At 35.3% G+C, this 144179-nt stretch overlaps 1 pseudogene; it reads right to left on the bottom strand.

The window, feature by feature from the left end:
• Window positions 1–29027: 29027 nt before the first annotated feature.
• On the bottom strand, window positions 29028–133404 carry LOC114028258 (annotated as a pseudogene).
• Window positions 133405–144179: the final 10775 nt, after the last annotated feature.

Genomic DNA, 144179 nt, shown 5'->3' with positions numbered 1-144179 from the left:
ATTTTCTTCCTCTTAACTACATAATGTACTATTCACCATGAATAGCCTTTGTAGCAGTAAGAAGATGGAAGACAGCCAATTCAATTGGACAGCCAAGAGTTGTCAATACCACAATTCCTGCCAAGGGAGACATTTTGTTTTAAAGCCAAAATTGGAAAGTAGATATGAGATATGTGATAAAGCCTCCTTTGATGTGGACCTCATTTTCCCACTATATATTATACTGTTGAAGCTTAGAACTCAAGCTAAACTGAAGATTGCCTTGTGAATATATAAACTTTTTTTGGTAATACTTTCCTAGACCAAGTAGGACCAGGAAACGAAGCCAAGGGGTAACTGCTTTGTTCATGGCTCAGTGGCAAAACCCCACTGCTACTGGTAGCTATGAGACTTGAACTAATATAAGATATTCTAGTTGAGCTCTGGGACCAAATTAGGTAAATTGTAGCCAAGGGACAAGGGATTCATTTACAAGAAACTCAGGCATTCTCTACTTTTCCCCTCCTCTCCTGGCAATGTCCTAAACAGGAAAGTGCTAGAGGGAGTTAGATGGAAGAAGGTACATGGCTCCATTTCAATAATAACAAATGATTATTAATACCTTCTGTGTGAAAATACCCTGTTGCAAACATGTGATATACAAAGTTGTGTGTGTGTGTTGTGTGTGTGTTTAATAGCATAATTCCTATTTTTAATGAGTGAGAAAGGGATGATGGCAGAGTGAAAAAATGGGTGGACAAGGGTGATTCAGAGCTGTCACATGAGTCTTGGATACTCAAGAAATAGTCATGCAGCCACCCACATGCCATGCTTATAGCTGTATTGCAATGGTGTCACCCATCTTATTCAGCAATGACACTCTCAAAACAAACATAGATGTATTTTCTGGCCTTGTTCTTGAGTCTGTACACTCTCCAAGTCTGATGGGACTTTGTTGGCAAATCTGGGCCTCAGAATGAAGTCATTCAAAGAAGTCTGTGTTTGCATCTAATCAGTTCCATGTGGCATATGGTTGTTTCCCCTCCACCCCTATATTGTGGAAGTCTGCCTCCTTCTTGGTCCACACAATGGATAGGCAACAGTCTAGCAAAATTGGGTCTTATTTTTTTTTTTAACCAGAAGTGAATTCCTTTTTTTTTTCTGTGTTATCTATATAAATAGGGGTTGAAGGCTTTGGAGACAGATTCTAACTTAGCCAATTTCCAGTGATCAGTTGAGCTTTATAAGACTTAAACTTACCCTATATTGGTAGACTTTTGTCTCAGGGTATCATTCTTTAGCCCCCAGAGTAAATATCAGTGACTTCTTTCTATAAGCCATTCAAGCTTTCTTCAGAGCTATAATTGCCTTAACTTTACATAGGGCAAATTGAATTGAGGGGGAATAGGAGATAGCAAGAGCCATTTAAGAAATTGCTATAATAAACTGATATAATAGTAAGCATGTATATAGCAAATATCTGTACATGTAGTTTCTCATTTGATCCTCACCACAACCTCATGAGATAGGTGGTAAGGTCTTGGTCCAGTGTACTTTTTTTGGAGTGATACAATAACACGTTGCATCATGGTTTTCCAAAGGAATCATGAGTGTCCTATGAATACAGAAGTTGCTGTGAGAATAAGTCATACCCCATAAACATGAAATGTACCAACATGGGGAAGAAAGGCATCCTCTAGCTAGTAGCACCCAAGGGAAAGTCCTGTTGATCCTGTGGTAGTTATAGTTCTAGTTATCTGTCATATTAGGTAAAATATATGATTTTAAGTCACCACAGGAAAAATTTTAGACTGACATATGTTACATAGAATTGTATACTAACTGTCCTACTTTTAGATTTGAACAAAGCTGCAAAAGCAACAAAATATACAAAATATGGACCATAGACGTAAACAGAAGTGTGTTTACATGATTTTCAGGACTCTGGCTCCATAAAATTGAATTTTGTTATTGAAATCAATCTTTATAGTAAAGCACAAAAAATAATTCTAACATTTATCAGTTATTCCTTTTTCTTTTCTTTCTTTCTTTTTTGGTCATTCCTTCCCTTCCCTCTCAAGAGTTTTTGGATGATTTCCTAAAGGAGGTAAATCAAAGATCCTCCAATATGTGGCAGGCAGGGTATGTTGAAGGAAATTAATAACATCTATAATTGGAAACTCTGTTGAAACAGAATCTCACATGGTGGGCACTACCCATACCATTATCAGCTGCAAGAAGTATTGTCTAAATAAAAATGAAAATCCATGGTTCAGACCCTTTTAACTCCCTTGCCTCAAGTTAATTTACTCTACATCTACTTTCCCACTGACTACATCCACTGGTGCTCTTGCAACCACAAGCACATTACTATTTCAGATGCCACTAATGGGTCAGACACATGTCAGTATGTGGAGGAAAATGCAAAGACATGGTGCCCTCCATTCAGGCTCTATTATTCATGATGATAACCAAATAGGACTTTTATCCCCAAATGGCATTCTAAGGTCTTAAAATACCATCTTACTAGATAAGCATTAAATAAATAATGACTCTCTAGGATATCATTCATATCTCCATAGCAAGGGTATCTTCAGAGAATGATTAACCCAGTGCTTATTTGTATTTTTATATTTCTGAAAATAGAAAATAAGTCTGCACCCAGAAAATTGTTTCTAAACAAAATATTTAGCTTTATTTAAATGTCCCTAAATATCTAGTGACACTAGATTAATAGACTGGAGTTAGGAAAGACTTGGACTTAAATCTTACCATTGACACTTTCTGCATCACCATGGACAGTTCATTTCACTAATCTGGGAATGTTTCCTCATCTATTAAATGTGATAGTCATATAAATAGAAGGGCAGCTATGTAGGACAGTGGATAGAGTGCCAGGCCTGGAGTCAGGAAGACCCATCTTTCTAAGTTTAAATCTGGCCTCAGACACTAACCAGCTGTGTGACCCTGGGCAAGTCACTTAACCCAGTTTGACTCAGTTTCCGCATCTGTAAAATGAGCTGGAGAAGAAAATGGAAAACTACTCCGGTATCTTTCCCAAGAAAACACTAAAATGGGGTCACAAAAAGTCAAACATAACTAAAAAATGACTGAACAACAAAACACATATATAATTTAACTCTTAAGGTTTCTGCAAGGCTTAAAAGATATCTTGGATATCACGCATTTTGCAAACTTGAAGTACCCATGCCAGTTATTATTACCATGCACACCTTATTATCAGTGACATACGTAGTGGGTTTCCTACTCTGCTTTGTACATACAATCAATTAACTCTTTCATGCCTACCAGGAACATGGATAAATTGGAAGAAATATCAGTCTGGGTTTTAGACCAAACAAGACAATATTATTGAAAACTATACAAGTATATATCAAACATAGCTTTCCCATATGTAACTTAAGCTACTGATAGGTTATCTAAATATTTCTAAGTGTTCCTCTAAACAATATATTACACTGTAATGGAATGAAATAATTTTGTGAATCAAATGTTTACATTTAGATTTCTATATCACAATTACCTGAATAACGCAAATATTAATTTGTTTTAGGAACCCTCTTATGTGTCTTGGCAATTTCCCACAATTTAATTTTATATTTCTGTGTGTGTGTGTGTGTGTGTGTGTGTGTGTGTGTATGTATGGAGAGAAAGAGAGAGAGAGAGAGATGTATACGCAGAACACAATGGGATAGATATTATGGATGCAAAGATAGAAATTAAACAGTCCCTTCCCTCAAAGAACTTACCAATAAGTAACAACAAAACAAAAATAAAATAATTTTAGGAGTGAGAGCAAGCGCTATGGTAGAATTGCTAAATTCCCAAACAAGGCACCTGAGAGGTATTTCAGGGAAACCAGATCTTATTCTAAGCAGGAATAAATAAGAAGTTCATCCTAAGCATAGAGAAGTAACCATAAGAAGACCTAATGTAATGATATTTATAAATCACTTAGCCCAGTACTTGGCACATAGTAGGTACCACATGAAAGTTCATTCCCTTCCTCTATCTACCTACCTACCTACCTATCTATCTATTGAGATAAAATATAAAGGCATTGAATTGAGAAATGATAATAAAAATTAGGGCAACATGAACAATTCAACTTGACTGGATTAGAAAGTACAAGGAGAAGGTATTGTGAAATATGATAGGAAAGGTAGTTGAAAGTTCTATTTTGGAGATCTTTGAAAAGTAGACCAGGGGGCAGAGCCAAGATGGTGGAGTAAAAGCAGTGACTTGCTTGAGCTCTCCCCCAAACCCCTCCAAACACCTATAAAATGCCTCTAAACAACTTCTATAGCAGCAGAACCCACAAAAATACAGTGTGAACCAAATTTCCAGCCCAAGACAACCTAGATGGTTGATCTGGAAGGTATATTGCGCAGGGTGGGGAGAGGAGCACAGTTCAGTGTGGGCTCACAGGCTGCAGTGAACCTGGAGCAGGCCTCAGAGGACTGAATTGCAGCCAGCTGTGGTGATTTCCAGACTTCTCAACCCATGAATGCCAAAGACAATTTAGAAGGTCAGTGGGAAAAGTCTGATTCAGTGGTGCTGAAACAGAAGAATGGTAGGGTTCCAGCCCCAGTCCCCAAACTTGGCCCTGGGGTGCTGGCTGCCTCCTGAGCTTCCAGCCCACAGACTGAGGGGGAATCAAGTGACTGATCAGAGGGAGATTGCAGGGATCTCTCTGCTGATGCAGGATTCTCTTGCTTTGCCCATACTTGGATCTGGGTCATAGTTTTGAGTGGTGGGCCTGGGGCGAGGAGGAGCACTGGCATGGTGGAGCTTGTAGTGGCTATGGAGAGGAAATTCCAAGAAAAAAAAGATTACTATAAACTCTAGAGCACAGGCCAGGAAAGGAGTAAATGCCCTGCCCTTGATCTTAACACCTTGGAAGAAAAAAAAATTTACAGGTTCCTAGAAATATCTCTGAAAACAGCTGTACAAAACCCCTCAAGCTTGGGACAGTACATTCTCCACACTGAAAACAGATCCCTACCTTAACAAAGAGTTTATAACTCAAGTAATTGGCCTGGGTTCATGATCAAGCAGCACAGAATGAGTCAGACTATATTACCTTGCTTTGGCGACAAAGAAGATCAAAACATACAACCAGAAGAAGACAACAAAGCCAAAGCTCCCACATCCAAAGCCTCCAAGAAAAATATGAATTGGTCCCAGGCCATGGAAGAGCTCAAAAAGGATTTTGAGAAGCAAGTAAGAGAAGTAGAGGAAAAAATGAGAGTGATGCTAAAGGAGACCCAAAAAATACTGAAGAAAATAACACCTTAAAAATAGCCTAACCCAAATGGCAAAAGAGGTCCAAAAAGCCAATGAGGAAAAGAATGCCTTAAAAAGCAAAATTGGCCAAATGGAAAAGGAAGTCCAAAAGCTTACTGAAGTAAATACTTCCTTAAAAAATTAGAATTGAGCAATTGGAAGCTAGTGACTTTATGAGAAATCAATACATTGTAAAACAAATTCAGAAGAATGAAAAAATAGAAGAGAATGTGAAATATCTCATTGGAAAAACAACTGACCTGGAAAATAGAAACAGGAGAGAGAATTTAAAAATTATTGGACTATCTGAAAGCCAGGATCAAAAAAAGAGCCTAGACATCATCTTTCAAGAAATTATCAAGGAAAACTGCCCTGATATTTTAGAACCAGAGAGCAAAATAGAAATTGAAAGAATTCACCAATCACCTCCTGAAAGAGATCCCCAAAGGAAAACTCCTAGGAATATTGTAGCCAATTCCAGAATTCCCAGGTCCAGGAGAAAAGATTGCAAGCAGCCAAAGAGAAACAATTCAAGTATTGTGGAAACACAATTAGGATAACACAAGATCTAGCAGCCTCTACATTAAGGGATCGGAGGGTGTGGAGTATGTTATTCTGGAGGGCAAGGAAGATGGGTTTACAACCAAGAATCACCTATCCAGCAAAACTGAGTATAATCCTTCAGGGGAAAAACATGGTCATTCAGTGAAATAGGGGACTTTCAAGCATTGTTGATGGAAAGACCAGAGCTGAATAGAAAATTTGACTTTCAAATACAAGACTCAAGTGAAACATGGAAGAAGTAAACAGGAAAGATAAACCATAAGAGACTCATTAAGGTTGAACTGTTTACATTCTTGCATGGAAAGATGATGTTTGTAACTCATGAGTCCTTTGTCAGTATTAGGGTAGTGGGAGGGAAAAAATTATATGTATGTATAGATACATAGGTAGATAGATAGATAGATAGAGAGAGAGAGAGAGAGGACACAAGGTGAGTTGAAGATAAAGGGGTGATATCTGGAAAATAAAATTAAGGGGTGAGAAAGGATTATCCTGGGAGAAAGAGAAAGGGAGAGGTAGAATGGGGTAAATTATCTGACATGAAGCAGACAAGAAAAGGTTTTTACATTGGAAGGGAAATGGGAGAAGGTGAGCGGGAATGAGTGAATCTTATTCTCATAAAATTTGGCTTAAGGAGGGAATAATATACACAATTGGGTAGGGAAATCTATCTTATGCTACAGGAAAATAAGGGGGGAAGGGACAAGAGAGCAGAGAGTTGATAGAGGGGAGGGCAGATGATTGGGGGAGAGGATAATCAAAAGCAAACACTTCTGAGGAGGGACAGGGTCAAAAGAGAGAATAGAATAAATGGGGGGGTAGGATAGGATGAAGGGACATATACTTAGTTTTTCACTACATGACTACTATGGAAGTGTTTTGAATGACTACACATGTATAACCTGTATCAAGTTGCTTGCCTTTTCAATGAGGGTGGGTGGGGAGGGAGGAAGGGAGAAAATTTGTAACCCAAAGTTTTAAAAACACATGTTAAAAAAATTTAAAAATTAAAAAATAAATAAATAAAAATAAAAAGCAGACCAAATATTTTGGATTTTTTTTGTTTGTTTTCTTGAAGCAACAGGGAGTCACTGGGGATGTTTGAGCAGACCTAGTCAGATCTATGTTTTAGGAATACCAATTTAACAACTATGTGAAGGATACAATGGTGAAGAGAGAAAATTAAAGCAGGCAGAACAATTAGGAAAGTATAAAGTCCAGCAAGAGTTTATTAGGACCTAATACTCTTAGAGCGAGTGGGAATTAGAATGCTGGCAAATAGTAAGTATAAGAGATGCTGTAGATGTGAAATCAACTCAGATTGGCAATTGAATGGATAAAGAACAAGAGGAAGCAGTAAAAGATGGAGGAGTCTAAGTAAGGACTTTGATATCTGTAAACATGGTGGTGCTCACAGCAGAAATAGGAAAATTTTTATAAAGGGTAACTTGATAGAGGATCTAACCAATATTCTAGAGACTGTTATCCATCTATTTTTTCCAGGGGACTTATATTTTAATGGAGGAAATATAACATATACAGTAAATACAGGGTAAATACAAGTAAATGTAAATACAAAGCAGAGAGCAATAGAGTTCCAGGACCATGTGGCACCTGAACTATGCCTTGAAAGAAGATAAGGACTCTTAAGTAATAGTAATGAGATCCACAGAGTAATTTCCAGACGTGGTGATACGCACAACTTTGAGAATTGGAAAGATAACTTGAGGGAATGACTACTAGTTCAATTTAGTTGGAATGATGCATGTGTGAAAGGAAATAATATGAAACAAGACTAGGTAGTGATAGCTAAATTACTGAGAGCTTTAAATGCCAAGCTGAGTTTTTGTTTAATTCAATAAGGAGCCACTAATCTTCTCTAAGAAAGGGTGGTTACCCCTTTCTGAGTCTGCAGAAAGATTTTAGGGCATTCCTGAACTTGGATAGGATAAATATTGTATTTTATTCATTTTTTTAAATATTTCATTTTCATTAAACACTAAGTAAAATTTAGCATTTCCTCAATTATTATTATAAAAAAACCCATTATTCTAAGAAAGGGTCCATAGTCTTCACCAGACTGTCAAAGGGGATCATGATGCTAACAATAGCTAATATTTATATAGCACTTAGGTACTAGGAACTGTGCTAAACACTTCATAATTAGTATCTCATTTGATCCTCACAACAACTATGAGGGGAAGATGCTATAATTATCCTCATTTTACAGATGAGGAAACTGGAGCAAAAAGAAGTTAAGTGGCTTGCCCAGGTCAATCTGACTATTTTTTTAATTGGTTTTTTTGTGTACCAGTGCAGTTGTCTGACTCTACTTCTCTCATCCCTCCCTCAATATGTGCCAGGCTTATGCCATTCCCAGGTATACATATTGTTTGTGATGACTTTCCCAAAATTTTCAAGTGTCAGTAATCACTGAAATCATTCTGAAACCTAATTACACTTATCACACATCTTACCATTGACCTGTGGGTTACTTGCAATTTGGATTTTTGTTCTGAGATTGTACTGTTCCATGATTCATAGCCTTTGTAGCATCATGGTGAAATATTATTTAAAGGATTGTCCCTTAGAGTAGAGGATAGCCTTGAATCACTGAAAACACAATGATTTTTATGTTCAAATGAAATGCGGTCTGATCTCCACCTCTTCTTCAACTCTGCCGAGTTCACTGTCCATCTAAAATGCACGCCTATGCTATGTATATAAGTATTTTTATATACATATGTAGCCCCCTATGCTATGTGTCTATCTCTTTATCTGTCTATACTACTCTATTATCTGTCTGCCTACCTATGCTGCTATCATTCTATCATCTATTCATATCGCTGTCTACTAAGTAGTGTGCCAGTAATTATTTAACATCCAGTTGTCTGAAAATTCATGACACACTTTTAAGCTTAATCTTCATAATTAACATTTTATTATCATTTTCTCCATCACTTTGTTAAGTCTAACTATCAATAGACAAAAAATCAAGCCCTGACTTGTAACATTTACTGATTTCTAAGTTGTAAATACTTACTATGGAATTTTTTTTAAAAATGACTCTTGTAAACCAGTATAAGCAGACTCTAGTATATCCCTGGATGGATCCATATCTCTATCTATGTGTCTTGCTATCTTGCTATGTTATCTTCCTACATTCAAGGCAGTTATGTGAAACAGTGGAGAGAGCTCTGGGCCTGGAGTCAGAAATTTATTATTCAGTGAAGTCTAACTGTTCAACACCTGAAGGACCATCCATCCACAGCTCACCAATACTGTCAATGCATTTTTTGGTTGTTGTTTGTTTGTTTTGAAACTATGCCAGAGTGGTTCCCCATTTCTTTCTCCAATAGATTGAGGCAAACTGAGGTTAAGTGACTTACCCAGGATCACACAGCTACTGAGTTTTGAGGCTGGATTTGAAATCAAGTCTTTCTGATTCAGGACCCAGTATTGTATCTACTGAGTCATCTAGCTGCTAATGGAATCAGGAATACTTGAGTTCAAATCTGGCCTCATACACTGACTGTGTTAATTTCCCTCAGTTTCCCCAATTGTGAAATCAGGATAATAACAGTGCTTACTTCAAGGGTTTTGTGAAGATCTAATCAGATAATAGTTCTAAAGCACTTAGTACAGTATCTGGTATATAGTAAGTACTATATAAATGTTCATTCCCTTCCTTTATCTATCTAAAATATTTTGTGTTATTTCATACATATCTTATTGTTCATTTTTAACAATCTCACGCTGGCTATGAAAGTGGTGAGAGGGGGAAACAGCCTCTGTTTTAAACCAAACACAGTATCATTGTAATACGTAAAATATAAACACGTTTGTTAATAACATTGTATTGTTTGCTTTAAAACCTAAATGATACTTCTATCCATCCACATTCCTGGATATTCCTAGTGGACTAACCAAAAAGGCTGTAGCAAATATAGGTCATAATCTGGGTAAAATGTGTTTTTCATCCACTCTGCAATAATAATGCAGATGATTAGAATTAGGTGTTTCTAATGACTATACAATTTTTAAGGGTACCTTACCTAGAGGGTATAATATGAGCTAGAAAGTTGTGGTTATTGTTGAGTCATTCAGTCATGTCTCACTCTTCATGACTCCGTAGATGGTAACATGTCAGGCCTTGCTATCTTATGCTATCTCTCAAAGTCTATCTGAGTTCATGTTCATTGTTTTCATGACACTATCTATCCATTTCATCCTCTTCCATCTTCTTTTCCTTTCACCTTCAATTCTTTTCAACAGCAAGGTCTTTTACAATGAATCTCACCTCATTATGTGGCCAAAGTATTTAAACTTCAACTTCCATATTTGACCTTCCAGTGAATAGACTGAATTAATTGCTCTAAGTATTGATTGATTTGATCTTTTTGCTATCTGAGGGACTTTCAAAAGTCTTCTCCAGCACCACAACTCAAAAGTGGCCCTCTGCTTTCTTTATAATCCAATTCTCGCAGCCATACATTGCTACTAGAAAAACCATAGTTTTGATTAAACAGACCTTTATTGGCAAGATGGTTGCCTACTTTTTAATATTCTGCCCAGTTAGAAAAACCTGGATTCAGATATTGCCTCAAATAACAGCTTTGTGAACTTGCTCAAATCACTTAATCAATGACCCTAAATTAATCCATCTATAAATTATGTATGATAATAGCGATTACCACAAAGAATTATTGTAAGATTTACATGAGATGATGGATAAAAATAGAGAACTTTTCCAACTTTAAAATACTATGGAAATATGAATTGTCCTTATTAAGAGGCAATTTATCTAAGCACCTAGAAGGTTCCCATAGAATCAGGAAGATATGGATTAAAATCCTGTCCATTACCTATGTAAGTTTGTGATTCCGGATAAATAACAATCTTTCAGCATTCCCACAGACTCTTTAAGTATATAAGTTGTAGAACGGTTGCTGATGTTCATTTTTACAGAGAATTGTCTAACTCAGAATCCACTATACTAATAAAGTTGCACATCTGTGTGTGTATATATGTGTGTATATATATATATATGTGTGTATATATATATGTATATATATGTATATATATGTATGCATATATGTATGTGTTCATGTATAATTTTGAGAATACCCTAAAACATTTTGGCCTTTGATGCAATAAATACAATACCATTTAAGAGCATCTTAGAACTTTGCAATAAATAAATAATCCTTCTTCTGTAAGAATTAGGACACTCTTCGTGCCACAGATGAATGATTCAGCTGAGCAAGTCTCTCCACTTTATACCTTGTTCAGTGTTGATTCTCAGAAGCTTGTTGAACAAAGTAATCTCCATGGTAGCATCTGTTGGGGAATCTTGTATACTTTTAATATATGCATGGTAAACACCTTGCTGAAGTCAAGACTTTCAGACTACCGAGTTAAATGTTTCTTTGAATTTAACAAAAAATATGCACAGAAGGATGTTATTCTTCTTAAACCTCTGAATCATCTGTGTGACTGTGAAAATGTAGTCTGCTATAGAAAATCATTTGTAAAAGCCTGTTTTCTCCTTTTGCAAGGTTCAATCAAGGATCATTTCAAAGCAGGTGGAAGCCACTCTCATAAATATTACAGAAGTGAAACAAGTTATGACTCCATATTTGCTAATGGTTTCTCAATCCCCCCTCCCAATGTTTTTTTTTACTCATATAAGAATATTATTAGTGGTTGTGTAGTTAAATTATTTTGTAGTCTTTCTCTTGAAAGGATAATCACCCAATCCAGTCCAATTAAACACAGAAGATTCAGACTCCTGAAAGATTCAGTTAATCAAAAATATAAGTTAGGTATGAAGAAATCATTAATATGTTTGTTAGAGGAGGGGAATAAGCATTTATTATGTTTCTGGGATTTGGCAAGAAATGTGCTAAGCAGTTTACAAACATCACTCACTTGATCTTTGTAACAATGTTGTAAGGTTGATGCTAATATGATCCCCATTCCCTAGGTGATTAAACTAAAATAGAGAAAAGTTAAGTGATTTGCCAAAATTCATGCAGCTACCAAGTGTCTGAGGCCTAATGTGAACTTGGGAGTGAGGGAATTTGATTATCTGATAATGCCGTATGATGCCAAATTGAATATATATTCATATTCATTGAAAAAATTACATACACCTCTGAAGCTATATATATATATATATTATATGTACATATAATATATATATATATATAATAGTTCAAAATCAGGCATTCCAAATATTCCAGTATTCAAGAGATAAATGGGGGTCAAGGGAATAATCCTAGATGAAGGGACATTGGGGAGAATTGAGTTTCTGCTCCCCATTCATTGACACTGTGAAATTTATATAGAAGGTTAAAAGATATGAAATTCTACTGGTGTTAGTAGCAGTTTCTCATTAACATCAGTGACTGATGGAAGCTCCTGCCTTTGGAACTAAGAAACACATCCAAGGCAAAGTAAACACACCAAGGAAAGGCAGCTTCAGGTTTCTACAAGGGCACTCTAGCCATCAAAAACAAGGAGAGAACTATACTTAAGGTCAATTTCATGAATTCCAAAGGTTCCAAAGATTTGGGGGAAATAGATGGCCTTACAATATTTAACCAGACCATAATACAATGAGGTCTTTAGAAGTCTTCTTTAATTTCTTGACTACAATCAAGAAAGATTTAAAACAAATCAATTTTTGTAAACTTCCCTCTGACTATAATATTCTGCGGTGCTTTGCATTTTATTAAGTACCTTATTTAAAATAAAATGAGTCCCAAGAGGACTCTAAAGTGTACTGGTTCCTCTTGAAGACCGTTCGGACAAAACAATTCTTCTTTATTCACTACCAGGAGGTCACCTGCTGCTAAGCATAACCCTAGGGACAAATCTCTGCTCTGGTTATGTGCTTGATCTGCAAGAAAAAAAAAGAAAAGAAAAGAAAAAGGCAATGTATATTCCAAATTAACCCATGAAACAGTATAATAAACAGCCTTTTTCTCAGTGTTTCTTAAAACCTTGAAAGCCTTAATTTTAAAACATACGTTTTCCCAGAGCTTAGTTTCTAGATTTAGTCTACTGGGTTTTTTTAAAGTATATTTTAATGGTAAAGTTTTGCTCTATAAATTCTGAGTTAATTGAATAACAGAAGCATGCTCCACGACTGAACAAACATCCCTTCTATGGCTTCACCAACAACAGGCCAGCAAAGGTTTTGCTGAAGGCTTTAAACAAAGGGGAGTCAACCACTTCTCAAGGCAGCTTACTCCACTTTCACATTGTTCTAATTGTTAGGAAGTTTTGTTTGTTTATTTATTTGTGTTTTTCTTGGCATCAGACTTAAATCTGTATCCCCGTACTACCTTCCACCCAGTTCTCCTAGTTTGACCCAAGGGGGTAAAGAAGAAAATATATATGTGTGTGTGTGTGTGTGTGTGTGTGTGTGTGTGTGTGTGTGTATGTATATAATGTATATATGTGTATATATAGATACGTGTGTGTGTTTATATATGTATGTATATATGTGTGTGTGTGTATATATGTGTGTGTGTGTGTGTATGTATATATATATATATATATAAAATTCTTCTTCTACATGATAGTCACCAGAAAAAATGCAAAAGCACCTTCAGAACAGCCAGGATTTCCAGCTGAATGGAAAGAACAGTACAAAGACTAGCCCCCTCATACCACGTGGGCTTTTCACTCAAAAAAAAAACCTTTAAAGCACCAGTAGTTATTTAAAAAAACTGATCCTTCAAATGAGCCAGTTGGGTGAATGCCTTCCTTTCCAGATGCTTTTTCTCAAAGTTTCACAAGATCATTTTCCAAATATTCCGTCATGTTTCAGTGGTTGTCATGGACTTACCCAAGCCATTGATTTTAGCTGACAAATTTTCAATTCTACACTCCAGAAGGTCCATAGCATTTCGTTGTTTTGGGATCCAGTGAGGGTTTTTTTGAACATTTGGCAGCATCAAAGTAGCAGCTGCTATGGTTTCTGTTAATAGGGACACTCATCACGAACTTTTGCATCACGCTTAACTTAGGTCATGCTGAAAAGCCCTAGAGTGGGAACAGGCTGTGGTTTTGCATTTTTGTTTTTGGTACTACTGCTCAGCCAGGAGTTTTATGCAAACTATTCCCCTTCTGATCTGGGCCTAAAGATTGGTCAGGGTACACAGGAATGGAGCTATTCTCATGCTTCTCAGGTTTCTTTGTATCCTGTGCATCCAAAGAATATATATTTCACATGTGCCATATGTAGAAAATTTGATCTGAGAGAGTAAAGGCAAAAATAAATGATAGTTTTAAATTGTGTACATATTGATAAATGTGATGAATAGTTGAATTAATTTTTAATATATTTTTAAAAGTAGCCTTTACTTTTTTCATTTTTTTAAACTAGACTATATACTTCTGAGATGAAGTAACTTTGTGTTTCATTCCAAGATGGGAATGAATGTTCTGCTCTATTATTACAAGGTCATTTTAAAGTGCCTAACTAAACAGAATTATAGATATGGAGACTATCAAATCCAAATCCTCCGTTTTACAGATAGGAAAAATGAGGCTCAAAAAATAAATGATTTGGAGAGGGAGAAAAATTTAAAACTCAAAAGCTTATGGAAATGATTGTTGATAAATCAAAATAAATTAATTTTTAAAAAATCAGTGATTTGTCTAAGATCATACAATTAGTAAATGTCTGAGGCAGAATTATGAATTCAGGTCTTCTTGATTCCGTGTATATACCATGTTCCATGCAATATGACAACAGTCTGTTGTTAGAACCTCCCATAGGCCCTTTATCCAGAAACAGTCATAAAGAAATCAAGATGAAATTCATTAGGAAAAAATGACAAGTCTTACACAGATTACAAAAGAATCAATTTTACAAACATCTGTCAGGTTTCTTAGGCTAGCTGAACTCAAGTTACACCTCTAATACATACTAAGTGTGTGACCACCAGGGCAAATCACCTAATTTCTCTGTGTCACAGGCAGCTCCTTAACACTATAAGTGACAGAACAAAGTCTGGTTAGAATTAGTAGAGAAAGTTCCTTCATTAGGAAAGCCACATATTGGCAAAATAAACAAAAAAAATGTAATCTTCCTCAAGAGAGGTGTGATTTCTTGGAAAAAGGAAATCATTGTACCATGGTCTTCTTTCCAGATCATACCATATCTACAGTATTGGGTAAGGTTAAAGGGACTGTGATTTAAGAAGGACATTGATAAGCTGGAGTGTATCCAGAAAAGGGCCAAAAGTATTCTGTAGGACCTCAAGCACATGACATTTGGAGTTGTGTTGAAAACAAGTGAGATTTAAACTTTGGGAAGAAAATATGATGACAACAGGATAACTTGCCTAATGCCTCTGAAAGAATCCTACTTAAAGATGAAATTAGGGATGTTGTGAGGCTCAAATGAGGTCATGGATGTAAAGCACTTTGCCAGTCTTAAAGTACTATAAAATTCCAGTTATCACCATCATCATCATCATTTATTGTTGTTATTGTTATTATTAATTAACCTATATTCACCATTCTAACAATAGTGACTCTAGTACATGCCAACCTGGGATGAAAACTAGGAGAAATAGATGGAAGTTGGAACCTTGAAATTATTAAATTCTTTGAAGACACATTCTGCTACAATGTGCAATATAAAGGAAGTTTTAATTGTCCTCCTTGGTAGTAAAACAGAGGAAAATGCCTAATTCTAGTTGGGGAAGAAAGACAATGGGTTTCATGCATGTTGGAGAGATGAAAATTTGTATCTTTCTTTTGGGGAAAAGAGCACAAATAGTACTATGATAAATAAGATGTAATCTTAAAGTTCTGGAATTGTAGAAGAACTCAGAGGTAATTAATTGTAACTGTTCAGTCCCATCTGCAACACCTTTCAATAAGTGATCACCCAACTCCTACTTGAATGTCATTATCACAGGGGATTTATAACCCATGAAAGTAGACCATTCTACTGGAATATTGTGATAATTCTGTAAAATCCCCAATAACCGATCACTTAGCCTAAGCTTGAATATATTCAGTGATGCAAAATTCACTACTACCTGAAGCAATCCATTGAATCTGGGGACAGATCTCATTATTAGGAAATTGAATTGCAGCAAACTACTATATGAGAGACCTTGTCAAATGGGATTGATGTCCTCTTTAGTCAAACTATGCATGTATATGTTAGTGCTATGAAAAAAAAAAACCTCTTTGCTCCCCCAGCCTGTAATTTCTCTCCTCTACAAGCTGTCCTGTACAGAGCCACCAAAAATAACCTTCCTAATGCATTGTTCTGTTTATGTTACTGTCCAAAAAACAAATTTTAGTGGCTCACCAATTTCTAGGATAGGAGTTCTTAACCTATAGTTTATGAACTTATTTTTAACATTTTGATAATTACATTTCCATGTGCTTGTTTTCCTTTACAATTCCCCCATGCATATTATTTTACACATTTAAAGACATGATTCTAAAGAGTACATACATAGGTTTCATCAGATTGCCAAAGATTCCTATGATAGAAAAAATATTTAAGAAACCCTATTCTAATGGACAACATATGAACTCATTAGCCTAGATTTAGAACCCTCTATGATCTAGCTCTAATGAACTTTTCCAGTATATTTTCACACTATTCCCCCTCAATTTTATATTTCACACAAGTTATATGTATATAAATTTTGTCTGCTCTATAATACTATAAGATACTTGAGAATAAGCACTATATTTTTCATCTTTTGATGCCTAACATGGTACTTGGCATGTATTAGGTATGTAATAAATATTTCTGAGGCACTGGATTTGAAGTCAGAAGACATGAGTTCAAATTTCACCTTTGTTGTTTATTAACTGTGTTACCTTGACCAAAGCACTTAACCTCTCTAAGCTTCAGTTCACTTATCTGTAAAAAGTAGGACAGGGGGTTGAACTAGATGGCCACTGAGGTTGCTTCAACCCTCAAAATATAATCCTGTGACCATGCAAAATCAAATGATTCAAATTCCAATCAAATTAAATTCACCATGTTTCCTTACAGAACTGTGAACTAGGAGCAATGGATAGAAATTAGTGGGAACAGATTTTGGGTTAAAGTAAAAGGAATATTTCCAAATAGAAAACGTAGTTGTCATAAAATGAAATGGGATTTCTTGTGAGGTAATGTGTTTCTCACCATTAAAAATGTTTAAGAAGAAGATGGATGGCCATTTTCTGTCAACGTGGTAGATCCTATAGATTGACATTATGGATAAAATCTGACTTGCTTTCCCCCTCTGGGATTCTATGAATCTTCAAATTTACATAGTTATTGTCAGGAAAAATGTGGTGATTTAGAAGATATAAAAGTGGAGTTGAGAAATTATGAGAAATCAGCTATAGGGTGGAGTCATATTTAAGATCAACCCAATTTCTGCTTGTGATTAATAAATAGGAGGCAAAATTTGGACCCAAGACCCTCCTGACTTCAAGTTCATCATAGAAGGTTGCTGTTGATTGTTTAAATTAAACATTTACAATGTGAATAGTAAACTCAACTTTAGGAAAGCCCAACTCTTCAGAATGTTTCAAAATTCTCAAAGTCATCCTCTCTTGTGGAATGGTATGAAAAATTCCTCCCTGTCCCACACCACCCCAATCAATTACATCTGGGAGATTTAGATAGAATTTTTCTCTTTACTAGACTGGTCAGCAACTCAGATCTGAGGTTTTGAACTGACTTACCATTTTATGTCATTGTTAAGTCATTTTTCAGTTGTGTCTGACTGTTCATGACCCCATCTGGAATTTTCTTGGCAAAGATATTGGAGTGGTTTACCATTTCTTTCTCCAGGTCATTTTATAGATGAGGAAACTGAGTCAAACAGGGTTAAGTGACTTGCCTAGAGTCACTCAGTCATAAGTGTCCGAAGCCAGATTTGAACTCCCACCTTTCTGACTCCAGAACTGGCACTTTATTCACTGTACCATTTAGTTGCCCTATTATTTTATACAAGCCACAGAAGTCAACACCAAGTCACTTCAACCAACTCCAATACACTTCCTACGTAACATCATTTTATTCTTTCCAATAACTCTAAGTACTGCACCCCAAGCTGATTGCACTTATTTTAATGTCCTTAGTGGACCAAGGCAATAGAATTATTTTCATTGAGTGAGGTCTTTATTTTAAGTGGGTTGTGTTGATTGGATAATCCATTCAATTTGACCTCTCACTTTAACATTTAGCACCTTATCATTTACAAAGCTTTTCTTTGCATTAACTTATGAAGTAGGTAGCCTAGGTATTATGTTCCCCATTTTATAGATGAGGAAACAGACTCAGAGATAAGTGACTTTAGTAGAATCACATAGCTCATAAGCATGAGAGACAGGATTTGAAATCAATAGACACTGTCAGGAAAGTTTTGATTGCTGATTCAAAATTCAGCATTCTGTCCACTAAACTATACAATTTTATGAAGCACATTTCAAAGTATTTCTAACAAAAATGTCTTTTAACTGTATTTTGATTTAAAAATATAATAGGTACTTATCACGCTTCCCCACAGGCGTGAGTAATTATGGGTTGCTTGGTGTTGGCTAGAAATGTTTCAAGATCAAAGTGACAATCCTGTCAGATATTCACAAATTATATTTTTTTCAGTGTGGTCCTTGTGTTGGACTTTAAATTCCATTTACACGTTTACAGTTCTATCAAACAAGATTGATGCTAAACAACACTAAATTAAATGTGAAAGTCTAAAAAGACCCCTTCTTAAAATGTCCTTTATTGCTTCTCATCTGTGTGACACAATGAAAGCCAGATTCTAACCTTGGAGCTGAATTTAGAACCATCTGAAATGCCACAGGTCTGCATTTGAACCAGTTGGATCCTAGAACCCTGATGTTAAAGGAATTGTTATTAATGTCTTGAAATAGTTTTGTTTTGTTTTTTAATGAAGGATGATAAACTTCAACTTTATAGACATTATTACCACAGATTTTTTTTTCTCTTTAAGAAAATTTATCTCTTTATCCTAACCAGCAGACTTCCAATGGTCTGGGTGTGAAGTGATAAGGGCCTGCACCAGGGTGGTAGCAAGGTCAGAAGCATTAATAAATACATGAAGAATGACTGGCTGATGTATGCCTGTTTGTTATCAGTTACAAGCTTAAAAAATGGTGCTCCTGTTTTTTTAAATCTCAGAAGTTAATTTACCCCCTGATGTGATCCTGAAACTATGACATTTTAATAGACAGTTTAGTGTTGTAACAAAATAAAAATTGCAGGAAAGTTAATTAGGTACATTTAAAGATATGTAGTTTTTTTTTGAATTCCCAGTATTTAGCACAGTCAATAAGCAATTATTAAGCACTTACTGTGGGCCAAAATACTGTGATAAATACTGAGATTACAAAGAAAGTTTAAAAATAAAAGACTCTTCTCTCAAGACCACAGTTTAAAGGAGGAGATAACACGCAAATAAGATTTTATACATATATAGATAGATACATATTTACACACATCTACAAATATATATATATATACATGCATACATACATATATAGACACTTATATGAGCATACATACACATAAACATACATACACAGATATACATATGTGCACATAAATAAAATTTCAATTAGAGGAATCTCAGAAAGAAGGTGCTAAGATTAATTAGGACTGGGAAAGGGTTCTTGTGAAAGATAGGACTTTAGCTGAGACTTGAAGGAAATCATGGAAGCCAGGAAACAGAGATGAGGAGGGAAGAGGTCTAAGTATGGGGGACAGATATTATAATGCCTAGAGTTGAGAGATGAAGTGTCATGTGCAAGGAATAGAAAGGATGCCAGGGTCTTTGGATCATTGGGAGGAGTCATGTTTAAAAAGATTGAAAAGTCAGGAAGGGGTCAGGTTATAAAGGGCTTCCTTCTAAAATATTCTATTTTATCACTTATTTCAATTAAAATATATACTTACCAAAATTTGGGCAGAAAATAAAAGAAATTAAGAAGCAAGAAAATATCAGATACTATCATTATGTATTAACAGCCTAATATCTCACAGTTGACAGTCTGATGGAAAATTTACATGTAATGAAGATGTTCTGCATTTAGCTAATTATCTCTTGATTTGGAGGAAAAAAAGAAGTTCCTTCTAAGAAGCCCATCTTAAAGACATCTTACTTCTTAATGCAGTATCTATTACATTTCTATAGATAGACAGAAAGATATATGTCTCTATCTACTTAAGTAGGGAGGGATCTGGATCTGAGATATCATCAGTATAGACAATCCCCTAACATGTTAAGCTTCTCCACCAATGCAGAACTTATTTGTGATTTAAAATCATAGACAGTGGCCTGGGAAAGTGAGGTACTGAGTGATTTTTCCATCCTCACACCACCAGTACTTGTCAGGTTCAGTACCCAAAGCCAGGCCCTCCTGATGCCAGGACTGGAGTTCTACTCAATATGCCATGTTGCCTCTTTATTAGTCTTGTATAGTCTTGGACAGTTGGGTACTGCAAGGGATAGAGCACTGGTCCTGAAATCAGGAGGACCTACTTTCAAATCCAACCTCAGACACTTCCTAGCTGACACCTCCTAGCCTGGCCAAGTCCTTTAACCATGATTGCCTTCCCAAAATAAGTAAATAAAGCTTATATATTCTGATTAACAGAAAAGAGACATCATGTAAAGGTTACTTGTCTGTACTCCATAATAGTCACATGTGGCTATTGTATATATGTTTTTTTTCCTTTCTTTTTCTTTGGCTCAAAGTTTAGTTAGTGCTTTATTGGCCAAGAACCATTAAATTCAATTATAAAATGACATTTAAAGAAACCTCCATAGGAAACAAATACAAGGGCTCTTTTCTTCTCTCCCTGCAGTCTCTCTCTGCTTTTTCATCCTCTCCCCACCCTTTCTTTTCTTTTTCATCTGCAAAGGATCTTCATTGCTTGGGAGCAGGTGTCACCCTGGCCCTACACTTCCTGTCAAAAATCTGACTGCCTTCCCTTGAACTATATCTACAGAAGACCACTGACTACAAATAAGACTCCCTGCAATGACAGTCAGAACTCTCAAACTCCAGGCGTCTGAAAGCATGCTCCTCATACACTATAACAAATAGACCAGGAATTGTTTTTCCTCATATAATATTTAACTTTCCCAATTACACATAAAAACAATTTTAACATTTTTTCAAATATTTAGTTCCACATTATGAGAAGCAAAATGGATAATTTTGATTACATTAAATTAAAAAGGTTTTGCACAAACAAAGCCAATGCAACTAAGATTAGAAGGAAGGTAGAAAATTGGGAAAGAATTTTTAAGACCAGTCTCTCTGATAAGGCCCTCATTTCTCAAATATAAAGAGAATTAAGTCAAATTTATAAGAATACAAGCCATTCCCTAATTGATAAATGGTCAAAGGATATGAACAGAGAGTTCTTAGATGAAGAATTTAAAGCCATCTGTAGTCATATGAAAAAAAAATGCTCTAAATCACTATTGATTAGAGAAATGCAAATCAAAACAACTCTGAGGTACCACATCAAACCTATCAGATTGACCAACATGACAAAACAGGAAAATGATACATGTTGGAGAAGATGTGGGAAAATTGGAACATTAATGCATTGTTGGTGGAGTTGTGAAATGATCCAACCATTTTGGAGAACAATTTGGAACTATGCCCAAAGAACTATAAAAATGTGCATACCCTTTGACCCAACAATAACACTCCTAGGGCTATATCCCAAAGAGATAATACAAAAGGGAAAAGGACCCGCATGCACAAAAATATTTACAGCAGCTTTTTTTGTGGTGGCAAAGAATTGGAAATTGAGAGGATGCCCATCAATCGGGGAATGACTGAGCAAGTTGTGGTATATGAATGTAATGGAATACTATTGTGCTATAAGAAACAACGAACAGGCTGACTTTACAAAAACCTGGAAAGAATTGTATGGTCTGATGTTGAGTGAAGTGAGCAGAACCAAGAGAATGTTGTACACAATAACAGCCACATTGTGTGATGACTAATAGTGATAAACTTAACTCTTCCCAGCAATACAAGGATCTAACACATCTACAGAGGCCTCGTGATAGAAAATGCTATCCACATCCAAAGAAAGAACAACGGAAGTTGAATTGTTATTTTTTTCTCTTCTATTGAGTTTTGTTTCCTCTTTCTGATGGTTCCTCCTATTGGTTTTAATTTTATTTACAACATCACTAATGTGAAAATATGTTTAATAGGAATGTAAATGTATAGCCTATATAAGATTGTGCACCGTCTTGGGGATGGTGGTAGGGAGGAAGGGGGAGAAAAATTTTAAACCCAAAAGCATGTGGAAGTGTTTATTGATAAATCAAAATAAATTAATAAAAAAATCAAATTAAATTAAAAAAACACAAATATTTAGTTCCAAATTTTCTCTCTCCTTCCCCTCTCCTCTCATTGAGAAGGCAAGCAATTTGACATGGATTATACATATGTAGTCATGCAAAACACATTTCCATTTAAGTGATTCCATGAAAGAAATCAGAGACAAAAAAACTGAAGAAAAATAAAGAAAGTAAAGAAAAAGTATCTTTGATCTGCTTTCAGGCTCTATCAGTTCTTTCTCTGGAGATGGACATCACTTTTCAGCATAAGTCTTACAGAATTCTCTTGGATCATTGTATTGCTGAGAATAGCTAAATTATTCATAGTAGATCATCATACAATATTACTGTTATTATGTATAATGTTCTGGTTCTGCTCATTTTGCTTTGTATCAGTTTATGTAAGTCTTCCTAAGCTTTTCTGAGAGCAGCCTACTCATCATTTCTTAAAGCACAATAGTATTCCATCACAACCACATAGAACTTGTTCAGCCATTTCCCAATTGATGGACATCCCTTCAATTTCCAAGTCCTTGCCACCACCAAAAGAGCTGTTATAAATCTCTTTGTACAGATGGGTCATTTTTTTAAAAATCTCTTTGGGATAAAGGCCTAGTAGTGGTATTGTTTGGTCAAAGGGTATGCATGGTTTTGTAACCCTTTCAGTATATTCCAACTTGCTCTCCAGAATGGTTGAATCATACAACTTCACCAGTAGTATATTACAGTTTAATTTTCCCACATCACCTTCCAACATTTGTGTTTTTCCTTTTCTGTTATATTAGCCAGTCTAACAGGTGTGAGTTAGTAGCGAATAAATTTGACTCAGTTTTCTATATGTTTGATAAATTCTTTATCAGAGAAATTCACTATAATTTTTTCACATTAATGATTACCAACTATATATTTCTCTCCATCCTATTTCCCCCCCATTTATCCTACTCTCTCCTTTTACCCTGTCCATTCTCAAAAGTGTTTTGCTTCTGACTTTTAGCTCCTCCAAACTGCCCTCCCTTCTATACTTCTATAAGCTTCCACCCCTTTTCTTATCTGCTTCCCTTCCTATTTTCCTATATGGTAAGATAGATTTCTATACCCCACTGAGTGTGTATATTATTCCCTCTTTGAGCCAATTCCAATGTGAATAAGGTTTATGTGCTCCCCTCCATGCTTCCCCCATCTACTCCTCCACTGTGAAATCTCTTTCATGCCTCTTTTATGTCAGATTCTTCTTTCTCATGCCTTAATTATTTTTTAGATAATCATACTATCACATTCAACTCATACCTCTGCTTTCTGTCTTTGTATACACCTTCTAACTTCCCTAATAATGAGAAAGTTTTTAGGAATTATAAATATCATTTTCTTAGGTAGGAATATGAACAGTTTAACCTTACAAAATCCCTTATAATTTTTTCTTTCCTGTTTACCTTCACATGATTCTTTTGCATCTTGTATTTGAAAGTTAGATTTTCTATTCAGCTCTGATCTTTTCATCAAGAACACTTGAAGCTCCTCTATTTCATTGAATATCCACTTTTCCATGAAGGATTATACTCAGTTTTTCTAGGAAGGTGATGCTTGGTTGTAATCCTAGCTCTTTTACCCTCTGGCATATACTATTCCAAACTCTCTGATCCTTTAATGTAGAAGCTGCTAAATTATGTGTTATCCTGAATGTGGCTCCATGATATTTGAATTGTTTCTTTTTGTCTGCTGCAACATTTTCTCCTTGATCTGGAAGGTCTGGCATTTTCCTAGAATATATAATATTACTAGAAGTTTTCATTTTGGGATAACTTTCAGGAGGTGATTGGTGTATTCTTTCAATTTCTATTTTACTCTATGGTTCTAGAATATTAGGGCAGTTATCCTTGATAATTTCTTGAAAGATGATGTCGACTTTTTTTTTATCATGACTTTCAGGTAGTCCAATAATTCTTAAATTAGCTCTCTTGCATCTATTTTCCATGTAAGTTGTTTTTCCAATGAGATATTTCACATTTTCTTCTATTTTTTCACTCTTTTAATTTTGTTTGCCTGTTTCTTGATTTCTCATAAAGTCATTAGCTTCCACTTGCCCAATTCTAACTTTTAGGGAATCATTTTCCTCAGTGAGCTTTTGTACCCCTTTTCCATTTGGCCAATTCTACTTTTTAAGGATTTCTTCTCTTCAGTGAATTTTTGTTTATCTTTCTTTTTTTCAATTTGACCAGTTCTGCTTTTCAAGGCATTTTCTCTTCATTAGTTTTTGTGCCCCTTTACCATTTAGACTATTCTGTTTTGTTTTGTTTTGTTTTGTTTTTTGGTGTTATTTTCTTCATTATTTTTTGTGCCTCCTTTACAAGCTATTGACTCTTTTTTTTCTTATGATTTTCTTGCATCACTTTCATTCCTCTTCCCAATTTTTCCTCTACTTCTGTTACTTGATTTTTAAAATTCTTTTTCAGTTTTTCCATGGTCTAAGACCCATACAAGTTCTTTTGTTGCTGTTGTTGAGGCTTTGGTTGCAGGAATTTTGACTTTGGTGTCTTCTTCTGAATGTGTTTTGATCTTACTTGTCATCATAGTGATTTTCTATGGTCAGATTTTATTTTCTGTTTTTTTGCTCATTTCTAGCCTATTTCTTGACTTTTAACTCTATCCTAAAGTGAGGCTCTGCTTCCCAAGTGGAAGGGCAATGTCTCAAGCTTCAGATATTTTGTGCAGCTGCTTTCAGAGAAAATTCTGGGAACCTGTACGTTTTCAGTTCTTTTAAAGTGGTTTGATTTAGGGATAGTTGTGTTTACTGCTTTCTTGCACTGTGTACTGCTTTATGAGTGATCACAATCACTCTTTCCAATTCTGAAACTGTGACTATAGTCTCTACTCCCCTACGGCAGCAAGATTAGTTATGCTAGTGTTCTTCCTCAAACTAGAACTAAGATCTAGGACTGCAATCTAGATCTGAACATAGACAATGCAACAGAGTCCTGTCCCTGGGGACAACAAAGGGGCCCCTATAAACCTCTTTCTGATCTATTGCCTGATCCCTTAACATCTTTGAGCTGAGAGGTCTGGAAACTGACATTGCTGCCATTGATTCAGTTGCCCCAGAGCCTGTTCCTGGTTTTCTGGGGACTACTCTGCATTGGTGTGGCCTGTGCTGGACTGTGCTCCTCTCTTACCCTGGTGCAACAGACCTTCCCTGCCTACCTTCTAAGTTCTCTTGGGCTACAAAAGTGTTTCACTCCATCTTTTTGTGGGTTCTGCCACTCTAGAATGCATTTAGAGTCATTATTTAAAGGTATTGGAAGGGTTTGGACAAAAGTTCAGGCAAGTCCCTGCCTTTACTCAGCCATCTTGGCTCCACCATCTATATAGGGCTTTAAAGGCCAAACTACAGATTTTGAATTTGATATTGGAGATAAAAGGAAGCTACTGGGATTGACTGAATAACATGGTCATGCCTAGGCTTTAGAATCATCAATTTGACAGCTATATCAATTTGGTTGGACTGAACTGGATTGTCAAATTAATTTGGAGAATGGACTGGGGTAGGGAGAGACTTAAGGAAGGGAGACCAATTGGCAAGCTATTCCAATAGTTCAGATGTGAAGTGATGACAGCCCATACCAGGGTGGTAGCTGTGTCAGAAGTACTTAAGACACATGTGGTGACTGAATAATTTGTATCTAGCTATGCATGTGTGTATGATTCTTGTTTTACATAATCCTTAGATATAAACGGTAAATTATTATTATTTTTACAACCCAGGATTTTTACATTATATTTTTCTTCTCTCATGCTGTGATTTATCTTATTCCCTATACTTACTCGCCTTATAAATAGTTCACCCTGAAGCCATGTATCATTTACTTCTCTTCACAAGAATACTCACACATATTGCCTTTCACATAATTTTAAAGGATCCAAACAGCTGTAGTTCCATGCACTCCTGGGCCCTCATCAAATAGAGATGAAATCTTATCTGCTTCTCTTGATTCCATTGCATCAAGCTAATCCTCTGCTATTAGTTTTCCCTTGCTTGAGTCCATTAGAAGAACATTCAGTTGTTCCTCACTCCCTGTGCCAATGTGTCCTGGATGATATTGTCCCTGAATGCAAAAGAAAAAAAAGATAAAGAATGTTGATTATGGACCTTTGGGTCAAGTAAAATTACACACTCTAATATTAGTGAGCATAAAGTAGAAAAGACTCAGGTTAGGGATAGTGATGTAGAGAGAATGACCTCTAATCTGTAATACTTGGAATCTTACGGCAGAAAGAAGAGAGATTTATGAAGAAGGAAAGGTACTAATGAACAAAGTGCTTAGACAAGGAAGGGTGAGACATGGGGACTAGGGGAAAAAAAAAACAGGCTTATATTCAATCAAGGCAGCCACAGGAAACAAATCCAAGACAGGAAGGGGCCTAGGGGTCATTGAATCCACACTCCTCTGCCCCATTCCCCTCATATTACATAGGAGTAATTAAGGCCCAGAGAACTTAAACGACCTCCCCAAAGTAACACAAGTAAGTATCAGAGCAGAAATTTGAATTCATTTCCTCTGACTTGAGAATCATTGTTCATTGTAGCATGTCATACTGATCCTGGGACTGCAAATGAAAAAGTTGAAGCCTTTCTACCTTTTCTGCCTTCAGCCTTTGATCTGATCTGAGTTATAAGAAATATCTATAGACAGGAAAGCCTTCCATTCTATTCTTCCAGGGGATAGTGAAAGAACAAGTGTGTTGGTGGATGACTATGGACTATCTCTGTTGATATTGTCCATCTAAGATATCCAAAGATGTGTGTATGTGTCTGTGTATGTGTCTGTGTGTCACACAAACACAGTAGATGTTGTGGTGGATAGAGCACTGTGATTGGAACTAAGAAGACTCATCTTTCTGAGTTAAAATTCAGTCTCAGACAATTACTAGCTGTGTGACTGGGTGAACCTGGGCAAGTCACTTAACACTATTTGCCTCAGTTTCTCATCTGTAAAAGGAGTTGTAGAAGAAAATGACAAACCTCTCCTATATCTTTGCCAAGAAAATCCTAAATATGTCAAGAAAAGTCAGACACAACTGAACAACAAGAAAAAAATATGTAGATATAGATTACAAGTAATAATCCTGAATCACTGCCTCACTAAATTTAGAAATGCACTAAACCTCTTCCTCATACCTCTGGAAATAAGAAACAAAACTGAGGCAAAAGAGGAAAAAAAATAATTGAAAAAATAATCATCTGAAAAAGGGAACGTGTTTTGGCTATGGCTGCCTTGGAGTCTCAGAATATCTGAGAATATATTGACTCTGGCACCCATCATGTTGTAGAGTTACCTCCCTTGAAACCCTAAAGAGGGCAATTTATCTCCTCCCATCTCCCTGTCAAGCTATGAAGAGATTTAAATCACAAACAGAACCAATTATGTTTGATCCTCAAGATAATAGAGTGTCACTGTAGCTTACAAAATCTGAGTAGGTTGGGGTTGGCATTATGGACAGATCTATGCTTTAGAAAAATCACCTTGGCAGCTAAATGGATTAGAGTGGGGAGAAACTTGGATAGGGAATACCCATGAGAAGACTATCACAATACTCCGGGTGTGAGGTAATAATGTTCTGAACTAGGATATTTCAGTGTGAGTGGAGAGAAGGGGGTGAACATATACAAGAGATTTTGTAATAGGAGAAAAGACAAAATTTTGCAATGGATTGGCTACATGGGATCAGTGAGAGTAATAATCAGAAAGACACATGCAGTATTGGATGACTGGAGGGATGGTGGTACCATAGCAATACGGAAGTTAGGGAATAGTGGACAAATGGGGAGGATAGATCGAAGACAAAAATTATGCATTGGACTTGTTCAGTTTGAGATTCCTATGGGACATCCAGATTGAAATGTACAAAAAGCCATTGATAATATATGACTTAAGCCCAGAAAATGGACTGGGCTCTCTGGGAATCATCTGCATAGATATGATAATTGAATCCATGGGAGCTAGAAGGAATACCAATTGAGATAATTTATGTTGTATTTTCTAAGAGGGAGGAAAAATGACAGGTCAGGATAGAATCTTGGGAAAAACACACAGTCATTAGTCATGTTATGAATAAAAATGTCAGCCAAAAAACTGAGGAAGAGTAGAACAGATATCTGTAGATCCAGAAGAGGTAAGTATCTTGAAAACCAGGAAGGAAATAATATTCAAGAGGAGAAAAAGATCAACAGTATCAAATGCTATGGAGAGGACAAGAAGAATCCAGGGACTCCTTGGACTGACTTGTATCCAAACCAACAAAAGAGCACCTCCAACTTCTCATATCAGAACATTCCTCTTCCCTCTCCCTCCCCATGTCTACTTCTGACCTCCTTGCTCCTTAGCATCATTATTGAATAAACGTTTACTAAATTATAACTATGTTCCAGATGTTGAGCTAGGCTCTGGGGATACAGGAAGAAAACCCAAGTAGCCCTAGTCCTCAAAGACCATAAAATTTGCAGGGTCTCTTGCCCCATAACTTCATAAATACTACCTGGGCCCTGAAAGACTTCTGTTGCCAGGCAGTGCCAAGATGGTGGAGAAAAGCCAGGAAGTTGCCTGAGCTCTCCCCAGCTTTCCTGGCAAACACCATTAAGTGAAGCCTCTAAGCAGATTCTGGAGCAACAGAACATACAAAAAGACAGAGTGAAGTAAGTTTCCAGCTTAAGATAACTTAGAAGGACTTCAGAAAAGGTCTTTGGTAAAAAGGGAATGGAGCCCAGCACAGATAGTATCTGGGCAAGCCAATGGGAGGCTCTTAGCTACAGCACAGATCAGCAACCAAAGCCCGGTCCCGGCTCAGCAGGCTAGTGACACAGTAGACCAGCTGTGAGGCCTCCAGTCCCAGCACAGAAGGAAGACTGCTAGCCCCAGAATGCCCAGAGCAACAGGCACAACTAGGTCACAACACCCCTGCACAGTAGGAAACCCACCAGCAAATGAGACCTTGGAGCAGAAAGCCAGTGACCAGGCCCCTGGCCCCCAGCACCAGAAGCTTCAGACAGTGCCTCCTGGGCCCCAGGAGCAGAGTACAACTTTAAAAGTCAAGAAATATGCTAAAGACAAGCAAAAATAGAAAAGAACCCTGACCATAGAAAGATACTATGGCAACAGGGAAGATCAAAACACAAACTCAGAAGAGGACAACAGTGTCAAAATGCCTACATGCAAAGTCTCAAAGGGGAATATGAATTGGTTTCAAGCCCAAAAAGGCTTCTTGTAAGAGCTCAAAAAAGATTTTAAAAATCAAATAAGAGAGGTAGGAGAAAAATTGAAAAAAAAGAAGAAATGAGAGTTATGCAAGAGAGTCAACAGCTTGGAAAAGGTAGGACAAAAATTGACTGGAGAAAACAATTCCTTAAAAAAATACAAATGGCCAAATGAAAAAAAAAAACCCACTAAAGAAAAACAACTTCTTAAAAAGTAGAATTAGCAAAAATGGAAAAGGAGGTACAAAAGTCAACTAAAAATTATAATTCCTTAAAATTAGAATTGGGCAAGTGGAAGCTAATGACTGTATGAGACATCAAGAATCAAACAAAATCAAAAGAATGAAAAAATAGAAAAAAATGTAAAGTACCTCATTGGAAAAACAATTGACCTGGAAAATCGATATAAGAGAGATCATTTATGAATTACAGCACTACCTGAAAACCATGATAAAAATAAAGAGCCTGGAAAGCATCTTTCAAGAAATTATCAAGGAAAACTACCCTGATATCCAAGAACCAGAGAATAAAATAATAACTGAAAGAATCCGCTGATCGCCTCCTGATAAAGATCCCAAAATGAAAACTCCAAAGAATATTGTAGCCAAAGTCCAAAATTATCAGATCGAGGAGAAAACACTGTGAGCAGCCATAAAGAAATAATTCATATATCCAGGAACCATATTCAGGATTACATAGGATTTAGCACATTCTACATTAAAAGATGGAGGGCTTGGAGTATGACATTCTGGAAGGCAAAGGAGCTTGGATTACAATCAAGAATCAATTACCCAGCAAAACTGAATATAATCTTTCAAAGGAAAAGATGAATATTCAATGAAATAGGGTACTTCTAAACTTTCTTGATGCAAAGACTAGAGTTGAACAGAAAATCCAATCTTCAAATACAAGACTCAAGAGAAGTATAAAAAGGTAAACAGGAAAGAAAAAAAAAACATGTTATTCAATAAGGTTAAACTGTTTGCTTCCTTACATGACAAAATGATATTTATAAGTCTTGAGAACTGTTCCTCTATTAGGGCAGTTAGAAGGAATATACCTAGATAGAGGATGTGGATATAAGTTGTCTTTGAGGTGATGACTAAAAAATAAAGGGTGAAAAATGGAATATATTAGGAGAAGAGTAAAGGGGGAGGCAGACTAGGGTAACTTACATCACATGAAGGGGCACAAAAAAAAACTAGAGGGAAAGAAAGAAGGAGATGAGTCTTACTTGAACCTTAGTCTCCTTAGAGTTGGCCCAAAGAGAGAATAACATACACAGTTGAGAAAAGAAATCTATCTTACCCTATCAGGAAGTAGGAGCAGAAAGTGGAAAGAAAAGGGTAGACAGTAAAAGGGAGGGATGATTGAGGGAGGCAGTGTTCAGAAGAAAAACACTGTTGAGTAGGGACAGGTGAAAGGAGAGAGAAAAGTATGAATAGGGGGGGAAATAGGATGGAAAGAAATACACAGTTAGTGATCATAAGTATTAATGTTAATGGGATGAAATCTCCCATAAAATGGAAACAGATAGCAGAGTGAATTAAAAACCAGAAATCTATAATATGTTGTTAACAAGAAACATATTTGAAACTCAGAGATACACATAAAGTATAGTAAAAGACTGGAGGAAAATATATTATGCTTCAGCCAAAGCAAAAAATAAATAAATGAATGAATGAATGAATAAATAAATAAATAAAAACAAAAACAAAAACAAGGATAGCAATCTTGATCTCACACAAAGCAAAAGCAAAAATAGATCTAATTAAAAGAGATGAGGAAGGAAACTAAATCTTCCTAAAAGTTAACATAGACAATGAAGTAATATCAACACTAAATATATATGCACCAAGTGGCAAAGCATCCAAATTCTTATGGGAGGAGTTAAGTGAGTTATAGGAAGAAATAGACAGCAAAACTATATTGATGAGGGACCTCTGCCTACAGTTTGGGGACTAGATGAAGCTAACCATAAAATAAACAAGACATAATTTAAGGAGATGATTTAAATTTTAGAAAATGCTAGACCTCTGGAGAAAACTGAATGGTGATAGAAAGGAATATACTTTTTTCTCAGCAATATGTGGCATGTAAACAAAAATTGACCAAGTACTAGAGCATCAATACCTCACAATCCAATGAAGAAAGGCAGAAATATTAAATGCATCTTTTCTTTCTTTTTTATTAATTTATTTTGATTTATGAACAATCACTTCCATAAGCTTTTGAGTTTTAAATTTTTCTCCCCCTCCCTCCCTCCCTCTTTCCCCAAGATGGCACACAATCTGATATAGGCTATACATATACATTCCCATTAAACATATTTTCAAATTAGTGATGTTGTAAGTAAGAATTAGAACTAGTAGGAGGAACCACCAGAAAGAAGAAACAAAACACAACAGAATAAAAAAAAAATAGCTTCAATCTGCATTCAAACTCCACAATTCCGTCTTTGGATGTGGGTAGCATTTTCCATCATGAGGCTTTTGGAGATGTCTTAGATCCTTGTATTGCTGAGAAGAGTTAAGTTTATCAATATTAGTCATTGCACAACATGGCTGTTACTGTGTGCAACGTTCTTCTGGTTCTACTCACAACACTCAGCATGAAACCATACAAGTCTTTCTAGGTTTTTCTGAAGTCTGCCTGTTCAACATTTCTTATAGCACAATACTATTCCATGACATTCATATATCACATTTGCAGTTATGATTACTATCTGTGTCTTTTTCTCCATCCTTTTCCTCCATTTATGCTTTTCTTTCTCCTTTCTCCTTTTCCTTTCTCACTGTTTTGCTTTTGACCACCACCTCCCTCAGTCCCACCTCCCTTTCATTAGCCCCCTCCCTTTTCTTCCACTTTACTCTTACTACTTCTTCCCTCTCTTCTATCCCCCCTCCCTTTTCTTTCCCCTTTGCCCTCTTACTATCTATAAAGCACTAGATTTCTATAATTGATTATTGTTATTGCGTTGTTGAGCCAAATCTTATGAAAGTAAGGTTTAAACAATGCTCATCTCCCTCCCTTCTTTCCCTTTACTGTAATAGGTTTTTGTGTCTTTTCCTGTAATGTAATTTACCCTTGTCTGCCTCCTCTTTTCCTTTTCTCTCAATACATTTTCTTAGATCAGATTAATTCACTTACTTGGATCCATTTAACCCACTTGTTTAGATTTTTTTTTCATCATTACATCAAAGTCAATATATACCCACCCCCTTTATGTATACCCCATTAACATGGTATAATAACAATACAGTTCTCAAGAGTTACAAGTGTCATCTTCCCTTGTAGAGATGTAAAGTTTGCCCTTATTAATAATATGCTGTTTCTTTCTGTACCATTTACCTTTTTATGTCTCTCTTGAGTCTTGTATTTGAAGATCAAATTTTCTGTTGAGATGTGGTCTTTCTATCAGGAAGGTATGGAAGTCCCCTATTTCATTGAATATCCATCTCCTCCCCTGAAAGATCATACTTATTTTCTCTGGGTAGTTGATCTTTGGTTGTAATCCAAGCTCCTTTGCCTTACAGAATGTCATATTCCATGCCCTACTGTCTTTTAATGTAGAAGCTGCAAGGTCCTGTGTAACCCTGACTGTGGTTCCATGATATTTAAATTGTTTCTTTCTGACTGCTTGCAGTATTTTCTCTTTGACCTAGTAATTTTGGAATTTGCCTACTATATTCCTTGGTGTTTCCAATTTAGAACCTCTTTCAGGAGGTGATCAATGGATTCTTTCTATGGCTACTTTACCCTCTAGTTCTAGGACCTCAGGGGAGTTTTGCTTGATGATTTCCTGAAAGATACTGTCCAGACTATTTATTTCATCTTGATTTTCAGGTAGACCAATAAATTTCAAATTGTCTCTCCTGGATCAGTTTTCTAGATCAGTTGTTTTACCAATGAGGTATTTTACATTTTCATCTATTTTTAATTCTTTTGTTTTTTGTTTGACTGATTCTTTCTGTCTCATAGAGTCATTTACCCAATTCTAATTTTTAACAAATTATTTTCTTCTACTAGATTTTGTACCTCCTTCCCTATTGGGCCAGTTGTATTTTTAAGGACTTGTTTTCTTCGGTGTACTTTTTTCCAGTTGGTCAATTTTATTTTTTAGGGATTTGTTTTCTTCACTTAATTTTTGTCCTTCCTTTTCCAAGCTATTGACTCTCTCTTGCATACCTCTCATTTCTTTTCTTATTTTTTCCTTCTACCTTTTTCATTTAACTTTTAAAATCTGTCTTGACCTCTTCTAAGAACATTTTTTGCCCTTCAGACCAGTTCATATTCCCTTTTGAGGTTCCAGATATGGGTTTGTTGACAATGTTGTCCCTTTCAGAATTTCTGCCTTGATCTTCACTGTTCTCATAATATGAATTTATGGTAGATTTCTTTTTGCTCATGGTGTTTGCTTATTTCCTGGCCTTTAAAGAGATTGAGCTCTCTTGCTGGGGAGCAGAGGGCACTGAGCCAAACTTCTTGTGTTGGGAGCCTAGGGCCTGGTCACTGGCTTTGTGTACTGGAGCCTCCAATGCCAGAAGTTTGAGGCTGTAGGGTTCTGGCAGCTTACCTGGTGTTGGGCTGAAATCAGCAACATTGGAACTCTAGGGGTAGGATTGGGTAGTGTGGCTCCTGGAGATTTCCTGCTCACCTGGACTTCTCCTTCCTTTCACTTTCTTTGGCTCCTTTCAAGATGGATGTCGTAGGGTGTTTATACACCTGGGGCCCCTTGGAGCACTGCTTCCCTTAGTTTTGCTGAGGCAATGGGAGATCCAGTTGCTGTAGAATGTCCAGTAACCTAATGGTTTTCCAAGCTGGTTTCCACCAGTCCCCCACCATCAGTGAGGGACTCAGGGGTCCAGGTGTTGATGTTTGCCTGCTTTACCACCTGGACTTCAGGATCTCCTGGTATGCTGAGGTGGGGCTTTCCACTAGCTTGCTGGGAAGCCTCTCATTCTGTACTGCTCCCCTTCCCCCAGGGTACTAGGAGTCTTTCCCATTAATTCCTCAAGCTACCTGGGCTACTGTACTGCTGCACCCCTTCTTTCTTCTGGTTCAGATGGTCCAGGGTTTTTCCTGGGGTGATATTTCTGGGCTTTCAGAGGTTAATAAGGGAGGGTAAGAGTGACTCACCTCTTACTCTGCCATCTTGGCTCTTGGAAGCAGAAGTCCTTTAAATTCATCTTTTCATATCATAATGCAATAAAAATTATGTTTAATAAAGGGCCAAGGAAAGATAGGTTAAAAATTAATTAGAAACTAAATAATCTAATCTTAAAAAATAAGTAATTCAAACATAAAATCATAGAAACAATCTATAATTTCTCCAAAGAGAATGACAAAAATGAGACAAACTACCAAAATTTATGAGATGCAACCAAAATAGTACTTAGGGGAAATTTTATATATCTAGATGCTTACATGAATAAAATAGAGAAAGAGCAGGTTGATGAGTTGGGCATGCAACTAAAAAAGCTGGAAAAAAAACAAATTAAAATGCCCAATTTAGATACCAAATTAGAAATTCTGAAAATCAAAAGTGAGATTAATAAAATTGAAAGTAAGAAAAATATTGAACTAATAAACCTTAGAGCTGGTTTTATGAAAAAAAAACAATAAAAATAGATAAATCTTTGGTCAATTTGTTTAAAATATGAAAGAAGAAAACCAAATTACCAGTACCAAAAATGGAAAGTATGAATTCCCCACCAATGAAAAGGAAATTAAAGCAATAATTAGCATCTATTCTGCCCAACTATATGCCAGTAAATTGGCAATCTAAATAAAATAGATGAATATTTACAAAAAACATATATAAATTGTCCAGATTAATGGAAGAGGAAATAAAATATTTAAATCATCCCATTAAAAAAAAAATTTAACAAACCATTAATGAACTTCATAAGAAAATATCTCCAGGGGCAGATGGATTTACAAGTGAATTCTATCAAACATTTAAAGAACAATTAATTCCAATAGTATATAAACTATTCAAAAAAAATAGACAAAGAAGGAGTCCAACCAAATTTGCTTGAAGACATAAATTTGGTGCTGATACCTAAACCAGGAAGAGCCAAAACAGAGAAAGAAAATTATAGACCAATTTCCCTATTGAATATAGATGCAAAAAAAATATTAGCAAAGATATTACAGCAATGTATCATGAGGATAATACACTATGACCAAGTGGGATATATGTCAAGGATGCAAGGCTAGTTCAATGTAAAGAAAACTATCAGCATTATTGATCATTTCAATAATGAAATCAACAGAAATATTACAATCTCAATATTTGCAGGAAAAGCTTTTGAGAAAATGCAACACACATTCCTATTAAAAAAAAAAACTAGAGAGCATAGGAATGAATGGAGTTTTTCTTAAAATGATAAGTACTATCTACATAAATCATCAGCATTATATGTAATGGGGATAAGCTAAAAGCTTTCCCAACAAGATCAGGGGTGAAACAAGGAGGCCCATTTTCATGACTATTATTTAATAGTACTAGAAATGTTAGCTTTAGCAATAAAAGAAGAAAAAGAAATTGAAGGAATTAGAATAGGTAATTAGGAAACAAAAAAATTCAGATGAAATGATGGTATACTTAGAAAATCCTAGAGAATCAACTAAAAAACTACTTGAAATAATTACCAACTTTAACAAAGTTGCAGGATATAAAATAAACCCACATAAATTATCAGTATTTCTATAGATTGTCAACAAAGCTAACAGTGACAGAAATATAAATTTCATTTAAAATAACTGTGGACAATATAGAATAATTGGGAGTCTACCTTCCAAGAGAAACCCAGGAACTATATGAAAACAGTTACAAAACACTTTTCACACAAATAAAGTCAGATCTAAACAATTGGAAAAATATCAATTGTTCATGGTTAGACCAAACTAATATAATAAAAATGACAGTTCTACCCAAATTTATTTATTTATTTAGTGCCATACCAAACTACCAAAAAGTTATTTTATAGAGATAGAAAAAAAAAGTGCTAACAGAATTCATCTTGAAGAAAAAAGATCAAGTATATCAAATGAATTAATGAAAAAAATGCCAAGGAAGGTGGCCTGGATATACCAGATTTAAAACTATATTATAAAGTAGCATTCATCAAAACTATTTGATACTGGCTAAGAGATAGAATGGTGGATCAGTGGAATAGGTTAGCTACACAAGACACAATAGTAAATGACTATAGTTATCTATTATTTGATAAACCCAAAGATTCCAGATTCTGGGAGAAGAGCTCACTATTTGACAAAAATTGCTGGGAGAAATGGAAAACAGTATGGTATAAACTAGGTCTAAACCAATATTTCACACTGTATACCAAGATAAGGTCAAAATGGGTGGCTGATTTAGACATAAAGGGTGATACTCTAAATAAATTAGGCAAAGAATAGTTTACCTGTCAGATCTATAGAGAAGAATATGACCAAACAAGAGATAGAGAACATTATAAAATGTAAAATGGATAATTTTGATTTAATTAAATTAAAATTTTTGCACAAACAAAACTAATGCAACCAAGATTAGAAGAACAGCAGAAAGCTGGGACACAATTTTTATTGTCAGTGTTTCTGATAACAGCCTCATTTCTAACATATATAGAGAGAACTGAGTCAAATCTATAAGAATATAAGTCATTCCCCAGTTGTTCAAAGGATATGAACAGGCAGTTTTCACATGAAGAAATTAAAATTATCTCTAGTCATATGAAGAAAAAAATCTCTAATCACTATTGATTAGAGAAAAGTAAATTAAAACAACTCTGAGGTACTACCTCACACCTATCAGGTTGACTAATATGACAGAAAAGAAAAATGATAAATATTGGAGATATTGGAAAATTGAAACACTAATGCATTGTTGCTGGAGTTGTGAACAGATCCAACCATTATGGAGAGCAATTTGAAGCTATTTTCAAAGGGCTATAAAACTGTGCATATGCATTGAACTAACCACACTACTAGTAGTTCTGTATCCCAAAGAGATCATAAAAAAAGAGTACATATGCAAAATATTTAGAGCAGCCCTTTGCATTTTGGCAAAATGGAGGAAATGCCCATCAATTGGGGAATGGCTGAACAAGTTATGTTATATAAATATAATGGAATACTATTGTGTTATAGGAAATGATGAGCAGGCAGATTGCAGACCTAGGAAGACATGAATTGCTGCTAGTGAGGTGAAAAGAACCAGAATGTTATACACGGTAATAGCAACATTGTATGATGATCAACTATGATAGGCTTAGATCTTCTCAGCAATACAATGATCCAACACAATTACAAAAGACACATGAAGGAAAATGCTATCCACATCCAGAGAAAGAACTATGATGTCTGAACGCAGATCAAAGCATTCTATTTTCACTGTTTTTTTTTCTTTCTCATGTTTTTGCCCCTTTTCTTCTGATTCTTCTTTTCAATATGGCTAATTTGAAAATTGCTGTTGCCAAAATCATACCTCACCCTTTCATCAGAACTAAAAGGTTCTCCATTGCTCAGTCCCATCCATAATTCTGGAAGAGAAGAAGAGATAAATAGTAAACAAAGAAACAAACACATGCAGACTTAGCTAGATGGTCTTAAGTCCAACATTATGTGACTTTGAGAATCTATGAAAAATTTTAAAGCAAGGCATTTTCCAAGGATTGAAGAGACCTGAGTAAGCTTATAGCCAAATAGCAACAAGTCAATATTTAGGGAGAGACTGAAGATTCAAGAAAGTATTACTGTAGAAAGACATTTAAGGAAGAAAGTAGTGAAGTCAAAACAACAGATTGAAAAAAAATAAAGAAGTATCCCCAGCATAGGACAGGGAAAGGATTAGTGATAATATGAGAATTTTTGAGGGAGAGTTAAAGAAGCTTTTCTCTAATAGAAAGTCTTTTCAGTAAAATAAGGGGCTAAATCATCTGCTCTAAGAATAAGATTTGGGCATGCAATTGAAGACTTGATAAGAAAAAGGTCGGAGTAGTCATTCTGAGAATTGGGATAGTCAGCAAACAAGTGAATTTCAAAGCTATAACATGATCATGGCTTAAATTGTGCCTCAAAAATTCATAGTGGGTAAAATGAATTTAATTTCATTATTTTAAAACTCATTTGCATGCATTTTCAAATAATCACAATTATATGAAGGGTAGCTAGGTGGTGCAGGGGATGGAGTTCTGTGTCTGAAGTCAGGAAGACTAACCTTCCTGTGTTCAAATCTGACCTTAAATACTTATTAGCTGTGTGACCCTGGGCAAGTCACTTAACCTTGTTTGCCCCAGTTTCCTCTTCTGTAAAATGAGTTGCAGAAGGAAATTCCAAATCACTTTAGTATCTTTGCCAAAAAAATATCAAATGGGGTCACAAAGAGTTGGACACAACTGAACAACAACAACAATGATATGAATTGGGGGGAGAAAGGAAGGGAACAGGAAAGGAATAAGCATTATCTAGTGCCAATTTTGTGCTAAGCACTGGGCTAAGTGAATTTTGCAAATATTATCATGCCCCTAAAAAGAATTACCTCAGACTCCAGTGGTGGTATACTTATGAAATGAAATCACCAAAAATAAATGAATAAATTAATATTATGTTTAGGTGACACAATGGATAAACTACTATCTCTGCAGTCAGAGGACCTGAGTTAAATCCCATCTTTGATGCTTATAACCTATGTGACTTTGGACAAGTCATTTATTCTCTCTGTGCTTTGTTTTCCTCATATGTATCATGTGTGACTTGGATTAGTTGTCTTCTGAAATCTTCTACACTCCCAAATATGTGTTCCTATGAACTGATTAAAAGTAGCAACAATATTTTACCATTAGTGAAATTACACCCTATTTAGTCTGCATTGTGGAATGACAGATGAAAGATCTAACTTCTTATATATGAGCAGTTACTACATTTCAATATTTTCCATTAAATTATATTATATCTAAGAATCCATGTTCCACAGAACAAATTTGTTGGCTTGAAGCCCTGCACATGCTTTTTGCATTTGACATGTGGCCCTTCCCTTCACAAACTGAGTGTTCCCTATTATTGGCCCTCTGCTCTGTGGATGCTTTGCTCCATTAGGCAATACATGTATTTTGCTTCAGTAATTGATTGATTCCCAGATCTGTTGTGGTCGTAGCAAATCTGTGGTCTTCTCTCTGGAATGTTCTAACCTAACTAAACCAGAAGCAGAAACATAACTGGAAGTATCATTATCATTTTCAATATATGTCCAGAATGACAATGGGCAAAACTCATTTCTGTACTTTGCTGCGATACTCTAGGGTTAGATTTAGTATTCAAATACATAGTATTCCTTTCATCTCATTTATTCAAAGACATAATTTGGCCTTATTAAATATACCATTTGAAGAGATCTCTTTAAACATTAAAAATAAATTTATGAAGCAAGTATTCACCACGGGAATCTCTTGCAAAATGTGTATTCTAAAGTTGACATTCTTCAGAGTTATTCATGCAGGCAGAATATAGCAGCTCCAATGCCTCTAACGCAGAAATGACAATGGATTTAGTTTTTATTTTCTTTAGAATTTGTATTTAATTTCCCCCAAATAGAAGAGGGTCACGGAACAACACAATCAAGTCAATTCAGCTACTATCACTTATCTGTGTGGATGTCCAAAGACATATAAAACACATGTTCAAAATGTAATTAATTCTCTTTCCCCCAACCCATTCCCCTTTCCTATTTTTATTATAAATAGCACCATCTTTCTAATTGTCAAATTTCACAAAATCCCCCTAAATTCTTCCTTGTCCTTTACTCTTATATCCAGATCCTGTGGATATTTCCACATCTCTCATCTTCTCCTTTTCTCCACTCACACAGCTTTCACATTTTGTTCAGTCCACTTCCTCTCGCCTGGACTATTAAGTTGATTTAGTATTATTATTATAGTACCCTCCTTGCCTCCAGTCTCAACTCACACCAATCTATCTACTACAGAGCTGCCAAACTGATATTCCTAAAGCATGAGGGGAACCATGGCATGTCTATGCTCAGGAAGTTTTAGGAGTTTTCATTACCTCCAGGAAAAGGGAAGGAAGAGAATAAGTATTTAAATAGTGCCTACTGTGTGTCAAGAACAGCCCTAATCTCTTTTTCAAAATGCCAACATTTTTCTTTTCTGCTTGACAATTAAAACCACTCATATTCTGGATCCAATGTACCTTTTCAGATATAATTCGTTTTATTTACCCTCACACTTATTGGAGTATAAAAATACGTATTAATTGATTGACTACATCCCAGTCTACTCTAGGTAGAGTATCAGAGTACCTGCTCTGTGTATGAGCCAAATGACTTACTTGATATTCCATTTAAATGCCTTTCAATCACCTTTCTTTATGGCTTGCATAGTCTGTCCCTTATTTCTGGAATGTTCCCCCTAGTAACCCCAGTGTCATGAAATCTTTAGCTCCTTTAAGGTTTAGTTCAAGTATCATCGTAGATGTTGCGGTTCAATTGCTTAGTCACGTTCAATTCTTCATGACTCCATGAAGCCTGCTGTCCATGGTATTTTCTTGGCAAGGATACTGGAATGGTTTGCCATTTCCTTCTCCAGTGAATTAAGGTAAACAGATATTAAGTGACTTTCTCAGAATCACATAACTAGTAAGTGTCTGAGGCCAGATTTAAACTCAGGTCTTCATGACTCTGGACCCAGTGCTCTATCCACAGAACCATCTAGCTGCCCCTCAGTTCAGGTAGTACCACCTAATGAAAAAATTTGCTTATCCTGCCAATTACTGGTGCTTCTCCTGCTCCAATTTTTTTGTATCCAATTTGAATATGCACACACATATAATATACATAATATGGCATAACAATATGAATATATATTATATGTTTATGTATTTACTTATCTGTGTACATGTTATTTCTTCCCAGGAAAATATATACTCCTTGAGAGCGAGAAGTGTTTTCATGTTTGTATCCCCAAAACTTAGAATACTGTTTTCCAGATAGTAGGTAATATGCACCTACCAGCTGAATTGAATAAACATTCATTAAATGACAACTTTGTAAAAGACACTCTCCAAAATTATGTTACAGATGACTTACCAACCTTTATCCATGGCTGTGCTAAGGGTTGAGAATACAGATATGACAGAAAAGGATAACATATTTAGAAAGAGGAATATATGCTGGCATGCAGCCTACCTGGATCCCAAAAGCCCCCTCCTTTTTCACAAGTTTTGCAGTTCACCATAGTCAGCTAACATAACCTTCAAATTCCATTTGAAATCAAATCCCATAGGTGTAATGCACTGGAGTAGAAACTCAGATGAGCATCTCCTGGTCCACTGAGGTTAAAAAAAAAGTACCAGGTGTTGAATTTCACATATCTAGGAGGAAGTGTAGTACCAGGAAAAGAGTATTGGCTATCAAGGCAGAGGAGCTGGATTCAAATCCTGTTTCTGATAGTTATTACATGTGTGACTTCAGACAAGTCACTTTTCACTCATGAGCATCAATTTTATCATCTATAAAATTAAGAGGTTAGACCAGATGGCCTACTAAATCTGGAGAGAGAGAGAGAAAGAAAGAAAGAGAGAGAGAGAGACAGAGAGAGAGAGACAGAGAGAGACAGAGAGAGAGAGAGAGAGAGAGAGATGAGATACACAGACAGATATGGAGAAATAGATAGATAGATAAAAACACTTTTCTCTTTTGTTTTCTCATTTGATTCTCATAACAACAATAGGAAGGCAGGAAGGAAGGGAAAGGAAAGAAAATGAAAGGAAAGGGAATGGAAGGGAAGGGAGGGGAGGGGAGGAGAAGGAAATGGAAAGGAAGGAAAAGGAAGGGAGGAAACAAACATTAAGTTCCTACTATGTGTCAGCTACTGTCCTAACTGCTTTACAAATATTATACATAAAATTCCTTTCAACTGTAAATCAACGATCTTTCAGGAAGTGGGATAAGAAGAAATGTGCCATTCTAAAATATATATTAGGAAGAAGAATGAACCTGATTAATTTTTGCTGCAAAATTTGATCTTAACAGAATAAGAAAGGCTCAGAGTCATTGGATGTCAATTAAAACTGCTAGAACAGAGTGATTTCATCAATCTTTTTAATACTAAGCCTTAGAAGAGCCTTGAAGTCTTGAAGGTCATCCTATCTTCTCATTTTACAGGAGAGGAAATGGAAGGCTAGGGAGGTGATATGTCTTGACCTCAGTGACACAGGGAGCACATGGAAGAGCTCTGGTTGGAACTGAAGTCTCAAACTCTGACTGAGCTCAAACCCTAGGAGAGTCCTGGAGCTCTACTGGACACAAATAAAGATTCAAAATCTAGGTCTGGTTTCACCTGGGCTCATGGGGACACAGATTGAGAGCTGGGAGATAGCTCAGTGGTAATCAATCAATCAATCAATCAATCAATCAACAAACAGTTATCAGAATGTGAGATCCTTGAGGGCAAAGATCATGATTTCACTTTTCTTTATATTCCCAGAACCTAGTACAATGTCTAGCACACAATAAACATGTAACTATTGTTTATTGACTGTCAACTAACTGATTGAGTACTTACTACATGCTAGACACATTTCTAGGCCCTGGGGAAGCAGATACAAAAAATGAAACTATTCCATTTTGCAGATGGGGAAGCTTAGGACCAGAGAAGTTAAGTAAATTGTTGGGGATCACATCGGCAGTAAATGAGAGAACTGGAATTTGGACTGCAGTCTTCTGACTCCACTGACTCCAAGCACATCTTCCTTTCCATTATTCCAAATGACAATGAGTTTTAGTTCAATTACCTCAGAAAAGTTCATATTTAATGCAGACACATTTCCTGAGTTTTATGCAGGTCACAAAACACAGCAATGAACAGAGTCTACCACCTGTGATTGATTGCATTTGAGGGAACTGTACTAATATTTCCCATTATTTTACTCCAGATTTGCAATGTATAAGTTCTGTCAGTTTCCTTGTCATGGAAACATTGATTCCCTATTGTAATCACTGGTGGTGTAAAACCCAGCTGCTGAGCAAATGTATACTGGACCAGATTCCTTTTAGCATCTGTTAATTCTCAGTGCAGAGTCTAGCCCCTTCTTTTAGAAGACATCAATCATAGAGGAGTGTGATGGAATTAAAAAGTTTAGCCCTGCTTGGCTCCCTTTGTAACCAGTTGAGGCATGCATGACCCATCACCATCACTGTTGTGTTTATGTGGCTGTTTCTGATTATTAACGAAAGAAGCTTTGCGTGCAGAACGTAAAACAATAAACTCTGGCCATGTGAATAGAGCACTTTTACTTCTAAGGGATATAAATATACATTTAATAAAAGGAAAGGTAACCCTGACTTTCTGTTTTGCATAGAACAATGGACCTCAGACAATGGAATTAAAAATCAGTTGGCTTAAAAAAAGCGGAGGAACCCTTTAGTTGTTGATTGGCTTACCACTCCAAAGCTTGAATTACAAAATTAATTTAAAATAACTACAGTTATCATGATTTTATAAAAACATTTATGATTTATTGAAAGACAGTGTAGTATAATGAAGAGAGCACTGGACATGGAGTTAGGAATATGAGATTAAATATAACTAGTGTTACTACTTTATTGACATTGGGCAAGTAATTTAACCTCTTGTAACTCAGGTATAAGGCAGATAGGTGATGCAGTGGATAGAGCACCAGGCCAGGAATCAGCAAGTCTTAAGTTTAAATCCAGCCTCAGTCACTAACTAGCTGTGTGACTCTGGGTAAGTTATTTAATCCTGTTTGCTTTAGATTCCTCATCTGTAAAATGAACTGGAGAAGGAAAAGGCAAGCACTCCAGTATCTTTTCCAAGAAAACTCCAAATGGGGTCATGAAGAGTCAGACATGGCTGAAAATAATGAACCACAACAACATCTGAGGCATATTTAACAATTAAACAAAAAAAAAAACAATTTTCCCTCAGTTGAGGAGAGGAAATTAACACAATGGGAGTTCCCTACAATGAGGAAATCACAGCTACATAGTTTAACTAAATATAGGATGGGAAGGAACTTCGGAGGTCAGAGACTCTAGCCTCCTCATTTCAAACATGAAGAACATACAATTAGTTGTGCATAATTATCAACTGATCAAATTTCTTACAAACTTATAAACAACAAAACAAAGGAATGGAAATTGAGATGGTGCTCTTCAACTGGGAAATGGTGAAACAAGCAGGTATATATGATCATGATGGAGTATTATTTTGCTATATGAAATGATGAGCAAAGAATCATAATGAAAAAATAGCTTTAAAAATACTCAAGAATTTCAAGCAGTCAGTGTTTTCAGTTCATAACTACTGCCTTAAAGCCCCTCCTCCCCATTTTAATAACCTTTCAATTGAAAAGGAGAGTCCATTCCCAAGAATGCTACTACTCATCTCGGTTGATTAGTGTAAAGATAATCACTAAGGTACTGGTCCTTTTCTCTTCTGAAGAAATTTTTGGCAGCTGACTAAATTGCTAGAGGCCAACAGCATTTCCATTTTGCAGTCAAACTAATTTACAATAGTCATATCTTTTCACAATGCTGACTCATCAGTGTCTGGAGTGCCTCTTCTCCTATTTCTTCTCCAGATCCCTCCTGACCCAGCTGTGCCTTTATGTATCGCTCTCCTTTTATCCACTCCTTTTATCCACCCCTTTTTCTATTATACCACATGAGCATCAGTGAGCACCATTTCTTTTACATATGCTTCCCCAGCTAAATTTCCCAAAGCAAATCAACAAAACCAACCAACACATCAACTAGGTCTGAGAGTCATTAAAAAAGAGTAGGAATAAGAAAAAATACCCAGCTTGATAAATATATGATCATATTTATTTAGGATTTCTTAAAAGAAAAACAAGCCTTGCTCATATTCCAGTAACTAAGAGTACAATAAAAAAATAGCCAGTTTGGAGGTGTTCTCTGATTTCTAGTAATGGATCAGTCTCTGATGTCAGTAGGAAACAAGATGTTCAGGTTATCTGTGACTCTGGAAGAGCAGAGTCTTCTGGGAAATGTCACCTCTCTTTGTTAGCATGTTGACAAGATTATTTCAGGAAATAACTTCTGAAAAAAAATCAATGAAACTTTTTCTTTAAAAAAATAAAATGATCTACAAAATAAGAAAGTAGGAGAAGTAAATTTTAGAGAGAAGATGGGTACAGTGATGTCAGTCAAATAAACTGATGTGATGGGTACATTGTAATCATCATCAAATGAGATAAACAAAGAAGGTTCCAAATGCACCAAAATATTCATAATAGCACTTTTCTGATCTTTTTTAAAAGAACAACTAGAAACAAAGTATATGCCCACTATTTGGAGAATGGATACAAATTTAATATTAATGTAATGGCCATTATTGTGCTAGATGAAATAATGAATATGAAGAATTCAGAAATACATGGGAAGACATGTAAATTGATGCCGGCTGAAGTAAACTAAATTAGGAACATAATATACACAAGAACTACAATGAGGAAAATAGAAAGAAGAAAGAAAGAGAGAAAGGAAGGAAGGAAGCAAGGAAGGAAGGAAGGAAGGAAGGAAGGAAGGAAGGAAGGAAGGAAGGAAGGAAGGAAGGAAGAAAAACTGCTGTGAAATTAGTATGACCAAGATTGGCCATGAAGAGGGGATGGAAAAGTGCACACCTTTCCTTCTCTTCTTTTTTTGTAGAAGAAGGAAGCTATGAGTGTGTAATACTTCATATACTATCAGATTCAGCTGATATGTTGGTTAGTTTTAATGAACAGATCTTCTGTACTAGCCAGTTTTTGTGGTCTCTCATAGCTCAAAATCCATGACATTATGACAAATTGATCAGTTCAAACATCTCCCAAATACTCTAATTCATTAACAGAATTAAGCAAGGATGTGATAGCTGAGTTACACAGCAGATGGACCACTTGGCTTGGAATAAGAAAGATTCATCTGAATGAGTTCAAATCTTGCCTCAGATACTTATTAGCTGTGTGACCCTAGTCGAGTCATCTAAATTTGTTTGCCTCATTTCCTCATCTGTAAAATGAGCTGGAGGAGGAAATGACAAACCACTCCAATATCCTTGTCAAGAAAACCCCAAGTAGGGTCAGAAGAGTTGGTAACAATTGAAACAGCTTACCAACAACAAAAAAGTAAGGATAGGATACAACTAAGTAAATCCACTTTGCCTGTACTCATGATCAGAGAGATTACAAATAAGATAATAGACTGTGCAATGGAAGAACTCAAAAAAGAAGAGTAACCTGCATCCAACATGGCATTGTTCTTACCATCATTTCATGTCAGGTCAGGAAGGCTTTCTAGCTCAAACTCTATACTTTGCAACTGAGATCAGATTTCTGTGACATTATCTCTTTGAAATCTCATCTCTGCACAGTACAGGTACATTCCAATGAGGTGAGATGAGAGCTAGACTGATAGTGCCAACAGGGGCAGTTGTCAATCTACTTTTCTTCAACTTTCTCCTCCCCCAAAAAGGGGAAAATGTTTGTGTAGATATGGATGAAGGTACAGTTAAGCCAAACCTTTCAGGACATCTGGGTTGATAGCTTAGCTCCAATTCTTACTAGCTGTGTGATCATAAGCAAATCATTTTACTTTTTTGAGTCCAATATTATTAAAATAGGGGAAATTCTGGAGGCAGAACTAATATGATCAAGTAGAGAAACACTCAGTTGAGCTCTCCTAACATTCTCCTACAAACAACTTTAAAATAATGCTTTAAATCAAAGTCTGGAGTGGCAGAGCCCACAAAAGGTCAGAGTGAGACAGTCTTCCAACCCAACACAACATAGAAGGTTGGAAAGAGAGGTTTGGGACATGGAGTAGGTTGGACAGAAGCAGATGCAGCTTTGGGAGATCTCAAGCTGAAGGTGGTAAGGGGACCAGGCAACTGGTCAGATATAGATTACCCGGTACTCTTGTGCAAGCATTGGATGCAGGACCAGCTGCTATTTGGCAACTCCATTGCTTATATCCACTTCTGGTGCATAGCTTAAGGATGGAGAAAAGCACTTTCAATCAAGAGGAGAGAGAGGCTCTGAGGAACAACTATTTGCCAACCCCATTGCCTATAATCATTTTTAAGTTATAATTCAAGGGCAAAGGAGAGCACTTTCAGTCAAGAGGGAATGTATCACTGAGCGGCAGTATCACTTCTGGACCCAAGGGATCAGGGACTCTGAGGAACAGGATTGTTTCCGGTCCCAAAGGAGGAAAGGCTCTTTTGGGGTGAGGACCAGAGTGCACACCAAAAGAACAGTTAACAGGCCAGTTCCCAGATCAAACCACCACAAACAAGCTCAAGACAACAACTCAAAAGATGATGAAGAAATCAAAACAGCTCCAAGCAAAGCATCAAAGTAAAATGTGAATTGGACACAACCCCCAAGAAATTCTAGAAGAGCTAAAAAGTATTTTCAAAATCAAATTTTAAAATGGTAAAAACCAAAACAAAAGCAAATAAGCAATGAAAAAGGAAGAAAAATGTGAAAAGACAATCTACAGCTTGGTAAAAGAAAAACAAAAATACTGAAGAAAAATAACACTTAAAAAAAGAATTGGCCAAATGGAAAAAGAGGCACAGAAATACAATGATGAAAATATCTCCTTACAGAACAATATTAGTCAAATGGGGAAAAAAGTAGTACAAAATGTCACTAAAGAAAATAATTCATTGAAAATTAGAAATGGGAAAAGTGGAAGGTAATAACTACATGATACATCAAGAAACAATAAAACAAAATCGAAAGAATAAAAAAAATAGAAGAAAATGTGATATATCTCATAGGAAGAACAACTGACCTGGAAAACTGATTGAGGAGAGATAATTAAAACATTATTGGATTACCTGAAAGCCATCATGAAAAAGAACCTAAACATCATTGTTCAAGAAAATATCAAGGGAAAAAAAACTGCTCAGATATCCTAGAACCAAAGGGAAAAATAGAAATTGAAAGAATTGACCAATCATCTTTAGAAAAAGATCCCAAAATAAAAACTCCCATTAATATTACAGCTAAATTCAAAAGCTACTAAATCAATCAGTCAGAAAAAATATCGTTCAAATATCATGGAGCTATAGTCAAGCTCACACAAGACTTAGCAGCTACCACAATAAAAGAAAAGAAATATTGGAATATGATATTCCAGAAGGCAAAAGACTTGGGAGTATAACCAAAAAATAGCCTGCTCAACAAAACTGAATATAATCCTTCCAGGTAAAAAGAAAAAGAATATTTACTGAAATAGAGGACTTTCATGCATTCCTGATGAAAAGGCCAGAGTTGTATAGAAAAATTTGACTTTCAAATATGAGACTCAAGAGAAACATAGAAAGATAAACATAAAAGAGAAATCATAAGGAATTCAATAAAGTTAAAATATCTACCGTTCTATTTGACAAGATGAGATATGTACCTTATAAGAACTTTATCATTAATAGGGAAGGTAGAAAAATTATATATAGAAAGAGGGTGCATGAATGAGTCTATTATGTTGGGATGATATAATATATGACAGAAAGAAGGATTCCCTGGGAAAAAGTGGAAAGAAGAAGAATAGAGGAAATTTTTCACGTTAAAAGGTGCAAAAGGAAGAGCTTTTCCAGTGGAAAGAAAATGGCAAGGGGAGGGGTAGGCAACACTCAAACCTCACTCACATCTAATTCTAGAGTTTGATAAACCTAAAGATCTAAGCTTTTGGGAAAAGAATTCAACATTTGACAAAAATTACTGGGAAAACTGGAAAGCAGCTTGGCAGAAACTAGGGACAGACCAACATCTTACTTTGTATACCAAGATGTGATTAAAATTTATAAATGATGTAGACCTAAAGGGTGATATCATAAATAAATTAAAGTATGGAAAAATACACCTGTCAGATCTATGAATGAGGAAAGAATTTTTTAACCAAACAAGATGTAGAGAAGATTGTAGGAAGTAAAATAGTTAATTTAAAGTATGAAATTAAAAAGTTTTTGAACAACAAATAAAAAACAAATGCAGTCAAAAGTAGAAGGAAAATAGGAAATATTAAAAATAATTTACCACAAATTTCTCTGATTAAGGTCTCATTTCTCAAATATAAAGGCAACTGAGACAAATTTTTATACACACACACAAACACACACACACACACACCCCACGAGACATCCCCCAGTTGAGAAATGGTTACAGGATATGAACAGGCAGTTTTCAGAAGAAGAAATCCAGGCTATCAATAGTCATATGAAAAAATGCCCTAAATCACTATTGTTTAGAGAAATGCACATTAAAACAACTCTGAGATACTGCTTCATACTTATCAGATTCACTAACATGACAAAAAAGGAAAACGACAAATGCTGGAGGAAGTGTGGAAAATTTGGGACACTATTGTACTGTTGGTGGAGTTTTGAACTAACCTAAATGTCCTGGAGAAAAATTTAGAATTGTGCTCAAAAGGCTATAAAACTCTGCATACCCTTTGATCTAGCAATACCACTACTAGGTTTGTATCCCAAAGAGATCAAAGAAAAGGGAAAGGGGCCTATTTTTACAAAGATACTTAAAGCAGCTCTTTTTGTGGTGGCAAAGAATTAGAAATCAGATGGATGCCCATCAAATAGGAAATGATTGAACAATATATGTTATGTGATTGTGATGTAATATTCCTGTGCTGTAAGAAGTGACAAACAAGGTGATTTCAGAAGAATCTGAAAAGACTTAAGCAAAGGGAAGTAAGCAGAACCAGAAGAAGGCTGTACATGATAACAGAAATGCTATAGGCATGATCAACTGCAAAAGATTTAGCTACTCTGTTCAAGACACTGATCCAACACAATTTCAAAGGACCCAAGATGAAAAAGTGCTATCCCCGTCCAGAAAGAACTGATAAACTCTGAATGCAGATTATTTTTATTGCTTTACTTTTTTTGTGTGTGATTTTTTGTTTGTTTGTTTTGTCTTGTCTTAGCTATAAAGCTATTATGGAAATAGGTTTTACATGACCTCACATGTATAATTAAAATCAAATTGCTTGCCTTCTTAGGGATGGGGGAGGATGGGAGAGAGAATTTGGAACTCAACATTTAAAAGATGATAGTCAAATTGTTTTTTTTTTACTTGTAATAAATGAATATTTAATGAAATAAATAAAAATTAAAAAATAAAATGGATATATAAATTCAAGACCAATTTTGCTGTTAGTGTTGTGTGTAAAGTACTTTGTGAAACTTGAATCATTACATATATATACATTAGCTATTTTCACCTCAACTACCACTGACCCACTATAGTTCTTTGGTGAATATAGCCTAGGACCTTGAGCCCAAGAGCCCTCGAAATAATAGCATCCCCTGTACTACCAGGTTGCCTTCATTCTGGCCTATGTAACTATTTTCCTGGTTAGCAACTCTTGTAGAGAAGGACTCCACTATCCCAAGCACAGGCCAAAGGCCACCATCAGGAAACTCAAGTGAGCCTTATTGAAGTAATTTAGTACTTAAGACTGGATAGTTTTGTTAGATTCTCATTCACCTGGCAAGTTTTCATAAATCTAAATCCATCTGATTTTCCTCCACCATTTCTCAGAAATATCAGAAAAACATAGGTGGGGATTCATAGTCTATTTTTGCATACATACATATATGTACGTAGATATATACATGTGTGTGTTTTAAATGGTGGCTTTCTGTTGTTCAAGGTGGGGGAGAGAGGGAGACAGTTTGGAACTTAAAATGGAACAAAAATTAATGTATAAAATACATAGGAGAATAGGTATGGCCAAAAAAAGTTTATCTTAAAAGTCTAGATGACTGGTCTTTAAATCTGATCCTCAGTCTCTCTGTATTCTAGCTAGGCAACTTGCTAAAATTAAGTTACAAACTGAGTTCCTGCCTGACCCGAATTGGTAGAAGTTTTCTCATTTGGAAGTTCTCTATGTCAATAAAATTAGAGGGCTAGTCCTTATCCCTATTAGAAATATATAATGTGATCAGAGTAAGTATACCTGTGTGACTGTAAGGGATTTCTGTAATCAAGCTTAAAGACATAGGAGGCACATATTGTAAAAGTATTTAAATCTCCAGTGAAGGAGTAGGATTTTTTTGTTTTTCATCAGTACCAAGTCACTTTATTGAGATGTAAATGGTGGGAGTCTTTTGGTACAGATTATGAAAAGGTCAAATAACTAAAATATGCATGCACTGAAAGACAGTAAGAGTCACGCCTACAGGTGTAGGGGAAACCCAGTGTGGTTTAGCTCTCTGGTCACTGTCTCCAAGGGTGTGATAGTCAAAAAGATATTCAGCCATGGCAGAATCGAGGCCCCCCATTTTGCGCACGTTGGTTACGTGATCACCCAGTTGTTTGATAGACTTTACCTGTTTGTCCAGGTAGTGGGTTTCGATGAAATCACATAAATGGGGGGTCGTTCTTGTCAGTTTCCAGCTTGTGCAATTCCAGTAATGACTCATTGACGTTTTGCTTTCGCCAAGTGCAGAGGTACACTCCATTGGATTCAGCCTGCTCTCCTGGTCATCTCGGTCTGGTTTCTTGATGTATTGAAGGAAGATCGGCCACCTCGCTGGTTTTGGAGTTTCATCAGCTTCTCAACATGCTGCCTCTCCTCGAGGGATTGTTGTAGGAAATACTTGGCAAACTTCTTCAATGTCACACCTCGGTCGATGTAGTAAGACATGGACAGGTAGACGTAGGAGACATAGAACTCCAGATTGATCTGCAAGTTGATGGCAGTTCTGGTGGTAGTTCTGTTGCACCTGAGAGGGGGATGAGGTCGTAATGATGGCGGAGACAGTGGAGGCAGGGAAGAGGAGGAGGAGGAAGCTGGACAGGAGCTGTGGCCGAGTCGGGCGGCTGCTGCTTGAACGGGAGGATGGAAGAAGAGTAGGTTAGTAGACCTGAAGGTGGAGAGGTGACCAAGGGCTGCTCTGGCCTGGAATAGAGCAGCTGGTTCAGTTCAAGCACTGTTGAAGCAGAAAACCGCAGCGACTCCCCTTCCCTGGGCTTCTGGACTGATCTTGAGAAGCCAATGAATTTTTTGGTTGCTGTTCATTTTATTTTGTTCTTTTTGGGGGGAGGGAGTCAAGGAGTGGTCAGTGAATATTTATTACGTACCTGTATGCCAGGCATTGTGCTAAGCACTGGGTAAACAAAGAAAGGCACAAGTGATTCTTTGAACTCAAGGAGCTCACAGTTTTATGGAAAAGATAACATAAGAAGAAGCTGAAATTTAGAATAAAGATACCTACCATGGGGCATGATGAAGGCTTGCAGCCAGGGTGGGATATGATCTGAGGAGGTGTGAGTTATAGAATTGATTTCATCTTGTGGAATTATGAATTTCTGGAAATCATTAAATCCAGGAGCTCAGCCAGCTGGGAAATGATAAGGTGAATTCCCAGGGTGTCCTCCTTGAATGATGAAGGATCTGGAAAGAACTCTCCAATATCCAACCTCAATCCTCTCCAATCAAAGGGAGAGAAGGGTCCCAGGAGCAAAGTTTGCTGAGGAGGTGTGAATTTTAGAGTTGATCAACAAAACAAACACTATTTTCAGATTAAACTTGCTGCTATACACAGAATGCATTGTAATATCATAGCTCAGCATAGATCTAGAGTTGTAAGACATCATTGGATAGTTAACACAGCTCCTTCATTTTACTATTGAAGCAGTCCAGAGAAAATCACAGGATCATAGATATAGGGCAGTGAAGAAAATTGGAGACCTTCTAATTCAAACTTTTCATTTCCCAGATGAGGAAATGAAGCCCAAAAAAATGACTTGTCTTCCCTAAGATCACACTTAGGACGTAGTAGAGCTCAAATTCAAATTCAGGTCATCTGATTTTAAGTTTGGCATACTTCCAGTAAAATGGAAAGATGAGATAAAGTGCTAAGTTAAGATCCTAAGGAAATAATACAAATGTGACTTCATTAGGGCCTAGACTAAATTGGTGTTAGTGGTAATGGAAAGTAAAGGGAGCAAAGAATTATTTTGAACCAAGATTGAATAAGATTATGGAGGACAGGGTGAATGAGAATTCAAAGATGACTCCAAGGTTTTGAGCTCAGGTAACTCAGATCAATCAATCAACAAATGCTTATTAAATGTCTATCATATGCCAAGTACAATGTTAGATGCTAGGGATATAGAGAGAAACATTCCCAACACCTAAAGAACTTATATTGGGGTAGCAAACATGTAAACTATATACAAAAAGGTATTAAGTTTCCTGATTATTTTATTATTATTTTCCTTTAAAATATTGTTTGTTATATGTCATGGTTCTCTGGGAAGGGAACAGAAAAAAGTTCTTGGGGAAATGTTGGTGATATAAGAAAGTCAATAGTTTAATTTCAAAACATATGCAAAATAAATTAAAAAGGAAACAATTTCAAGAGGGGCATTTGCAGCTGGGAGATGGCAAGGACGTTATTACAGGCAATGGTTTTTGAAATTAGCTTAGAAGGAAATCAAGTATTCTAAGAGGGAAAGTTGAATAAGGAATACATGCCAGGCATAAGAGACATGATGATGCTGTTGTTTTAAAGAAAGGAATGCTAGAATGCCTATTTTTCTTCTTTGCCATTCATGTAATCAAGGATGGAGCAGAAAAAAGACAGTGTTTCTCTGAGCGACAATGAATAGAGGTCTGGCTGAAGTGGAAATGTGGTATAGAAAAATAGTTAAAGATAAGGTTGGGTTTAAAGGCCTTGGATTTAGAAGAAGTGTTTATGTCATTTTCAATGGGTCTTTCAAATGAGTTAATTAGTTTCTTGCTAGTCAAGGCTTTATGGAGCCACATAAGCAGTCAGTCCCTAATGCAGAAAATGAAAAGAAATGCCTTTTGTCCTTTCACACTGAAATAGAGAAACATTTCTGGAAATAAGTACTTCTTGGCTTTGTTTGAACAAGAATGATAAATCTCTTCAGAAAGCATAGATTTGTGAATTTGAACATTGCTTTCTTTTCTGTACATACATGCTAACTATTAAATACAAAAGGAGATGGGGTGGGGAAAGCTGTATGTGATTGTAGTTCTTGATAACATCAGAATTGGCAAATGCACATCAAAAGGGAATCCTAAGATTCTAGATTTATTCATATGTTCCAAGGGTCTTTCAGAAGGTGGTTCACAACCTGACTTTTGAATCCTTGCTTGAGATTTTCTTGTATTTTCTTGTCTTGATTAAGAAAGACAATATCCCTGAGGTGGAAATTAGACTCATTGTGAACTGTCTCTCTCAGGGTGGGGGGTGTGGAGAGAGAACAAATATTCTGGCTAAATCATCAAAGCTCAAATGTTCACTCTTTTGGCTAGGCTTCCATTGTGCAAAACTGAAGTCTACTCCCAGATGCTTGTTTCATTAATTATTCTTAGAGTATGTTATATCTGAATTGGAGAAAACTACTCCTTTAGTTTTAGGTTTGTTGTTTTTCTTCAGTCCTTTCAGTTGTGTCTGACTTTTCATGATCCCATTTGGGATTTTCTTGGCAAACATACTGCAGTGGTTTACCATTTCCTTATCCAGTTCATTTTAAAGATAAGGAAACTGAAGCAAACAGGTTTAAATGATTTGCCCAGGGTCTCACATCTAGTAAATGTCTGAAACTAGATTTGAACTCAGGTTTTCCCGACTGCAGGCCTGGAGCTCTATCTACTAGGCCACCTATCTGTCCCAGTTTTATATTTAGCTTTCTTTTTTCCCCCTCCGACTCTCTTCTTTTTAATCATTCTCCATTCATTACCACAAATATGGTATAATAGAAAGGCGACTGGAACAGGAATTAGGATATCTGAATCTTAATCTTTTTTTTTTTTTTTTGGTGAGACAATCTGGGTTAAGTGACCAGGTCACACAGCTAGTAAGTGTCAAGTGTCTGAGGCCAAATTTGAACTCAGGTCCTCCTGACTCCACGGCCAGAGCTCTATCCACTGCCCCACCTAGTTCCCCCTGAATCCTAATCCAATCCATATACCTGATATGTGGGAACTTCAGGAAGACATTTAACCCCTTTGAGCTAGTTTCTTCATCTTTAAAACTCAGATTAATAATAATAATAATAATAATAATATTCCATAGTGATTTGTTTTGAAAAACATATAAATATATATATATATATATATATATTATCTGATTAGACCAGTTGACATCAAAGTTCACTCCTTATAGCTAACATTTATACAGTACTTTAAGTTGTGTAAAGCACTTTATTGTCTTTTTTTCCCTCACAACAACTCTGAGAGGTAGATGCTATTATTTGTCCATATTAAATAGAAAGAAACACAACAAATAGAGGATAAATCACTTGCCCTGAGTTACATAGAAAGTATCTGAGGTAGGATTTGAACTCATGTCTTCCTGACTATAGGTTTAGCATTCTCTCTACTGTGCCACCTAGCTAACATTAAACTTCTATAATCCTAAAAATTATTTCTTTTTGAAAGCTAGATCATCTATGGATTCAGTCAAAGGACCACACTTAAGGACCTAGAGGGCCACATGTGACCTTGAGGCCCCAGTTCACCAGTCCTGGGAAGTTCTAAGGAGTACTGTGATAAGAACTATTTCATCCTAGGAATGCCCCAGTCACTGAGATTATCCTTTTTTCCCCCTTCACAAAGTGTCAATTGTCAAGTTATTACTCAAATTAGAGAGGCAGAGACTTTCAAAGGTCCTGAAGCCCCAATTCTCTATAAACTCAAGATAATTGTATGGGAAGGGAAACTACATTCATCAACCATTTTTTTTTTTACAGTTCACAACTTTTTATCTCAGACTTCCCAGAAAGATGTCACCATGCCTAGAATGGTCCCTTACCTCTGCCTCTCACCTTTCCTTGCTAAAGGGACACCTGGTAAATAAAACCTTTCCTAATTCCCCCAGCTACTATTGTCCTGGGGTGGGGGTGGGGGAGGATGGAGCAAAGTTGTTTTTATTTAATACATATTTATTTATTTACATTTATGTAGATGTTGTCTACCTTGATAGGTGTGGTTTCTTTATGGTCAAGAATGCTTAATAAATGTTTTCTGATAGAATAATTATTTGCCATGCTCTCAAGCTTTGGAATAAAAAATGAAAGACACATGGCCAGAGGGGAAAAATGAATTAAACTGAAGGAGATAAGACAAAAACTAGAGAAGAACTAGAATGGAACTTGAGTTCTCCTAATTTAACCCATACAAAACACCTTAAAATGGCCATGTAGCCTCCTTATAAGGACTTCTAGTGAAGTGAACCATCCAGTGTCCCTTCAGAAATGAAAACCTCTAAAATATGTCATCACTGAAGGCCACTCATAGCCTTCTCTGTAAAGTTAAGTAATCATGGAATCATGCAAAAAAAATGCTGTACATCATTCCATTTTGTATTTAACCTTAAGTACACATACATGTCAGTAGAGCATACACATAAACAAATGCTTATATAAATGAAATAGTAATCAACTCTATACAAAATATAATACCTGATTTTTAAGCTACTTGTGAATGTTTTGAAAATAGCAGCAATCGATCAACAAGCACTTAGTAAGTGCCCACTGTTTGTCCCCAGCACTATGCTAGGTTCTAGGAAAACAAAAGCAGAAGTAAAATTGTGGACAGCCTCTGAATATAATCTAGTTGATGATATCTCAAAGATTAACGTCGCATGAAGAATTGAAGCAGTAGAGGGATCGCTCCATTTGTATATTTCTTGCATATGAAAGCAACATATTCTTTGAAGTTTTGAGTCATTTCTCTACCTTTCCATAAGCAAGGAAATGTCATATGCAATATTTAGAAGCAGTTTATAAATACTGAATTTGGATGTGTATGGCTGTCTCTGTGGGTTTATGTTACAAAAAGATCATTGTAAACCTTAATACAAATGGTGTGGACCCTATGGGCATATAAAAGTCATATAAATATTTACAACCCTGCTGCCAGGAAAAACAGGGTTTGACTGGTGTATTGTACAGAGCACTTGTAAATAGCCCAATTCCTGTATGTATAAAACAAGTAGAAGTACTTGCCTTTCATAAACAGTATAAGAAAAAGAAAGGACATCTTTATAACACAGCAGCATTTATAAACTAATATTTCATATAGAATTTATCCAAATAAAAATTTCAGGTTTCTGTTACTTATTCCCTCTTTCAAAATTAGTACATTTGATTTACCTTTAAAGATATGGTTAGTTAATATTTGGGGGACTAAATATGTGGATATGGTTCTTTAAAATATTTTCTGTGGAAAGAAGCAGAAGAATATTTTAAAACTGAAAAAAAATCTTCCCGCTGAAATAAACATCCTTTTTCTCTTGGCTCAGGGTATTTTGCTTTGACCTTCATTCTGGCAGATTCTTTATTTCTAAGATGATAATTGTTATATCATAAAGCATTTTTAAATTCAGGGCCTTGGAGAACATAATATTGCATCATTTAAGTCCTTTTCCCTCTTATATCCCAACATCTAGATTTATGCCAAATGGATTATATTCTGAATCAAAACAATTTCTGAGGGCATATAATAACCTCAGGTGTCAACTGGGGATCTTTATTTCTCCATTGAGATTGCTAGCCATCAGGCCAATTGTTGACTGAACTGGATCAATTTTGTCTGTGAACTACAATATGTTCTGACTAACATCTATTACATTATGCACTGTTCTATTCCTCGTGCAAGATGGTTAAGTCATGACTCCTTTTCTTTGTTCTTGAGTAGATGACCTGTAAATAGAGAAAGATCATATTTTACTATCTAGCCACTGTGCTATCTAACCTTTCTTGTAATTGATTCATACGATTTTTGTGTCTCCAAGTGTATTATTTTTTTTTTCTTAGTGGCATCCTTGATTAGTCTTTAGTGGATAATTACTTCTGGCTTTCACCTTTGAACTTCATTTTTTTAAGAGTTACTAAGTTACTCAAATGAATTGACAGATAGGGATTTTCCCTTTCTCTCCCAACATCCCCTATTGAGAAGACAAATCTAAATCTAAATAATTTCATTTCAAATACTCCATTCTATGCCAGGTATTATTGTTGTTTTATAAAAATGATGTGATTTCTTGTATGCTAGTCCTATGGCCAGGAAATTAGTCACTATACTATGTGTGAGGTATAAGGACATCTAAATTTGTACTCAGAAGACCTGAAAGTGATATAAAGTAAGTAATCAAGTCACATTGGACTGGATTTTTTCATCTGTTAAATGAGAAGTTTACATCTAATAAGCAGCTTTTTTAAATTGAAAATTCTATTGTCCTATAAAAATGAAATAAAATTCATGTCATTTTAAGTGAGAACAGAATTTAACAGTCTCTTGTCAGGGGTTCTTAATTAATTATTTTTTTAAATTTTTGGAATAAAACAAGAATTTGTTTTGTGAATAAGTAAAGGAGATGTGATTTTCTTACCTTACTGTGGGAACTACCTCCAAAGCTCAAAATATCATAACCAGTTTACATCTTAGAAGAAAAAGTATTTCATAGCAAGAATGATAACATTAAGTCATATTTCCATAGCGCTTTAAGGTTTCCTCAATATTGCAATGTATTTGGCATAATATTGATTTAGTCATTCCAAAAATATGCAGAGAGCAACCAATTCATGTGCAGTTGTATAGGTCATCCCATAAATTCACCACTGGGGGGTCCATTAAATGTTCCCAAGGCCTTCCAGGCCTTTTCCTGATCTCTTGCTCTTACCATGTATACAGCCCATCTTCTCTTGCTATAAAGCATTTTCCTAAACACACCTCTTGTTCTTATTACTTACATATTACAACCTGTTGACAAGTACCCTGTGCCTCTCCACTACCCCCTCTGTGATATATATTTCCTATTCTTTAAAGATTACTATAGTCTAAGTTTCTCCCCACTACAACACATGTGTCAGCTGACCATCCAGCCTTTTGCTTAGACTTTGGAAGAACCATGACCTCCCAAGATGGTCTTTTCTACCTTTTCATGGAAATTGTTGGAAAGCTTTTCCTAATACCAAGCCAAATTTCACCTCTCTAGAAGATTTATTTTTATTACTTATTTATTTAAAATCAATTAATCTAAGAAGGTTTATCTTTAGTAAACTGTGCTCTTAAGATACATGCCATGGAAAGGGTGGGGAAACAAGGACAAAATTCATTCATATATACAATTATTAAAAAAATATTATTTAGCTTCTACTATGTAGACTGGGGACAGAAACAAAAGTGAAAGATTGTCTACACTTAAGAAGTTTATAATCATGGGCAGGAGAAAAGGGAGAGCGTAGAGTTCAGAAATGTTCACAGATATGTAAATAAGTCAATACAAAATATATAGAAGTTAATTTGGCGAAGGGACACTAATTGCCTGGGGCACACTTATGTTAAGTGCTTTGCCTAGACCAGGTCACACAACTACTAATCAATTGTATTTAAATCCCATTTTTCCTTACTCCATGTCCAGGAATCCTTCCACTATGCAAAGATGCCTTTTATTTCTCTTTATATATGTAAATTTCTTAAAAATTTATCTGACCTGAGTAAAAAATTATATTCAAAAATATAATATGTTCTTGAAAATGTGAACTATTTCACTCTATGTTGATATAATTAATTAATATCATCCATCCCTCTTTCCTCCCTTGTGACAATAACTATGAGTAGACTAAAATTAATAATGAATTTTGTACACAAAGGCAATATTACTGACCCACTATCAATTTTAGTTGTATTTTTATTGTTGTTGTTGATTTCTTTTGTTTTCCACAATAGTAACGATGAGTGGTTCATATTCACTCATATTCTTTCATGGGTTACCCTTTTTAACAAGATGGTTGGTGTTGAAACTAAGGACAGGAAAGAAGGTTTTCTTAATGGGAAATTCACAATTCCATGATCTAACCTGGTCTAATTAGTACCATACTCTGTCACTGATGGAGCTAACTGTCCTTTAAAACTGATAGCCCCATTTCCCTCAATGGCAGCTATATAAATCACTTGGGGCTGAGAATAGAAGATGGTTTATTATCCAGTTGTAATGATGAAAAGGTCACAGATAACATGAAATCCTGCTTGTTATTTTTCTGGCTTACTTAACATGGAAAACTGTCTATTGTATTTAAAATCCAAGCAAAACATATTTTCATTTCTTTATTTTTTTTAAATGAAGTTAAACAGAACATAATAGGTTCTTTAAAGGAATAATTAGGTTGTCTTATAATTAATTTCAAACATTTTTGGACATGTTATGTTTAATTGATTTAGTTCAAATTGCTTGTGGGTGTTTTTAATGTGATTTAAGTTTACTGTATTTGTTTACTGTCTTCACAAAGGACCTGCAAAACCTTTTTCAAATGTATTTCTCAGGTAGAAAAATTGACACTTTAAGCACAAAAAGTGAAGATGTGTTAAAAAAAATGGAGGGAGCTATGGTTTTCTTCCATGTACATTACATTTCTTAGATTCTGTGATGCCAACAGATAGCACTTGTTTATTGGATATGTGTCCATTATAGGAATATATAGGTAAGGTTCTTGCTGGAGACTTAATAATGCATTTTCTATTCATTAAGAGCATTTTTTAATGTCTTGCACAATCTCCTTTCATTCTCATTTATGTTTGCAAATGCCAAATATTGCTTAAATAGGAAAGAAAATGCCCCCAAACATTATAGTCCTTTCAAAGGTCTTCCTTTTGAAAGCTTTTCTGTGCTTCATTAAACACACATTTCTCTCTTAGCAGAGGTGTAATTAGAGTGTGGCAACTGGGGCACTGCTCCTTGATGGTCAAATTTAGAAGGCGCTGACATCACTTGTACTCCTTCCACAGGTAGAAACGACTGAGTTTAGCACTCAGTAATAATAATTAGATAAAACAAGAAGCTATCAAATTGCCTTGCTTCCTCATAGTACCAGAGAACATAGAATTATAGATTTGTAGCTGGAAGGGACCCAAGAGATTATCTCGTCAAAGCTACTCATTTTACAGATGACAAAACTGTGACTCATAAAGATGAGGTGACTTGCCACATAGATAGTAAGTCAAAAAGATGGGATACAAATACAGGTTTTTGTATCTCAAATCCCAAAGGATTTTCACTATACTGCATCACAATTCACATTCACTCCTGACTCCACCTTCTACTTCACAGTGATTTCCCCACCAATGGCTTCTTAGTGTTTGCCTATTGGAAGCTGGAGTCCATGTTCTAAGTTCTATTGCTCAGAGTTTTTTTTTCTGGATCTGACATGTTCTTGAATTTTTTATCCTCTCAGTCTCTTGTACTGTACTTTTACCTAATTGTTTGCTTGGGATTCATTTTCTCTGGGTGTTAGAATTTCTAGCAATGCCTCTGTGGTTTACTTGCCAAAAGTAATGTTTATTTTAGTATTCTAAAGTACGTTTATCTTTGTGTAAACATATTAATGCTCAGGATGAGAGGTGTAGTGCATAGAGTGTTGTGACTGAAGTCAAGAAGACTTGGGTTCAAGTCCTGACTCTGACACACACTTTCTGTGTGCCCTTGGACAAGTTTCTTAACACCCCCCTCAGCACATTGGACAGCTCCCAAAAACATAAACTGCACAACTTTGATTGAGGAAGTTTTCCTCACCAGGAGCTTTCTATGTCCTTAAAAAAAAAAAGACAGGATGGTCTTACAACTATACCTTATCTATACTTTATCATTCGAAGGCCATAGGGATAAGGCAACTGTAGTTGAGGAGGAAAAGTGCAAACATTGACAAGACATAGGGAATTGGCCCAAATATCAGTAGAACATTGTGAACTTTCTTTGTTTTTCTGCAAAGGGATTATTCAATTTTTTGGCTGAATATACACACTAGGTGATGAAATTCACTATAGAAAGCTTGACTCAGGAGACCACCTTCATTTTCCAAAAAAAAAAAAAATCCCACCCTGGCCCCTCATTGTTGAATAAGAACAAATAATGAGAATAGAAGTGGATAGTTTCAACTGACTTTTGCTGTCCTCTATGAATACTAACCTGGAAAGGGTTTTCAGCTGCAAAAGCAATGATGGACGAACCTCAAATGTTCTATAGTTTGGCTCACATGAACCTGAAAATTTTAGTTGTTTATTCGTAGCTCCTTAGAACTTTGAGAGAAGTAGAAAATATTTCTTTCCTCACATGGTGTCTCTTAAAATGGTGTTTTCTTCTTAAATTTCTTGATCTATATTTCTCCCTGCTTCTTATATGAGATTTCCATGTAGATCACCCTGCAGAGATCAACTGTGGGATATGGATAGTATGTTTTAGTAAATGTTAAATCTCTCTCTCAAAAAATGTGACATATTTGTTATTTTCTCCATCATCTTAGTAATCTTAGATATTAAAAATAATAAATCAAGCCTTGATGTGTAGTGTTTGCCAACTTCCTATGTGTAAATACTCTCAAAATTTAACAATTGGCTCTGCTGGCTGGTGAGAGCTGGCTTCATCAACTCATGGATAGGGAATAAAATAATTGCCTTGGATTCAGGAAGGCCTGACTTCAGATCTCACCTCTAATGCCTAATAACTATGTGATCATGGGCAAATAACTTAACCACTCTAAGCCTCAGTTTCTTTGTTTATAAAAAAAGATCAAAATATCTTTATAACATGGATCTTGGCACTGTTCTGAGGTTCATATTAAATAATATATAAAGTGTTTTACAAACTTTTAAGGTCTATGTAAGTGGGTTTTTTTTTTGTAATGTTAGTTTCACAAACCAAATACTCTGTGCTTCATTGGTACATATCCCCATTCTTCTAGAGGCCAAAATCAGAAGATAAAATTAAAGAGTAATTGTGCCTGTTACCTAGTTTTGTACAATCAGGTGTTTCTGCTTGAGAAATGTAGACATGAACAATTTTAATTAATTTAACTATATTGATTTTGAAAGGAAACATGATTCTGCACTTTGAAATTGTTTTCATCTTTGTTATCACATTTCCTTTGGTAAAGCTGTCATTATTTTATGACAGATCTGTAAAGAAAAGACTCACAATAATAACTTATAAGCTTACTAAACCCTAAAGTTTTATTTCTATAAATATTTAATGGCTATGTGAAATTTGAAGTGAAGTCTAATTATTCTGCAATTTCTCTTCTAAGCTTTGTGTTTCCATCCAATTTGAATACATCGATCAAGTTTGCTTAATTCCCACTGACTCTGACTTCTATCAGTTTATCAGCAAGTGTTTCCAGGTGCTCATTACACAGAAACATTGAAAGACTCCAAGAGAAATTCAGAGCTGGGATAGATGCATCCAATTTGTTCTCCAGTGGAATTGGTCATATACATTTGAGGTCAGAATTTAACCTATGAAAATGGGCCAGTGTCAGTATTTGTTATGCATTTTAATTTCTCTTGTTTTCTCTTTCATGTTTCACATGAATGCTTATTACATTCTTCTCCCAACACTGTCCTCATTTCTTCAACAATTACAATCAAGTTGCAATTTTCCCCACCGGTACTCCTTGATCTTGGTTTTTTTTTTTCCATTTCTTCCCATGTAATAGGGAGTTATCATTTTATCCCTTAGTATTTCTGATGACTTATTTCCACTTGTCTGAACTTCTCTTTTTTTGTCCTTTTATTTGCGTGTCTATGTGTTCAAATGTTATGTTTCTATGACCTCTATGCTTAGAACATTTTCAAATTCTTCAACTAAACATGCTTCAATGAAGACAATTATTTTGTCTGACTTTGCATGCTTGACTGATTTTTCTTTCTCTATTTTTCTATTTGTATTTATGTGCCCATAAATAGTTGCTGTCCCAATGTTTACTTTACCATAGTGTTGTACGGATATATGGGGAAAATAATGATGTTATTTATTAAGACTATTGTTCTCACGATAAAATTTTGTTTTTCTTTTACAATATCTTCATCAATCATAATTAACAAGCATTTTTAAAGTACCTGCTAGACACTGTGTAGGGAAGCAAAGATGAAATAAATGTCATTGATCTTAAGGAGTTTGTATTCTATCTAGGAGCTCATCTTCTATTGATTAAACATTCCCCAACTCAAACTAAAATAATAATAGTAATGTAATAACAACAATAAAAATAGCTTTAAGGTTTCCAAAGAACTTTTCAAATATTGCCCCATTTCATCCCTTCAATTTTACAAATATCTTCTCATTTTATCCCTACAACAATCTTGGGAGGTAGATGCTATTTCCTGGTATAAATTACTGTAGCTTATAAACAAATTATCTCCATTTTGCAAATGAGAAAACTGGGGCAGATAGAGGTTAAATGACTTTCCTAGGATCAAACAGCTAATAAATATTTGAATCAAAATTTGAACCCTGGTTGTTTTTATTTTATGATCCGTGCTCAATCTACTGAACTACTTAGCTGCTAGTGTCAGACTGTTATAATATCTCAGTTATTCAATGGTTTTATTATATCATGTATGTGGGTACTTCTCTATCCATGAAGATCACAGACATTCCAAGCCTTATCATCCTGTGTGATGCTTATTCATGTCTCCTTTTAAATCAGCCACGGAAAAATCTGTGTCATATTGAAGGCCTTCCTCAGTCTTTCAGTATTATCAAACTCAATGAAATTTTCATACATATGTTTATGTTTCCATGTCATATTATCCCAGTGGAATATAAGTATATTGGAACTCAAAATATTATGGAAGTGAATGTTGAAAACTAAAAATAATTGTTTTTAAAAGAATGTAAGTATATTGAGAGAATGAACCAGTTTCCATTGTCTTCATATCTACAGTTCCTTGCACAATGGGGCTTTTCTCACGCTTGTTGGATTGAATGTGGATACAAATACAGCCCTTGAGTTTCCCATTTGTTATTACTTACTTTTGTGTATCATGGGCCTAATGCTTTGTTGATATGAGGTAGCCTCCAAAGTTTTGATTCTTCAGAGACTATGATGTTCCATGCCTCCTATCCATGAAGCATAACATCATTGGATGAATATCTGGCTTAAAAAGACAGGTTTTAATTCAGGGAAATTCTCAGAATTTTTGAAAACACTCTGAATATAGATCAATTCTCCATTTCCTTATTCACTTCATCTGAAAAAATAGGATGAAAATATTCACATTGATATATGTTAAACACTATCCAAATAAGCAATTCACAATAGCCCAAGTCAAGATAAACAGTACCTTACTTTATCATCAGAATATTTTTTTTAACTATCACACATATGAATACAAATGAAAGATCCCTAATGCTTGAGGCAGGTAGGTGATCAGGTGCTAGGAGCGCTGGATCTGGAGTCAATAAGACCTAAATTCAAATTTGGCTTCACATTAGATGTGTGACCCTGAACAAGTTATTTAACCTCTGTTTACCTCAGTTTCTGTAATTGTAAAATGAAGATAATAACAGCATCTACATGGCAGAGTTGTGATCGAATGTGATAATATTAGTAGAACACTCAGCACAGTGCCTGACACATAGTATGAATTATATAAATTCTTATTCCCTCCCTTCCTCCATTAAAAATATTTTGGACTATGTCCAGGATTGCTCTCCCAGGCCCTACAATCAATGTAGATCTGAAATGTATATTCTTACAGAGTTTTCTGGGGCACAGAGGTATTAAATGACTTACCAAGGCACATAACCTTGTATGTGTTAGAGGCAGTACTCAAATTCAGTTCCCTCTGATACTGTGTTTGGCTACCTGTTATGCCAAGCTCTCTCTTTTTTCTCTCCTATCTCCCTCTCTCTGTCTCTCTCTGTCTCTGTCTCTGTCTCTGTCTCTCTCTTAAACACGCAGGAGAGATAAACATCTCTGTGCGCATACACATACACACACACACATACACACTTAAAATAATTAACACCAGAAACAAAAAATTTAAAATGTTTAGATTTTACTGTCTTGAAGTTTTGTTTGTTTTAATATGGTGCAATTTCATTTTTTTTTCAATCCAACCTATTTGGATCACTTTTGTTTATAAGCTACAGTAACTTATACCAGGAGATTTCTTTGCTCTTTTCTATATTAGAGTGGCAGTGTATCAGATCTCCCCAGTTCCTCTACCCAAGCAAAGAAATAGTCCTGAGACATCAATTTGATATTTCAACATTTTATTATGTTTTCATTACACATCAATCCACATATTTAAAAAAATTGCTTAGAAGGAAGGGGAACTGGTTTCAAGTCCAATATTAAACATGTACAAGTTGTATGAACTTCTTTGAAATTACACAACTTATTTAACCTCTCTGTACCTCAGTTTTGTAAAATTAGGGCTATCACTTTTTAGGTCCCTTTCTATTCTAATCCTATGATTTTATGATCCTATAGACTTGCAGTTTCATCGAAGCAGGCAGTTCTGACTTTGCAAACTCTACAAATTCACAACTGGTCAGCAATCTATATTTTTATTTAGTCACCTGGGATATTGAGAGATCAAGTAACATCCCTAGGGCCACAGAAGTAACTGTACCAGGCAGTGCTCAAACCCAGTTCTTCTTGGCATCAAGGCTAGTCTTCTATATCTGCTGTGCCATATTGCTTTGAACCTAGATATGCTTACTGTGCTGAATTAAGACATATCTATCACTACATAATTAAAAATAGTATCTCAGAGTTCTCCCATGATTATACCTAAGGCTTTTAAATAATATTTATGGAATAATGAGATGTCTGGTTCAGATTATAGAGGGAAAAAAGACAGCTGCCATATGTACATGAAGACAAAGTCCATTTTGTTGCAAATATGTGTTTTTAATATATGCACTTGATCACAAATAGAAGGATTAGGATAAGTGGAAATGAAAAGTTTGCCAATGTGGGCACACTTTCCTACTATTCTAAAGAAACTGTGCTCAAAGTGTTTTGTTGGCAGCCTCTGGTAGCCTTTATGTATGAGGGGAAAAAAACGCCAAACCAATGCTTTAAGATACACAGGAAAGCAAACACAGCTGTGTTCTATACATACTCGTGGTAAATTCATCTGCCCTCCTATTTTTTTTTACCTCAAACTTCTCAATATGTTTTAGATTTTGGTGTCCTAAAAATAAAAGAGAAAAACCAGATGGCACTATGAATAACTTGACTATTTAATGGGATCTTCAAAACAAAATAGAACAAAACAAAACAAAACAAAAACAGATAATTAACTTATTTGATGTTTACACCCGTCAAAAAGTGTAAATGTTCCTTCTAACAACTCTCTAACTTTTGGTTTAAGATCTTTTTTTTCTCCTTCATGACTAATATTTTCATGGTTCCTTAGTTTGCCCCAATTATTGTCAATAGAATGATAAGTAATTTTGATCATTCCTCTCTAAGCTAACCTTATGGAAGTACATGTGAAACTGCATAATAAAACCCTACTTTACCAATTCCTTGTAGCCATTCTCTGAATGATGTAATTTTTATAAGTTAACCATTTTGTCCTATGGAGGAAGTGAATGAGGAAAGGTGTCCATGACTGAGCAAACTTTTTTTTTCCTCTAAGGTTTAAAAATAAGTCTTTTAGCATTTTCTGAAGCATGCTTTCCTAGAACAAATTTAAATGAAACTATGATTTGTTTCTTTTCCTATCTTTCCCCCTTGCTTGTTTCCATTATACAACAATGAAAATGATTCATTTCCTGTGGGATCCAGAGTCCTTCACACTTAATATTTAACTCCAGTTGTTAAAGAATCTAAAATCTCAACCTCTACTTACTGACATTTCCTTTCAACCTTTCACCATCATTACATGTGTTGTCCAACTAAAGAATATTATATTGGGAGAAAACTGGAGAGAAAATTATTAATTTCTATATAATCATTTTAAGTTATTAGCCACAGTAATGTTGCAATATTTTAAAATGTTTCAGTATATATTGTTTCTTCAGCATGGAGTCCTAAGTATTCTCAACACGCACAAATGTGATTCAGAAATATCTTCTGCTTAATTCAGTTATTTCCCAATTCAACCTAAAATAAATAACACACATTTATCTTATCTGCCCTCAATTCATTTTTCCAAAACTATTCTTATGTACTACATTTATGGATTTTTTAGTAGTTGTTGTCTTTTTTTTTCCTAAGAAAACTAATGGAGTTCCTTTTGGGTTTCACATGGAAAATGAGATATTCCAACTGAGCCAAATGGACCACCTGTGTTTAGGCCTGCACAAGGGAATTCTCCAGAGAGACAGCATAGGGTCCTATTTCTCTTAACCTCCAAACCCAGGAGGCTTCATCAGACAGGAAACCTCAGAAGCTTTTCCATCTAAACAATTTTTTTTCCTCAAAAGATTTCTTCAGCAAGTAATTTACTGCCACATTTTAAATCTAAAATTGTCCCACCAAGGTCCTTCCCCTCTCCCACTATAGCTATCAAAGGGGTCAATCAGTGCATTTCTCTGATCAACTTGGTGAGTTTTCAAAATGATAGTGATACCCCATTTTTAACTTAAGAAGATTTCATATTCCCTATTTTTCATGCAAATATAGAGAAATATAAATAATTTTCTTATATATTTTATTTAAATAAATGAAGTTTGTTACAATTTAATCACTTCATCTTTATAGAACAAAATACTAATTAGATAACTTTTAATTGATTTATTCTACATATTCAGTTTTTCAACAATACTCACCGAATATACAAGACTCAGGAGGAAACATATGTCATAAAATGAATTAAATTTATCTTTGTTATTAACATTAAGATAATTATGATCCCTTCTGTTAGCTAAAACACCCTTCTTAGAATTTTGACATGAGAAAGCCAGTGTGTCTAGGGTATTTAGTAATGTAGAAATATTCTACATTCTGCCAACAAATCATCACACAGTTTTGCCAAGATACTTCCATTTAATAGACTTGTTTTTTTCAAAGTTGATTATACTTTTAACAACTTGAAAAAAATAAAACAAAACTATATATAACTCCACATTAATATTTCTCAATACAAGTTATTGTCTATGAAATAAGGAATAGGTCCAAATTTACTAGGAGTTACATATTTAACTAGTCTGTGTAAATGTTTATTTCACTCTGATATCATTTTAACCTTGTCACAGCAGAGCATAATGAAATCTTCTTAGACATCATTTTCTTTGTTTAAAAATATTCTGTCAATTATACTAATTTTTGCTTCGTGTTGCAATTACTATTAATATTACATTTAGTACAATTAATAGCTCAGTAGTATTATGTTTTCACTGATGTCAGTTTCAACAATGTATCATATGTAGTAGCGTATTGTATATAGATTATCAAATGAGCATCTTTAACTAAATCTATCGCTTCATACTCTTTGCATGTGAAATAGAAACATTTTACTTTTACTACTGAATACAAAGTCACTTCTGAACAGTGAGGCTTTTTTAAGATAAGCAATTAGTATTATGCAAACAGTCGTTTTGATGTCACAAGTGGCTTTTGAAAAAAACTTACCTGCTTATTGAAAAGTTTTTTTTTTAAGTTCTTGACTTGCAACATATTTTCACTAAGTCATTTCAATGAATTAGTTTCAGGCTATCTACAAATAAAGCAATCATGAAAAGTAAAACACTATAGACATTCCTCTCTAACAAAAAAAATGTACTTTTATATCACGATATATAAACTCTTTTTTTATTATTTTTGTGTTGTTTTGCTTTTTATTTCTATATTTCTTTCTTTTTTTTTAACCTATACTCTCTCTGCTTTTACACATTTCAGCTAACCCAGTGGATAATCTCTTGTCTCCAAACTGGTTCTCATTTTGGAAAGCTCTTGTTTACTTTGCTGAGGACTTTGATGAAATGTGACTCTGGAGGCTGTGAATGTGCCCACCAGAGATGAATGTGTCCTGCCACTTAGGGGAGGAGTCACCTCTCTGTGCCGGCCTGTATATCAAAATCTTCTTGAAAAACTCCACTTTTTTTTTTTTTTTTACTATTTTACACTTTCTGTCATTTGATTCCATTCTCATTTTTCTTAGTAAATTTGACTGAGTCCAGGATAGTCTGTTTTTGATGGATTTTTTTGCCCTCATTTTGTTAATAATGTATATTGGCCTTGTTCTTTATGCCTCTGACTCCCTAGATAAATTTAGAAGTAGGAAAATATTTCAGTGGAAACCTAGTCCAAACACATCTTATTTACAGTGAAAGGAAACTGAGGCCTGGGTAGTGATTTGTCCAAGGTCACACAGGTAGTAATCATCAAGATTTCAGCCCAGGCTGACACCAGAGCATCCTTTTCACTGCACCACATTGCTGGAAATGCTCACATGGTATTTTGTTCATTACCACAGGAACAGCTAGTGTTCAGGATTGGGAAGGAAAGGTTTCTTGACATAAGAACTATGTTGTGGGAGGTGCAGTCCTTAGAGAGTTTGAAAGGCCTCAACCTGCAGTGACTGGCAGTTCATTAATCTCTCTGGCTTGACAAGGCTGAAATGAAGCTCCAGTCCATTGCTATATATTTCACATGGTACAATAAGAAGATTTTCTGCCAACCCCAAAGATGAGTGGATGGAGTATAATGTGCAATAAGACAATAATAGTCACAAGGTAATAGACTTAGAGCAAGAAAGGGTACCAGAGGCAATCTAGGCCAACACCATCAATTTTTCAAATGAGGAAACTGAGTGCCTGTGACATTAAGTGACTTACCTAACATCATAACATTCAAGGTACAAATTTTATAACTGCAGAGGAGTGTAATTTTTACTGTAGTACCTTGTTTTGGGGCATTAAAGATGAGGAATTTCCTTGATATTGTGATGTTTTCACTAACTACTGTGTTTTGTTTTCACTGTTCCACAGGGTGATTTTTGTTCAACACATGTGTTTAAAAGTATAGTGGGCAGGGGTGGCCAGTGAGTGAAGAACTTATAAGTAACAGAGAATACAGGTCCCTAATAATGAAGAGCAATAATACTCCTCAGACTAGTTCCATTTTTAGTTCAAGAAAAGTACTGCTAAGGTTGATCTTCTAAAAGTTTAAAACTTAATTGCATTGTTCAGTCATTTCAGTCATGTCTGACTCTTAGTGACCCCATATGGGGTTTTCTTAGCAAAGATACTTGAGTGACTTGCCATTTCCTTCTCCAGTTTATTTTACAAATAAGGAAACTGAGGCAAACAGGGCTAAATGACTTGCCTGGAGTTATACAGCCAGTAAATGTCTGAGGTCAAATTTGAACTCAGATCTTCCTGACCAGGCTGGCATTCTATCCACTGGGCCACCTGCTGTCTATTTAGCAAGTGTGTCTTAATAATATGCCTGTTAGTCATAAGAATAAACTGATGTAACCTTATAGATTTTTAAGTTTCTTTTTAAAAGTTTCTTTTTCAAAAGAAAGAAAAATATTTTTCTTTGGAATATTATGAGGCTATATGATTTTGTTTGTAAGTTCTAGTAAGGGAAAATGTAAAAACTGTTAAAATTAATAAATTTTACAACAGGAGTTGATTTTCAATAGGCAAGACATCCACTGATTGTTATCTGCTCTCTACTCTGCAACACACTTTCAAACCATCAATCTTTGTTTAAGTCCCCAATGTCTCTCAAAAATCATCTGGAACTCAAGGTTAGTCACAACAGGGGCTCTAGTAACATAGTTTAAGTGAAAAACAATAGAAAATGATGGAGAGGTTGATGTGTCTAAGTAAACAGACTGACATTCCTCATAATACTGGAATCATTTTCCCTAGCTCAGAATTAGTTCAGACATATCTATATAAAAATCTTTGAGACAATTGGAAAGTTTTATAGACATTAACCTTGCTAAAGATCAGTGGATTTTTAATAAAGCATTTTATGTTTTACAAATGAGTTGCTTCCAAAGCACATAGTGGAGCCAAGAATGTATTGCAGTTTTGATTCAAAAAGCAAAATCATATGCTATTTCCTCTTTGACAAAATATAAACTTGCATCATAAATGATGTAAATAAAGCAAAATGTTTTTATATCTTTCATATAGGAAGCAAGATGTTTCTTTTAGAAAAATGTGTTTTAAATTGCCCAGTATGTTTCAACCAAATGAGTCCCTCTGTTTTCTTGAGCTTAAGGGGAAACATTATCCGTAATCTCCAAAGAGAAAGGGGGTGGAGGTGGAAGTGATGGGAGACAACATTAATCCATCAGGAATCCTCATCTGCTAGGGGCAAAACTTATGAACTTGAGTCTCAATGTGGATTCATGATTTTGAATGTTATTTTCTATGAATGGAAAACATCAGGTGTGTCCTAATATCTCCCATCCCTTCAAATAAATAGGCAGTCTTCTTTCTATATTCACAAGTAACATGAAGTAGATGGGCATAGCACAAAGTACTGTCGCTATAATCTTAGGAATCTGACATTGATTTCCAATGACTAATGATAAAGATAATGTGGATGTGGGCAATAGGCCGTATGCATAATGGGAAGAGATCTGTTATTGGACTTAGGGAGACCTGAGTCCATGTTCTGCCTCATGGTAGCTGCAGAACACAGACAAATATTTTAGTCGTGGTGTCCCAGGCACCTCTCTAAGACTAGAACTTACAGAAAATTTGCTAATGTGCATTGGTGCAAGGTGTTTCCATTCAGCAAACTCTACCCACAGATGAAATCACAAATCCAGACCGATTTTAATATCAATGTGGTCTATGATATTGTAATGTGCAAAACCACAACAGCCTATGGCTATCAAAAGAATTGAGAATATAGGGCAACAGGGGAACAGAAAATGGTCTGGTGGCATATTTAAGATGCGAAGAAAAAGTGAGGAAGGTACCCACCCACTCCCTACTCCAACCTATGAAATAGGCTGTTGCCATACATTTGTATGGGAGAACATGGACAAGAGCCAAACAAGATAGGTTGTGAGTTATGTTGGAGGAAGGAACAATAAAATTGAAGAGATGATAGATTCTTTTGATTATTTAAGTATAGCTATGGCTATAACTATGTAATTTTTTTTTGGCAATTGGAGTTAAGTGACTTGCTCAGGGTCACATATCAAGTAAATGTTAAGTGTTTCATCCAAGGGCAGATTTGAACTCAGGTCCTCCTGACTTCAGGGCCAGTGCTCTATCCATTGTGCCACCTAGCTGCTCCAATAATTACATAATTAAGTATAGCTATGGCTGCTCAGTGAACAGAACACTAAGCCTGGAGTAAGGAAGTCCTAATTTCAAATCCAGGCTTAGACACTTACTAGCTATGTGAGGTCGGGCAAGTCACTTATCCTTTGTTTGTCTTAATCCACTGGAGAAGAAAATGGCAAACCACTCCAGTGTTTTTGTCAAGAAAACCACATGGGCTATAGGGTCCATGGGGTTAAGAAGAGTTAGATATGACTGAATGACTGAACGACAATGGCTATAGATGTGAAGCAGTAAGTACCACCGACAGGCTCAGGGAGTACTGAACAACTTGTTTTCTCTCTTTCCTTGAAAGAAACAACCTGAGATAAGGTTTTTTTCTGTCTCATTGTCTTGTTGTAGAAGTCACATTCAGCACTCTGCTTTACAACCAGAGTGTGTCAAAAACAAATTCATTAACTAAATCCCAAACAACTCATCTCACAGAGAGAAATCCAAAGGGAGATTCATCCTGCTTCACAAATTTCTGACAAAGGAATTGTCTGCTCACAATTTCAAGAAAAGGTTCTAGTGACAGAAAAATAATATATTTTAGGGAAAGAAGTATAGCACTGTGGTGGGTCTAGTTTCCACCAAACTATCCTATGTACATGTTAGTTTGCTATGAGTTCCAATCTTAAATGATGATCTGTCTTGTGGTGAATGGAAAAAAAAATCAGGCCAGAGTATAAGAATAGGATCATATCCCTTGATAAATTCCAGGACAAAAAAAAGGGCACTTTGTTCAGTTAACAAAAGGAAAGGTCTCTCTTTCTAAAGATTCTTATTCACTACAGTCAAATGTAAACAAAATATTTCTCCTAATTTGAATTAAATACAGACACATATATTTTTAGTTTGATTGCTACTAACAAAGCAAAATTTTTCTTTGGTTTCTAGGGAGATCCTCCCCTGAAGTTCAATGTTTTCCTTATAATTTGATTAAGTACTAATGCTGTTTTCCAGCCTTTGGTGAACCAGCTGAGTTGTATACTATCACTTCTCCCTTCATCTTATCTTCTCTATGATTTTCCAAACTCCAACCCTGGATTTCCCCCACCCTCTGCATGCTTCATATATACTCTTGTACTTCTGAACAAAACTAGAGAAAATCTTGAACTCTTACTCATTAGGTCCATCACAAATTTGTGTTACATAACTTCAACTGGGAATGTAATGTTGTAACACTTCCTAAATGGATTATTTATCAAAATCTGAGTGACAGTCCCATCATAATATACTCTCCAAGCAAGGAGATGAGGAAGTGATGGTGTGAGCTTTTAGACCAGAGATGGGGAACCTTTGGCCTCCAGGTCACACGTGGCCCTCTAGGCTTTGGATGTGGCCTTTTGACTGAGTCCAAGTTTTACACAACACATCCTTTTTTTAAGGGGATTTGTCTGATGAAGTTTGGGTTCAGTCTTGTTCTGTACATTACAGAAACAATGCACAGTTTTTCTATTCTTATGGTACCAAAGTACATGCATATTTTCCAATTGTCATTATCCTGGAAAAGAGTACTTATCATAAGGTTGCTGTGTTATACTTTCAATTGTATTTTTTAATCAATTAGCCTATCCTACCTTGTTGTAACTATGATTATATTCACACATGGTCTGATTTTTTTTTACTAAATAGACCATTTACTAGTCAAGCTAGAGCAGCCAATCCAGTTTCTCTTAAAAACCAGTATAATTTTTCATTGTATTGTGTTTAGTACAATTTCATTTGTCTGATATTATAACTTTTTTTTAAATCTGATGCACTCATTCAGGACCACTTTCAAAAATTTTGTACAAGTGGCAATGAGCACCTATTTATTTTTTAGTGTACCATATTCCTAGAATCATAGTGTCACAGAACTGAAAGGACCCTCAGAGGTCATGTAGCCCAACCTTTTCATTTTGTAGATGAAGATAACTGGAATCTATGGAGGTTAATTGACATATCCAAGGTCACAATGGTTGTAACTATCAGAGAAAGAGTCCCATAATTCTACTTTTGTTTTTAAACACATGAATTGCAATATATTATCTCTTTCTGTGATGACAAATGAGAGCATTAAAATGTAATACAATCCACCTAAGTAGTATGTGAACCAGTTACTTTGCCTCTGAAATGAATTTTATTATAGTTTTAGAAATTCCTTATGCCCATGATCAAAATTGGTAATCATAGCTATTGAATAAAGTTAATTCTATTGACGTGACTTTCAAGAAATGTTTGCCACTCTCACAAAGGTTATCTACTGCACAGTACAAATCAAATAACTCCCTGTAGCCTCCTAATTGGTTTCTCTGCCACAAATGTTTCCACTCTCCTATCCACATGTCATTTTTGAACTCCATAAATTGTGTGGCTTCCTGTTATCTCTAGGATAAAATGGAAAATTTTCTGTTTGGCTTATAAAACCCTTCTTACACTGACTCAAACATATCTTTCCAACATTATCATATATTACTGTCCTTTCTGCCCTCTATAATCTGGCCAAACTGGCCTTTTTTCCACCACACATGACACTTCATCTTCATTTTCCATGCCTTTGAACCAGCTCTCCCTATGGCTATAATGCATTCTCTTTTCCTCTGCTGCATAGAATCCCTTGCTTCCTTTAAGAGTTGGGTCATGATTTGCCTTCTGTATGAAATTTTCCCCATCCTCTAATCAATTAGGGCCCTCCCTCCCAAAACAACTTTGTATTTATTCTCTGTGTAGTTATATGGATACATATTCTCCCTCAAAAACACGTGAGGTCCCTGCGGGCTAGAAATGTTGTATTTTTATTTTTGTATTCTCAGTGTATTTCACAAGGCCTGGCACATAAGTAGGCACATAATAAATTCCCCTTGCTTGACTGATTGATTCATAATGTGGCAATTCTACATTGATAATCCAGATGTTCTTGTTTTCAGATGACATTGCACTGATTACATTAAATAGGATTCTGCATATCCTCCAAGATGAGACTCATCATCACTCTCAAGAATTCAGTTGACCAAAAAAAAATCTGGGCAGCTAGGTGGCACAGTGGATAGAGCGCCAGCCCTGAAGTCAGAAGGACCTGAGTTCAAATCCAATCTCAGACCAAACACTTGACACTTAACTAGCCGGGTGACCCTGGGCAAGTCACTTGACCCTGATTGCCTCATACCAAAAAAAAAAAAAAAGAATTCAGTTGAGCTCTAGTTGTTGTTTAACAGTTTTCAGTCATGTCTGACTCTTCATGACCCTTTTTAGGGCTTTCTTGGCAAAAATAACAAAGTAGTTTGCCATTTCCTTCTCTAACTCATTTTTCAGATGAGGAAACTGAGGCAGACATAGTTAAGTGACTTGCCCAGAGTCACACAGCTAATAAGAGTCAGATTTGAAACCATATCTTCCTGACACCAGGCCTAGCATTCTATATACTCTGCCACCTCTCTGTCCTAAGCCTAAGTCTTTATAAAAACAAACAAACAAGAAAAAAAAATTTGGATACAGAATCCTTCTTTTGTAGACCAAGGTGGACCAACTGTAGCCAAAGGACCGAAGTCTTTCCACAGTCTGTTTTAGTACTCCCTCTGAGCTAAGAATTTTTTTTTTTTACATTTTAAATACAAAAAGTAATTCTTAGTGCTGGCATTCTGGTACACAGACAGGGGACAGGATTTGGCCCCACTAGCTGTAGTTTGCCAACCTCTGGTTTAGATTACAGTATGTAACTGGACAGACAATCCAGAGAGTTGATAAATCAATATAATTTATTTCAGATAGAAATGCACAGTGAACTTGGTCCACAATTGAATCAGATGGGTACAGCTGGCTATATTTTCTTTGGGAATTCACACAGTGTTGCTCATGATTCCAAGCTTTGTCCGAATCAAAGGCCATATTTTAGCATCAATTTTCTTCCAATGCTGCTAATGGCTGAGAGCCATGGAATCCCACAGTCTGCAAAGAATTAAAGATTCAGGTCTCCCAAAGTGCAATGGAGATGCACATGGTGAAAGTAAGTAGGCTGCGACATATTACCACTAAAAATTTGTGTGGGAGAATGAGCGTGAAGGATATCATTACAGACACTGAGAAAAACTGAAAAATTGGGTAGTCTAGTCATATAATACAAGTGAGGAAAAAACAATAGATGGTCCATGTGTTGCACTGATATCCATGTAGTGGTAAGATATTTAGAGGGAAGTCCCCAGAACATTAGGTAGACTCTGGAAAAAATTTGTAGGTTGCTGCAGACCACAGATGAACATATTAGAAGGTGTAGAAAGGTTGTAATCTGTACTATTGAAGGGATTACCCACATTGATAAAATAATAGACCATCAAAGTGAGCATATTTTACAAAAAAAAAAAAAGAAAGTAAAAGAAAAAACAAACAAACAAACAAGGAAATGTATAGCCTAGATTCAAGTTGACTACATGATGTTTTACCAAAAGTATGGGGAAAATTCATTAAGCGGTCATATGATTAATACAATTTTCAGCCCCCAAATCTGTACAGCATTGCTCATTTAGAGTTTCTCCGGTCAATGTTATTGCTGCATAACAAACACTCTTCCTAAATTCATATTCCTTCCCATTTCTCTCTTCCTAAATGCACTTCAGCTAATCCCTGAAAAAAAAGCCGTGTTTAGCTATGCTAACCAATTTGAATCCCAATACCTTATTCTGATCCTTAAAATGTTTGAGAATGTAAGCAATTTAGACAGTTTACTAAGCACTCCAATGTGGGAACTAAGGGACTCCTTCATTGTTGTTTTCCCCATAAAACAAAATATTCATGAAACCAATTTGTAATGCTCAAATAGATAGATGATAGTTAGAGTACAGACAGACAGACAGACAGATAGATCGAGATATACATCTAGATATAGATATAGTATCTTAAATTTCATGTTATTATGTAGAACATTATAGATGAATTAAGATGGTAAAAAGTAATACTAAGTAGGCTACAAAATTAAAGGATTTTCCCATTGAAACTTTGACATTTGAGGACTTTTAGTTTCTTGTTTGGTTAATTATACATTCACAGCTGTGAACAAGAGACAACAAATTATTCATAGAAGTGTTGAATGCTATCAATTATGACAGCTTCCAAAATTATCACTTAAAGTGAATTTTGCTATTCATCAAAGTTATATTTTGTGGCATATCTGAGGCAAAGGTGCTTTTTACTTTCCTCCTACTTTCCCATTTAAACCAAGCTGACATTATATTCTCATGTTACTGTGTGTAAATGTATTATGCATCTTCCACTAAGGCAAAGGAGAAAATACAAATTGTTCCAGAATTTTTCTCACATGACAAAGTAAAATTAAAACGGGAATGAATCGAATGTCTGCTCCATGTCTTCCGTTAACACATTCATGTATGGAAGGAGGGAAATTTTGCTATTATTAGTAGAATATCTAAATTTAGGGAAAAGGAAGATATTTTTATTAGGTTGGATATAACATACATATCTTCTTAGAAATTGACATTGCCTTCAGTTATTTACTTTATATCTTAGATTCCCAAATGATTCACATCAAACTAATTAAATTGTTCATAGTAGTGATTATATAATATGTTCCAAGTCAGACACTTTGCCTGTGTCCCAAGAATGTTTAAATTAAGGCACAGGTACATTGTGGTAAGGCTGGAACTTGGAGCTTTTGAATCTAAATTCATTGATATTTCCAATGAAATTTTATCCTATTAAAAAGCACATAGCCATATAAACATGTAACCATTATACCATTTTGTGGAGCAGGCTTCCAACATTCATCAATAATCTCCTTTCATTTTTTTCTTAGCCACAAGGTGAAGCATTAGTTGGGGGGGGTGGATTATGGGGTATACAACCACATATAATACAACTTATATTGTCTTGCCTCACAAACTAACTTGAATTTAATTATTAAGTGCCTATTTTTATTTATTCTATTTATACAGGTTGTCTCAAAAGTCTCAGTACAGTCTTAAATTTAAAAGTGCCTTTCCCAGCACAGCCTCCCCCATATTCTGAGCTTACATTTACCTTCCATTAACTTTGCATATAACCTGCATTTACATAGTTATTTTCATGTTGCCCTACTCTCAAGATGCAAACTCCTTGTGAGAAAAGAATATTTTTGACATTCCTTATATCTCCATCAATTAACATAGTACCTACTACAGAGTAAGAACTTGATAAATGCCTGTTACATGACTTATTGCCTTTAGTTCCAGCTCAGACCCAAAGAAAATGTCCTGTTAAGTAGGTGATATTCAGCAACCACCTCTCTAGGTGCTTCAGACCCAGCTACTGAATGCTTAGAAAAGCAAATTCTTATTACCAATGTCCTTGGTGCAATCAAATAGCTGAACACCTTAATCAGACATGATTTGCTCAATGGAAGTAACATAAAAGGAGTAATGTGTCTAAATTATACTTCTTGCATAAGCCTAAAGACAAGAAGTAACATCCCAGTGACCCAGTCACGCTCTAGGAATGTAAATTGTAGAGAAGCTATAAACTTGAGTGTGTAGAGTGGGTTTCTGCTGTTGGGGGTTGCTTATTCTACCAATGGGATCACTGATCAGCTAAAAATCAAAGTGGCCCTAATAGCATGAAAAGAAAATGTTTGGCATTACCTAGATACCTGATCTTGAAGTTAGGAAGACCTGGGCTCGAACCCTGCCTCTGATAAAGTCTGGCTGTATAACTTTGGACAGCTTAATTAACCTCTCAGGGTTTTAGGTAATTCTTTAAGATTATAAGCTGTCATCTATTGGGGAATGACTTTGCAGTGTGTGATTGTGATGGAATAATAGTGTGCTATAAGAAATGATGAGCAGGATGTTTTTTTAAGAAAGACCTGAGAAGACTTATATGCATAGTGGAGTGAGCAGAACCAGGAGAACATTGAACAGTAACAGAAATTTTGTAAACATGACCAACTGTGAAAGATTTAGCTGCTCTGATTGAGACAATGATCCAAGATAATTCCAAAGGATCCATGATGAAAAATGCTATCTACTTCTATAGAGAACTGACGGACTCTGAGTACAGAATGAAGTGTACTCTTTTGACTTTAGTTTTCTTGCTTTTTTTTTTTTTTACAACATGGCTAATATATAAATATATTTTATGCAAATTCACATATATAATTAATATCATAATCCTTGCCTTCTCAATGGGTGGGGTAGGGGTTAAGGACAGGAGAGAATTTGGAACTCATTTTTTTTAAAAAATGTTAATTTTTTAAAATAAAATAATCCAACTATATTCCATCTTCCACAGAAGAAATAAGCTTTAGTGAAAATGTCAACTCACACTGATCAAAGAAATTTCCTTCTCTGAGAATTCCCTATAAAAGTGGTATAATTGACAAAGATGGAGCCCAGATGGAGGAGTGAAAAAGCACTCAGCTGAGCTTAACCAAATTCCCTTCCAAACAACTCTAAAATAATGCTCCAAATTGAATTCTGAAGTTGTAGAGGCAACAAAAATTTGGGTGAAACAGTCTGCCTGTTAAAACAACTTAGGTCAGTAGGAAAGGTCTGTCTCACTGGGGTGGTAGTTGAGCCTGGAGTACAGCACAGACCTCACAGCATAGGACTCAGTGGGCCTTGAAGGTGGCTGCATTGGAGGCAGCAACAGCTTCTAGAACTTGCAGCCCGTGAATGGTTATGGTGTATGAACAACTGTTCAAATGAAGGTTTCATGGAACCCTTCACTGGGTTCAGGACTCTGTTGCATTGCCCATACAGAGTTCTTTGTCATAGTCCCAGGGCCAAAAGGAACATAGGCACTTGTGGCTGCAGGGGAACAGGTGCTCTGGTTGAAGCTCCAGGATGAGAAGGGATTTTTGTGGTTGCTTGGGAGGGAGTAGGGACCCTGGATTCACTTCTGAGACAGAAGAAAGCACTACTAATGGTAACTGCAGGAAAGAATCTTAGAAGCACAAGGAATACTAGCACTAATGGCTAGAGGGGAACAAGGTCCCTTCCTGAGAAAAGACCAGAGTGCAGGCCAGGAGAACAATAGCCATACCTCCCCTACATAATACCACCTTGGAAGCAACAAAAACCTACACAACCACAGAGCTAGCTCAGAAGACAGACCCAGAAGAAGATTGCACAAATCTTACCAATCTGTAGACATTGGGAAACTACATCCTGGGCCATCTCCAGTCATTCTGACTTTTGTCTTGCCACTGGACTCTGATTATGCTGGAGAAGAGAGTGAGGCTAATGACTTTGGATAGCTCTGCCTCACTTAAATCTAATTCATGTGTAAGCCAAGACATCACCTACATGAAACCATTGGTCCTATTTGAGAATGAAGGATGAACAATTAGAACAACAATTGTATCTAACTTTTCTAAGATTCTATTCCTCTCCTTGACTTCTTTCTTATTTACTTTATGTTTAGATTTATCCAGTTGTGATAGGGGAAAGTTGAGGTCTTCCACAAATGTAGTATTACAGTCTACTTCCTCCTCTAATTCATTTAACATTTGTACATCTGTAATTAAATTTAATTGAGGAGAAGGAAGAAAAGGAAGGGGAAAGGGGGAAATAGAGGAGGAGGAAAAAGAAAATTAAAAAATGGATGTTTAACAAAAGTGTTTGCTAATTCCACAGATTTCCAAAACAGTTCAAATAAAGGTGGAGTGATGATCTCAAGGCTCTATTTGGAGGGCTACATTGTGTTCACTGTCTCAGGCCCAGCAACTCTTCTGTTTCCTAAGTAAGGTTTGTAATCACTCAAAAAACTTTAGTCTATTCACATAGGACAAAGGAAGTGGATGGATTATGCCTATTGTGAAACCTAATACATACAATTATATTGTCAGACCATAGAGCTAATGGAGGAGTAAATATATCTGGGACAAACACTGCAGATGGACACTGAACTGGATCCAGAATTGAATAGGAGGACTTGAGCAAACTGGATTGCGTTTGAGAAATTACACATCAATCTATTCATCCCAAGTTTCTGCTAAAAAGAAAATCTTATTTTTTTCAATTAGTCAGTAAACATTTATCAAGTACATCAGAAGAAATGCAAGATGTACAAATTTAGAGAATCCACCCCAAATGCCCACGCAGACTATTTGTGCTTGACCTGTAGTAAAACTTTCTGAGCTTATATTGGTATGATCATCCAAAGTCAGACACACTGACACTTGGACTCTAGCATAGTGAGGTCATTTTGGTCCATTCCAAGAACTAAGGGCAACAACCAACCAATCAGGTACCAGGCATGGTGCTAAGTGCTGGCAATGTAAAAAAGAGATCTACCCTCTAGGAGCTCACAATTGAATGGGCAAGACAAGCAAACAAATATGTACAAACTATATACTGGATAAAAAGAACATAATTAAAAGAAGGAAGACCCTAGAATTACTATGGATTGGGAAAAGCGTTATGCAAAGGATTGAATTTTAGTTGGCACTTAAAGGAAGCCAAAGAAGCTATTATGTGGAGATGAGGAAGGAGAGCATTCCAGGCATGGGGGATAGGCTGAGAAAATGCTGGGTGCCAAGAGGTGGAGTGTCTTGTTCGTGGAGAAGCAAGGAGGCCAGTGTAACTGTATTGAAAAGTATGTGGTAAGGAGTAAAGTGAAAGATGAATGTCAAACAGAGGATTTTGCATTTGATCCAGGAGGTGAGAGGTAGCCAGTGGAGTTTATTGAATATTGGAATAATATGATCCCTGTGTTTTGGGAAAAGTCACTTTGGCAGCTGAATAAAGAGTGGAGTTTTGTGGATAGAGACATGAGGCAGAAAGACCTACCAACAGGCTATTGCAACAATCCAAGCAAGAGGCAATGAGAGCCTGTACCAGGGTGGTGGCAATATCAGAGAAGAGAAAGGGGCATATTTGAGAAATACTGCAAAGGTGAAATCAAGAGATTTTAGCAATAAATTGGACTGTGGGGATGAGAGATTGTGAGGAGTCTAGGATAACACCTAAATTGTAAGCCTGAGGGACTGGGGTGGGGGGGGCAGGGATGATGCTGCCCTTTACAGTAATAGGGAAGATAGAAATTTGTTTGTGGGAAATAATAAATTCAATTTTGGACATATTGAATTTAAGATGTCTAATGGACATACGGTTTAAGATGTCTGAAAAGCACTTAAAAATGCAACATTGGATGTCATCATAGAGATTAGGGCAGTACAGGCTGAGTTGAGAATCATCAGCCTAGAGATGAAAATGAAATCCATGGAATATAATGAGATCACCAAGTGAAACAGTATAAAGGGAGAAAAGAAAATGGCCCAGGACAGAACCCTGAGGGACACCCACATTTAGAAGGCATGATTTGAATGAGGAGCCAGTAAATGAGAATGAGGAGTGGTCTAATAGGTAGAAGGAGGAACAGCATAGAATTTTAATGCTAGCATTCTTCTAGTGGTAATATGTTAATGTCAGTCAGAGAATACTGCAAACTCAAAGAATCAACATTACCGAATACCCAAAGGGCAATGGAGAGGTATATGTAAATATATTATGGCATATTAAGAATGATTAATTGCAACAGACATCATCAAAGAGATGTATGATTGGAAAACTAGATGGGCCAATCACCTAGTAAGAAAAAAGGATAAAGTAAAAGTTCATAAGCTACATTGTTACCTTGGTAATCCCACTGTTAGCACATAGCAAGTGATTAACGCTTGTTTGTTTTTAATTAAAGAGATGAAAAACTGGAACCTGTGTGATTTACAAGAGAATGTGAACAAAAATTCCACAGAATGGGAACATAATGATGGGTAGTGATAGAAATTATTGGACATGGATCAATGTGGACATTGATGAGATCATAGATCTACAGAAATATGTATAGATACCATAGAGCAGTTGTGTATTATTAAATGTTTTAACACCTAGCTCTCTGAAAAAAAATAAACACATACTAGCAGACTTTATAGTTTAATCTTCATTATTAACATTTTGCCCATCATTTTCTTAAGTCTAGCCAATGGACAGAACAACAAGTCAAGCCTTGACTTGTTGCTTTTGTCAATTTCCAAGATAGAGATGCTGACATTGAAATTTTAACCAGGTTTTTGAGAGTCTGTTCAAGCTGGCTGCAGCACACCCCTTCCAGGAAAATACTTGTGGTATGGGGGATAAGAAACCTCACTCTGAAGTCAAAGGATATGGTTACCTTATCCCCTATCTGCTGTTTATTACCTGTGCGATCTTGATCAAATCACATAGCTTCAGTTTTCCCTTCCATAAAATGAAAGGATTGGACATTATGACTTTTGAGGTTCTTCTCACTCTAGATCTATTGTCCTTAAAAGAAATATCTGTCAAAGGCTACATTGTATGATGGCAAAAGCACTGCCTTGGGATTCAGTCCTTGTTTTGATGCTAATTTATAATGTTAGCTAAATTTTTGACTTCTATCAGGTTCATGTTCATCCTCTGTAAATTGAGGAAATTGGTTTGAATGGTTTCTAATAACCTTTCTTCCTCTCTGACGCTTTGATGCTGAGTTACTCAATGAATGGAGTTGAACCTCAACAGAAGTCCAGACTTGAAAAAAATAAAGGTTTTTTTTTTTTACATATATCTTTGTGAATCCATATTCCAGAGTCTCAGGTCTCTTTTACACCAACCCAGCACCAAAGGCAATGGATCTCTATCATATTTACCATGATGTACATCAACTTTCAGCACCCAATGTCATTCTGGTACTTGTTGGAAAATAGAAAAATAATTGAGCATCCTTCTGGAAATATTTATTTTAAGTACCATTCTGGGAGTGTCTATTTTGGGAATGCTTGTGGATTCTATTTTTTACCAGTCACACATTTTTAGCCTCACTAAAATCTTACTTTCAAAAATCAGACCAAAATTAAAATGCTCCCCTTGTGTTATATATTCCTATCTGGATTTAGTGGTCATTGCTTACTCCATGAAATCTCTGCTTGTTCCCTGTCAAATGTTTATTCTATAATCCAAAATCCAGTGTTGTGTTTTATTAAAATTACTTTCTTCCTTAAACTGTGTTTATTGTTGAGATAAAAATGATGATGAATTATATTGATTCTTTTTTGATTTAAAAAGGAAATTCATTTGTGAGTCACAGGAACTGAAGTCTTCAGAAATGGTAATAATGCCCTTCCCCATTATCTTTCATAATACACAGGCAACTTCTGGTTGCAATTAGTTATTTTTGAAAGACTTAAGCAGCTGTGTTAAAGTATCATTGAATTTTTGCAGTATATAAGATGACCTTTTTATTATTTAAAAAAAAAAAACTTGCCCTGGGGGAATTATTTATTGTGTGCTTATGGACTCTTGAATGAGGAATTAGTTTTATGTTTCAGGTGTGTTGGCTTGAAATTAATATAGCTGATAGTTATAGCATGAAATTTTGAACATCCAAGATAATCATCCATACTTCCTACCCTTTGTTTTCTTAGGAAGAATGCAGTCCACAGAATAAATAGCTAGAAGCTATGTCAATGGAAGGATTCATAGTAATTAGGTTTGTTCCAGGAAAAAAAAATAAGAAAGCAAATAGCTGACAGTTAATAAAATGTTTTGGAAAAATTAAACAGAGTTCACTGTTGTTCATTGTAGATTAATTGTAATGATAATTTTTGTCCTGATAGAGGTAAATGGAATGTTTAGAATAAAATCAGATGATTAATCAATAGGACTACTACACCAATGAGTAGGCTTCAAAATTATTTGTGAACATAAAGGAAGATTTGTGATTTCAGATGTGTGTTGAATTATAGGTGTAGACATGCACTCCATTAGAATAAATTAGGCTCGCTTACCATGGCAAGAACACTGGGTCTGAAGCCAGATGAAATGAAGGATTTATACTTAGCCTATGATGCTTACAACTTCTTGTGTGATCGAGTACAAACCAATTAACCACCCTAGGCTTCAATTTCCTCATTTTAAAATGAGGGAATTTAAATAATGACTCCTGAAATCCCTTAAAATGCTATATCTGTAATCTGAGTCACAGTGAAGGTAAATGACTTGTTTAAGATCACAAATATAGCATCAGAATCAAGATTTAAACCCCAATTTTTCAATTCTAGCACAACTTTCTACATAAGCCATGTATCCCTGCTGTGAAAATTATACATACAATGTAATTTTGAAGTATTTAATTAACACATCACATTGAATAGTATTGTTTTTCAAGTATGAGTTGACAATACATAATTCATTGCAGAAATTACCAAGTTGTGCACATTCAGAAGAATTCAGGTTTTCTTGAACATTTGCTCATTTCCTTTGATGTGCTCATATATGTGGTGTAGACAGCAAAATTAAAAAAAGGTAGAAAGGGATGATTCTCAGGGTATTTTATCAATGCAGATAGTTAATCTGGATAATTCATGGATTTAAAAATAAATTACCTGGCATTGTCATACCAATAGACTGAATTAATCACAGAACTATAACCTCTTTTCTTCATTCATGAACTCCCTTAGTGAAGTCAATGATACCTTCTTTTCTCTTTTTAGTCACTTGATTTTGGTCTTCCCTAGAACAACTGTGTGGACAGAAAAATCACTTGTTATATAATTGACATAAAATATCTTAGGGTTTTTTTTTTAAAGAGACAATCCTAATCTTGAATTAGTCATGTGTAGATTCCCTCCATTTGTGCTTTTTGTTTATTTATTCTCATGCACCCAGTATATGTTTTAGGGAAGCATCCTCTCTATCCGGAATGATATCAGAGAAGCTACTTTCAAATAGATGTTTTAGATAGAGATTTTAGGACAGAACAAATCATAATATAAACCCACTAAAATTTCTCAGATTCCAAAATTGTAAAGCACCTTAAATCTTGGAAGATTTCAGTAGGTTTTGCTTTTCCTAACATGTACCTGTTCTGGAGGTTTAACAAATATAAAAGCACTAATTAGAAAGAAAATGAACACAAAGTTGGAGGAGAAAATGAGGAAGAAAAAAAAGAAAAGAAGGAGGAGGAGGAAGAGAAGGAGAAGGAAAAAGGAGAAGGAGAAGAAGAAGAAGAAGAGAAGAGGACAAGGAGAATGAGGAGAACAAGAAGAATGAGGAGGAAGAGGAGAACTAGGAGATTGTAACAACTTTTTAGGCATCAAAAGTTATAAAATGATTTTTGCTGACTTAAACATAAATTAATTATAAACATATGGATCACATTTCCTCTGAAATAATCTTGGCCTTTAAATGCATACAAAGGTGTTTGCCTATATGTGTGTTCAGTGTAGCTGAAAATATACCTTGAAATAATAGTGGGATATGGATTTCTTATAGCAAAAGGCTATCAGGTTTGTTTTCTCTTCTTTATCTACCTTGTAACCACAGTGAGTACCATTTTCCTCTGAGACACAGAAGCAGGCACAGCTCTTTAATTCATAGTAATTCAAGAGAAATAAGTCACAGTTATATTTATTAGCTTCTGCTGTGCCATCCCCCATAAAAAACATTGAATTGTTAAGAAGACAATCAAGTCAATTCAGAGACTACTAGGTGACCGTGTTAACACTTCTTTTTCTGTAGCTTCGTGAGGTTGTTCTTTGCTCTACTCTTCCCAGTCATTTATCTTTCTTGAGGGTCCCATCAACCACTCTGCAACACCCTTGACTTCTTTCCGGCTAGACTCATAACTTGTTTTTGGAAGTCTTCCAGAAATGACTATATACAATTTATATCCAAGTTAAATACATGACCAAAAGGTTTCAGTCAAACAAATTCTCTTTCTCATCACATAGATGCTGAGTATTACATATTAGAGTATTGCATATTAGATTAAGTATCTACCAATATGATAGAAAGATAGATGATAAATGATAGATAGATCAATAGATCTATTGATAAGTGCATACATGCATACATAGACAGAGAGTTGTTTTGTTTTGTTTTTTTCCCCTGTCTTTCTTTTTTTTCACCATAGCTTGACATGGGGGAATGGATAGGGACTGGAACTATGGTTGCATTTATATACAGATCTCTTGAATGAGGAAATTCTCAATTTCTAACGCAATTTCCTTCCTTTTCTCAAATACATAGTCTTAGAGTTTTGCCTAGATCCATAGAAAGTAAAATGATTTACCCGGGACCACGTAGTTAAGATATGTCAAAGGCAAAATTGGAAACCAGGTCTCCCTGGATTTAAGCTAATTTTCTGTCCACTATGTAACACTTCCCCTCTTATTTTCCATAAGGAGGTAGATGTTCACTCACTCAATGTCTATTTTCAATATAAATTTCAATAGCTAATGGGAATGGTGAATTCTATACGATATGTTCAAACCCAGAAACTACACCCCCTTTAACTGCATGAGTTTACAATCACTTACCTTACAAAGTCATTCCCTGGGTCCCTTTTCTTTTCTTTTCTTTTATTGATTAGATTTTCACATTTAAAACTCCCCCTAGGATATGCCTATATTAGTCAGCCATTTCTATTTGTGGCTATATCAGCAATTTCAACTCTGGTCTTGTGATAACTGAAAGGGACATGATGAAAGACAGAGGAGAGCAAAAAATAAATAGGATGGGTAAATATTTTTATAAAATGGGTGAAGCTCAGAGCACTTCAAATACGAACATTGCACCTTTTTTTCCCATGTTATTAAGTTAAATATCAATTTGAATTTTAAATATATATTATAAGAATATATATATATATATATATATATACAATTTTATACACATTCAGAGTTTGTGGAAACAGGTTTCACTATATTCCCTTTGGTTTTTTTTTATTTGAAGGGACCAATTTCATGTATAAATTCCTTTAGAAGTTATCGCAACAATGGAATTGATTTGATCCCAGCTTTCCATGGAAGTAGCATCACCTATCTTTGCACTCTTTGTCCTTCCTAAGACACTTGAACTAAGTAGGAAAAATACTTTTCCCCTTACTTCTACATCACTCCATCCCAAATCTGGTGAGAAGGGGAGACATGTTCATTATTCTTATTTAAAAGACAGGGCCACCAATTTAATGTGGAAAACCAGCAAAACTGTTGAGGCAGGGAAGGGGGGAGAGGGATAATGACTTTGTTTTTGCCTATTCTTGCAAAATGTATGAGGATATAACTCCCACTGAAGCTAATTATTTTTTCAATCTGTTTTAGTAGGAGGTGTGTGCACAGAGGCTTCAATTAAATTTTCTAAATTGAAGTCAATAGGAGTTCACTGATGTTACTGGGAGTTATATGCATGGAAAGGATTCAGAATGGGGTGACATTTTGTTCCTTTAAGCAAAAAAAGTGTTGACATAGAAGTATGAGTAAAAGAACTTTGCCTGACTTGGAAATGTGAACTTGGATTTTTATGATGGTTTTCCCCCATATATTCTGAAAGTTTTAAATAAATTATACATTTAAATTTTAAGCCAAAAAGTAGACTCAAAATGATCTTCTAACAGACTATATGTTTCTAAATTTTACCCAAGAAATTGATGGTGCAGTGGATATAGCATGTGATATCCTCAGTACCTCAGACACTAACTAGCTTGTGTGACCCTGGACAAGTCACTTAATCCTGTTTACATCAGTTTCCTTATCTGTAAAATTAACTGGAGGGAAAAAAATGGCAAACCACTCTAGTATCTCTGCCAAAAAAAACTCCTAAAAGGAGTCAGAAAGAGTCAGAAATGACTAAATAATAACATTTTATTTATTTCTATTTTTATTTGAATGGCACTGCCCATTCAACAATAATAACAATAATTAATGCTTATCTACTGATTCAAAGCTAGCACAATGTTTCGCATGTTATTTCATTTTTGACTCACAACAACCCTATGAGAAAGGGACTGCAATGGCCGTTATGCACATCTGATAAAGGAGGAAACCAAGTCTCAGAGAAATTAAATGATTTGTCTATTGTTGAACCATTACTAAGTGCCAGGGCAAGATTTGAACCCAGGTCTTTATGACTTCAAGTCCAGCACTGTTACATTCACAATACACTTAAATATAACTTAAAATTAACACTGTAGAACTGAGAACATTAGTTACATGACAAATCAGACCGTCTTCTGTCATGTGATAGTTACTTTATCTCTAGTGGAAATTTGCAACCAAGGAGGAAGCAGAAAAACAAAGACTCAAAAGCCATGAAAACAGCTACAGATGGAGAGAAAATGCCTAGCTAGAGTAACATAAGTGTCTTATTCTTACATCCAGTGTTATTTATTACGTATGAAGTGACTCAAATTATATCACCTTCAAATTCAGACCATTATTTTCCATAGAAAATATATTTTTATCTGCATTATTGAGATTACAGGTTTTTGTGAATATTTTACAAAATGTCTCACATCCTAGCAAGTTCTCAGCAATATCCATTAATCAATTTCCCCTACCTTTGGAACTTCAGTTTTTCTAATTCTAAATTTCTGCTTAAAATCTCTCATTTTGATCATACTTGGCTTTATGAAATCCTAATTTCTGGTTCAAAGTTAAAAGGTTACAAAAATCTCATAATAAAGTAACATATCATAACTGTACTTAGACATCATATACATTTCTAAAACAACATTTTACTAAGTTGTGTATAAATTAATCAGAACCATATGTCTTAGATTTCCCTTCACAAGGAAAAAAAAGAAAGTGCTTGGCAAAATATGTTTGCCTGTGCCAAGCCACTCAAACACATATCTGAGATGTTTTGCCAAAACTAGACCCTACCAGCCTCACTCATCCATAGTTCCTTCATATTTTAATTTCAAATCACTTCCTTGTAGACTTTCATAAAAGTTTAGGTTTAGTATCTGAAACCTGACAGCTTCTGACATTCAACCCAAGCAGTATCTCCAACATGGTAATGGATAAAAGTCAGCTTTTTAGGCCTCCGTCAAAAATTCATGGGGTCTATATCAAACTTTTTCTGTAGGAAAATACATTCATGTGACTATTCCATACAATACACATAACATTGGAGAGAACTATGTGTACCAAGCTTTTGCAAATGTATTCTTAAAGGCAGAAATTTAAATTTAAAATTACATGGCCTTAGTTGTTTCCACTGGGAATCAACAGCCATATTCAGTTATTTAACATGAAATACATATTTCCAAAATATTTTGGATGAATATCTGCCCCTTTCTTTTATATATTATAGACCAAATTTGGTTCAATCAGTTATCTGTTTAGATAGCATTACCAAAGTTTTACCAAAGACAGCCACATTCTTTTGTTGTCTATTTCTTTTCTTTCTTTTTCCTTTTTTTTGTGAGGCAATCGAGGTTAAGTGACTTGCCCAGGGTCACACAGCTAGTAAGTGCCAAGTGTCTGAGGTCATATTTGAACTCAGGTTCTCCAGACTCCAAGGCTAGAACTCTATCTACTGCACCACCTAGCTGCCCTTCTGTTGTCTATTTCAAGTTGACTACTGGTATCCATGAGGTAGAAAATACAGGTGATCTCTTCACAACTTTTCACAATGTAATGACTAAGAAATAAAACACATACCAAATAGGTTCAAGATAGCTTGGAGGCATGTTAGAGGCACTGTTACCTGGAAAAACTAAGAAAGAATACATTCAGTGTCTAGTACTTGAGCAGAGTCATGCAGAAATCCAAGCAAGTATTCCAAGAAACAATGATGAGGAGGGAATATATTCCAGGCATGGGGGTCAGCTAATACAAAGTCAGAGAGATGGAAAATGGAGTTTTGTGTGTAAGGAATTGCAAGAGCAGTTTGGAAGGGCTGCCTAGTGTGTGTGTGAGGGAGTACTAAGGAAAAAGACTAAAAAGTAGGATGGAACCAAGATGTAAAGACCATTAAATGTGAAAGAGGGAAGTCTGGCATTGTACCCTAGAAAAAAACATAGGGAATCTTTGAAGACTGTGGAATAGAGAAGTAACCAAGGGCAGGTCTATGTTTGGGGAATATGAATTTATCAGCTCTGTAGGGGATGATTTGGAAAGGGAACATACTAGAAGCAGAAAGAACATAGGTTCATCACTTTCCATTTGGAAAGGAACTTGGAAAGGTGGCTTTTTCATTTTGCATATGAGGAAATTAATACACAGAGAGTTAAAATGACTTTCCCATGGTTCTACAACTGGTCATCGTCTGAGATAGAACACTAGAACTTCCTCATTACAAGTTTACTCCATTTCTAAGAAGAAAATTATTGAAATAGGAAGCTACTTATGTGAAAAGTGATGAGAGTATGACCTACAACTGTTTTGTGAGTGGAAATTTCTATCTGACAGTGTTGTGAATAATCAGAATTGTGTATCCTATCTTTACTCTGGCACTACACTAGCTGTCATTGGGCCTACTTATAGATGCATTGACTTTTAGTGAGATGGAATATTGCTGAGGAAAAATAAGGTCTTTTCAGAGGTATGCAGGGTAGATTTATGGATTCATACATAAATTCATAGAATGTCAAAATCATAGGTTTTCAAACTTGTAAAGATACTAGTGACTGTCTGCTCCAAGCAATGACTGAGAAAGCATCTGTCCTCCACTATAAGTAAAATCAACAGGGATTTATTTATTAAGCACCTACTATGTGACAGGCACTGTGTTAAACTCAGGGATACAAAGAACAGAAAAACAGCCTCTGCTATCAAAGAGCTCACAATCTAACACCAGAAAGAACACACAAATGCCTATGTGAAAACAAGACAAACTGAAATAATCTGAGAAGGAAGGTGCTAAAGTTAAGAAGGACCAAGAAATTCTTCTTGTAGAATTCATGACTTCAGCTGTTACTTGAAGGAGGGGAAGATGAGTGGTACCTACCCTGTGGCTGATTTATCGAAGAGCTTCTGTTTCTTTTTCCTCTAACACAGAACCAAAATTGGTTTCCTGGAAACTTAACATCCACTATCCCTAACTCTGCCCTTTGAGACCCAAGACTAACAAATTGAATTTCTTGGTTAAATAACTGCTTGTCAAATAGTGTAATACAGCGATCAGGTATCGCCTAACTCTTCTCAGATTAAATATCCTCAGTTCTTTCAAACGATTCTCATATGCCATAATCTCAATCTCTTTTATTGACTGGCTTCCTCCCTTGTTGCTCTCCAATTTCTTAACATATTTCCTTAAACGTCATGGACAGAAGTAATTGACCAGTCAACATACATTAAGTACCTACTATGTGCCAGACACTGTGTTAAATGCTGAAGATTTTTTAAAAAGAGAGACAAGTAAACCTTTGCCCTCAATGAGCTCACAATCTAATGGAAGCTAAAGACAATACTATAGATGTGAGCCAATCAGAGATGAGAGCAGGTGGGCCATCACCTCCTTGTTCTTGAAAGCTATTGCTTTCTCTGGATTGCCTTGGAAAAAAGAAAAGTTATTTTATGACTGCTATTGTCTCCACGATACAAGAATGATTTTAAGTATTTTTTATCACATGAAGAGACCAAGAGATAACTAATGGTCTATCAGTGTGCTCCATTGTAATCCTTTCCATGCCAAGGGAAATCAATGAAGATCCACCCCCTCAAAAATGTTGATCTAACACCCTTTGGGAATGCTAGGGGGAAGATGAGTAATAATTACATAGGAGGTACATATTTGCATGAGCTAAAATCTTCATCCAAGTCCACCCATTTAAATTTTTTTTTATATTTTGAATGAAATTTTATTTTTCCCAATTACATGGAAATAATTTTAACTTTTTTTAAAATTAGTTTGAAATTCTCTCTCTTCCTCCCACTCTTCTCCTATCCCTAAGATAGTAAACAATTTTATGTAAGTTATGCATGTGCAATCATGCAAAACATATTTCCATGTTAGTCATGTGAAAGAAAAAAGACAAAAAATCTACACAAAAGAGTGAAAAATTGTACACTTTGATACACATTCAGACATTATCAGTTCTTTTGCTGGAGGTGGATAGCATTTTTCATCATGAGTCTTTTGGAATTTTTTTAGATCATTGTATTGTTGAGAATACCTAAGTCATTCATAGTTGATCATCATACAATATTGTTACTGTGTTCAATGTTTTCCTGGTTCTGTTCACTTCACTCTGCATCAGTTCTGTAAGTCCAGGTTTTTCTGAAATCTACCTGCTCGTCATTTCTCATAGAACAGTAGAATTTCATTACATTCATATACCACAATCATCTCTTATAGAAAAAAAAACAGTATTCAATTACAATCACATATCACAACTTATTCAGTCATTCTCTAATTGATGGACATCCCCTCAATTTCCAATTATTTACTGCCACCAAACAAGCTGCAATAAATATTTTTGTATCAATAGGATCTTTTCCATTTAAAAAAATCTTTTGGATACAGACCTAGTAGTGGTATTGATGGATCAAAAAGAATGCACAATTTTATAGCCTTTTTGGACATAGTTCCAAATTGCTCTCCAGTCTGGTTGGATCACTTCACAACTCCAACAACCGTGCTTTAGTGTCCCAATTTAAAAGTAATTTGTAATTGTGTAAGAGAGGTGACTAACCTGTTTGCAATCTTCACCCTACTATTATTCATATACCTCAAGAAAGTCAAACAGAAATAACTCCATACATACCAAAATATTAATAAAAGTACCTTTGTGGCAACGAAGAACTGGAAATGAAGTAATCATCATTTGGTGAGATTAACTGAACAAATTATAGAATATATACAAGAGAACATAACTATATTATAAAATAAAGAATTTGTGGAATTTTGAAAACATATTAGAAGAATTATTTTAACTTATTCAGAGTGAAGAAAGAAAAACTAGGAAAGAAAAATATGAAATAACTTCATCTAATTGAATATGAGAACAGCAAATGATGACAAATACTGACTAATTGTAATGCCCAAAGGCATTCATAAATTAGGGTTTGGGACATGCACTATGCTCTCTTAAATAGAGATGTGTAGTATTGGGGTGGAGAATTACATATGTTGTGAGATGGAATAGCTCTGTTAAATGATTTTGCTTGGCATTTTAAAAAATGTGTCACAGAAGAGGGTTCCTGAGCTTTGAGGGAGTGGTATAACTAGAAATCATTGTGATAGGGAAACAAAAGGCATGAACACATCTTTAAAATATATTATATAAAAGATTACCAGAAAATTATAAATTTATTGTGATGCATAATAGAAAACAGTGAAGGGAGAATGACTGCTGAAAGTTTAACATGTAAGCCAAAGAAACCAAATCATCTCCAAGGTATCTATAGATTAAATCACCAGTATTTCAATAGTGATTTATTCTCTATACTGATGAAAATATAAACAACACATATGTACTGCCAGACCTCGGTACATATGTGAGTAAGAATAGCATTTACAAAGACAAAGATAGAAAGGGCACAGAAGGAATCTGTTGGACTTGATGTAATTTTGAAAGCACTGAGAAATTGTTTTTCAGGATATGGCATAGAGATAATGGGGTGGGAGAAAGAATATACATTTATTAAGTACCTGCTACTTGCCAGACACTTTGCTAAGCACTTAACAATTTTTATCTCATTTGATCCTCACAAAATATTCTGAAATACATGCTGTTATTATGCCTGTTTTACAGTTAAGGAAACTGAAGCAGACAGAAGTTAAGTGGCTTGCCCAGAGTTACACAGGTAGTGTCTCAGACTAGATTTGAACTTAGGCTTTTTTGACTCTAGGCCCAGCATTCTATATGGGGGGGGGCACCTAGCAGCCTAGGTTAAGGATGATGATACTAAATGATTGCAGGCACTGAGCAAATAATACTTAGTATTATTGCAAAAAAGTAGGAGGAAAAGCATTCAAGAAGGCTTTTGTATATGATCCTCTATACTGCATCACATCTTGGAAGTCATATAATTCATTGAAGCAGGAGATATGATATCCAGGTTTATTTATTGTTTTCTTGATTCTTAAAGCAAAAAAAGCTTTTGGCCAATGGAGAAAAACATAACCTCAAAATTCTCTCCTCAAAAGATGTCTTTCATGCATTTATTAATGTGATAAGAAGTCTTTTATTATATATAATCACAAAATTGATGAAAAATGTCTATTCTTCCAACTATGATATTATAATTTGGGATGGTAAGGTTTATTGACTTAATTCTAATTGACTTAATGGGGATATATAAACATATGTGTATATATATGTGTATGTAGGCAACATACATGTATATAAATATCATACATATGTATTTACATGTATGGCCAATCCATAGGCACATATCTTATTATTAATACACATATATGCATATATGTGTATGAATATGTATACCATATATATGCATGTGTTAGTGTCTGTGTGTGTATTTTGGACAAATCCGTAGCCATATCAGTATCTGGGGCTAGATTTGACTAAAAGAAAGATAATGATTTGGATTGCTTTTTAGGAAATTATAGAAAGTTTCAACTGACATACAAAGCCACTCCCTGATAGAAGAAGGAAAATGTCTTTTCAACATATATAATCTACTGGTGATACACTAAAGGTGCAAATTATGGAACACCAGTTTCCAAAGAAACAAAATTATGAAAGATTTGTAGGGCAAGGGAAAAATATGGAAGGTATAACTAGTTATGCAATCTTACCACTAATAACTTATACACAAGAAGTAGCATAGAAGCCACCATTTAGGAAGTTATTGCTTGGAAAATGAAGTGGGTGCTTCATTTAGTGAGAGTAAGGGATTACAGATGGATGGATTAAGTACAGATACAAAGTGGTTAAAAAAACAACTTTAGAATTTTAGTAAATTGGGTAAATCTTCTTTGGTAATGTATGGAAAGATGTGGAGAAAAACAACACAGGATAAGTCTTGGATCTTCACTACTGGAAGAAGTGCCCATATCAATTATTAGAGACAAATTGAAATATGTGTTAAAATATGTTGGATAACTTTTTAGAAGTTTGAATAAAACATTACATTGCATTTGAATAAATATATCACATTGCAGTAAGCACTAAGCAGCTTGTGACTTTTGCAAATCCCTTAGCCCCTCTAGGGCTCTGCTTCCCCATTGTAAAATCCTGAGTTTGGACTAGGAGACGTCTAAAGTCACTTTCGTGTTACAGATATTATCCTATAACCTGTTGTTATTATTATGCATAAGTCATTCATTATTTCCCCTTTGCACTGGAGTTTATATTCCAGGGAAGTGCTCCCCATGACAAAAAGCTTATGATAATTATTCAATTTGATTTGGCATATTATAAAAAATAATAGTCAAAGATTGCCGAAACCTCATAAAATCATTAAGCTTTCAGCTAAATCCTTTCACAAACTAACCAGAGTAGAAGAAATTAGTGGCATTTGGTAGAAACTAAATTCTTCAGTGTTTGACACTTTCAATGGCTTCTGGCTACATCCCCTAGATGATGTCAGCTTTGGAATTGTACAAAACATTTAATACTCCTCTTGGAATAGGTCACTTTCAAAATCTAATGCCCTTTGAAAGATCCTGTTTGCCTAAAGTCGCCCTCAAAACAGTGACTGGAACCTTAGGAGGAAACTGTGCCTTTACCTCAGTGACAAATGGCATGATGATGTGTGATATAAACTGAGAAAAATGAGAAATATACTTTTAAAAGTCTAAAAGGAGCTTGTAAAGAAAAAAACGCCATGATTTATTAAGGAAAAAAAAGAAGGGCATCCAGGTAACACCTTTACTAAACTGGAGGAAAATTACAATGGAATACAATTTATAGTCCAGTTGGCTTTTATATGTTTGGGATACACAAGAGGTCAAACCATCCCCCTGAAACATAAATACATGTAGTAAACATATTTTTTATAATATAGAAACTAACATTATGGCTTTTAGCCTTGTCCCTTGATAGCCATATAATAAAGAGATTTTGCTGTATATGACATGAAAAAATATATAAAATCACATTTATCTGGCATCACTTGTATTACTTATAACTAAATTTCACATATAAATGGAATCTAGCCCTAAAAGCATCAAACTTAAACAGGCACAGAAACAAGATTTAATTATCATCTTCTCCTTGATATTGTCTTCTCTTCAGATTTTTCATGATGTTACTCTCTCGTGATTCTTCCCTACCTGTTTGACTACTACTTCTCAGGCTCCTTTGCTTGACTGTCATCCAAATCATGCCTAATAATGGTGGTTGTCCTCCAAGGCTTTGTTCTCTTCTCTCTTCTCTTCTCCCTCCATCCAAATGGCTTGGTGATCTCATCAGTTTCTATAAATTAAATTATCATTTCTATGCAAATGATTCTCAAATTCATTTATCTAATTTCTCTCCTGACTTTCAGTCTTACATTTCCAGTTTCCTACAGGACATCTCAGACTGGATATTCTGAAGACACATTAAATTCAACATGCCCAGAACTGAACTCATTCCCCAACTCAAATATCGCCTTCTGTCTGGCTTCCCTATGACTGTGGAGCATACCAGGGTACCATCTTTCAGTCAACTAGGCTCACAACCTAGTTATGATCTACTCCTTGACTCCTCCCTCTTTCTCACATCACCACCATTTTAACCAGGTGCCAAGTCCTGTAATGTCTGCCTTCATAACACATTTTATATATGCCCATTATTCTCCTCTGACACTGCTACCACCATCTTGGTACAGATACTCATCACCTCATGTTTGAACTATTGAAATGACCTTCTGGTTGGTCTCCTTGCCTTGAATCTCTCCCCACTCTGGTTCATCCTGCACTCAGCTATTGAATTGATTTTCCTAAAGTACAGACCTGACCATGTCACAACTCCTATCCTCATTCAATCAACTACAGTGGCTCCCTATTACTTCCAGGATCACATACAAATCCTGTTTTGCTTTTAAAACTCTTTATAACCAGGCTCTTTCATAACTTTAAAGTCTTCATACTACTTACTTTCACTCCCCCCTGACATATTCTGTGTTCCAGTTCTTTGTTATTCTTGCCTGAAACTGTCTCCATCTTTATCACAACCTTCTGAATGCCTTGGCTTCTTTTAAATCTCAACTAAAGTCTCACTTTCTGCAAGAAACTGTTCCCAGTCCTTAATCTTAGCACTTTCCCTCTGAGATAAACTCCAATTTATCCTGTATATAGATTGTTTGTATCTACCTATTTGACTATTATCTCCCTCATTAGACTGTGAGTTTCTTGAAAGAAGGTATTTTTTTTTGCCATTCTTTGTATCCCTAGTGCTTAGCCTGGTACATAATTGGTACTTACTAAATACTCACTGACTGATTGAATAATGGGAAACTATTGCACCATTATAAAATAAAAAAAGGCTGATTTGAGAGAAATCCAAGAAGGCTTGTAGGAACTGATGAATAGTGAAGTGAAAAAAGCTTATAGAACAATTTACACCATAATAATACCATTATAAAAAGGAGCAAGTTAGGCAAACTTAAGAACTCTAATCACTTCAATCATCCATAATGATTCTAGAGAATTAAAGATTAAGAATGTTATTCACTTCCTGGCAGAGCTTTGATGGACTAAATATTCAAAAGAAGATACTCATTTTTGGACATGGTCAATATAGAAACTTCATTGTTTAACTATACACATTTGTTACAAATTACCCCAACAGTAGTGTTTTTTTTTTATTTAAAAAATAATTAAAAATCCATTGGGCATCATCAGATAGGTTTAGAACTCCAAGTAACCATAGTGAAAATCTAACTCAACTCCTTTATTTTACAAATAAGATACCTGAAGACCAGACAGATTAAGTGATTTGCCCCAAATCAAAGATAGTTAGTTTTGGAGCTGGGAAGAGAAAACACTAAGTATAATTATCTGTGTGTGTGTGTGTGTGTGTGTGTGTGTGTGTGTGTAATGACACATAGCCACCCTTTTAAAATTTAATTATTGTCTTGTGTCACATTATGCAGTAATGAATGGCTTCAAAGATGGCTAAGGTTACCTCTATGCTGAATGACTTGTTTCATTCAGATGTATGTATAGTATCTTCATTGTTGTTGTTTTATCTTTCCTCATAGTTAGAATGTCAGATATTTATTTCTTAAGACAAAATTATCTCTTCTTCAAAAACTTTTATGACTCTCAATTGCCTCTAAAACAAACAAATGAAAACAAACACATATACAAATTCCTTAATCCAGCTTTCAAGACTGTAGATCCAAACTTGTACCCATCTTTCAGGTCTTATTTCACATTGCTCCTTTTAATGCACTCTATGTTCAAGTGAAACTGGTCTGCTCAGTTTTCTCCAAATTTGACATTCCCTCTCCCAAGGAATTTGTGTAATTTCTTTATTGAGGCACGAAATGTACCCACTCTTTAACTCTGCATTTTGAAATATTAATATTCCTTCAAGATTCAACTCTTCTTTAGAATGTCTATCACAATAGTTGCTAGTGTTTTCATCTTCCACAAAATATCTTATACTACCTAGGCATTAATGTTATAGTGTCAGCTTAGGAGATTGTAAATGGAGTTCCCCAGACTTCATTGGCATTACATTTCCAGTATGTTTATAATTCACTTAAAGGCATAGATAATATGTTTGTCAGATGTATAGATTGCATAAAAGTGTAAGAGGTAATTAATGTATTACATTTCATTTTTGTAGTTTTAATATATTTTTATTGACATATTTTCCATCACCTAGAAATCACAATGTATACATCTTCACTTACCAAAGACCATCCTTTATAACAAAGAATTTCATAAAAGAAAAGGAAGAGAAGACAAATACAAAATAAACCAATGCGTTAAAAATATGACATTATCTAAATGTCTCATACCAATGGAATATCTCTTGCTTCCCTCAAAGTGTGCTGGAGTCATTTTGTACTGGCTCTTGGGAGTCAATTGTTAAATTTATAGTGTTGAACATTTACAATTGGCAATTGTACATTTGAACAATTTGAACAATTTAACATTTACAATTGACAATTCAAAATTGGCAAATGCTACAAAGAAAGGCTTTATCATTTTGTTGATTGACTAGACTTAAGAAAGTGATAGAGAAAATGGTAATAATACAGATTAAACTTAAAAGTATGTCATTTGTTTTTGGAGAGCATGCTGTTAAATATTTACCAGAATACCTCTGCCTACCCTTCATACATATACATACATATGTACACAAACAACTATTCAAAGGAGCAAGGACAGGTGTCTTTGCTTATCTCTTCATTGGCCATGGTTGCCCTTTACAATTTTGCAGCATCCACCTTTGTATTATGAATGTCATTTTCCCATTTACATTGTTTTAGTAACTATGTGTATTATTTTCCTGGATTTGCTTATTTTGATTTGAATCAGTTCATGTAAGTCTTTCTATTATTTTTTTTATGTTCATTATGGTGGTTGTTTCTCACAGCACAGTAATAGTCAATACTATCCTGTAGCATGGTTTGTTTAGTCCTCAACCAATAATTCAGTGAATGGAAACTCGGTTTCCAGTTCTTTGCTACCACAAAAACAAAGCTCCTCTAATTCCATTGCTGTACATGAATCCTTTCTATCAATGATCTCTTTTGAGGCTATGTATAGCAGTGGAAACAGATTCAATATTTTCAACTTTATTGACCAGTCAGGATGATAGGTCAAAAGAATTGCATTGCTCTCTAGAAATGGTGTCCTGGAATTTAAAATGTACAACAAATTGACATTTGTCAAGGAACTAAGGTCTTGTTGAGGTATGTTTAGGACAAGGTGGGGTAGGGGATAGGAAAGGGTATTGGACTTGGAGTTCTTATAGTATAAGTAACCGTAAGGTGAAGATACTTCCTCTACTAATCTAGGTCAGTGACTTCTCTTCAATGTATAATCTTAGGAAATCACCTCAAGCACTGATAGGCTAGGTGACTTGCCCCTTATAACCATTACATATTAGAGGCAGCATTTGAATCCAGGTCATCCTGGTTTGAAGAACAGCACTCCATCCTATATACCACACTACCTGTCAGGGATAGAATAATTCAATAAAAGTTATCAAAAATGAATTAAGCACCTACTCTGTTCCATGCCTTCTTAGGTGTTGCAGATACAAAGATAAAAATGAAAGTTTCTTCCCTTAAAAAGGATATATTGGGGATCGGTTGTGAAAGGCTTATAAAAGTTTAGTGATACCTAAGATGAGAATGTGGGTGAAATAGCCTATGCAAAGATATTGAAATAGGAAATAACATGCTGGGAAATACAGGGCTTCTTAAACTTTTTCCACACATAATCCCTTCAACAATTCTTAAATGGGGGCCACTACCCACCCCATTCACCACCCCCATTTAAGAGGTGCTGTGTGGGTCAATCTGGTTGGAACGTAGTGTTTGTGACAGTGAGTAATATGAAATAAGTCAGGAAAGACACATTGGATGTAGGTATTGAAAAGAGCCAGTTATGGAGATGGATGGTACATTGGTAAGATCATAAAACTAAGAACTGAAAGGTCTTATCCATGGAGGTGGCTCAGTGAAAACACATCAGAAATTCAAATCAGAGGGTCTGTGTTCACACCCCAGATTTGCCACATAACTATATTTTTGACCCTGAATAAATCACTGAGTCTCTCTTGGCTTTGGTTTCCTTTCCTACAAGATGAATGAGATTGACTACATGACCATGAGTTCCCTTTTTCCAGATCTAAATCTAGGATCTAATTTGTCCCTATGATTTTACAAAGAAGAAGCTGAAATCCATAAAAATGAAGTCACTTCCCAAGTTCACACATGTAATAATTAGCAGAGCCACAATTTGAATGCAGGGCTTCTAGTTCAACATTCAGTTGTTTTCCTCTACACTACTGTTGTCTCCTTATTTGGTGATAAAGAGGAAAAAGAACCACAACTCCTATTTTATTTCAGTCAGGAAAATTATTTCCATTGTTGAAAGCATGTAATTGATAGCCATAACAACAACAATAATTATTATTGTGCATATCCCATATTATTGTCTGAAAAGTGCCTTACAAATGTTATCACACTAAAAAAACAAATAAACAAAAAAAGTTAGGATAGTTTAGGAAGTAGTAAAGGAGATCTTTGGTATCCTAAATAAGTTAAACTACCATAGTCACTTTATTTTTTATATATTTTTTTAATTTATAGAATAAAACATTTTCATTACATAGAACAATAAAAAGACAATTACACATGAAACTGTAAATCTATTAATCACAACTTGATATTCCTTTCAATTATATAAAAAATTATTATTGAAATTTCTTTTTTTTTCTTTACTCTCACCCTAGAGATGGCTATCAATAGACACAAATACATATATCTACATCTCTCTATATATAGATAGATATAGAAATATCCAGATAAATACAAATATTGATTTCATGTGTGTGTGTGTGTGTGTGTCTGTAAAATTATTCTATACATACTTCTATTTATTCATTTATTCTCTGGATGCAGATAGTGTCTTTCTTCATATGCCCTTTATAGTTAACTTGGGTATTTATAATAGACAAAATAGCTTATTCTCTCAAAGTCATTCTTATTGCTATTACTGTATACAGTGTTCTCTTGGTTCTACTCATTTCTTTTTTTATTTTTTTCAGCCAAAGACAAGGTTTATTAGAGCATCCATCATATTGGGCAGACTCTTAAGGAGTCTGAACATTAGTGAGCTATTGGCTAGATTCTAAGAATCTGAGCAATGGCTAGGTTTAAGAATCTGAGCATCTTTTTTTTTATTTAGAGCATTTTTTAAAATCATTTTTAACATGTGTTTTTAAAACTTTGGGTTACAAATTTTCTCCCTACCTCCCTCCCCACCCACCCTCATTGAAAAGGCAAGCATCTCGATACAGGTTATAAATGTTGTAGTCATGCAAAACACTTCCATAGTAGTCCTGTTGTGAAAAACTAATATATTTCCTTTCATCCTATCCAACCCCCGATTTATTCTATTCTCTCTTTTGACCCTGTTCCTCCTCAGAAGTGTTTGCTTTTGATTATCCCCTCCCCCAATCTGCCATCCCCTCTATCAACCCCCTGCTCTCTTGTTCACTTCCCCCTTTATTTTCCTGCAGTATAAGATAAGCCAAGTCCTATGAGAATAAGGTTCACTCATTCCCTCTCACCTTGCCCCATTTCCCCTCCACTGTAAAAGCCTTTTCTTGTCTGCTTCATGTGAGATAATTTACCCCATTCTACTTCTCCCTTTCTCCTTCTCCCAGCATAATCCTCTCTCACCCTTTAATTTTATTTTCCAGATATCATCCCTTCATCTTCATCTCATCCTGTGCCCTCTATCTATCTATACATACATATAATTTTTTCCCTCCCACTACCCTAATACTGACAAAGGACTCATGAGTTACAAATATCATCTCTCCCTGCAGGAATGTAAACAGTTCAACCTAAATAGGTCTTTTATGATTTCTCTTTCATGTTTACCTCTTCCATGTTTCACTTGAGTCTTGTATTTGAAATTCAAATTTTATTTTCAGATCTGGTCTTTTCCTCAGGAATGCTTGAAAGTCCCCTATTTCATTGAATGACCATTTTTTCCCCTGAGGGATTATACTCAGTTTTGCCGGGTAGTTGATTCTTGGTTGTAATCCTATCTCCATTGCCCTCTGGAATATCATACTCCATGCCCTGTGGTCCCTTAGATTAGAAGCTGCTAAATCTTGTGTTATCCTGATTGTGTTTCCACAATACTTGAATTGTTTCTTCCTAGCTGCCTGTAATATTTTCTCCTTGACCTGGGAATTCTGGAATTTGGCTACAATATTCCTAGGAGTTTTCCTTTGAAGATCTCTTTCAGGAAGTGATTGGTGGATTCTTTCAATTTCTAATTTGTACTCTGGTTCTAAAACATCAGGGTAGTTTTCCTTAATAATTTCTTGAAAGATGAGGTCTAGGCTCTTTTTTTGATCGTGGCTTTCAGATAGTCCAATAATTTTTAAGTTCTTTCTCCTGGATCTATTTTCCAGGTCAGTTGTTTTTCCAATGAGATATTTCATATTCTCTTCTATTTTTTCATTCTTTTGTATTAGTGTTACAGTGCCTTGATTTCTCATAAAGTCACTAGCTTCCAATTGCTCCATTCTAATTTTTAAGGAAGTATTTTCTTCAGTAAGTTCTTGGACTTCCTTTTCCATTTGACCAATTTTGCTTTTTAGGGCATTCTTCTTCTCATTGGCTTTTTAAGGACCACTTTTGCCATTTGGGTTAGGCTATTTTTTAAGGTGTTATTTTCTTCAGTATTTCTTTGAGTCTCCTTTAGCATCACTCTCAGTTTTTCCTCTACTTCTCTTACTTGCTTCTCAAAATCCTTTTTGAGCTCTTCCATGACCTGGGACCAATTCATATTTTTCTTGGAGACTTTGGATGTATGAGCTTTGACTTTGTTGTCTTCTTCTGGTTGTATGTTTTGATCTTCTTTGTCACCAAAGTAAGATAATATAGTCTGACTCTTTTTGTGCTGCTTGCTTATGACTCCAGACAATTACTTGAGTTATAAACTTTTTGTTAAGATAGGGGTCTGTTTCTGGTGTGGAGAATGTACTGTACCAAGCTTTAGGGGTTTTGTGCAGCTGTTTCCAGAGATACTTCTAGGGACCTGTAAATTTTCAGTTCTTCCAAGGTGGTATGATAAGGGGTGAGGTGTTTACTTCTTTCCTGGCCTGTGCTCTGGTCTGTGAGTGACCACAAGCACTCTTTTCTGTCTTGGAACTGTGAGGAGGGTATCCTCTCCACAGCCACTACAAGCTCCAACACACCAGTGCTCCTCCTCACCCCAGGACTGCCACCCAGAACTATGACCCAGATCCAAGCATGGGCAAAGCAAGAGAATCCTGCACCAGTAGAGAGATTTTTGCAATCCCCCTCTGATCAGTCACTTGATTCCCCCTCAGTCTGTGGGCCAGAAGCTCAGGAGGCAGCTGCTCAAGGAATGGGGCTGGAACCCCACCATGCTGCTCTCTCACTACCCCAGAAACAGACTTTTCCCACAGACCTTCTAAGTTGTCTTTGGTGTTCCTGGGTTGAGAAGTCTGGAAACTGCCACAGCTACCATTATTCAGTCCTCTGAGGCCTGCTTCAGGTTCACTGTGGTCTGCACACCCATGCCAAACTGCGCTCCTCTCCCCGCCTGGCGCGATATACCTTTCTGATCAACCATCCAGGTTATCTTGGGCCGGAAATTTGTTTCACTCTGTCTTTTTGTGGTTTCTGCTGCTTTAGAATTTGTTCAGAGCCATTTTTAATAGGTATTTGGAGGGGTATGGGAGAGAGTTCAAGCAAGTCACTGCTTTTGCTCTGCCATCTTAGCTCCGCCCCCAGGAATCCGAGCACTATAGTCATTTTAGCCATCCAAGTAGGTTGATAAATAGCTTCCCCGTGCCAAACATAGTACCAGAAAGACTGAGCCTAGTGGATTGATTGAGCTCAGAAATTCTGAGTTGCAGTAGGACCAAAGACAAATATGAGACCATTCTGATGACCCTTTGGGAGTCAAGTGCCACCAGACTGTATTACAAAGGGTTCTCTGGCCCAGGTTAGAAACAGAACAGGTCAATGTTTCCATGCTGATCAGCAGTGAGACTGGAGAGTGAGTGGATGCTGGATTTCCATCCTGGGGAAAATAGGATGACCCAGTCTCAAAAGAAAATCTTCCTTGTTGTTAGAAGATCCCAACACAATTTCACAGCCATGAAACTTTCCTAGGTCCTTAATTAACTCTTTGTGAAGTTTTCCTTAACCCAGTTGAGCAGAGCACTTTGCTTCTATCTACTATTGACATTCTCCTATTTCTCCTCCTCTTCTAGCCCTAAAGTTTAATATTGCTTGCTCCAACTGTCACCATTTGTGACTTCAACTAACCCTTATCAAGCTACCAGGCACAACCAGTGCCAACCTGATTTTTTTTTTTTGCATTTCTTGGTGAGGCAATTGGGGTTAAGTGACTTGCCCAGGGTCACACAGCTGGGAAGTGTCAAGTGTCTGAGGTCGGATTTGAAATCAGGTCCTCCTGACTCCAAGGCTGGAGCTCTATCCACTGCACCACCAAGCTGCCCCCACCAACCTGATTTTTGCTAAAGCATATACTTGCTACTTCAAACATGACTAGGATAAGCAGTTAAGTTACTCTGCTGATGTGAGGATGAACAAAAACATTTCAATCACAAATGACTACAGATAAAACAATCATACTTCAGTTCAAATTATTAAGTACTTGGTATAAATTTGGTTTTCATATGTCAATTCTTTATTTGACTTCCTTGCAAATGAAAGAATGTGGAAACCACAGGCAAGACTGGATTTGGGTCTATTGACATACCAAAGTAGATGTGGAAAGACTGTGCCTTTCACAAGGAGAAATATTTTTTTTTCCTTGATGCAACATGTATGCTCATGTCTAAAGCATTCAGAAGATTAATGTACTGTATAAAATTTTTATTTCAGAAGAGACTCTAAAAGTAAGTTGGTTCAGGTTAAAAGAGGAACAGTTCAGTAGTTACCAGCAATCTCAGTATTATGCAAAACCAGTGTTAGAACAGTGGTGCATATATATTATAAAATGCAAAGTGAGGTGAAGTTGCAAAGGAAGAATTTAATAAGAAAATTGGTTATAGCCAGCTGCACTGTGACAAAGAAAACCATCTAAGATTACACACTGAGAATACAATTGAGAGGAAAAGGAAAGGTGAGACCATAAGAACATTTTAAATGGAGGTAACTTTTTCCTAGTGGGATGATTTGTTGAGCTTAAGTGGAATAATTGGAAATGTTAGTTCTTGAAGAAAATATAAAATTTAAAGGAGTGTAAACATTGAAGTAGAAGACGCTCATCAAAACATTCCACAAAGATACTTATGTTTTTTATTCTGATAACAAATGCATCTAAAATAAGGAGTAATATTCTTCATGTTCAAATGTGAATACATTAACATGATTTATTTTTAACATGTCATGATTGTACCGTATTAAGTAACTTTCTCCCTTCAGATCTGAAATTTCAATGATGCAGGGCACTTCTCATATGGAAACTTTCTCTAGCAATGTAAATTAGCAACTATAATTTACAGTATTAAAGAGTTGCCTGGAACACTAAGAAACTAAACAACTTTCTCATAGTTTGAAACTGGATTATGTCAGAGGCTATTTTTGAACTCAGCTCTTGTTTACTCCAAGACCAGCCTTCTATTCACTTGGATTCTGTTATAATGATGTACAAATTTTAATTATATACTATATTATTCATTATTTGCTCTTGTGAATGTTCACTGTCATAAAATGTAAACATGTCACTATATATTATTTCAAAAATAGGGCATCTGTTTCAGAAGTCCAAATATCCTCCCATAACTAAAGGGCATTTTCATGAATGAATTAGGGAGCTAGAATCTATCAATCCTTGTTTCTTTTCTTACACCAAACAATGCAGAAGGGGCAGCCAAATAGAGCAGCAAATAAAGCACCATGTATAGAGTCTGGAAGACCTGAATTAAAATCTGTCCTCAGACATTTATGAGCTGTGTGACCCTGTTAGCTTCAATTGTCTCATCTGTAAAATAAGCTAGAGAAGTAAATGGCAAACTACCCCAGTATCTTTTCCAAGGAAACCCCAAATGGGGTCATGAAGAATCAGACACTGACTGAAACTACTGAATAACTACTAAAACAATATGCAAAACATTTTAATTCTAGCATTGCCCTCTGTTCTCCCTTAAAGGAGAACCCAACCAGAAGACATAAACTGTAATACAATTGACATTAACATGATTTATTTCAAAATAGTATTTGTTTGCCCTCTGAAGCATGTGTTGAATACGGAGTTAGAGAACATGGTTTCAAATCCTGTCTCTACCACTTACTGCCTGTTTAACATTGGATAAGTCACTCCACATCAATGTGCCTGGATTTCAACACCTAGACAATTAAGATGTTGAATTAGATAGCCCCCACCAACCATGATTCTATGATATTGTGAGTTCTTGGAAAGGAAAAATTGATAGTTCTCAAAAAGTACTGAACACCTAGTCAAGAATCAAGCTCAGTGTGGTGGGAGGTGGGGGACAGGGTGGCACATTGGCCTGAATACCTGAAGACAGATGAGTTCTAAAAGAGATTTATAAGTTTACTGGAAAAGAATATTCTGAGCACACACTTGAAATTTTCTTTCTTGTCACCAGACATCTTGAATATGTTAAATAATAAGCCTTAGAACTGAGGGCGCTCAATTTTGAAAACTCATAGTGAGGCCTTCCTTATCTAATACCCCAAACTGATCCAGTTGATTATAAATATGTTTGAGCTTAAAGTCAAATGAATTGTACACACTAAGGGATAAGCTAAAATGATAGATTGTCTAGCCTAATAGCAGATAAAATTCAAAAAACATGTTGTCATATTTTACAGACAAGTAGACATGGAATATAGGTCAGTCTGTGGTTACTGCTTTATAAATCAATTAGTTTTCTTTCAAGGCTGATTTAAGTGGTCCATTGAATATAGTTTTAAAAAATGACATTAAATGTGATCTTAATTTTTGCATATACAATCAAGCCACATACATAATTCATATTCAGGATTTTCTGACTTAATACCTAGTACTCTACCTATTTTACTGACTAGTTGCCTCAAGTATGATACTAAGTTTACAAAATTGGGTGACAAGAAGAATGGTACTACCCTTAAGAGATGCAGGGAAGTTTGGGAAAGGTTTAATTTCAAGGGAAAGGCAATGGTTTCAGTTTTGCATATGTTTAATTTGAGATGTTTATGGGACACCAAATTCAAAATATTTAATAGATAAATAGCTTTAAATGGCTAAGTGAGATATTCTCTGTTCACTCTTCTTCACTTCTATCTCCACTTTAGTGAATTTTAATCTTTCTAATCTTAAATCATCACAAAAATTGAATAACTAATTACTTATGGTTCACTGTGAAATTTTACTTAGATTTTTGTGGGAGGGTATCAACATACATGTGTGCATATTTGTGTGTGCTCTCATTCTGTCTCTCTCTTATACACACACACACATATATACACATGCATACATACACACATAGACATATATATATGTACATTACATATGAGTGTATATTAAATATATATAGGTATACATGTGCCTCTGTATCTATGGACCTGCATGTAGCTAGTGAAGTAATTTGACCACCAAAGATTTTACAACTGCTTTTAATCTTCATCAGTCTTTGGTAGGCAGGAATGTTCATTTCTTCTGTGATCCTTGTATAAAGAAATGGGATCTGTCAGTCCTTAAAATGGAAGACATATAGTGTTGTGCCTGTTTGGAGATGAAATTGGATTTCTCTGTCTAGGTTTTTCTGATTCCTTTTTAATCCACAAAGCAAATTGCTTTGCCAAAACCTAGTATTAAGAGGAACAGCTTAAGCTAGCACAGGTAGTACTAAAAGCTTATTAGGGCCAATGCTTTGTATTCTCTGTTGAACACCAAGCCTTAGGAGAGCAGCCTTAGTGAAATACTGAACTCATTTTCAAAATTTAATGTGATTTTAGATATTATTCTTTACATCTTTTCCTTCTTCGTGTTTTCATTCCTTCCTCTCATATTGTTCTTGTTGAACGTGTCACATTTCCCTTTCTTTTTTTTGACAGCACAATAGCTCTAGTTTGAAATAATGGATGACTTTTGCAAATGACTTCAGTGTAAATAAAAAACAACAACAAACCACCATTTGAATCAAGAATGAGACATACCTTCAGGAATCTTTAGTGAAAAATCCCTGAAATGTTTCAAGTATGTTAATTTTGTTTGTACCACTTTGTTATGGAATGAATATCTATCATGTAAATTACTATTGCCTTTAAAAAAAAAAGTAAAATAATTACATTATGCTTTTTCTAGCCAAAAATGTTCAATTTTTATTTTTAACAATAATCACATTCACATGTGATTACAAACCATAGTGATAGTCAGTGATGAATATTAGTTGTTAATAAAGTATGTTAATAAAGGGTCGGTTTGTTTATTTGAAACCTTAGATTTCTTTTCTTTTTAAATCCTTTGCAGTTAAGTAATGATTTACACTTCTGGTGATCAGAGAAAAGATATCCAGTATGTGTAAAACAACTACTCTTTCTTAAAATAAAATTTTAAAAAACACCTTTAACTGTGAATGTGTTTTAATTAATGTTCTGAGTATTTTTTCAATAGTATTGTCCCTAAAGATCATTCCATGGCTTCAAGAAATTTCTTCATAAAGCTATTTAAAGCTCTTTATATGTCAATGTGATCATTTTAGGAAAATTTAGCTCAAAAGACTCTTTACTCCATATATTGTAATCACAGGAAAACATTTTAGGATGGTGTTTCAATTGTTAAAATATTATTGACTCAAAGAAAGTTGGCCCCTGTTCATCAGGTCCTGCTGTGAGGTAAAATGAATAGCACTCTCAGTAACAGACTGAACACCCATTAACACAGCCAAAGAAACCTTCATGTGAATGTTCTATAATTGTTAATAAAATGCCAACACTAACAATGATAAACTGGTTTGTTTGAAAATAACAAGTCATTATCAGTGTTGTGGTGACAAAGCCCCCTTTCCAAATTCCATTTCAAAATGTTTCTCTTCTTTTGTAATTACCTCTGTGTCTTTAGGGTGTCAGAATATATTCCATTCCTTTCTCCCTATGGACATCATTTTCATTTCTTCACCACCCTTCTCTTTTTATGTGTCCAATCCTTTTATTTCAATAAAATAAATATTTCTGGAGTAACTACTATGTTTTCCACTTGGCACTAAGGGTGATAGAAAAAGAAATGAATGATCTAGCTCCAGGTCATGGAGTTTGAAATCCAGCAAGATAAATGTATAAATGTCATTTCTACAGATAAATATATAAAATTGAGTGGGATAAGTACAGGAAAGAGGTACAAAGAACTATGATCATTAGAATTAGGAAGTAATCACTTTATGTTGAGGGGACCAAGGAAATGGAAAGAGTTCATGTTGGCTTTGAAGAATATATAATATTTCAATTTGGGAGAATTGTAGAGGAAGGGTATTCCAACTGTAAGGTATGTCATAGATTTTAGCTCTATTGAAGCTCAGAACTCCTGAGCTCAAGTAATCCATAAGCCTTTCCTTCACAAGCCCCAGAGACTACAGGTCTCATATGTCCCACCATATACTGTCGTACCTTTGTCTGTCTGTCTGTCTCTCTCTCTATGTGTGTGTATGTGTGTGTGTATATATATATACATATATATACACACACACATAATCATTGCTACCACATAACCATTACACTATGTTTTTTCAATCTAAAGATTGTTTTATAATCTTTCATCACATAATTGTTACATGGTATAATTCTGTTTGTCATGGTGCTTTGAAAGGTAAACAGAGCAGCAATGTATTCACCAGTGACATATGAATACGCATTTGTCTTTCCCACATTGCAAGCCATGAGCCTAAAATTCTTAGTGCACGCATATTGTAGGTATCCAATTTTAACATATATTCACAAGTATTGCATGCATCCTAATCTTGCACCAAAGATGGTTTAGTAATAAATTATTTTTAATTAATACTGGCACAATTTTAAAAAAAAGGAAACTTCACATAATGGTCACACTCCACACCTTTTTTGCAAAAAAAAAAAAAAACATTGATATAAAATTTGTCACAATTATGCAGTAGAATATGGTATATATAACATGGACAAGTGTATGTATGTGTGCATGTGTATACATATGCATATACACATGAAGGTGGAAATGTATGGTATATTTAGGGAATGAGAAAGTCATCTAGATTATCTAGAACATTAAGGCATACTCAACAAGTAATAGCTAGCACTCATACAGCAAAAATCATTTTACTTTACTAACTCATTTGTCCAACTTTTGCTTGAGTATTTCCAGGGAGAAACAGCTCACAACTTCTCAGGGCAAGGCAATCCATTCCACATTTAAGCATCTAATAATTAGGATGTTTTCTCCCCTTTACATTGATCCTAAATCTGAGTTTGTGATAACCACTCATTGCTCCTAACTCTGCTTTCTGAGGACAAGCAGAACATTCATTTTCTCTCTTCTATCCTGTCAAATGTTACATTCATTCAAATACTCTCCATGCTAAATGTGTGAGAAGAAGAATCTTTTCTACAGTCATTATTTGACTGATAAATTTGCATATTGTTATATTTAGCAGAATATTATTTGGAAAAGCAGTTCTACATGTACAATATCCATCCATTTTAGTTATGCAGAGGAAGTGAAGTTTTTTGCTGGCTAAAATACAACACCAAAGCATGGATATTGGTGCTGAACAATATCCATAATAAAAGGAGAAAGTCAGAATAGGTGGTAGAGAAGAATATACTCACTTCCTTAGTTTACTCTTTTTTTCTCTGGCTCAAATTAATTTAAATTCTAAGTCAGAATCAAGCTTGGAGATTTCTAACTCTAAGCCAGATAATTCTTTAAAACAGAGAACTACAATTACTGCCCTAGAAAAGGGGAAGTTAAAACAAAAGATTGGTCTGAGGACATTGTGAATGGCTAAAGATAACTCAACAACATGGTAACTATGATTAAAGAGAATCCAGCATGTCTTTATTAGAGATAAGTCTTCTAGCCATATCACCCAAGCTAAATAAAGCTAAGATGGTCAGCAGGAATCTCATAAGAAATGAAGACCAGAAGCTGATAGTATGGAACAATGTAAGGGAGACAACATACCCAGATATAAAGTCATTTGAGACCAGTGAAACATTTCATATCTTGGACTATTCACCCAGCAAGTCACTAGTAGTAACTACAGGAGCATCACCCTTAGCAGAGGTACTATACCTAATGGGCAGCAAGCCAAATGAAATCTATATGATGGCACAACTAGAAAACATCAGGGCTACTAGTCCAGGGGTGGTGAACCTGTGGCCTGAAGGCCACATGTGGCTTTCTATGTCCTTGTGTGTGGCCTCTTAACTGAGTCCAAGTTTTACAGAACAAATTCTTTTATTAAGGGGATTTGTTCTGTGCAGTTTGGATTCAGTCAAAGGCACTTTGGACCTAGAGGGCCACATGTGACCTCAAGGCCTCAGGTTCCCCACCCCTGTACTAGGCCATCTGTGTTCACTATGTGTATGGTCCTCAAGCGAAATTCTTATTAGTTTGTTCATTCTTCCTGTAGATACCATGTGATTTTTTCAGGAAAGCTTGCCACAGGTTTAAGAGACTTGAGTAGGGGGAATAATTTCTATAGCTACCTTTCTTACAATACTGTGTAATTAAATGCCATTGTTTTGAACTAATAACTTCCTCTGATTAGAGGAAAAACAAACACAACAATGGGGATTTATAAATTGTGGTTTGGAGTGTATATGGACCTGAAGCATACTTTATACCTGGGATAGCTATCCTGGAAATATTACATCATTGAGGGTGGTGTCTCAGGTACTAGAGAAACATTATAATTCTTTCAAACAGTCCTTATAGGACTTGATCTTGAGGTGTACCATTTTCTGATTATCCTCCTATGGACATTCCATGTTCATAGGATCATGGATTTAGAGCTTGAAGAAACCTTGATCAAATCTCCTTATAGCAAAAGCTTGGAAAATGAAGTACAGTGAGCACTAGGTACAACATATTTGACAAATAATAGCATTTATATGGTATTTTAAGGTTTAGAATGCAATGTGTGTATGTACGTTATTATACATATATAAATATATATATATATATACACATATACTCATTTAACTGTTTTTCCCATCATTCATTCGTTTATTCAAGTCTCCGTGTCTCCATCTTGCTCTCTCTTCTCCTCTTTTGAGTGAATTAGGACACTGTGATTTCCACCTTGAACTCCTAATGGGATGGAGGGGGTTTCTCAGAACCTTTTTCAGTTATACACAGGGCAAGAAGAGTATGATTGATTAAATGATCCTGAGATTAGATTGAAAACTCCTAGATACCTCTTCCTATCCTCTTTGTGTTTCTAGCCCTGAAAGATGACAAAACAGTGGTCATGAGATGGATATTCCTAACTGTAGTAGCTATTTTGTGGAACTTAGAAATTCAGAGCCAGTGATGGAGGAAATGAGCACTTCCACACTTGGAAGAGGAGAAGACCACTTTTTGTTCATTAGTTTATTTACAAAACACTTTACGTGTCAGGAAGGTGTTGCAAACATTACCATCCCCATTTTGTAGATAAGGAAGTAGAGATCCAGGGAGTTCAAGTGCCTCAGAAACATTTTACTAAAAGGGTGAGTGGGACAAAAATATTATGATGTTTGGAATCATGCCAAAATAATTTCATTTTTCTATGTATATTTTTTCCTTTACTGGTTTCTCATATTTGTCTTTTGGTTCTTGGTCTTTACCACTGGTGAGCCTCCATAACTTTTGCTTATTTTCCACTAACATTTGTATTTATGTCTTGCTTTTATATCACTCATATATATATATATATGTATATGCATGTATATATAATTATACCCGTGTGTATATACATATGTGTGTGTGTGTAGCCTTCTTTCAATTACCTTTATATGTCACCTCTGCTTAAATAACACTATTGTACTTATTTCATATCCTTATCTAGCTTTGTCCAGCTTTGTTTCCCATTAAATCTAATAGCAGATATACAATAAACATGTTTTTACATTTAATTTTTTTAAATCACATTAGAAAATTGTTGACTTTTTCATATAGTGTGTAAACTTGAAATTTTAAAAAGAGTTAAAATTTTGTCTAAATAGTTGTGGTTAAAGGTTTTCAAACTAAATTACTAAATTTTAAACATTGTATTCCCTTTACTTATTACACACAATAAACCTAGTTATAAAGCATATCTCTCAGTTGTTTACATGACAGCAAACATCTGGATATTTTGCAACAGCCAGGTGATAGAATAACTTTTCCCCTTTTCATCCAGGCATTTGGTCTCGTATAAACAGAAACTAAGTAATTGCCTATCTGACAGACCTCATATAATACATGGTGCCTTTCTTTGAGTGTATGTCTATGGGATGGTGTTGCATAGTTGTACTCTGCTTTGTTCTGTGTAATTGTGACTAAAAGACCAAATTAGCACCAAAAGTCTTATCAAAACTGAGCACGTGTAAAGCAAAATTAAGGTCCCAATACTTAAAATTCAATAGGGAAAGTTAACCCTAGTGGGATTGGAAACTCTAGGCTGCAGGAAAAGAGGCATGATGTTCAAAGATCAAGATTCAGTAATGCTACTGTTGTTGTTTGTCCTTTTCCAAAAAGGACCAATGACATCACAAGGGAAGTATTGAATTGCACCTGAATTGGATTTAACTCTGCGACTGTGAAGAATTGCAGTCATCAACCTCACTCTCTTTTCCTGAGTCATCAAAGTCCAATGGCTAGCAATGGCCTGAAATACAGTGGATAACTTTGGCATCTTCAACATCTGACTAAGTTCTAAGTCCTCCACAGCTCCTGATTCAGTTACCTTCATGGCCATTGGACCAAATTGTTCTCATCCACCCACTCCACCAGGGAAAGTCTTCACATACTTGGGGTAGACATCTCCTTAATTCACCAACACGTGTGAGATAACCTCAACCTGGTTTAGCCTGTCTGCTGAAATTGTTTACTAGAGGGTATGGCCACTGCACATGCTACGACTTTTTGGAGCCAAATATAAGAGTTGAGCAAAGCAGGCAGATACCAAAGATGGATAAGCAGACCTGAAAAGGGCTTGATAAGTCCTCACACCATAGGTGTTATTTCTTTTGAACACCCCACACACCCCAGTGCTACTGTACTCTGTCCTGGTCAGACATCATCTCAAGGGTTTTCATTACATCTGGTTACCACATATTAGGAAGAACATTGATAAGAATTAGTTTTAGGGGGAAGAGGATAATAAGGGTTGAGAAGGGTTTCAAATTCATAGGATCATAGGTTGAGAGCAAGAAAGGACTTATAGGTCATCAAATCCAAACTCTTCATTTTACATATTTGTAAATTGAGGCCCAGAGAGATTGTGTCATTCCCAAGGTCACAAAGTAGTGAATTCCAGAGCTGGGATTCTAAACAAGGACTCCTGACTTCAATTCCAGCATACTTTTTTTTTTATTATGCTGTACTACCTGACTTCACACCATAAAATTACTTAAAAGAATTAGAGCTATTTAATCTGAAGAAGAGAAAGTGTTAGTGGGTATGGTATTTATCTTCAACTACCAGAAGGTGTCTCATTGTGTAATAAGGATTAAATCTGTTTCTCTTAAGCCAAGAGGGCAAAAATTGGAGAGACAGATGGAAGTTACAAAGAGGCAAATGTAGGTTTTATGGGAAAAGATTCCAAGTATTAGAACTGTGCAAATGAAGAATGGACAGTCTTCATAGGTATTGAGTTCCCCTTTACTTGAGATATTCAGTCAGAGGCTGTCAAGGATGTGATAGCGAATGTTCAATTTCAGATATAGATTATACTAGTTGGCCTCTGAGGTCCCTTCTAACTCAGATTTGGTGAATATAATTTAACCTTTAATTCATCATCATCATCATCATCATTGATGGCATTTATATAGTGATTTAAAACTTGTAAAATGATTTGCAAATATCTTATTTTATCCTAACAACCCCGAGAAGTAGGTACTATCATTATACCACTTTACAGATGAAGAAAATGAGACTAAGAGATGAAAAGACTTGGTCAGGGTCACTCAGTCCAACACTCTATGCATTGTACCACTTAGCAGCCCAGTGAATACTTACTGAGTACACTACTGGGTTTCCCTGATGTTCTAGTAAGCAACCAACACAGAGCCTCAGAATATTCATCTCTCTTGCTATTTTAATTATAACAAAAATTTAATAATAAAAAAATTTAATATTAAAATTTAATAATACCTTCATTTTTTAATAATACTACAACTACTTAAAAGTTCTTTTTTGTTTTTGTAGCTATTATGACATTTTAAATTGAAGTTAATGTTAACCATTCTGTTCAAAGTACCCTAAAAGTTTCTATAAGGGAATGATATTGTAGGTTTCTGAAGTAGGAGTGTAATTCTTGTGTGACAGTTACTAACCCAATCCATACAAATAAGCACAGGTTGCATCTATTGGATCTCAGGCAGAAGTCCAGAAATGACCAATCTAGTCCAGAAATGACCAATCTATCAGCCATCTTTCATGCTAGTTCACCCCATCAGTGACTCAATTTATCCAGGAGCAGTCTGTAATTCCCTCTAAACTCAAAGGAATATAAAGCTTAAGAGACCTATACAAGGGGGGGGGGCAAGTTCAAGTACACACAGAAGAAATTATCCTTGGACAGTCAACATTTCAGCAATTGTGATTAGTCTAAACCAAGATGACAGAACTCAAAATGTCAAAGACTATGTCATTTTTTTTCTTTGTATCTCCAGCACCTAAAATGGTGACTGGCACATAGTAGACACTTAATAAATTATAGACGAATTGAAATTGGAAAGGAGAGTTGGACCACCAGACATGCTTCAGGAATATAATTTCTTAATCAGCCAACTCTTGTAATTCCTAACTCTTATCTAAGCAATAGCTCCCCAAAATAAAAGGCTCTATGTTGTCAATATTCTTGGGGGCCAAAATAATAGTCAGCAAGGGGTGGGATCCTGTTGCTGGTTCTAATGGGTTCAACACTGTCTGTAACATTAGTGGTTAAGTGGAGCTTCTTTTAAGCCTAAGCAACCCCCAACAAGGGTTGGGGCAGATTAGATTTCTCTCCACATCATGTCCAAGTGTTTGAATGTTTATAAAGCTGACCATATCACCACCATGGTGGGGCAACTAGATGGTGCAGTGGATAGAGCACTGGCCCTGAAGTCAGGAGGATCTGAGTTCAAATCCAGCCTCAGACCAAACACTTGACATTTACTAGCTGTGTGACCCTGGGCAAGTGACTTAACCCCAATTGCCTTTAAAAAAAAAACATATCACCACCATGGTAAATAGCTATCTCCAGATTCTAGCTAATTTTGTTTGATTGAATTCTCCATTATTTGATAACTATTCTTTATCATTAAAAAATTCCATGAGAACATCAGACCCATTTTTAAATATTAAATTAAAAACCCCATTATATTTTACCTTTATTGCCTTCAACCAGGGGCTTTATATTATAAAGTGTGGTCATTCTTTTTTATGGAAGTCTTGAGGCTAATACTTGCCTTAGTTTAATTATAGAGGTAAAGACTCTTCTAGAAATGTTAATCCTTTCAAATCCTAGGTACCTAATTCTTGTTCTTATACTTAATGAAGGTATTTTGATTATTAAATGCTGATTTGCCTGTAAGTAATCCTCTCAAAATTTCTTTCAAATCCTTTTTTCTTTGTAGTCTTGTTTTATAGGTATGGATATGTTCCATTTTATTTAGTGTAAAGTTATGTCTCCAATAAGCATGTGTGCTAGATTTTTCATTTATGAAAGAAATTTATATGAATTATAAATCAAGGGTCATGAAATATAATAATAGTGAGGTTCATGGCAATTAAGATTCCATTCCAATGAAATAGCACAAACAAATCAACTATAGACTCATTTTATATGGGATGCATTCTTACTTAAACACTTCCAAAAACCCATGATCTGAAGTACTGAAGTTACTTTCACTATCCACATAGATTATAACTATCTCTAAGTCTAGATACATGATCCTCAAGTAGTCCTATGCCCACAAAAATCCTAAGCTGATCTTGATATGATTAAAAAGGTATCAGAGGAGGATTTTGATAATGGTTTTTGTTTCACTCATGAAATTCTAGTTCAGTTATCAGGCAGCTAAGTGGTACAGTAGATAGAGGTCCGTGTCTAAAGTTAGAAAGACTTGAGCTCAAATTTGGCCTCAGACAGTTACTGTGTGACCCTAGCAAAGTCACTTAACCTTGTTTGCCTCAGTTTTCCCATATGTAAAATAAGCTGGAGAAGGAAATGGTTAAATCACTCCAATATTTTTGACAAGAGAACCCCAGATGGGATTAGGAAGAATTGAAAACAACTGAAATGACTGAATAATAACAAAACTTATGGGCAGCTAAATGGTACAGTGATAGTTCACCAAGACTAAAGTCAAGAAGACCTGAGTTCAAATCTGGCCTCAGACTTTTTCTAGCTCTATGACTCTGGTCAAGTCACTTAACCCTCTTTGCCTCAGTTTCTTGATCTACAAAATGAGCTGAAGAAGGGAATAGCAAACTACTCTAGTATCTCTGCCAAGAAAACCCCAAATGGGGTCATGAAGAGTCAGATATGACAAAAAACAAATAAACAACAAACTCTCTTAGACTGGGTCTGAAATTCAGATTTTTGCAAACAGCAGTGCCTCATTTCGTTATACTCATATTCAATAAAACTGTTCCTATAGCATGGATAATTGAGATCAATGACAGAGAATTTGGCAATTATAGAATATCTTTGTTGCTTTAATATATTTAATCAAGATTTATTTAGATATGAGATTGCAAACATTTAATTCAGCATACTATAAGATAGTGCTTTGGTGAGGGGACAGTATATGTAAGCACAAGATTTAAAGGATATTATCTCTTAGGTACTGGTGTTTCCTTTTACCCTACTAACCACACTGTAACCAATTGGTATTTAACATTGACAATGCTCAAGGAACTATTTCACATAGTTAAAAGAGCATGGCCAGAAACTAGGAAGGCCTGAGTTCAAATGGGCCCTCTAACTGTCCAAAATTGCAGAAATCACTTGATCTTTCAATGACACAATTCACCAAGGCTATGAATTACAGATAAGGTGCTGATCTGCATTGGCAGAATCTTTATCTGTACCATCCCACACTCTAATGAAATCATAAGTCATTTAAAAATACACTTTAATATAGTTCTATTATTAGCTGCAGTTTTATTGAAGTACTTAATTTATGAATAGATGGTGTTTCAAAAGTTGATTTGTAAGTGAATTATTTGACATTCAGAATGTCTTATGACACAGAAATGATGGTCTTTTGGTTTCCATCCAAATGTATAAAAGGTTATTTAACCCATTAGATAGCAGGAGTGAGAGACAGGTTATGGATACCCATTCTGCACTGGTACCTAGATATTCACAATGAGTCTAGAAAGACTCCTAGTGCACATTGAGAACTCCCTGTGCATTACTTATGAGAAGACATGGACTAGAGTCACGCTGGATAAGAAGCATACATAGGGTAAGATTTTTATCTTTGAAGAGAGCACCCAAATCATTGAGATCAAAGATTCATTGAATTATTCAACTACTGGGTATCTTAGTGTATTTTTAAGCCATTAAGTCTTAGTGCACACTTCAGGGGTTGGAGCCAAGATAGCAGAGTCAAGGAAACATTAGTTGAGCTGACCCAACATTCTCCTTCAACAATTTTAAAATAATGCCTCACATAGAATTCTGGAGCAGCAGAGCCAAAAAAAAGTAAGAGTGAGACATTTTCATGATGGGGGTGGGTGAGAGTGGTGAGACTGGCCTGGAGTCCACCAGTGGTGGGACTAAGTGGTAGTGATTAAGTGGTGGTGACAGATGCAGCAGCAACTTCAGGAGTCCAAGTCAAAATGGATCACCCCACCTTAGGAACACTGAAATCTTTCAAACCCCCAGAACTAGCTCTGAAAACAACAGTGTGAAAAACCCTGAAACTTGAGACAGAATACCTCTTCCCTCATACATGCCAGGAACAGAGCTCATCATTAACATAAAATTACAAATCAAGAAAGGAAAAATGAGCAAACAACAAAAATGAGCCTGACCATAACAAACTACTGTAATAACAGGGAAGATCAAGACACAGACTCAGAAGAAGACAATGAAGTCAAAACAGCTACAAGCAAAGCCTCAAAGAGTGTCCATTCTTATATTGTGTCAGGAGGGTCTGAGTTCAAATTAGGCCTCAGATACTTAACATTTAACTAGACCCTGGGCAAGTCACTTAACCCCATTGACTAGCCAAAAAAAAAAAAAAGATATAAACTTGACAAACCCAACAATAATTCCTAAAAGAGGTTAAAAAGTATTTTGAAACTCAAATACAATAAATACAAGGAAAAAAGGCAAAGAAATGAAAGCCAAGGAAGAAAATTATGGGGGGGAAACAATAGTTTGGCAAAAGAGGTACAAAAAATACTAAAAAAAAAACACCTTAAAAATAGAATAGGCCAAATTGAAAAAAGATGGACAAAATTTCACTGATGAAAAGGACTCCTTAAAAAGCACAAGTGGACAAATACAAAAACTCACTGAAGAGAAAACATCCTTAAAAATTAGAACTGGGCAAGTAGAAACTAATGAATCCATGAGACATCAAGCAATAATAAAATCAAAATAATGAAAAAAATAGAAGAAAATGTGAAATATCTCAGAAAAATCTGGAAAATAGATTGCAGAGAGTTAAATTAAGAATTATTGGATTACATTAAAGCCATGATCAAAGAAAGAGCCTAGACATCATATTTGAAGAAAATATCAAGGAAAACTGCCTCAATATCCTAGAAGCAGAGGGCAAAATAGAAATGGAAAGAATCCACCAATCACCATCTGAGAGAGATACCCAAATGAAAACTCTCAGGAATATTTTAGCCAAATTCCAGAGTTCCTAAGTCAAAGAGGAAAATGCTTCTATCAGCCAGAAAGCAACCATTCAAACAACATGGAATCACAGTCAGGATCACATTATATTTAACAGCTATCACATTAAATTGGACAGATTGGAATATGATATTCCAGAAGGCAAAAGAGCTAGGATTGAAACCAAGAATAACCTACCCAGCTAAACTGAGTATAATCTTTCAATGGAAAATAAGTGATATTTAATGAAAAGAGGACTTTCAAGTATTCCTGATGAAAAGACCAGAGCTGAATAAAAAATCTGACTTTCAAAAACAATACTCAAGAGAAACATAGAAAGGTAAACTTGAAAGAGAAATAATAAGGGACTTCATAAGGTTAGGTTGTTTACCTTTCCACATGGGAAGATGACAACTGTATCTTCTAAGAATGTTATCGCTAGGCTAGTTAGAAGGATTCTACATAGAAAGAGGATATGAGACAGAGCTGATTGTGTTGGAATAATATAAAAATGGATATTCAAGAAAGAGGGATGCCTTGGGATAAAGGGAAAGGGAGAAGAATAGGGAAAATTATTTCACATAAAAGAGGAAAGTGAGAAATAGCTTTTACAGTGAAGGGGAAAATTGGGGGGGGGAGGACACACAACATTTGAATCTCATTCACTAGAATTGGTTTAAAGAGGGAATAATGTAGACAGACAGACAGACAGACAGATAGATATATAGATAGATAGATATAGACATATACATATACTTATATACATACATGCACAGAGTTGGGCATAGAAATATTTCTTCCCCAAAAGGAAGCTAGGAGGAAAAGAATGTAAGAAATATTAGAAGAGGAATATAAAGGGGAGGGTAGATAGGGAGAGTCAGTGGCTAGAAGCAAGACAGACTTTTGAGGAATGACAGGATAAAGAGAGAGAGAGAAATAAACAGAAAATGTGACAGAGGAAAATGCATAGTTATTCATTGTAACTGTGAATGTGAATGGGATGGACTTAACAATAAAACAGAAATGAATAGCTCCATGGATCAGAATACAGAATCCAACAATATGTACATTATTATAAACAGAGTTGAACCAGAGAGACACACATGGGGTTAAAAAAAAGGGGGGGAGCTGGAGCAGAATCTGTTATGCTTCAACTGAAGTAAAAAAAAAAAGGCAAGGGTAGCAATCATGATCTCAGGCAAAGTAAAAGGGGGAAAATAAACCTAATTAAAATAGATAAGCAGGAAAACTGCATCTTGAAAAAAAGGAATCATAGACAATGAAGTAATATCAATACTAGATATGTATGTACCAAATGGCACAGCATCCAAATTCTTAAAGGAAAAGTTAAATGAATTGCAGAAGGAAATAGACAATAAAACTATACTAGTGGGAGACTTCAACTTTCCCCTTTCAGAGCTGGTTAAATCTAACCATAAATAAAAAAGAAGTCAAGGAGATGAATAGAATCTTAGAAAAGTTAGATATAATAAACATCTGTAGAAATCTGAATAGTAATGGAAAGGAGTATACCTTTTTCTCCTCTGTACATGGCACCTTCACAAAAATTGGTCATATATTAGGACATAAAAGCCTCACAATCAAATGCAGAAAAGAAATATTAAATGTACTCTTTTCATATCATAATATAATAATATTTAATAAAATGTCATTGAAGTATAGATTAAAATTTAATTGGAAATTAAATTATCTAATCCAAAAATAATTGGGTCAAAGAACAAATCATAGAAACAATTGGTAATTTCATTAAAGAGAATGACAACAATGATACCACATTCCAAAATTTGTGAGATGAAGCTAAAGTAGTGCTTATGAGGAAATTTGTATTTCTAAATGTTCATGTGAATAAAAAAGAGAAAAACAAATAATGAATTGGGCATGCAACTAAAAAATAAAAAAGAACAAATTAAAAATTTCCAGCTAAACACCAAAATTGAAATCCTGAAAATAAAAGGAGAGATTAATAAAATTGAAAGGAATAAAATAAAAACATTGAATTAATAAATAAAACTGGAAGGTATTTTTCTGAAAAAATACAATAAAATATATAAACCATTGCTTAATTGGATTTAAGAAAAGAAAACCAAATTATTAGCATTATAAAGGTGAAACACCACCAATGAAAATGAAACTAAAACAATTATTACAAGTTATTTTGCCCAACTATATGCCAGGAAAACTTCCAAACCAAATGAAATGAATGAGTATTTGCAAAAATATAAACTGTCCAGATTTACAGAGGACATAGGATACTTAACCGTATCTCATAAAAATAAATTGAATTAGTCATCAATATTAATTGCTCATGGGTAGGCTGAGCCAAAATAATAAAAATTACTATCCTACCTAACTTAATTTACTTATTCAGTGCCATACCAATCAAACTACCAAAGATTTATTATATAGAACAAGAAAATATAGTAACAAAATTGATCTGAAAGAACATAATGTAGAGAATATCAAGAGAATTAATTTAAAAAAATGTTAAGGAAGGCAGCCTAACAGTTTCAGATTTCAAGCTATGTTACAAAGTGGGAATCATCAGAGCAATCTAGAATTGGCTAAGAAATAGAATGGTGGATTAGTGAAATAGATTAGGTATACAATACACAGTAATAAATCACCATAGTAAATGTAGTGTTTGATAAACTCAAAGATTCAGTCTTTGAGGCTAAGAACTCAATATTTGACAAAAATTGCTGGGAAAACCAGAAATCATTTTGGCAGAAACTAAGCATAGTACCAAGATAAGGTCAAAATGGATAAATGATTTAGACAAAATGTTGATATCAAAAATAAATTAGAGGATTATGGAAAAATATACTTCTCAAATGTACAGGTAATAGAAGACTTTATGGCCAAACAAGAGATAGGGGGGATTACAGTAACATTAACAATTTTGATTACATGAAATTAAAAAGGATTTTGTAGAAACAAAAATGCAGCCAAAATTAGAAGGAAAAGTATCATGTTTCTTTGATAAAGCCTCATTTCTCAAATATATAGGAAACTGAACCAAATTTAGCAAAATAAGAACCATTCTCCAGTTGATAAAGGATCAAATGATATGAACAGGCTGTTTTCAGAAGAAGAAATTAAAGCTAATTATAGTCACATGAATAAATTCTCTAGCTCACTAGTGAGTAAAGTGAATTAAAACAACTCTGAAATACCACCTCATACCTACCATATTGACTAATGTGACAGAAAAGGAAAATGACAAATGTTGCAGGTGATGTGGGAAAACTGGGACACTAATTCACTGTTGTTAAAGTTGTGAACTCATCCAAGGATTCATAAGAACAATGTAGAATTATGCCCACAAGGCTACAAAAACTATTTATACCCGTCGACATGATAATGTCGCTACTAAACCTATATTCCAGAGAAATCAAAGAAAATGGAAAAGGACTTATTTCTAAAAATATTTAGAGCATCACTTTTTGTGTTGGCAAAGAATTGGACATTGAGGAGATGCCCATCAGCTGGGGAATGGCTGAACAAGTTATTGTATATGAAAGTAATAGAATACTATTTTGCTATAAGAAATGATGAGCAGGATGATTAAAAAAAATCCTGGGAAAACTTACATTAATTCTTGCAAAGTGAAGTGAGTAGAACCAGGAAAACATTGTGAACAGTAACAGAAATATTTTAAGTATCATCAACTGTGAAAGACTTAGCTACTCTGGCCAAGAGAATGATCCAAGACAATTTCAAAGGACTCTTAGTCAAAAATGTTATTTGCCTTCAGAGAGAGAACTGATGAAATCTGAATTCAGATTGAAACATACTTTTATGTTCTTTATTTTTCTTGAGGATTTTTTTTTCCTTTTTAACAGCAACCTGGAAATATGTTTTGTATGATCTTATGTATATAATCGATATTAAATTTCTTGCTTTCTCAAGGAGGAAGGAGAGAGAACTTGGAACTCAGTACTTTTTAGAATGAGTGTCAAAATAAATTTTACATGTAAAAAGGCATTTTATGTGCTTCTTTTTGTATACCCAGGGCTTAGCACAGTGCCTGGCACATAGTAGTTGCTTATTAAATGTTTATGATTGTTTGGTTTCATTTTTCTTTCTGTTTATCTGCTTATTTATATAGTTGAGACTATAGAATTAAGTGTACTATCACGCTAGCCTAAATGTCAGGTCCCAGGAGAAGCAAAGGGATGAGATTGAGGAGGACTAAGGAAAATAGGAATGTAAAAGTAAAGGAGGAAGAGATTTTTCCTTCTCTTTTCTAGATGAAAATTTTTAATCAGATTTTTTTTTCCTTTTGGAATTCCCACAACTCTATTTCTGTAACCCTTAGTCATTTTGTTGTGGCCCTCTCTTTATCTCCTAAAATGTCATCATGTTGCCCTAAGCCTTATAATGAAATTCCTTACCATAACCTAGATCATTCCATGCTGCCAAATTACCTACATCTGCCCTCCAAATTAAAAATTTTCCATCAGTTTTGCTGACATCAGCTAGGTTTGAAGAGAAATTCAGCTGCCTTATTGAGGCGTAATAGTACCTCAAAATAATGTGTGAATGATCAATAGCCCCTTTACAATCTGAAAGTTATTTCTGTTTTTTAATGCCATTTACCCAAATATATCTTGCATTAGTAGAACTTTAGGCATTTTAATACATGAGAATTGAGACATTTTGGCAAATCAGAGGAAGATATTGTTATCTATCAATTGTTCAATGACCATGTGCCAGGCACTGTGGTAGGATATTAAAGATGGACATACAATAAATGAAACTAACCCTCTTTTTTAAGGAGGGAGAAATAATAGGGGAGATGATAACACGTAAGAGTATAGACAATAAAAACGAATATAATAAATATGAAGTTTTTAAATACAAAGTAGTTTGGAGGGCACTAGAAATTGATAGGATCAAAAAAGGCTTCACATGAAACATTGTGCTTGAGTTTTGTTTTGTTTTGTTTTTAAGGAATAGAATGATTTTATAAGGCAGAAGTGAGAACTGAGTTCATCCCAAGGATGGTGGAGAGTTATGTAGGTGGGCTAACTCATCAGGAAATCAGTCTTTGGGGTCAACTTCCACAAGGGTTTTTTTAATAGTTTTTTTTTCCCCTTCCTCCACTTCTGAACCTCTAGTAATATATTTCTATAGCATATTAAGATTTATAAATCCCTGCCCCACCATCTTTGGGTTATTAATCCCATTTAGTAATAACTCCCATTATTATTCCCATTTTACAGATGAGAAAACTGAACATCAGAGAAGTTAAATGACTGACCTAGCATCACAAAGGCACTAAATGTTAGGGGTTAGATTTGGACTGAAGTCTTTCCTTACTCTAAAACTAATAAAATTTTCACTAAACCTCACTTCTTCTCAAGCCAAATACTACCTAAAGCTTTAAGGTTTTCTTTTCCAACCACTCCATTTAAAGAAACATTGTATGTGGAGGTAGGGGAGGGGTGGGGCTCTAAGGCAGAAGGGCAGAGGCAAAAAAAATATATTTATAAGCTAGATGTTTCTATAGGAGGAATTGCCTTTATTTTCTACTTCTTCATGGAGCCAAAAACCACTGGTTCCATGTTTCTCCCCTTTTGGACTGAGAATATAGCTATGTCTTGAAAGATTACTGCTTTGGCTCACCTCCCAGCTCCAAGTACAGAAACCATTAATCAGTTATTTGGTTTTATTAGGGCAAGTCCTTAGAGGTTTCACCTTTGTTAATGAGGTCCCCAGGGAAAGAGAGAGTTTGATTACCAAAGAAGACAAAGCTCTGTCCAGGGTACTAAGTTCCAAGCACCCTGTCTCTTCTTAGAACTCAGTTGATCATCAATATTACCACAGATTTAGAACAGGAAATTTTAACCTAGAGTCTGGAAACATTTTTTTACATAAATTTTGATAGCTGTATTTTAACATAATTGGTTTCCTTTGTAACCCTTTATATTTTATTTTATGCATTTAAAATGTTTTCTTTTAATGGCCCATAGACTTTACTAGGCTACCAAAAGGCTCCATCATCACCTCCATTAGATTTCTAGACAAGGCCCAGAATGGCCAATTTTTTGTGCAAGGTCACATAAATGTAGGAAGCAGAATCAAGATGTAAAACTAAATCCTCTGACTGCAAATCCAGCACTTTTCCCCATGTTATGTTATTTCCGGTAGTACTATAGAATGAAATTCAGTGGAAAGCTTAAATGTTGACAGATTGGAATTCTGCATTCTTTTTACCTTCTCATTTTGGTGATTGTTTTCTATCACTTCAGCATCTCCAGAAAATCATGAAACAATTATTATTTTGACATTAGTTCATGTCTTTACAAATAGAGTTCACATTTTGGAGGGTTGAAATCTTGTTTGTTTTTTGTTGTTGTTGTTGTTGATGTTTTACTTGTTTGTTTGTTCATTTTGTCAATTGGGGTTAAGTGACTTGCCCAGGATCACAGAACTAGTAAGTGTCTGAGGTCACATTTGAACTCAGGTCCTCCTTACTCCAGGGCCAGTGCTCTATCCCTTGTAGCACTTAGCTGCTTGGAAAACTTGTTTTTAAAAGAAGGAATAGAAATATCATAATCGCATATAATACCTCCTCCCCATCCTTATCCATTCTTCTTCTACAATATTTTCACCTGAACTTTACTATAACCAGAGGATTATACTCACAGACAGGTACTTTCCAAATGACAACTACATCAATAATGGAATCTGCATCATGGCTCTGACTCTACCTGTGGAGTACAAGCTCCTGTAAATCTTACTTACCTGAAAAAATTTTGACTACAGACCTAATAGTAAACTGACTGCCAACTAAAGACTTATTAATAAATGGATGGAGAGGTATATCATGTGAACAAGGGCTATCAAATTATTTTTCAAAATTCAAAAATATATGAAATCACAAAGTATTTTTTTATTCACAGTTCTCAGTATTTTGTAGTCTCCTACTTCTACTGAGATGGTGGAATAATGACAGGGCATGGGGGAAGAACAGAAACTTCTAAGACTCAAGCAGTTTGAAGAACATTTATTATAATTAATCTTAACATGCAATGTAGTTCGTATGATCACTAATGAGTTAACAGAAAGTCAGATGAACCCAACCATATCTATGTTGACATTCTCACTATAAATCAAACCAGAAAACTTAAAGATTCTGTAACTAAATGGAGGGATGACTGACAGGTTGTCCTTAGAGAGAGAGATAAAGGTATGACTGCTTTAGTTTCATCATAAGTTTCAAGGTAAAAGGAAGCATCATTTCTTTGGGCAATTAGTTATCTTACCTTGCAGACTTAAGGAAAAGTCTAATTTAGGAATTCTTAACCTGAGGGTCCAGAGGGTCCATGAACTAGGATTGGAAAAAATATATATTCATTTTCACTAATCCTTTAAATATGAATTAGGAGACAAACCACAAGATCTGTGACTTGATCACCAATAAAATTCACAGATGTTTTCATATCACATTACAGTTATTACAGATATCTCTAAATATATATTTATGCTTATTAAGTATATCATCATTATACTAATTAAACTCACTACTAGATAGATTCATATATCAAAAATTTGTGGCTATTTAGCATTCTGATATAATTAGTTTCTTTTGTAAATTTATACATTTTATTTATGCAATGAAAAACATGATTCTGAGAAAATGCCAAAGGAATCCATGACACAAAAAAGGTAAAAGCTCCTAGAGTAAGCAAGGAGACCATCATAAAAAGAATTGTAAATACCAATATCCATTGCAGAAAATAAATAAATAGAGAGGTTATACCAAGAAGTTTATTAAATTTTCCAAATTAAGTTACCATATGCTTTAATACTTGGAAAACTTCAATGCAAACATGAAAGGATGATAAACTGTTGTGGTGTATGTTTATGAATCAAGAAATGAAAGGGTCAAAAGTTCATATTGAGTGAACATCGCATTAGACTTGCAATAAGGGAGATCTGTGTTCAATTACTGCCTCTGACACTTACTAGCTATGTCTACAAAATTTCCTTAACCGTTCCAATCCTCAAAATGAGACCAATAATAGCATTTCCCTCAGAGTGTGGCTCTGATGATCAATTGAGGTAGCTTGTGGAAAGTACATTATAAACCTTGAAGTGCTATAGAGATGAGATCTGGTAGTATTAATAATTAGAATAGAAATAAACTTTATGCCAAGTTGCAATATAATATGGCACAATAGGACCAATTTAAAACTCCACTTGTGCCCACTTACTACCTATGTCACCTTGAGGTAATCATTTTACCACTCCAGGCCTTAGATTTCTCAGTTATAGAACAAGGGGTTGGATTGGATGGCCTTTGAGTTCCACCTAGCCCTAAAGATATATTCTTATGATCCTATGACTAAGAAGAAAGTCAAACAGCACTCGAGATGGCAAGTGTGGAAATGACATAATTAAATCATGAAATTGATTGTAAACTAACAGATAAGATATGACCCTTTTAAGGCTAGAATTATTTTTTAAAATAACAAAAAACAAATCACCTCCTCTCCATGCCATATTCCCTTCATAGGAACTGCCATGATAAACAAGGTATAAATTCTATTTTCAAGGAGAGGTGAAATAGGGGATAAAGATTTTTTTTTCACTAATGTTGGCTAAAAGACCTACACTTAAAACTTACCTCAGAAACTTCCCATTTCTGAGACCCTGTAGAAGGCATCATAAGGTTAGCTTGTTTTACTTATCAGTGAAATAAGAATAATAATACCAACAACATCACAGAGTTGTGAAAAGTAAATGAGGTAACAGATGTAAAATGTTCTTAAATGTTAAAGCCCATATAAAATTGAGTTATTATTGCTGTTATTATTATGATTATATTAATTTTAAGCATACATGTGTGTGTGTGCATGGATGGATGAATATCCGTGGGTGCTTACCATGTACAGAGTTAAAGGATAGGATAGGATAGAATGTGTCTCCATGACCTCACTCACCATCCTTGTAACATTTCCTACCAAAACACCCCTCTATGATCACTGTTCCCCTATGGGTGTGGTCTCCCTTTATTGGAATAAGTTCTTTAATGTCAATATCTACCTTAGATTTGCATCCCCAGCACTTGGCATAGTGATTAATATTGTTTTCGTTCATCCATCCAGCCACCCATTCATTCCTTCATTTTTCCTGCTATGAGACATATTCCCTACCCAGAAAGCACATTTAATCTAGGAAGGAAGATCACATACATACACACACACACACACACACACACTCACACAAATCTGTATTTTAAAAACTGCATGTGTGTGGTAAATGAAAATGAGCAGGAAAGAAGAGGAGAGGGGGGTCACTTTTGCCTGGGAGAATTGTAGAAGAAGTAACACAAGATGGGCTCTAAGCACTCCATAGCACCTATTTCAGCTGCTTTCATGGTCATTGGAACAAATTGTTCTCATCCACCCATTCTACCCCAGTAAGTCTTCACATGCTTGGGGTAGAGATCCCCTGCACTCACCAATGAGTTTGATACCCATTGATTATCCTCAACCTAGTTTAGCCTTTCCGCCAAGATAGTTTACCAGGGTGTGGCTTTGGTGCACGCTACAGCTTCTTGGAGCCACAGGTGAGAGTTGGGTGAAAAGTAGACAGCAAAGGTGGATGAGCAGCCCTGAAAAGGGCTCAGCAAGCCCTCACACCAGAGGGGCTAGTCCTCCTTCAACATCCCATATACCCTAATGTAAAGTAAATAAGAAGATCCCACTCTTTGCTTCAAACATTTCCGCCTATTTTCTCCTCCCCTTTTATGCATTGCTTGAGCTTCCTTCTTTTACCAGAGAAGTTACTCTGATCTCTGATTAATTATGAATTTGAGGACTCCAAAAATGTGCATGCAAAGATACCACACCTTTTAGCACATGTGGATCAGTATCAAGGAATGCTAAACAATTTAGAAAATGTGACAAAGCATCGATGAAATATCTGTAAATCAAGGACATTAAATAAATTACATCTCATGTTTTTTTGTTTTTTTGTTTTTTTTTTTAGGTCTTGTATCCTTCTTATCACCCTGACACATCCTGAAACTGAATATTCTGTAAGTGGTGATTATTTCATGGAAAAAATCCTATGTCAATTATAGTCGCCATCCTCCCCAAATGATCTTTCTATTGACTTTATTATTGCTGGAAGAAGGAGCTCACAGTGAATAACCTCTATTTTCCTCAGTGAATTAGGAAATGAGGTCTTCTTAAGGAAAATAATCTAAAACTTGATCTAAGTGTATGTACATATTTATGTGTTTCTGCTTGAGCTAAGAATAAATTTGTTTGTAAAACTATGCAGCTGCATAAATTTTATCAAAATGAAATCTCATATGAACTTTAAAACATTTGATTGATACATTAAAACAATTATTTCATATGTAAAACAATTGTAAATTTTGGACTCCCTACTCAATAATTAGTATATTCCTATCCCATTTTACTCACCTCATGCCTGTGATGCTGAATCCCCAGATGCCTATGTACAAACCCCAGGGTCTGTGTTCTAACCGTCTCTCTCTTCTCAAAGCTACCTTCTCATCCAAATGCCCCACTTCAGACAGGCCTCCTTCTGTGCCCTTTTGAATGCTTTCTCCATAATGAACAAACATTCATTAATTTTAATCCTTTCTTTCTCACTATATCCATCTTCCGAACCTCACTTATATGTGGCTCCTTCCCAATAACACTGCTTCCCTCATTTCCATATGCAGTATTGACTACAGTTTTTCTTATAACCTCCTGATTTACTGGTCATGGTGGGAGGGTCATGATACTCCTTTCTCCCCAGTAAGACTTATAAGCTTATATATTTATTTATTAAACTTCTACTCAATTAAGTCTCACAACAATGCTTCTTCATGACATAAAGGTGACTCTGGACTCTTGAAGGTTATTTCAAAGTAGTATATGATTTTGAAATGTAACAATTTTGAAAGCTTTTAAGTATAGGCCAATGAAATCAACCTCATTCTCAAACGATTATTGTAGTTTATAAGGAGTCATCAACAGAGTTTCGACCATAAGATAATATGTTCTTTTTTTTCCAAATGCTTCAATATATACTCATGGAGGAAGTTAACAATCAATAAAATCACAGAATCCTCAAGAATAGAAGTATATTTTAACCTAAAAAATAAGCATACAATCATAAAATTTGCAAGAATGATAAAATATTAATTAATGAGTGTTGGAGGGGTTTTAGGAAGATAGAGACATTAATATATCATTAGTGGAGCTGTGAGTTGTTCTAAACTTTCTGAATATTAATTTAGAATTATATGAGACAGATTAATAGCCCTTCATCCAATGACCTCAATACTGAACAAATATACTAAGGGGGTCAAAGACTAAAAAGGTGCTTTCCATATGCTGTCCCTTCCCTCAAATAGTCATATCAAAGGGTTTTAAGTGTGTGTGTAAGTGGTAGCAAAAATAATTGGAATGAAAATAGTGCCCACTGATTGAAAAATGGCTCAATATATTGTGTTTTATTGACATAATGCAATATTATTATGCCACAAGAAAAAAACAAATGAGAGAAAGAAAAAATGGGAAGACTTTTTTGAACCATTACAGAATAAGAACATTATATATATATATATATATATACATATATGTATGTATATATATAATGATTTTAATCTAAATTAAAGCTATATTTAATGAATATTAAAGATTACTTACTCTCATTAATCTTTATCCTGAAGGGTACAAGGAATATACATCCTCCCCTATAGAGAGCTGGAGAACTATATATGCAGAATGCTACATAAGCTGTCACATAAAGTTATTGCATTAGTTTTGATTAGTAATTTTTCTTTGTCACATGGAAAGTTTTCACAGAGAAAGGAAATCTATTAGGGAATGTCTTTGGAATAAAACAAAAAGGCAGCAATAAAATATTAGAAAAAGAAAAATAGTACCTCAAAAGCCTTAAAATTCATTGGAATAAGATTTTTCCTTTCTTGTGGTTCAACACTCTATTTAAAAATTATCTAAATAATAATGATTCATTTTTGACAATACGTCTTGTGGAAACATAAGTCATTGAACGTGACAGTGGATTGGACACAACTTCATACACTATCCAGCAAATGCTGATCAGTTTCTAGACTTATTATTCTTGAATGTATTGCTTTTTTGCATTTTAGCTTAAACTGACTTCCATTTCTTTAAAAACTTGACATTTAATTTCCTAGATGAATAACCTTGTTATACTAATGTTATTTCTTTTCTCTTTAACACATACTAGTAATCTCCTACTGAGATGGATAGATCTTTGGATTTCAAATTTCACCAAGTAAATTACCTTGCTGCTAGATGATAACAACGTCAATACTGTAGGATTGCCTGTTGAAAACAATCCAATAGAATACGCATTTTTTGAATGCTTAATTTATGCAATGTACTATGCCAGGTACTGGAAATGAATAGAAGAATGGAGTGGCTGGGATGGTATGCGAAGTAAAGATTTCTTGAAAGAACTGAGAATATTGAATCTGGAGGAGAGAGGATCTTGGTTTATAGAATCACAAGTTTGAATCTGGAAGTTTCCTCAGAGATCATCTAACCCAGAGATGTCAAACACACAACCTGTGGGCACCAAGATACTCCCACATACAGCTTGAACCAGTTGGTAAATATTTTATAAATTAAATAGAAAATAAATTAAAGCAAAAGAAAATGGGGAAGAGAATGATGTCCAGAAATGACCTCTGTAAAAGTAAAAGGCATTTTGAAATTAAAAAATAAAAATATAATAAAGTAAAGGATATATATGTGTGTGTGTATGTATGAATATGTCTACATGTGGCCTTTAAGAATTTTTATATACACTTTAATAGTCCTTGTTTCTATTTGAGTTGAGTAACACTAGTATAATCCAACCCTCTGTTTTTTTCTAATGAAAAAAAAGGAAATAGAGATGAAATTACATTTCCAACATTAGACAGGTACTAAGTACGAAATTAAAATTCAAATTTGCTCCAATAATCTTTTCATTTATGGTGCCATGATTATTGTTCTGAGGTATTATAAATTTTGTTATATGGGAGACAAATGAAACTTAGTGTGTCTTCTTAGAGGGTGGAACAAAAGGCAATGGGCAAAGGGCAAAGTTATAACAAAAATTGAAGGGAAAAAATAACTTCCCACAATCATTTCTTGTGAAGTTATTCAGTGGTGACCAACTCTTCATGACCCTAAGGACCACACTATCCATGGGATTTTCTTGGCAAAGTTACAGGGGCGGTTTTCCATTGGATTAATGCAAACAGAGGTTAAATGGTCCAGGGTCACACAGCTATTATGTGTCTGAGACTAGATTAGAATTCGAATCTTCCTGACTCCAGGCCTGGTGCTCTATCCATTGAACCACCTATCAATCTAACCAATTGAAACAGCATTTAACTATAATAGACTACCTTGAGATGTAAATTTTATTCAATTCAATCAATAAACATTGATTAAGCACCTACTATGTACCAGAAACTATGCTCTGCACTAGAAAGTCAAGGGTTTCCAACAGATGGGAGTCCTTATGGGAAAAATAAGTGACTTCTTTTCAGAGATATTGTGGAGGGGAGTCTTACTAAGATGTAGATTAGACTAATCACCTTTGGAGTCCTTGCAGCTCTGAGATTCGGTTTCCCAGTTCTGTCACCTAGATGCTTACAACCTAGGACTATAAGAAACAGGTAAAGTGAAAAATAAAATGTGGGCTGATGAGAAAATTATGTTTTTTTTTTAAATACCATTGGAGTTTTTACTGCAATCATTTACTAGACTAATCTGGACCGGGCTGAAAATGACCTGTCATATCAAATTCCACTGTCTCAGCAAGTTCTATCATAAGAGGTTCAGGAGGGTCATTTAACCTTGGTCCTCTGGCTTTAAAAGGGACTCAAAATGATCAGGTAAAGTAGTATCTGTTCATCTACTGGGCAAAGGTATTTGAATGGTTGAATCATGCTTTACCTCTATGGTGATATCTGATGTAAGGCAGATTATTTCCCAAATATTAGCACATTTGCACAGAAATGAAAAAAAGAGACCAGAAAGGTAGCTGTTAAACTAAATTCATAGCCAAATTCTGTTTCACTTGTGTGTGTGTGTGTGAGACTTTTACTACCGTGTATCTTTATTTGTGTATTACAGCTTTTTGTTTTGTTCAGTCATTTCCAGTTGTGCCTGACTCAGTGATCCCATTTGGGGTTTTCTTGGCAAAGATACTGGAATGGTTTGCCATTTCCTTGTCCAGCTCATTTTACAGATGAGGAAACTGAGGCAAAGCTGGTTAAGTGACTTGCCCAGGGTCACACATAGTGTCTGAGGTCAGATTGGAACTCAGGTCTTCCTGACTCCAGGCCTAGCACTCTGTACACTCTTACTTAGCTACCATATTATAGCAAACTACTTCAAAATATGTATGTGTCCCAGACCATCTGGAATGATTAAGCACCTGACTATGGTTAATAAAGTTAATCAAAACAATTGGCACAGTGGATAGATCATTGAGACTAGAGTTAGGAAGACCCGAGTTGAAATCTGGCTTCAGATGCTTACTAGTTGTGTGACTCTAGGTATGTCACTTAATTTCTGTTTACCTCAGTTTCCTCAAGTATAAATTGGGGATAATAACACCACCTGCCACATAGAGTCACTGGGAGGATCAAATGACATAATATTGATTAGCAGAGTGCCTGGTAAAAATAGGTGATTGACTGATGCTTATTCCCTTTCCTTCCTTTCCTCTGAATGAGGTTCCAATGCTAAAAGATTCTCATTTTTCAAACCTGAAATTTCCTGAAAGTCAAGAATAGTTTAATGTCTGAATAGAGGAATAAATACCCAATGTGGATAGTCATCCAGTTAGGCTATTTATGGATTTAGCCAAGCAACAATGTGTGTGGTAGTAACGTGTCTGTGTGGTCCTGAGAATCTTAGTGGGGAGAGCTGTCACTCAATCCAGTGCCCCTGAACTTTCCCACCTGTAGTCTCTACATACGGTTCATTGATTAGCTCTACTAGAAAGAAACACGATCATCCCCCTGCACTCCACCACTGTTCGCACCATGGTCTGGCTTCAATCCACTCGGCCCTGCTGCTACGGGAAGGAAGGGTTACTTCCAGATCTTTTTCACCTTTGGAGATCTTTTGTAAGCTCACAAAGGAAGTCGGGACAAATGTTTTGTAGGAGCAGAGACATTGACATGGCAGTAGAGTTATCATCTAAATATTTTCATAGGTCAGAGACCTAGAGCTCGAAGGGACCCTCGAGACTGTCTAATTCAAATCCCTTATTTTACAGTTGAAGAAATTTAGGCCCAGGGAAGTAAAATGATTTGCCTAAGGCCAAAGAGGCAGGAAGTATCAGAAGAGGAAACTTCTCTGCTTCTAGAATAAGCACTCATTATACTCATATATTTCCCCCCGAAAATTAGGGTCTTTTATTTACTTCGTTCTGTTTTCTTTCTTTTTTCTATTGGTTTAAAATGCACAGAGGGACAGTGTGAACTAGTATAGTGATGCAATCAACCAAGACCCGAGATCCAGTCTCACCTCTGAAATTGTGGACAAAGACCATTTGCCAACTCTGAGTATTTTCACTGGTTCCCCCCATTTCTGGAATACTCTTCCTCTTCATATCCTGGCTTCCCTAATGGCTTAGTTAAAGTCCCACCTTCTACAGGAAACCTTTCCCAGTCCACTTTAATTTCAGTGCCTTTCCCTTAAGACTACTCCCAATTAATCCTGTTTACATGTCTGTACCTATCTATTTCTATGTTGTCTCTGGTGAGCTCCTTGAGGGAAGAGATTGCTTTGTGCATTTCTTTGTAATCCCAGTGTTAGGCAAAGTTTCTAGCACAAAATAAGTGCTTAATAAGTGCTAGTTGACTAATTAAAAACATTTTTTCCCTGAGGATTGATTTCTTAATCTATAAAGTGGGTATAATAATGGCAAGATCCTCACAGTATTGTTGTAAAGATCAAATGAAATAATGTATGTAACGTGACTTGCAAAATTTAAAAAGTCAGTTATTACTACTGTCTGTAAAAATAAATTGGCATAACATTTGTGCTTTGATCATGATTTTTATTTTCTCTAAATTCTAATGAAATCCTTTCCTCTAACAAATATTTGGTTTTGACAGAACTTTTTAAACTAAGGGGTTTATAAATGCTTACAATGCAGATTGAGGTTTTACCATAGAAACACATAGAATGTGATTTGGCATTTTAAAACATATAATCTTGATGTCTATTTCTTTTCTGATTTAAAATGCTAGATGAATAACAGACACTTTTCCCCCTACACTGTGCATGGATTTTGTCAAACAAATATAATCTAAATATTAATGGAATGAAAATACTTTACCTCTTTTGGCAGCCTAGATTTCTTAAAATGTATGGTTTTGAATAAAAAATTATGGAAAATGCACTAAAGACTACTGTGTTGTCTGTACAAACTCAGCTTTATCTCTATACTGAACTGATTACTTCCTTAGCAAACTGTGGAGTAATCCCACTGACTGGGTCTTTCCCACAGTTCCCATCATCTGCTTATTTTCTTTCATTAATCAGGGAGCTATTCATAGATTGCCACTCAGGATTTAAGGTTTTACTCTCTGGAGTCCTGTGCTGGACTTACCAACCATCAGCAACATTTCTATTTTTCTTGTTTATAATTCTTAGGATCCATTAGGCATCCCTCAGGGAATAAAGTATTTGTCAATTATTTCCCTGAGACCAGGGGTGAGCTTATAGATGTCAGAAAACCTCTCAGAAAAAAAGTTGACACATTTCTCACAGTTTTGTTTTGTTTTTAAGTCAAGAAGTACACAAACAAAATACAATTGATTCATGGTATTTGGGAATATTAGCAAATGCTGGAGGAAACTGTAATAGAGAGCTAGCCTCAGAATCAGGAAAATTGAGACTTTTCTCTGACACTTATCTGCTGGGTGACCTTGAATAAGTCATTTAACCTCTTAGCACTCCAGGCAGCTCTCTGAGATTATAACATGCAGCATTGGTAGAAGAAGTTTCCTCATCTGAGAGTTTCCCATATCAATAAAATCATGGGTCCAGTCATCTATCCCTATTATAGGTATATTGTAGAGGGGATATGGTAGAGCAAGGGGGTGCAGTGGATAGAACACAGTATTAGAGTCAGGAAGGCCCCAGTATTAGATGTGTGACCCCAGGCAAGTTATGTAACTTCACTCAACCTCAGTTTCTTGATCTGTAAAATGGGGATAATAATATAGGACTATTGTGAGGATCAAATGAGATATGGCATATAAAGTTTTTAAGGTTTATAGACATGTATACAGATAGATATAGATATGTGTGTATCCATACACATAGATAGAAAGATAGATAGATAGATAGATATGTGTGTGTATACTTCTTGTTATTTTTAATCCAATACTACATTTGATTTGGAGTTCTATAATAGTAAACAAGTAACCTTTACTCAAACATCACCTAGGAAATTGTGTGAAATACCATGTGACAGTCATCTTCAGGGAAGTACAACCCTATAAGTAGCTACTCTGTTTATGCAATTTTTCAAAATAGTGGTGATGCTGAAAATGGTGGCTTTTGTCTCAGTCTCATAATGAGAACTAAAGCAAAGGGGGATAGTAACATGTGGATAGGGTATGAAACAAGAAAAATTCTGTATTATTAGTGTGGACATACCAGCAGTGTAGTGCGGAGTTGATGTTGGGGAGGTGGGTTGGGAGAATGTTCCAATGGAAAAAAATGCACTGGGAATGCTGTATACATAGTAGAAAGGACTTCAGAGGAGAGCGTTGATGAGTATAGAAGGTCAAAGAAAAGTCAAGATATGGACGAAAGGAAATAAGCATTTACTGAGCACCTACTATATATATACTATACTATATATATACTATATATATGTTATATATATAGTATATATATGGCACTGTGCTAAGTTCTTTACAACTATTATCCCATTGGTTCATCACAGAAACTCTTGGAAGTTTCTGTTATCGTCATTATTTTACAATTGAGGAAACTCAGGCAGACAGAGATCAAGTGGTCTGCTCAGTCACACAGCTAGTGAATGTTTGAGGCTGGATTTGAACTCAGGTGTTCTCGGCTCTAAGACCAATGCTCTATCCATTATGCTTCCTAGTTACTAGAAAAAGAAGAGTTATAAGCCTAGTGATCTAGTGATCCCTATTGAATTCAGTGAAGATTCTACCTTCCTTATCAACAGACTTCCTCTACCAGTTTCAATATTCTAATCAATACTGGATTTCAAATTTCAGTATACATTGAAAATTCTCTAATTGCCTTGTGAGTTCAAGGTTGGACTACCTTAGTAGACCCAAAGGATCAGAGATATAGGAGTGTTCTATTTACTCTACCCTAAAGGCCTAAATCACATAGTATTGGTATGGTATTCATCGTAACAAAGTGACATTGGCCTACTTCTTTCCTCATGGCACGTAGAAAATCGCATGCCATCCAATGTGATATAAACCTCACAGAACATAAAATGAGACTATCAAAAAGTAGCAAAATCACAGTGTTGGAGGGATAGAACAGGAATAATGAAACTGATGCATCCACTTGGGAAAACTTCAAACTCTGGGTCCAAGCCCTCCGCTTAATTAGTTTCAAAAATCCAGTGAAGTCAAAGTTTCTAGATGTTGCTTTTCTGATATCATCCCTGGGTGAGGAAGAAAATAGAAAGATTTTTAAACATTTCCTTACTAAATTTCAATGCATACATGACCAAGTATTTGAAAATGTCAAAATAAATCCCACCTTTGTGAGGTCTCAAATATGAATTCAAAATTTGCCTGTAGATTAAAATTTTAGTTTCTTATATAATCTATTTCTTTTTAGTTGAATGTTGATTCATTACCTCTATATTCCTTCTATATAATCTGTATGACATTTAGAAGCATTTTAAATATATTTATGAACTAGAGCATTTTTTAAAATTCTCATATTCTTAAGGGAAATTATTTTATTTGTTGGTTTCACTATAAAAATACATTTTTCTTCTGAATAGATAGCATCAAGATGAGTAACATAATCCCTCAATTGAAGCACACGCTGTGTTTAGTGATGTTAAGACTTACTACCTGTACGATCTTGGAAAAATGACTAAACTTTTTTGGGCCTCAGTTTTCTCATCTATTAAAAGGAAAGAGTATGACTATGGGATAATTGCTGGGGTTCTTTCCAGCACTATATCTATGATTCAATGATTTTAATAGGAGAAGGAGGTCATATCAGTCCCAGAATGCCTCACTCATATTTCTTTATACAATTATTGGAAACAAAGAGAAAAATGATTGTAAATAATGTTAACTAAGGTTCAACGTGATGTGTGTGTTTCTTTATCAACAAGAGCTAATTAGAAACTAAAGAGGTTTTGGTGTTGTTTGAAATTAGTCTTCCTTTTGTGATTTGATTTCCCAGAGCACTGCTTTTGTCCTTTTTCATCTGTTGTTGTCACCATCTTAATCTACTGAATACTTTCCAGTATGGGGGTGGGGAAGGAAGCAGCCCTATATTTCTCTTCCAACTCTTTTTTTTTTTTTTTTTGAAAATCAAGTGATTGCCCAAGGATGAAAACTTATGAAGAAATTGATAAAACTGCCATTCTTAGTCCTGGTTAGATTTCTTCACTACTTTCTATCATCAGTCAGCCAGAGAAATCATAAGCCATGTGAGTAAAAGAAGATGTCCTTGCATCACTCTCACCCTTCTGCTAGTGTGAGTTTGAATGGTCTGTCAACATGTGTACAAATATCAAATGCACAGAGAATGGAGAATGACAACCTGAGAGAGATAGCTCATTTTCCCCATGAATGGTCAATTCATCTCCAGTAGACTGAAAGGATCTTATTTTCAGCAACTCAAAAATAGGATTTCACCATCAGAAAACAAACACTAGGCACTCAGTCCTGATATCTATGAAGATAAGTTTCATAAAGTTAATTTGTCACTTAATTCCCAATACCATGAAAACACACACCCATATTCATGTATATACCTATACAGAGATGAGACAGAGACAGACAGATGTTTTACTGGATCTAACAAATATGCAGAGACAAAGACACACAGAAAGAGACAGAGAGATGAGGGAAGTCGAGGGGAGTTGGGAAGGGAAGGGAGGGGAGGAGAGGAGAGAGAAAAGCAGAGGAGAGGAGAGAAAGAGATTTTACTGGATCTAATATATATGGAGAAAGAACAGAGAGAGAGAGAGAGAGAAACAGAGACACAGAGAGAAATAAGAGTGGAGGAATATGATTATTTATATATATATATATGATATATTTGATACATATGATCATATATGATACATATCATATAGCTAGATAGAAATGATACAGCAATACTGAGACAGACAGTAATAGAGATATCTCATAATATGGTATGGTGGCTAACAAGACAGCCTAGAGACTGGAAGACCTAGGTTCGAGTCAAAATTTTGAAATAATGACTGTGTTATAGTGGGCATGTTATTTGTCACTTACCCACTCAGTTCATCAAGTAAGTTATCTCTTAAAGCTTTCTAGTATCAGAACAAGTAGAGGGAGTTTTCTAAACTGGGAGTTTCTTATAACCAATAAAATCAAGTCAGTCCCTCCATTCCTAACTCCTGCCCCCCCAAAAAATCTACTTTTCTAAATATGCAGACGATGTATTCAGATATGTTATGTAACATGTAAAAACTCATCAAAATTACCTAATAGTTTCAGTTCCATTTTCTGAGATTATCTAATCCATCTAAACACAAATAGAATAAAACTGTGTTTTCATGGGCAAGTCAATTCACATCTCTCCATTCATTCACTTCATCTGTAAATTGAGGGAGTCCCTTCCAGCTTTCCTCCAGATTCTCATATTCTCCAATTCTCTACTAACCTCAGACCTGATGAACTAAAGGTTCATCTTCCATTTCTGAATCAAACAGTCTTTTCTTTGATTTCTATAGTTTGTTAACTTCTATCTTTGGTGTACTCAGCACCCAGCACAGTGCCTTTGCACATAGTAGGTGCTTAATAAATGCTTGTTCATTGACTGATTGATTGAATCCGCTGGGTTAAGCTATCATCTAATGAGAACTTAGGTTTATTAAGAATATTAGTGCATTCTCTTCACTTCATTCCATGACAAAATATTACAGCCCAATCCCATCTCACCAATAAAGGCCAGTGTGACTCTGGCT

Source organism: Vombatus ursinus, unplaced genomic scaffold (genome assembly GCF_900497805.2).
Source record: "Vombatus ursinus unplaced genomic scaffold, bare-nosed wombat genome assembly UNPS02014874.1, whole genome shotgun sequence".
Taxonomy (NCBI): Eukaryota; Metazoa; Chordata; class Mammalia; order Diprotodontia; family Vombatidae; genus Vombatus; species Vombatus ursinus.
The sequence above is the reverse complement of the archived record's forward strand: the minus strand, read 5'-3'. Positions and strand labels throughout refer to the sequence as shown.